This window comes from Chironomus tepperi, unplaced genomic scaffold (genome assembly GCF_022539635.2).
Source record: "Chironomus tepperi strain 1889 unplaced genomic scaffold, CSIRO-AGI_Ctep_v1 contig_445, whole genome shotgun sequence".
NCBI classification, from domain to species: Eukaryota; Metazoa; Arthropoda; class Insecta; order Diptera; family Chironomidae; genus Chironomus; species Chironomus tepperi.
Window position 1 is genome coordinate 6,562,571 of NW_027226567.1, and position 114,054 is coordinate 6,676,624.

Here is a 114,054-nt window from a genome sequence, read left to right on the forward strand (position 1 = left end):
CTGAGCACTTCACAGCTTCTTAAATATATTTAAGTAGCTTTTTTTACTCTATTTTACTAATTAGCCATCACAAAATCCATGAAAATCTATCTATATCCTCTAAAAATCACTTTGAATACAACACAATTCTGATGTTAAAAAACCACTAAATCAAGCTGATTCATTCATATTAGCTATCAGAGCTATTGGTTTTGTTATAGTTTTGTCATACACAAAGTATCACTCTTCAAATCAACACAGAACCACTTTAAATTATTAATTAAATAATTTTCGTCTGAACTAAAAAAGACTTGCAAAATACTAGCGTAACATATATGTTACATTTTTTATCAGCGAACAATTAATGTATTTAATTAAGCTTTTTGTATCTTATTATGTTAAATTTGATTACATTTGAAGTTAAACTTTTAATATCTTTCGATTCTTGGTTAAAAATGTGGCCTAATACAGAAAAAATTGAGTTTAAAAATCACAAATTTTTCGACTCAAAAGTTAAACTTAATTAACTTCACTAATTTACATAACTAAAAGATGTAAGTTGGAAACTTTATTAGTTTAGACATTGACAAATGTTAATTATTAACCAGATCATCAGTTAAGTCAATGTATAAAAAGAATTCTAAGAAAATATTTGCGTAACATATAAGTTACGCTAGTAAAGAACGGGTTAAATACCCTTTATTCATGTAACTCCTTAATCCCAAAGAAATTTCCCAAGAAAAACTCAAAAAACATCAATTGAAGTCAAAAGTTGTACCTTATAAAGCATTTGAAAAGCAATTCCAATTCCGAAAATAAACCCCAAATCATAAAAAATACGAAAGAAAAAGTACGGCACGCAACAAGTGTATATGTGTGTCTCAAGAAGAAAATCTCAATCTCAATACGAGCACTTTTCTCTCCTTTTCTTTTCTTCATTGCCGTTCTTTTTCACAATGAATGAATGAATGAACAATGACCTTTGATTCTTATCCTACGAAATAGTATTGAAAGGGAGAATAAAAGGAAAAGAAAGGTTCACAATCAATAAATTATTGGCGAGAAATGAATGAAGGGAAAAAAAAAGTTTTTAGTCCATTTTTCAATACGGACAGATATTCTTGTCAAATTGACAATGAGAGTTAAGTGACCTAAGGGTAGTAATGAAGATATTGAATGGAAATTATATTTGTAACAAATTGTTTTATCAAGATGTGAAGCGTGGTTGGAATGGCAAATCGTATTGAACTTTTGAGAGGAAATGTATTTTTTAACGGTTGGTTTAGTTTTGAAATTGGTGTTTGTTGATAGTTGTCTGCCCCTCTAAATTGTTTTGGCTTTTAGTAATATTTCATAATTCAGATACAAATTGCTAATTTAACACTCAATACTTTAATTTAATTATTAGATAAGGCTTATTAATGCTGAGCAAAGTCAGAAATTAACCAGAACAAAATTGTATTGACTTACAGTAACATATAATCAAATTGATGACTTATTTTACGTATTTATCCCTATTTATCAATGGAACTTGATTGATCTTTAATTAAAGAAAGCGACTACAGAACCAGAACTGTATTCATTTAAATCTTCGCTGCAAATTTACTGTATATAATCAGTACATTTGATTATTATGTAAGCAACGATCCAAAAGTACTGGGAAACCAGCCGAATTTATCTAAAGACAGATCCAGCTTTCGAGGAAATCTAAATGCGGCAAAATTCTCTTGTGAGCCTTCGCCATAGAAGTAAGTAAGTAATCAACAGAGTTGGAAAGAACATGAAATATTGAAATAAGGAAAAAACAGGAAGTGGTCTGAAAATTCCTTTTTTTTTGCCTAACGTAATTAGTGAACGGTCCCAAACTTAACTGCCTCATTTATTCAATATACAACTCACAAAGTGATACAATAATTCCATTTTCTCTGTTCAAACCTATCCAATATTGATTTCAAGTTACAAAACAAAACCTTAAGAATCTCAAAAAAAAAAAACAAATTTTACAAGCCTGACACTTAAAAGGTCAATAAAACAACTTGTAGAAAGAATTCCAATTCATTCTGCATTTCATGCTGAAAAGTTTCTTCCTCCTTCATTCAAATCCATCCGTCTAACATTTTCTAACATCGCTAAAAGTTATTTTCGGGAGTGGAGAAAAGAAGGAAAACATTGAAAACACTCCGCACGGGGTCGTGCTGTTTATATAATATCCAACAAAAATTTCACACAAATACAACTTTAAATTTTTGATTTTATTTTTCACTTCCATATCTTCCCGTTCCATTCCCGCAAAAAAAAATATTTTGTGTGCTTTAAAATATTTTTCCTTTTTCTTTCCCCGCACACGACCACCACCCTCATTGTGAATAACATAAATCTTGTGCTTGTGTATTTTTAGAAAATAATACAACTATATACTTATGGATGTATCATCATCATCATCAGTTTTTTTGAGTATATACACACAAAATTGTGTGTGTGGATGTGTGTACGACTGAAACTAGCATGTACAGCACGATATCTCGTGTAAAATAATTTCTCAAATAATAATAGAAGAAGTTTTATCAGAAAAATGATGAAGGAATACAAAGACAAAGAATATCATTTATTAATTTCCATCAATGAATCCTTTTAATAAATCTATTTTAAGGAACGGCAACAGCAACTAATGAATTTCCTTTCAACTATCCTTGATACTTCAATCAAAAATTGATTTATTTAACATCCAACAAAAAAATTTACTTATTCACACCTTTTCGTGCGATTTTTCCCGTGAACTTCCTATACAAATTTGCCAGCACAGTCAGTGACTCATGTCATATCATGAATCTAACATTTATATAGATTTTTCCGATTAACAAACACATAGACATGCTGGAAAAATTTGATTTTCAAAAACACATAATATGAGGATATCCCTTGGGGAATTTTAAGCAGATTTTTCTGTTGGATGTTGTCGGATTTTGGAAGATTAGTTGATTTATGATGACGTGGAGCAGTAAAATTTGGTACAAAATTGATCCTGTTCTGGAATCAGAGGATAACATTGGATAACCTCAAAAAAATTGATCACATCATGTCAAATTAAAAAGTTATTTGTACGACATTGCTTTTGGGATTATTTTAAGATTAAGTTCACGTGTAAAATGTCAATAAATGCCTTGCTGCTAAGATTTGTTACATGTGTTGATGTAATTTCTAGAGAATATAATTACTTAACTTGCTTCTGGATAAGATTTGTTGCAATTTTCTCTTATTTCATTACGGAGGATTAGGAATAAATAACGTAAATGTAAAGCAAGAAGTAGTTTGGAACGTTTATTGGAGAAATTGGATTGAGGAAGAAAGGAAAGCGATTAAAGCAACATGATTAAGGATCTGGATTCCTTACAAAACGCTAACAATTCGATTCGACTTTAACTCGACTAAGGTAGGAGCACACACCTTGAACTTCAAAGGATTGTCCGTTGGCTAACCCTAGCAAAGTGAAGAAAATTAGCTGTCGATGGGGATTTTGACCCAAAATCTCCCAATCCCTTTTTCAGAAGATTACCTTAGTACGATTTATGTCATATAATTTCTCATAGTTACCAAAGGGTCTATGTTAAGCAGTCGACAATGTGCTTTTCTCAAATATAGCCAAGCAATTCAAAGGTAGTTGATTCGAATCCTATCATTTTACAATTTACGCATTTGCAGATATTTAGCCACTCAGTCATCTTTTTTCTGACATATAATTTGGAATACTAGACTTTAAACTGAGGTTTGTCTAAAACTGCAGTCCTAAAGACAAAAATTAAAGGTCTGAAGCCTTGGACGAACATTGAGATCACGTATAAGATACGTCCAAAAACTACAGGTCTGCGCATCTAAAACACATGGTATGCGGGCCTGAAGCATTGGATGAACCCTATTTTAAACGAAATTAATATCAAAAATCTCCCAATTATAATTCTCAGGGATAGAACGAGATATATGTGGCTGTACATATATCTATACATAATACATATCGTAAGTGTAGGAGAATGAGTCAAGTTTTTACGTTTTATGTGCTTTTAACGCCCCACAATGCTTGATCAAATTAAAATGGGCGAGTACGATGTGGGGCACATGATGAAGAACGAGAAAAAGTTGGCTAAGGGAAGGAGAAGGAAGAAGGAAAAAAGCAGGAAGGAGGGTAGGAGGGAGGGATGAAAAACGAGGAGGGTAGAGAATTAAAATGAATAAATTTTACGGGCTGATGGTAGTGTGAGACGATTGTGAGTGCTTTGAAAAATGACTCAATTTTCATAGTGGAAGAAGAGTGATTAAAGAGGATTGAGGAGGTGAAAGGAAGCAATTAATTTTTCAACCATTTTCCAAAAACTGTTATGTGCGAGTGAGATGGATTGAATAGAGTGAATAAGAAGGAATAAACAAGCGAGCGTGTGTGATAGATTTTTGATTTTCATTAAATATGAGGATTTTTTATGCTACTCATTTACTTTATCTCACGGTTGCTGTAAAAGCTTATAATTGAAAATTTAAATTGTTATTAGAAAACTTTTACGACAGTCATTGAGGCTTTTGCGTCTTTTTCCTTTTTCAATTACTTACTTGATTTATTCTATTTTTAAGTTGAATGACATGTTTTTTGGAAAAATTTTAGCCATCTGTGTGGTTTTGCTAATTTATTTGGTTTTTAAATGTCTTTAAGTGTATTGTCAGAGTAAAGTGGGATCAAGTCACGTGGGGTTTAATCTGTTGATGCAGGAATACGGGCTCTATGATCGATGGACTAGGCAACAATAGAGTTAACAGCTGTTTTGAGTTTTTTCATAACAGCATAACAGCGGCCTAAAACTAGTCGTATCGCTAGCTTCAGTTTGCTAATTCCCACTACCAAATGCAATACTGCCCCTGTCAATAGCTTCCTTTCATGAATTCTTTGGTGGTCTTCGTGATCTTTTGCAACTCTGATATAAAGTCAGACTTGAAGATCTTATTTAAAGGTGCTTCTACAGGCCTTATAACACCATGTCCAACTCATACTTGTCATAGAACTTGTCGAGGCAGAGACTTCAAGACAAAGTTGCAATTCAGGTACAGGACAGGTAAAAACTATGCAATTTCTTGGTAATTTGTAGGAAAACCTTAACAAATCATCGAGAATTTGTACAGTTTTTGCCTGTCACAGGTGCCTATTTTGCAACTCAGCTTCAAAATACCCTTCTCTGCAGCCTACCGACAGTCCAATATCCAATAAAAGCCTCTTATTTCTGGTCTTGATTCCTAAAATATCCATCAAAATGAAGATTCAGTTCATTCACATCTAACTAACTACTTTACCATAGTATATTCCAAACAATTAATTAATCTCCATCCAATATTTTCTGTGAACACTTTTCTGATAGAATAATCTCCCGTTCCCTTCCATAAAGAGAAATGAATTCTCAATTAATTAATATTCACATCGCAAACTAACTTTATTATCCCTTAGTCTTCTTCCCATTTCTTGTGTGTATGTGCTCGTACGAAAAAAAATTTAATTCTATCGACGTCACTGGTGGAAGCAAAAATAAAGAAAAGTTCATGAAAGCAAAGAGGCAAAAATCAAATTTCCTGTCTTCTTCTTTCTTCCTCTCTGTCGATCCATCTCTCTCTCTCTCTCTCACTCCCTTTCCATTTCGAAATCGGATTTTAATCCTTAATTCAAGCATTTTTTTTTTTCGAAATTATTTTCCTCCTCATACCAGCTTTTAATGTTTCCTTTTCTGGCGAATAAAAACCCCACCGAAAAATAAATATAAAATACATTAAAGTATATGAGCTGGAAATTTAATGAAACAACTTAAAATGAGAATGACTTTAAGTTTACAATTTGTTTGTTGGATTCTTTTTTACTGTCAATCTGTGTTTACTTATTGCTCCGTGTTTGTCAATAAGATGCTTCTTGTAATGCATAATGTCTGTATAATAATTAGATTGATTCCTATGACCGAGCAACACATCCCATAGCGACACAAATCAAGAAGGCTCCGCCACGGATCTTAAAAGGCTCCGCTAAGCTTCTTTTACTAATACTAAATGGAAGCTGCTTCTGTTTGGCGGTCATATGTGTTCTAAAAATAGCTACGTGACGGAGTCTTCTTATTAGTGACATTCGGGATCGTATTCGTTAGGACAAGCTGCGTATTTCTAGCTAAAGCAGTGCTACGTTGTCGTATTAACGATAAAAGATAAATTTTCCCTGACGGCATCGTGACGTCTGATTTGTACTCATTTTTATGACAACAAATATTGCTCACTGTCTTGTGCTACTCGAAAAAAGGATGGAAAACTGCTGAATTTGGATAAAGTCGCCTAATTAGTGTCCCTCGAGCATTCCTAAAATTCCTGAGTCCGTAAAGACACTCGCACGAGCTACACACATTAAGAAGGTTCCGCCACGGAACTTTAAAGGTTTCACTACTATATGAATTGTGATTCATGACCTAAAGAATCCACTAAATCTCTTTTATTAACACCAAATGGAAGCTGCTAATATTTGGCAGCCACATGTCAATATGACGCCCATATGGCTGCCAAATTTAGGCGGCTTCCATTTAGTGTTAATAGAAGAGATTTATTGGAGCCTTTAGGCTCTTCTTTTTCATTTGTGTCGATCGGGTCAAGATTGTTTAATATTAAGCAACTCCCCAAGAACTTAAATGCGCTTATTTTCCTTCTTTATTCAAACAATTTCACCCTCATTGCCTTTAATTTGAGGTTTAAAGGTTCATCGAACCATTCAATTTTAAAATTTATTGAGGTACATTTCTTTTGTTTCATGACATGATTCCAAAAAATTATCAAAGTTATTTTTTTGTGCTCATTCAAAAAAATTAAATTAATTCAAAAGGAAATGTCAACTAAGCTTTATAAGTGATTCCATTGGAGTACATTGGTGTAGAATGAGTTGAAGAAAAATGAGTATTAGTTTGCAGTCGAATGGAGTTGAATAGATGAAGTATTGAAAGAATTTTTCTCATATCTTATTGGAAGCATGGAACTAAGTTGAACGAAAAGTATGTCAGAAAAAATTTATTGAATGAAAGTCATTGGAGAAATTTCTCCTCAACATCATCATTATTGCTGAATTAAATTGAATTCTTTAAAAAGAATTTTCCTTTTTTCTCCCCAACTGAGAATTATGTATTTCCTTTCCAGGAATTTAATATTAACAGATCGATAAGCCATCGTTGCGCGGGTTTGTGAGCATTTGTGGAATTTTTTTTTTGCTTAAATTATTCCAGCATGAGATTATGTATTGTTAATAGCGAGAACTATTTGGGGTCTATTAGGTGTCTTAAGGCAACATAGCAGTGAGTTGTTCAATATAGTTTGAGTAACTTACTAGCTTATTCTTACCCTAGAAGGCAACGGGTTCATTTCAACTCATATGATATCGTGTGAGCATACTCATTCCTGAACAAACAAAGAGCATGGTCATGACTCATGAGTATGCTCACAAAATTGAGCAAAATCAATAACATTGATTGAGTATATTCATGCGTACGCTCATATAGTTTAATATACTCATAGTCTGTTAGAGATTGTCTCTTTTTTCCTCAGATTTCTCGTTGTGTTGATGACTGACAATTCTCTCAATAGGGCTAATATGGACATACAAGAACTCATTGTTGCTTGTTAAGAACAACTAAAACAGACTCTTTCCTTCAAAGCCAAGTTTCTAAGTCAGTGATTGGGAGCCTTTTATATTCACGGCATATCTTGGTGGTAATTATCGACCTAAACCGCGCACGCAATACGGTTCCAAGACATTGACACTTCTTTTCATCCGGATGAAAATAGATGAAAGATTCTATTATTCTGAATGAAATTTTGTCTTTGCATTGGATGAAGAATTTGTTGACATTTCCAAATACTGTTGGCTTTGCACTAGTGTGCCACAATACACAATTTGCCCAACACTGCTGTTAACTCAGATTTTGCCATTCAAAATCTGAATCAACTTAAAATTCTGTTCAAAACCCTTTAAGCAACACTGCCTTAATTTAGCAACAAAGTTGTTTTATTTTTAAATTCTTCGTCTTAAAAACTTCTTATTCTGCATATAAAAAAATCTCAGAATTTCTTGATTCATAAAAGTCAAGAAATATTTGTAAGGATTTTCAAGCCCCTCAATTGCATGCATGCAATAACAGAAATAAACTAGTAATGAAGCGGATCACGCTTCATGGGAATATTCACACCATACGTAGATCAGAAAACTGTATCTGTGCAAGAATTAAAAACACAACTTGAACAAAATAATTGATTTATGAAATAAATGTGATAAATAATTATTACTTATAGAGTAACTAAAATTATTTAAATGAATGAACTGTTTCCGAACCATTTCTCTACTCACGGCAACATATATTCATAGATTTGCAGTTTCTAGTGCTTGGGAAAATTTTCACGCCTTCACTCGCTTCGCTCCGTTCAGGTCGCAAAAATTTGTGAGCTTCGCTCAACCAAGTCCGAACTGCGTTCCAACAATTAATGTTCAGGTCGCAAAAATTTGTGAGCTTCGCTCAACCAAGTCCGAACTGCGTTCGAACAATTAATGTTCGAGCTTCGCTCGAACCGTCTAACTACTCACGGCAACATATATTCATAGATATGCAGTTTCTAATGCTTGGGAAAATTTTCACGCCTTCACTCGCTTCGCTCCGTTCAGGTCGCAAAAATTTGTGAGCTTCTCTCAACCAAGTCCGGACTGCGTCCGAACTAGATTACAGTTAGGGTTTTCAATACCGGTCATAGTTTTGAGCTGAGCTTCGCTCGCCCGACTTGGGTAGATTGCAGTACATTTATAGATCACAATACGAGCCGGGCTGAGCTTTGCTCGCCCGACTTGGGCAGATTACAGTACTTTTATAGATCACTATACGAGCCGGGCTGAGCTTCGCTCGCCCGACTTGGGTAGATTACAGTACTTTTATAGATCACTATACGAGCCGGGCTGAGCTTCGCTCGCCCGACTTGGGCAGATTACAGTACTTTTATAGATCACTATACGAGCCGGGCTGAGCTTCGCTCGCCCGACTTGGGTAGATTGCAGTACATTTATAGATCACTATACGAGCCGGGCTGAGCTTCGCTCGCCCGACTTGGGCAGATTACAGTACTTTTATAGATCACTATACGAGCCGGGCTGAGCTTCGCTCGCCCGACATGGGTAGATTACAGTACTTTTATAGATCACTATACGAGCCGGGCTGAGCTTCGCTCGCCCGACTTGGGCAGATTACAGTACTTTTATAGATCACTATACGAGCCGGGCTGAGCTTCGCTCGCCCGACTTGGGTAGATTGCAGTACATTTATAGATCACTATACGAGCCGGGCTGAGCTTCGCTCGCCCGACTTGGGTAGATTACTGTACTTTTATAGATCACTAAACCTTAAAGTCTAGTAGGATCCTTACAACTTCCAGACACATAAAATCAAGATCCATACAACTTCTAGACCCATAAAAATAAGATCCAGTAAGGTCCAGTTCACTTCCAGGCTATCAAAATGAGATCCAGTAGGATCCATATAACTTCCAGACCCATAAAAATAAGATCCAGTAAGATCCAGTTCATTTCCACACCATTAAAATGAGATCCAGGAGGATCCATACAACTTCCAAACCCAAAAAAACAAGATCCAGTAGGATCCAGTTCACTTCCAGACCATTGAAATGAGATCCAGTAGGATCCATATAACTTCCAGATACATAAAAACAAGATCCAGTAGGATCCAGTTCACTTCCAGACCATTAAAATGAGATCCAGTAGGATCCATACAACTTCCAGATACATAAAAACAAGATCCAGTAGGATCCAGTTCACTTCCAGACCATTAAAATGAGATCCAGTAGGATCCATAAAACTTCCAGATACATAAAAACAAGATCCAGTAGGATCCAGTTCACTTCCAGACCATTAAAATAAGATCCAGTAGGATCCATACAACTTCCAGATACATAAAAACAAGATCCAGTAGGATCCAGTTCACTTCCAGACCATTAAAATGAGATCCAGTAGGATCCATACAACTTCCAGACACATAAAAACAAGATCCAGTAGGATCCAGTTCACTTCTACACCATTATAATAAGATCCAGTAGGATCCATACAACTTCCAGATGCATAAAAGCAAGATCCAGTTCACTTCCAGACCATTAAAATGAGATCCAGTAGGATCCATACAACTTCCAGATACATAAAAACAAGATCCAGTAGGATCCAGTTCACTTCTAGACCATTAAAATGAGATCCAGTAGGATCCATATACCTTCCAGAACATTATAATGAGATCCAGTAGGATCCATATAACTTCCACATACATAAAAACAAGATCCAGTAGGATCCAGTTCACTTCCAGACCATTAAAATGAGATCCAGTAGGATCCATACAACTTCCAGATACATAAAAACAAGATCCAGCAGGATCCAGTTCACTTCCAGACCATTGAAATGAGATCCAGTAGGATCCATATAACTTCCAGATACATAAAAACAAGATCCAGTAGGATCCAGTTCACTTCCAGACCATTAAAATGAGATCCAGTAGGATCCATACAACTTCCAGATGCATAAAAGCAAGATCCAGTTCACTTCCAGACCATTAAAATGAGATCCAGTAGGATCCATACAACTTCCAGATACATAAAAACAAGATCCAGTAGGATCCAGTTCACTTCCAGACCATTAAAATGAGATCCAGTAGGATCCATACAACTTCCAGATACATAAAAACAAGATCCAGTAGGATCCAGTTCACTTCCAGACCATTAAAATGAGATCCAGTAGGATCCATACAACTTCCAGACACATAAAAACAAGATCCAGTAGGATCCAGTTCACTTCTACACCATTATAATAAGATCCAGTAGGATCCATACAACTTCCAGATGCATAAAAGCAAGATCCAGTTCACTTCCAGACCATTAAAATGAGATCCAGTAGGATCCATACAACTTCCAGATACATAAAAACAAGATCCAGTAGGATCCAGTTCACTTCTAGACCATTAAAATGAGATCCAGTAGGATCCATATACCTTCCAGAACATTATAATGAGATCCAGTAGGATCCATATAACTTCCACATACATAAAAACAAGATCCAGTAGGATCCATACAACTTCCAGATACATAAAAACAAGATCCAGTAGGATCCAGTTCACTTCTAGACCATTAAAATGAGATCCAGTAGGATCCATATACCTTCCAGAACATTATAATGAGATCCAGTATGATCCATATAACTTCGACATACATAAAAACAAGAGTCAGTAGGGTCCAGTTCACTTCCAGACCATTAAAATGAGATCCAGTAGGATCCATACAACTTCCAGACACATAAAAACAAGATCCAAGAGGATCCAGTTCACTTCTAGACCATTATAATAAGATCCAGTAGGATCCATACAACTTCCAGATACATAAAAACAAGATCCAGTAGGATCCAGTTCACTTCTAGACCATTAAAATGAGATCCAGTAGGATCCATATACCTTCCAGAACATTATAATGAGATCCAGTATGATCCATATAACTTCGACATACATAAAAACAAGAGTCAGTAGGGTCCAGTTCACTTCCAGACCATTAAAATGAGATCCAGTAGGATCCATACAACTTCCAGACACATAAAAACAAGATCCAGTAGGATCCAGTTCACTTCTACACCATTATAATAAGATCCAGTAGGATCCATACAACTTCCAGATGCATAAAAGCAAGATCCAGTTCACTTCCAGACCATTAAAATGAGATCCAGTAGGATCCATACAACTTCCAGATACATAAAAACAAGATCCAGTAGGATCCAGTTCACTTCCAGACCATTAAAATGAGATCCAGTAGGATCCATACAACTTCCAGATACATAAAAACAAGATCCAGTAGGATCCAGTTCACTTCTACACCATTAAAATAAGATCCAGTAGGATCCATACAACTTCCAGATACATAAAAACAAGATCCAGTAGGATCCAGTTCACTTCTAGACCATTAAAATGAGATCCAGTAGGATCCATATACCTTCCAGAACATTATAATGAGATTCAGTAGGATCCATATAACTTCCACATACATAAAAACAAGATCCTGTAGGATCCAGTTCACTTCTAGACCATTATAATAAGATCCAGTAGGATCCATACAACTTCCAGATACATAAAAACAAGATCCAGTAGGATCCAGTTCACTTCTACACCATTATAATAAGATCCAGTAGGATCCATACAACTTCCAGATACATAAAAACAAGATCCAGTAGGATCCAGTTCACTTCTAGACCATTAAAATGAGATCCAGTAGGATCCATATACCTTCCAGAACATTATAATGAGATCCAGTAGGATCCATATAACTTCCACATACATAAAAACAAGATCCAGTAGGATCCAGTTCACTTCTACACCATTATAATAAGATCCAGTAGGATCCATACAACTTCCAGATACATAAAAACAAGATCCAGTAGGATCCAGTTCACTTCTAGACCATTAAAATGAGATCCAGTAGGATCCATATACCTTCCAGAACATTATAATGAGATCCAGTAGGATCCATATAACTTCCACATACATAAAAACAAGATCCAGTAGGATCCATACAACTTCCAGATACATAAAAACAAGATCCAGTAGGATCCAGTTCACTTCTAGACCATTAAAATAAGATCCAGTAGGATCCATACAACTTCCAGATGCATAAAAACAAGATCCAGTAGGATCCAGTTCACTTCTAGACCATTAAAATGAGATCCAGTAGGATCCATACAACTTCCAGATGCATAAAAACAAGATCCAGTAGAATCCAGTTCACTTCTAGACCATTAGAACGAGATCCAGTAGGATCCATATAACTCCCAGACACATAAAAACAAGATCCAGTAGGATCCAGTTCACTTCTAGACCATTAAAATGAGATCCAGTAAGATTCAGTTCAATTTATTTTTTTGTTTGTTTACAAAAATGTATTTTGCAATAATCGACTAAAATTTGGACCAAAAAAAGACAGTTTTTTACATCTTGTGCCTTAATGGAAGCATCTTATGGCTCCAAAAACAATACAGTTCTTGCCATACCCATTCCCTACCAGAAGCAAAAAACCCGAAGTCTTAGTATTGAGTTTGAAGAGAGATATCGTGCTGATTAACTAACTAACTAACTAACTAACTAACTAACTAACTAAATAACAGAAAGTGTTTTTTTGCGATTTCTCGGCACAGGAAGCACCAATCAAGATGCGGTTTTCACTGTTGGATTGGTATTTTCAGGCACAGACTTTCCACTATTGGAAATATTTGTCAATTCTGTAAGCCTGATGCAGCAAATTAAAAAAACTGAAATTTCAAAATACCAAAAGCAATATATTCACCCAAATTGAAAATTTGGTGTGAATATGATTATTTATGGTTCATGTTATTTTCTTTTTGTAGAATAAGTATGAAGAGCTCAACATGTGGGATCAAACTTTTTTCAATTTTTATTAAACTTTTCTTGGAATGATTTATGGCTTCAAGAATGAATGAAAATTGGAATAATTTAAATTCTAAAATTGGAATTGAAATTAAGGTGAGTTGTGACTTTGTATGCTGTGCTGGATGCTGAATTTGAGTTGTTTTAGGCAGCTTTGATTCCTTTGCAATCAGATTTAAGTAGACATTAGTTCCAAAATATCAAAAACTATTGAAGACATCCAGTAAACTCCAAACTCAAATCTACTCAACCTTCAACTTAAATCATACCAAAAAACAATCAATTTGGGTAACTCAAATCCAATATTCTCAAAAAGATAGCAAAAATAAACTCAATGAAAAAAAAATAAATCACATGATTCTCTTAAACCTTATCAATGCACAACAGAGCACAACTTACGATATATTGAATTTTCTTTAACAACTTTTCCATCCTTATTTGACTAAACAAATCACGTTTGCTCAATAATATAAATATAGAGAAATCTCATTCATCACATCGATCTCTTGCTTCATGTCTCATTTAAAATTTAAAATGAAAAGTTTTTTATTTGCTTTTATACTTATTTAAGTTAAAATAGTCTTAAGTTGAAGTTGTGAAGAATAAGAATTAGATTTTTGTATTAATTGGGGATTTATTTAATATATCGGAAGGATTGAGATACACATTTGGTTGATTGATTGCATAGAAAAACCTTCAAACCTGGCATCGTTGTTGGATTAGTCTTTTGTAGCAGCCTGACTCCACGTCATAGCATGGTTCCATAAAGTAAGTAAGCAATAGCAACTAAGTTACCACTTAAGTTGCTCATCTTCTGACAATGCTTGATGCTTAGCATAACTAAATATCATCTTCTTTACTATATTTGACAAAATCCAGTCAAAACTTAAAGCCTAAATCTGCTTAAAGTACTTAAAGTACCTTGAATCATTTAGATTCCTTCACCAAAACACAAAAAAAACATAAATTCCCTGTGCGTAAATGACATCATCAAGAACAAGTTGTGGCTTCACCACAAAAACATATTTCTCTCTCACTTTCTCATTAAACCCATGTCATTATTCATGAATCATATGATGGCGCAGAAACTTTTGAGTAACTAACCCTGCTGCTTGCCAAGTTAAAAAAAAAAGTTTAAATAATGAAAATAAATTTTTTATGATTTTGCGTACAAAAATAAAAGCATTAAAATATATTTTTTTTACCATGCTTTAAATTTGGTTTTAATGAAAAATCGATTTTTTAATAAGCAAGGAAGCAAGTAAAAAAATAAAAAAAAGTATGAAATGAGTGGGTACATTGGAGTGTAAAATAAGAAGAGGATGTGTAGGGAAATGAGAGTTGAATAAATTTCTTTTTAATAAGTGCTTAGCTTTCGTTCCCTAGAGCAATGTGTAGCAAAATGAGGAAATTGAAAATTCAATTAAACGCCAAAGTTCATGAGAGAGAGAAAAGATGGAACAAAATCATCCTTCAAGCTAAAATTGAGGCAAATGAGGAAAAACATCAAAAAGAATTTTCAGTTTTTTTTTGAAGGAGGTATGGATGGGGCAGCTCAACAACCTCTTCAATGTGAAATGATACCTCTTTCCTATTTAATATATGTAATGTGCCTTATATGTGGATAAACATAATTTTTTTATTTTTTTTTTTTAATTCTCGAAAAAACTTCTTGAATGCTCAACGGCATGTGAAGAGTATTTTCTCATGCATGTAATATATAATGTATGCATAACTCATATTACATATCAATTTTTATTCGTTTTCTGTTGTGCTAGTTCTGATGAATTAAATTATTATTTTTGTGTAACTGGAAAATATTACATTAGAGATCTACTCGAAATTATTTAATTTACTAGAGTAGATTTCAGTCAAGCATGAAAGAATTTATGCTTAAACATTGCTCTTGTAGCTCTTATTTAAGAAAGGATTCAAAACCAATCTTCAAAACCAGATAAAAATCAAAGAAATTATAAAAAATTGACCAAAATTGATTTAGTTCCAATGGATGTTTTGACTCTGTACGCTGCATGACCTAGGATATATCAATCTACTAAGAGGAAGATTCAAGCCCGAGAGCTCAAATTGAACATTTACTTTCGCTACTAGTACCTTCTTAAGTGAACTTTCTAGGCACTTTTATTTGTTTATCAGGCAACAACTAGAATCATATCCAGAATCAGAGAGACAAAGCATAGACAAAAACAAATACCTCTTGTCTCTTTCATAAAATGCACAAATAAATAATTTTTGTTGTTGTTTTCCAATATTTTTTTTGAGGTTATGTTACATGATACATATCAGTGAATCGAAGAGGAAGAACAACTTTGACAACAAAGATAACTTTCATGCATTCACATACTTATCTCTTCTATGTCATGTGTTCATATACACAATAAAAATTCCTTTCTATAATAAAAATAAAAATTATCTCGACAGCAACAGTGGAAGAAAAATTTTAATGCCCTCAAGATTTTCACAAGAAAACTTTCTTTAATATTAGGAAGGAATTTTTTACATTTATTGTACTGAATGGAAAAATATGTAGCAAGTCGAAAAAGCAATAAAGTTTAAATTATTGATTTTTCATCTTCCTTGAACTGATATTTAGTCTCCCTTTTTAATATGTTTTCTTTTTTGCGAGAGTAACTGGAATAGAAAATTTAATTTGAGATCGTTCAATTATTTGGGGGGAAAACAAGATCCAGTAAAGTCCATGTCACTTCCTCGACCTTAAAAGAAGATCCAGTAAGGAACAAATACCTTCTTCGACCAAAAAAATAAGATCCTGTAAGGTTTAAGTCACTTCAAGACTCACAAAACATGATCCAGTAAGATTTCAAGCCATCATGGAACAAATTTATGTATTTCTTTTTTTAACGGATTTTTATAATTCAAACTTTTTAAGGGTTATGATAAATTCAAATTTTGTTCAGTAAAACACTGAAAAAACAATAAAGAACATTGGAAAACGCTCAAAAACATTGTTTATGAAAAACTTCTTTTCAGTTCAATTTTAGTTCATTTCATTTCAGTTTGAATTTTCAAAAGACGTTAAAAATTACTTCATTTTCATTCAATTTGAATTTTGAAAAGCCGTTATGTCTATAATAAAAATCAAAAAGGTCATTAATTAACCAAAATGTCGTTCCTTTATTTTCAAGCCAATTGATGCATCAATCAGCAGATCTTTTAAAAACAGAAATTTTAAATATCTTTAATTAATAACTCCAGTATTCATACGATTCATGCCTTCGCTAATAGTTTTCAAATCTTTCATGTCTTTGTTGACGGTTTCAATTAGCAATTCCATTGCTTTTTGCTGCATCGAAAGGAAGTTTTTCATCTCATCTGATGACTCTTTGTCTAGAGTGTATTCACTTGTGCCACATGCAGCCCATTGACTTCTTTGCATTCTCATTTGTGCCAATAGTTCATTAAGTTTACCCTTGAATTGTGTCGGTGCTGAGACTAATGCATGCATATTTTCCAATTTTGTTTTAATAAGCTCCTCGTCGGGTGTCAATGCCAAGCCTGCTTTTCTTGTTGACTCTTGCTTAACAATAATCCTCAGTATACGATGACTTAACTCGGCAAGCTTTCGTCTTTGTTCTGTAATTTTTGTCGTTGTATTTGTGTGCCTTAACTTTAATTCACTTATATCCTTTTCCAGTTTTGATAAATAATTCATATGATTTGACGTCTCATTCTCTTGACATGCTAAACGTCCTTTGAGATCATTAAATCCAACTAATGGCACTGGAATGAATTTTTTTGGATCAGGATTGTCACTGATTGCTTGTCGCCACATACGTGCATCAACGCCTTTTGGTGGAACATCTAAATATTGTTTCAATTGATCATCATCTGGTGGAATTATTGGATATACTTCTTCAATTCCCAATGGTGTTAATTGAAATTTTAAATGCTGTTGATTCAGGAACGCGCTTGTTTCAGTTGCTGGAATTCTTTTCGTTTCTGTCGAATTCTGTTGCTTTTCTTCAATATAAATTACAACTTGTGTTGCTGTATCCGACAACGATTTCATTGAGTCAATATGAATCATTAAATTTGGTTTACTTCCAAAAATTTGACTTAATTTTGGTATTAATTGTAATTCTTGATCCTTTAACTGTGAAAGTGGCTTGTTAAATTTGATGGCAACAAATCCCTGTTTGTTATCTTTGCCAGGTAACTTACTGTAACTCATTGCCTTGAATCTACATAAATAATTTTGTGGTGTTATATCAACAGGTGGCTGAGATTGAGAATACATAGCTTTTCCTGTTCCAAATAATGCTTGAAGATAGTTCCAACGTGCGAGAACTGTGTCTCGTTCATCGCCATAAATGGATACATTGAAAATAGCTTGAGAAAATACTTCTTCAGGTGATAAAGCTTGTTGCTGTTGTTGTTGTTGCTGCTGCTGCTGTTGTTGCTGACCAAAACCTGTATAAGAAATATTTTAATTAAATAAATTTCAATTGAAAATTGATTTATGAATGTGAAAATAACGGTCAAAAAATATTTGAAACTTAACGGAAAAAATAAATTTGAAAATTATGCTAACATAATTACACATCGTTATTTATTTGATATGTAAAATTTTATAACTCACCAGAAAATGCATTAGTTTGACCAAAACTCGTTGTTCCAGTTCCAAAACCACCAAATGAAGGTGCAGAACTTCCGAATAGTGATGGAGCCTGAGTTGTTTGTGTATTTCCACCAAAATTAAACGATGGAGCTTGTGTAGTTGTTGCTCCTCCAAAATTAAATGATGGTGCAGGAGCTGCTGATGCACCAAAACCGCCAAAAGTAGGTGCTGCTGATGATGTAACAGTTGTTAATCCTCCTCCAAAGCTTCCAAAAGACGGCGCTGATGTTGTTGCCGTAGTTCCAAAACCAAATGAAGGTGCAGAAGTTGCTGCTGTACTTCCAAATCCACCGAATGTCGGTGCTGCTGCTGCTTGCTGTGGTTGAGCTTGTCCAAATGAGAAGGAACTTGTGCTGTAATTAATTAAATTATCATCAGTAATTGCTCATAAATCATTAAAAATGCAAAGGATTTACCTTGTCTGACCAAATGCTGGTAAACTTGTTTGTGGTGCACCAAATGTGCTTGTATTAGCGCCGAAAGCAGGCGGAGCTGATGTAACTGCTGCAGGGGTTCCGAATGAAAATCCAAATGCAGCTGAAATTATGTAAATGAATTAAAATTTAAGTTACAGAACTGTGTGTTGTTAGCATGTGTATTTCCTAAGTCAGGAAGGGAAATCGGTTATAAAGTACGACGATGAGGACAGTTTAATTGCACTAATTGGATTTCCATTTGTCTACAATTGATTCCTTTCGCAGTATGAATTTGTGTGAAGAAGAAAAAAGTGTTGTTTACTGTTGTGTCTAGTTCCAATATTCATTTAGTGATATGAAGTGATTGAAGTAAGAGCAAAAGAACAGATTTTTAAACCTTATTGGTTCTTGATGCCTAGTGCTGTATATCAGTCATATTACAAATTTACATTTTATTAATTTTCTATTATTATGATAATCAAAGCAGCTCCTAGTCATCGTTTTATTCATGCTATTGCATGCAAACAAGGAAAGAAACTATTGTGTACATATATAGAGGAGGTTCCGCTGGAGAGCGAATCTGATAGTCAGGAATCTGGTCGATCGGAATTTGATGATATTATGTCGACTGACAAAATTAAGCATTTTTACATCACTGTCACTGTTACATTAACGTCTGTTTTACTATTATTGATTATTTATGGATTTTGTACTTGTAGAAGGTAAGCCACAAGCTTCCGTTAATGAAATTAGTGACTATAAAAAAAATATTTGTAATTCACAGGAGAAGACTTGAGGATATAAACAGACGTAACGAAATTATAGCAAGAAGTCGATCCAGAGGATTAGGTGATGGACAAACTAACTCATCTGAGAGACATTTGCATCAAAAATTAATTAATTGAGACTTCTTTAACCTAACAATAATGTTTTCCCGGAAAAATGGTATTTCACTTATTTACTTACGTTTAGCTGGTGTACTCGTACTTCCTAGGGCTGGCGCGCTTGTATTACCAAAATTGAACGACATTTCTACGGTCAAATGTCTGTATTTAAACTCAACTTTTAATATTATTAAATTTCAAAATCAAAACAAACTTAAATGTTATGCAAAAATGTATTTTGTGGTTCAAAATTTTTTTGACGGTTAATTCTATTTTCCCTGAAAATGTAATTGTAAGGTAATTTAATTAATTAAAGTAATTATTTGTTTTATTGATGTGTTTGCTAAAATAAAAATCCATACAGTTTAGCTTAATTTAAATGAATTGTTGAGCAAAAATCTATTTTTCAAAATTTAAATTTTATTTGACCGTTAATTGTTTTTTTTAAGTTTTATGGCAAACTTGTATCTTGCATGATACCTTTGGATTTCATGTCTCGTGTATACGAATTTGGATGATGTTTTGATACCGAAAAAGCATAAACTCCTCACAAAAACGATCTGTAAGTGTTAATTACTATCCCATTCTGCGGGATAATTATTTAATACCCCAAATTTATCCCGACCAATGGGATGATTTTTTAGTACCCCAAAAATCCCAAAAATATTTATCCCGACCAATGGGATAATTTTTTAGTACCCCAAAAATCCCAAAAATATTTATCCCGACCAATGGGATAATTTTTTAGTACCCCAAAAATCCCAAAAATATTTATCCCGACCAATGGGATAATTTTTTAGTACCCCAAAAATCCCAAAAATATTTATCCCGACCAACGGGATAATTTTTTAGTACTTCCAAAAATTCAAAAATATTTATCCCCATCAATAACAAAATTCAGTCACTCTATCTTTAATAGCATCAATTTCAATAAAGTTCTTCATACATTAGCTCATTCAACCAACCGATTGTCCAATAATAAAACAATTAAGAAACTTAATAAAACTTCTCATAACCAAAATAATAAAAAAGAAAAACTTTCCATTCAATATGTTTGATAAAGTTGTGACTAGAAACAATGATCAACACAGGAACAAAGTCATTGCACACATAACTTTTCATTTCTATCAAAACTAATTTCTTTCTTCTTCCACCTCCTTTCCGTTTATACAGAAAATTTAAAAAATTTATATATATGTATATATTTCAGCAAACTGTTGATAACAAACATGAAGCAGCATAACATACATTATGTTTTTCATAATTAAGCTTAAGGGTCAGATTTCGTGAATGAAAATAACTACAACAACAAAACAATAACAAAAGCACCACAGCAGAGAAGAAATAATAAAGAAATAAAGAACAAAGAAGAGGAATGAAAAAAATATTCAGGAAGTACAACAAGGCGAAAATTTAATGGGCCTCAAAAGTCGTAAAGTGCGTTATCAAACAAGTCATTATAGCGAGCCTTTATCCATCACATTGAATGTTTGTGTGTTATTTAAGATCTTATCATTCAACGGATTTCATAATTGTAGATGGAAAAACATGTCGAAAAAAAGTATTTTTTTTTTGTTGTGAATAGAATTAAAGTCAGTGGAATGAAGGGCTGAAATATTTGGTTCTATTTCTGTTGGATAAAAAAAAAAGTTGCTTTTGACACGCACTTACGCTCTCTAATTTGGGTTAATTAGGCTGTTTTCTGCGTCAAATGTATGTATATGTATATTTTTTGGTGTTTTTGTTATTATTATTATTAATACTAAGCATGTATACATACATACTGATACATAAAAAAGTATAAAGTGGAAAATTAAGTGAATGAAGGATGGATGAAAAAAGGGAAAAATTTTCTGAATAATCAAAAATAAAGTTGGAAAAGTTCAAATAAATTTGATATTTAGAGAAAGGAACGCTGTTTTGGAAGCGCTACAGACATATTGTTGCTGTGGTAAGATTTAAATGTGTAACCTACCTGTGCCATGGCTAGCACTAATGTGTACCGTTCGGGGTTTTTCCCTCAAGAGACTAAATAGACAAATGACATCCATGCAGAGCAGTGAGCAACCAATATTTACTGTGAAGCGACCGTGGGCCCTTAGTCGAGGCTAACCAACAAGGTGTACTGCAAAAAATGGAGGCTGTGAGCTGCATTTCTACTTCAAATCATTCGAAAAAGCTTCTCCTACCGAGTCTCGAACCCATGACTGCTTGGTCGGTATGACAATAATTAGGTACTGAAGTTCGAACCACTAAATCCTTTAATGTATTCTCCCTTAATGTATTCTTAATTTGTCAAATTCAATCATCAGAATGTCATATCAACAAAAGCTCGAATTAATCTCAACTTTTGTATAAAATCAAATAGACTTTTCTTTCCAAAATATCAAACCAACCTCAGGCTCTGTTGTTTACAAATATCTCAATCTGCTACAAAAGAGATATCGAGTCAGCTTATCAGTCAATATCCACCCAACCAGACAAATCTCAACTTAACTTCACGCATTCTCAAAACTTTTGTTGAAAAAAAGGAAAAAAGAAAGAATATTATACGCAATTTTACGCTTTAATGGATTTTGTGATTATCGATTTAGCAGATCTGAGCTTCTTCCTTTCGACCATTGAATCCGAACAAAAAAAAAAAATTTAGATCCCAAAATTATAATGACCAATAATTATGCTTCAATTATCAACGGTTGTTTAAAATTATGAATAAGAAGAAGGCAAAAAAGGAGAAAAAATTCATGCTTCTAAAAATAATTAGGCGGAAGTTTTTTTGGCTGTTGTGTGGGTGCGGGGATATGGAGGATTAAGGCTGAATATTAAGAACCAATTATGCTTTAAGGTTGAATTTAGTAAAAAACGATTTAAAGCTTTTTGAAATTTAAAATTTAATTAAAATATCGCTTAAGTCATCCGTCTTCCTACTCACTTCAATCATTCCTGTTATGTATCGTAAGCGTATCGCGCGACGATGAAAAATTATATGTAAATTATGCACAGTCGAGAGGAGAATAAAACTAAAAATCATCCATAAATCATAAATCCTTCGTCCACGTCAAGTGCATGAAAGCTTTATGGACCAAAAGAATGGATAGAGTGAAGCAAAAAAAAAGCAAAAATTACGTTAATGAATTTTTCATATCAGAACAACTCCTCATCTCACTCACTTTGTTTCTCTTTCTACTTCCTCTTATTTTTTAGCTGACTTACTGATTTATTAAAGTCAATTTTACGTCGCATTATTCTTTAAGTTGTCAGATTTTCTGTTCCTTCTTCTTTCTTATGTGTCGTGAAAGCTAACGGCAGCAGGAGAAACAACATCACGAGAATTCTTAAATTGAAATTTCATAGAAATCCTTCAAAAAATTGCTTCTTTCATTCTCATATTTTATTAACGTAAGGATCTTGATATGATTTCATCTCATTCCTTTTCATATTTTTTTATATTTTTTTTTTTGCTTCTTTCTTACTCACTTTTTCAATACATATCTTTGCATGTACATGTGTGTATATGTTCATGTCTTATCAAATTTAATTTTATTTATTTTTTTCTATGTCTGTATGCGTATTTTGTTCCTATGAAATATGATTTCAATTTTTTATTGTAAATTGTTAAGAGAAAAATATTGGAGTTATTGTACGTCGCTTTGACTGTCCACTTGTTTGGTTGACAGACTGTCTGAAAAGCTTTTACTTGCATGGTTGATATCTTTCCTACCATGGACTAGCACCAATGACTAAATTCTCTGATGGTGGTGAAATTTGTATTCGTGCAAATCCACTTTGGTGCCAAGAAGTCCATTCGAAGAGATGGACCATGCCAGATCGGCCACTCCTACCCCGGGATTTGAACCCGGGGCCTCTCACACCCAAAGCGAGAATCATACCACTAGACCATTGAGCCGTTCCAATTAACTTTTATATGTTCAGTGGGTTGCTTTTAGTTTAATGCTGTAGGTGAAAACAGCTGTTAAAGCAACATTCCTCCCATTATTTTTATTTTGAATTTATTAGACCAAATGAACATTCTATCTTGGTTTGCAGATATTAGTTTTAGAATAACTATGACAATTACCTAGTTTGACAAGTTCATGATCAAACATCAAAATAACTCAGCTAACTAACCTAAACAGCTCATTCGGCTGTCTTGTTTCTTAACTTCCTGGTGGATAACTTGACGTTGTTAAAAACTAAACCTTAGTCACTTGCTTACTTCGTTTGTCGTACAGATCAATTGTGATCTATGACCTCTCACAGGAGTCGCCTGAAGCTGGTTCTATCACTGGTTTAAACTTGCCAATTTCCGATACCAAGCGCAATACTATCTCTATCAACAGCTTCCTTCCTAGAATTCTTTGGTTTGTCTATGAGCTCTTTTACCGACCAGAAAGTTAACTTTGAATACCTTAATTAATGAGTTTTCAAGGGTCGCCATATAATTTCATAAACAGAAATGAACTAGAATTTTGTGTGGAAAATGTTGGTTCTAAATGAAACTTAAGTTCTGATTAAAAATATTAGGAAGTGCAAAATAAAAAAAAGATTGAACTAGGGCTCAACCGGGATTTGAACCCGGGGCCTCTCACACCCAAAGCGAGAATCATACCACTAGACCATTGAGCCGTCCTTACTAACTTTTGTATGTTATGTGGATAGCTTTCAGTTGGCTTTTAGCTTAATTTACCTGTTTTAATGATATGAATTGCCAGATACCGTACGGAAAACAGCTGTTTAAACAACATACCTGCCACTATTTTCATTTCGATTTTATTAGACAAAATGATCATGCTAGATCAGTTCGCAGATACCAGTTTGAGTACTGCGACAATAACCTTTTTTGCCGATTTCATGATCAGACAACAAAATAGCTCAGCTAGTTAACCTCAGCTAACCCCAGCTCAGTTGGTTGTCTTGTTTCTTAACTTCCTGGAGGATAACTTGATAAGCTACCATAGATGTCGCCTGAAGCTGGCTCTATCGCTAATTTCCGCTTTCCGATACCAAGCGCAAGTTCTTTGGTCGTCTACGAGCTCTTTTGCCGACCAGAAAGTCAACTTTGAAGACCTTAATTAATGGACTTTCCACAGGTCGCCAATATACTTTCAATATAGTACCTAAACAGAAATGAAAAAGAAATTTGTGTGGAAATGTAAGTTCTAAATGAAACTTAAGCTCTGATTTAAAATTTAAGGATGTGAAATTAAAAAAAAAAAATTGAACAGGGCTCAACCGGGATTTGAACCCGGGGCCTCTCACACCCAAAGCGAGAATCATACCACTAGACCATTGAGCCGTTCCAATTAACTTTCGTATGTTTTGTCGATTACTTTTAGTTTAACTTATTATTTTAATGATATGCAACGCCAGATGCCGTATTTGAAAACAGCTGTGTAAGCAAAATCGTTGTCACTGTTTTCATTTCGGCAGAGCAAACCCATCAGAAGCTGTTTTATATATATCAATGTAACCTAAGTGATTCAAATAAAGAAGACTCCGCCACGGATCCGTATGGACACCACTTAACAGAGCCTTAAAAGCTCCGTGGTAGAACCTTATTCATTTTTGTCGCTCGGTAAGTATGTTAAGTAACACTTTACTGAATAACCTCCTACCCCCAACCACAAGAATCTTATTACAAGTCATCTAATCAATAAAAGCTTAAGTAACAATCAAAGAGAATCTCGAGACTCGCAAAGGTAACCATGTACAAGACGTCAATCCGCCCAATTGCTCTGTATGGCTCGGAATCATGGAACATGACTGTTGCGGATGAAAATGCTGTGGGTGTCTTCGAGAGAAAAATTCTTAGAACCATCTTTGGCCCTAAGAAAGAAGGTGACCTGTTCAAGTGCAGAAGTAATGCAGAACTTTATCAGCTCTTTAGGGATGCTGATATTGTAAAGCGAATAAAAGTGAACAGGTTGCGTTGGGCTGGGCATGTTATTAGGCGACCTGAGGAAAGCCCATTAATTAAGGTCTTCAAAGCTGACTTTCTGGACGGTAAAAGAGCCCGTGGACGCCCAAAGAACTCTTGGAAGGAAGCTGTCGATAGAGATAGCAATGCACTTGGTATCAGTAATTGGCAAGTGGTCGCCAGCGATAGAGCCAGCTTCAGACGACTCCTGTGGGAGGTCATGGATCACAACTGATCTGTACGACCAGCGAAGTAAGTAAGTAAGTAACAATCAAAGTCTTTTAACAACAAATTAATCTCAAATTACAAAATTGGTCCCACAAATATTACCAATTCTTCAAGTAATCTTCATAAAAATTCCGACAGAAAAAGTAAAGATATTTCAATTTTAAGATGCGCTGGAGGCATTTTTACTCAAAAAATTCTTTCACATTATTTAACTTTACTTCTTATGAATCTGCTATTACAAGTAATTGAATTGTGTTTTTTTTTTTATTCTTTATGCCTTAAATTCATTTCCTTGACATTTAATACTTTTATTTGACTGAGATTTGTGGAGAAATTTAATTTTGTTTGAAAAGCTTTTCACTTCTTTTTGTTCCTTTATTTTTTTTTTTTTGCTAAAAAAAGGAAATTCAATAGCTTTGATCGCAAATTTTTTGATATGAAAATTCTTCAGCCTACTCAAGCCATTATTTTATTTAAGAAAATAAACCCAATCAGAAGAGACTTTTGCTGGTTTTCTTGGAAGGTATTTCTAGAGGGGATTTATGGATTATGAAAGGGATAAAATTTCCATAGACTTAATTACATTCACTTTTTCAATCACTTTAAAGAGAATGTCATGGAAATGAACCGTCATTTTAACACCGAGTTGGGATTTGAAAGGTTAGACTTCCTGGAAAATATAAATGGGAACATAAAATATGTGGGATCAAATAATATTACACAATTTGTGATATTTACGTCATTCAATAAAGTGTTAGGTTTTGCCATTCAAATAAATTTTGAGATTTTATTGAGGATGAGTGGGATATGTATTATATGTGTATATATTGAGTTGCGCTTTTAATATTGATTATGTCTTTGGATACAGCATTTCTGATATTGCAGCTTCTGAAAGCAATTTTCATCAAATTTCTAGTTTCTATCCGTTCTACTCTCTGACTTTCTTGGAATTTCTACGAATTGGAGAGTTGCAACCCAGCAACTACTATCGTTAAAGCTACATATAGTTCCAAGCGACATACGGTTAAATAGCAAATTTAGTTCAAATATACTAAAACGATACATTCTTCTCTTCTTGGAACTGTGTTGCGATTTTTACATCAACATAATTTTGGGTTCAAGGATTGAGCAATTAAGGAGCTATCTAGTTTATAAAACATTTTCAGAAATGATGTCTATCTGAAAATGAACCTGAATCAAACGGACAACCTCATCCAGTAGTGAATGAAGAGAATTTTTAGTCAAGCATACCAGAGCTCGAAGTCAACTTGAGTTGAGTCCATATAGAATTTGAGTCGGCTTGCGTTCATTTAGATAGACCTGTCTTCAGACGTTCTTTAAACGCAGCAATGGGTCCTCGTGCGCCCCGGCCAAAGAAATAAGTAAGTAAGTGGCGTTGACTTCATGTAAAATTGGATTTGACTCCAATCTCTTCTACATACCATGAAACATGTTATCCTAAATTGAAAAAACCGCTATAAAACATCCTCCATAAACCCTAAATTCAACCCTCAAATACCCTTTTTTCCTCTTCTTCCTCCATACATCTTTGAAACTCAACCGTCATTTACAAACAGCAATCATAATATTAATTCAAATTTCCATCAATCGTCTTAAAAGCTCAATTGCAATTCGATATCAAATCAATCTTCAAAAACCTTCAAACACATTCAATAATTGAATGCATAATTAACTCTATTCACAACTGCATTTTATGTAATCTGAGTCCGACATTATATAATCTCCAAGCGAGTCAGAGAAAGAGATGAAAAAAAATATTCTCAAACTTGAAAATCATCCAATACATCACAACATCATCAATTTATCAGTTCATCGGGGGGAAATGTCAAGAGCAATCAACAAAGGATGCAATCAAAATGTCAAACTAATAAGAAATTTAATCCTTTAAAGCATAAACTGATGATGAAAAATGAGCGTGAATTGAAATTAAATTCCATTTTGTGCTTGCAGCAATATTGCACTCATCTGTATTATATTGTACATCTTTCTCTTTTTTTCAGTACACAAGTAAGGCATCACGTGTCAGAATATCAGAAAAACTCAATTTTTCATCGCCTTGACTGAATACATAAAAAATATAAAAAAAAAAAATCGAGTGAAGAGAGAAGAAAGAAAAAAAAGTTCAATCAATAACATTCAATAATATAATTTTTATGTGCTGTATGGTGGAGATGAAGTAATTGGATGTTCAGATTGGGTGTCTTGTGATGTTTATTTGATCGTGATTTGGGAGGTCCTAAAGTAAATTAGTTTTGAAATATCAGTATGATGCGATTTGGTTAAGCTAGGACCAACAGCAACTATTATAAAGCAGTCAGGGCTCTTAATCGTCTTGATGTAAATACGGTGACAAAGCTATGCATTTGCGACTGTACTGTGCTAATCAGGTAACACGTTAAGAAGCATGACACAGACACGTTGTTAAGACCTGTTGAAGCTCCTTTAAGCCTAACTTTGTAGGGTTGCGAAAGATCATGTGGACATCCAAAGAACTCATGGGAATTGGCAATCAGTTGTCAGTGATAGAGCAAGTCTTAGACGACATCTATGGGAGGTTATGGATCACTTTTGATTTGTATGACCAACGAAATAAGTAAGCAAGTAACAGACATTATAAGACAGCCTATTATGCAAAATGCACAACAACTAGACAGAGTCACAAAAGAATGAACAAGTAGATGTAATACCTGAACAAACAGAAACTCTGACAGAAACCTATTCAGCCGCTTAATCACCTCCCTACAATTCACAGTAGATCAAAAGGAACTAATCATCATCAATTGCTTCATAAAACAAGTCGATTCTATGAAGCACAAAAAAGACAAATGCACTTCTTGCCCTCAAACCCATTCTCACTTCCATCATCAGATGAACAAAAAAAAAATCATTTCTCTCTTGTGCATTGATTCTTTTCTTCTATATGCACAGAGCGTTCTTGAAAGAAAAAAAAGTGAAGCACTGGAAGAAAATAATTTTTCATTGCAAATTGTGTTGTTGATAAGACATGATTGGAAGTGGATCAGCGTGCATAATAATAATAAAAAAGAAGGAATAAGAAGTTTGGATTTTGATGTGTTTCCACACACAAAACGTTTCGTTTAAATTGGAGCACATTTTTTTTTCTACATCTCCAATGCTGCTCTTCTTATTCAACAATATTCACTTTTTTTTTTTGTGTCACTTGGTGTAGATGGTATGGATGATTATGATGGTGGCAGAGGTGATGATGATAAAATATTTCTTCCTTGGAACGCGGTTTATATGATGATGGATAGGAAAAATTGTTGGAATTTTTTTGTTATTGAATGTTGATAGAGAATTATGTGGGATGATTTACTGTGGAATGGATTGATGTTGATAAGGTCAAAGTGATTACAGGATTATAGCTGCTGATGGTTCATAGAGTTCCTATAGATCCTAACAGACAAGAAATATACTCATGAGCACGCTCATTTAGATGAGTATACTCATTGTCTGGATGGGAGATCTTGTTTTCTAACTTTGACATCCAATGATTCAGACCAGGGCACGTTCTTGCACAACACAAGAATCTAGCCAGAATTTTCGGAGACTTAAGTATTTTTTTCCCCAAAAAACTCCAGCAAATTGAAGAATTTTTTCCTAGAAGATGGAAGTTTAGTCACCAAACCTCCCTGAATACGTCCCTGCCACTAACCATCCTTTAATACACTCCATGCACATCCTCTTTGCCCCCATCCTCCCAATAACACATCCCTAACTACATTCAACTCTCAACCTCATCCAAACTTTTTTCCTATTTTTATTGACAACATGCAGCGAATAATAAAGAATGTATGATGGAAGTTTATAAACGTGACAAAAATTGTAACCAAAAAAAACGACACACTCAACTCGACATTCAGTCCTGAAAAGCTTTTGAAAAAACTTTTTTCATTCTTCTCGTAAAACACTCAGTCCTAACAATTGCTTTAGAAAGAAAAAGTCTTGGAAATTGATCACTTATTAACCATTGACTTGCTTATTGAGAATGATTAAAAAATTTTTGGATTTAAGTAGAAAATCATAATCTGTTCCTTAAAACAACAACAACAATGATGATGATGGAAAATTTTCTTATAATGAATTCATTCCTTCATTCATTCATTTATCTTCGAGAATTTTTTCTTCTCTTTTCTTGCCTTCGTTTTCTTATAATCTGTTGCTTTTACACTTGATTCCACTCACATCACTTCTTCTTTCCTTTATCTTCTTTTCCGCATTTTTCTTCCTCATCATTTAATTTGAGAGCACCCATGAATTCATTAACAGACCGATACGGATCTTGTAAAAGAGATTTTCTTTCTTTTTTTTTGTTTCGAGACTGTATATCGAGACGGAGTGTTAGACAAGTCGATGTGAAAGGGTGTGGAAAATTTGATGGTCTTGCTTGACTTTCTTCCTTTATCATTTTAATTTCAATCACAATATTTTGACTAAAATACCATAAAAAAATGATGAAAGGACTTTATAGGAATAAGAAAATTGCTTTCTTTGCGTCACTTCCTTTAAATTTTCTTAATTTTAACAACGTGATTTAATTAATCTTATAGAAATGTTAAAAGCTTTTCAATTTAATTAAATAAGGTAGAAAAAGTCAGAGTTTTGTGGAGGCGAATGAGATGATTTGAGACGCATTTTGAGCTGGGCAAGACCGTTTTTTAATTCAGCGTCAGATTTCGTTGTTTTTTGTCTATTCCTCGAAAACGGTAATACATACAAAAATACCAAATACTTTGTTTTATAGAACTTTTTGGTACCTACAAAATGATGTATCAACCATATTTCAAAGTTTAGTCCTTGAGGCTGTAGAGCCTGAAAAGTGACAAAATCTGATGCTGAATTTTTGGGAAGGGTATTTGAAATTTTACTTAAATTAGTCTATCTTCCTCAATTCTCAACCGATTTCAACAATTTTTTCACTGGTTGAAAGATTAATGTAATAGCTACAAACTATTTTCAATGATTTTCTAAAATATTATTTTTTAGGTAGGTTAATTAACGTTTTTAACCTTATTTTCTTTTGTGTACTCTCATTTTTCCACTTAAGAAGCCTTTTGTTTCTTTAAAACATAGTTCTCTGTATAAACTATTAGATCAGTAACAAAAAGTTATGAAAAAAATAGCTTAATTAACTTTTTTCACCCATTTTCTGAAACACGTTGAAATTGAAAATTTAGCATGAATTTCTATATTTTTTCAGTGCAAAACTAATGTTTTACACTAATTATGCTTAAATATTCAATAATATTAGCTAAAACATTACTATAATTAAGTAAATTAACAATTTTGTTAAAGTTTAACCTGAAAAATTTTGCACCGGTTTTCTAAATTTCAAAATTTTAAGCAAAATTGAGCAAAAAATCGTTGCTTAAAAAGTTGTTAATTATATTTTAGCTAAATTTAGTGCTTTTAAAGGCTTTCTAATACTAAATAATACTTGATTTCGTGTTGTTTGTAGATGTTTAATAGTTTTTGAGAGATTTTTGTTGATAAAAGTCATTATTAACAAAATTTACGGATCAAATATGTTTTAGTAAATTTAACTAATTTTACACATTAAATTATAATTTCTTCAATCAAATGTGATAGAAAATTGTGTTATCTTCAACTTTTGTGAACATAATAATATGTTTTAACGTTTCCTTCTATGAAAAAAGTTGATTTAAACATTTAATTTGACAGTTAAACTAACTTATTATTCCGCCATTTTAAAAATTTTTCATGGAAAACATAATTTTTACATCTGGTTATTAGCTAGTGAAAGAATTGTATCAATTGAATGTTTAATAGTTGAGATATTTGAGTTTAAAAATTCGTTCCCTTTTTTCGCGGTCTTGCCCAGCTGTTTATGAGATTTTCGAGGTATTCATTAATATTGATGTATTTCACTGTCTGTATTTTAGTGTTGTGGGAGGACATCTATCAAGAAAATTAAATTTTGGTTTTGGGAATTTAATTGAAAATATTTTATAATTTAATAGCTTGAAAAGCTTGACTCTAGAAAGGTTCCGTAATTAATCTACCACTAAGTCAGAGTCAGGTCAGCATGATACCCGATTTGGGATCGATAAATCGACGTTTGCTATTCGGGACATTATGTAAACTATAAATCTACTAAGAATGGTGGTCTGGTGCATCTTAACTCGTCAAACCAGTGATGGGCAACCTATGCACCACGACATAATAGTGTAGGCTTCGAAAAATAAAAGGTCATCCACTGCTGCGTTGAACAATTATTTGGATCTTCATGGTTTGAATAGCTAAAGCATAATGTAGAGGCCGAGTCGGAGATAAGGGTACTCTCCAAGATCTCGATTTCCACCATTCTCGACTAGGTTTCGATATCGAGAACCCTTAATCAAGTTGACATTAGTCGCATTTGGGCATAATTGGTCGATAATAGAACTAGGCATTCAATTGATTAAATTAAAAACTGTCGACTTAGAAAAACTCACTCATTTTTGCAAACTACAAGCAGAACAAGTAACAATTCACCTAGAAATAAGCCACACGACTTGCAAAACTAAAATGACACATCTAATCCTTAACTTCCTTTCAAAAAATTCCGCTAAAAGTCATTCTTGAAAGGTGAACCTTTTCCGTGTACTTCTTTTCATTCAGCTTTCTCTTGTTTTTATTTAATTTTTTTTTTCTTCATCATTGTCGCTTGTCTCTCTCATCAAAGCGCAATACGACGAAGTGAAAGTGATACTAGAAGAAAGAAGAACGTGAAAAAAAAATTCAATTAGGCAAGAAAATGAGCGGAAAATGGCTTCATTAATGAAATTATATGCGAAATTTTCTAATTTTGCTTTTTCGATTAAGTTATTAAAGGTGATTACTAATTTTTTTAAAGGATATCAATGCTGTATATTTTAATGGCTTTATATGCTATCGCTCGTTACACGTGCGTGTAGGAAAATAAAAAGTTTTTATTTATTTAAATTTTAATTAAATAAATTTCTTGGAATTGAGTCATTTTTAGCTCTGGTAAAGTCTGTTACATTAATCAAAGAGAATGATGCTTATTTTTTCTGGGGATAACGAATCAGTTTCAGGAAAAAGAGATTAATTAGAATTTTCAATGAGGCTCTTCTGAGAAGAACAAACACAGACGAATAAGGAAGTTTGTAGGAAAAAAATTACGTCAAAGATGGAATTGCGTGGGTTGACTTGTGCGAATTTAGATTTTGAATCGTCTGTAGAGCAAACATTTGTGGATTCAGATGGGAAAAAAGTGCGTTCTAAGTAGCTTTACGGGATTTTATTGAATAAAATTCAGCGAAATTCAGAGTACGATCTTAACTTAAAATATAAAAATCTTGGAAAAATCATAAAGACAGGATACTTAGAATTCTGGTGTTTGAATCAAAATGTGTTCCAAAGAGAATCTGTCCTTAAATATTGAGATACTTGATGATCTTGTTTTTCAACCACATCACTAGTTTTTTAGTTTAATCTTTTTTTTAGCATTATTTGTCTTATATTCAATATTAGAATTTTAAAAATTTGACTAAAATTGTAGATTTGTAGCATTTCATTATCTTCGAGTGTGTTTGCTTCATTTACTCTAATTCTAGGTTCGGAAGGTTTGTTTTCGTCTCGACAAAAGATTCTTTAATTTGGATGTATTTTAAATATTAACTCCTTAATTTTTGTTTTCATACAAAGTACTTCAAAATTTTCACCCCAAAAACTTGTCGACTTATATACCTAACTCGGTTGATGGTTAATAGCAGTGTTAAAAGTTGTAATAATTTCAAACCAAAATTAAGTAGATTTTAAGATTGATTTTAAATAAGGTTGCCACTTAGTGGAAAAATAAGTATTTTCCCAAGTGTGAGAAACAGATTTTTCCCTCATATCACTTAACTCTTGGTAGATTAGTGAGGTCAAAGTATGATTCTGAGTATTGTGAGCTAAATGTCGTGGGTACGCATATTTTGTCAAATAATATCGCTTAATACACTGTAGGCAATCGAGCTGTGTGTCAAGAACCGTACGTAAAATGATTGATTGCATGCCTATCTACTTGTGTAGGGTGATACTCGCACAATAAGGATGGGAAGTCGAAGGTTAATAACCGAGTAAAATAGGAGTTTTTGGATCAATTTAAACATCTTAAAATATTAAAAATGTAAATACATCGAGAAGCTATTGGATACGAACTTAGAATCAACTATTTTCAACCTTAACCAGCACAGGAAAAGTTTAGAATATGCAACTTTTGCAATACGATAAAGTCGCTAGATTCAAATTTTAATATAAATAAAATGGATAAATTTAGCTCCAAAATTTGCTCCTCATTTGAATGAATTCTAGTAAATCTCAAACATTTATTTCCAATAATACAGTACACGTGCATAAGTGAACAACCTGATAAATCAAAATAAAACAATTCATTCAAATCCATACAGCAATAAATTATTTATTTAAGATTTCCATTAGAAAGGTTCAAATCGTTTTAAACTTTTTTTATCCGAAAAAAACTCTTGCGCGCCTTTAACTTATGCAAGCAAAAAAGACTCTCTTTCCAATCCCACCCATACTGCATTTCATTCAACATTTTCGTTCTTTTTTACGTTTGTTTTTCTATAAATTTTGCGTCGCGTGCCTGAAAGCTTTTTATTATTTTCAAGAAGACTTTTTTTCTTTTTCATTCTTCTTCTCATCCTTAAATTCTTTTAGTTCCTATTTAGTTCTTCTTTTTCCACCACCACAAATGAAAATGTGCTTGAAAACATTGCCGCATATACATAAACTCAATGTTTTTCCTTCTTCCTTTTTCATGCTCTCTCGTTATCTCTAAGCACACACAAGAATGAAGGAAAAAAAGAAAATTTTCCTCTCCTTTAAATTTTTTCAAAAATATTTTTCACCCCTATCGGAGTTTTAATTTCTTTTTCTCTCGCTGAACCCCACACCACATGCTCGCTCGGTTCCCCCACCCGAAAAATGTTATTGCTTTTTCAACCCACTGACTCACATCGTCCCTTCCTTTTTTAGAACATTTTCTTCTTCTTCTTTCCTCCCTCATTCCTCTTCATGCCACACTTCCTCTCTCTCTCACTTCTAAAAAAATAATATTGTATAACCGAAATCGCGCGCAAAATCTTTACATCATGTTATCAGTGTGTTTTCAGTTCAACTAACACACTTACTTGTTGTCGTCATTATCATCGTCGTCGTCGTCGTTTTCGTTGCCGTTTGTCGTAATTTGTTGTTGCTGCTGTTGCCTTTTTTTTAGTTGTTCCTTCTTCTTCCTTCTCTTTTTTCAGTGGAGGAAAAGGGCGAGAAATAAGAGAGAAGACACAGAAAAAAAAAAGTTTTTCGATTTCAGGGATGGAAAATGTTTTGGTCTAAAATCAAAGAGATGATGATGATGATGATGACTGCTGTTACTGCCAAATGCGTTTAACTACAATAACATGAACACTATTTTCTTTTGTTTCTATAGATTTCGGTTGGAAGTTTTATTTTGTTTTGCAAGTTAACATCAATGTTGTAGTGGAGCAGATGCGAAGTGGATTTGAAATAGTTTAGGGATGGTTTTAAAGTTTAGTATATTAGCGTGGTTTATCGGATATTCATGGAGAATTGAAGATTTAAATACTTAAATTGAGAGTTTTGAAGTTTTTTTGAGAATTTTATCAATATTGAGAGCTAAGAAAAATCAAAAAGTGATGTTTTTTGGTTCTACATTTTTTTGTGAATTTTGTCACATTTCCTTAATATTTTAAGGATGAAGAGAGGTTGATATGACATTTTTTTGGATGGAATGCATGGAATTTTGTCATGAAAAATTCTATCAAATTGGATTATTTCGCCCAAAAGGAGGATATTGACTACTTTTTTTGAATTTACTCCTATAACGAGCTAGTAGATCTCCAAAAACTTTGGATAATAGATTAGTGTGCTCCAAACTGTATGCCGTGTCACACTAGAGTTCGATATGCCGTGTGCACCTTCGGAACTAGCTTACACCAAGCTGTGAATTTTTACAAAATATTTGGACAACATTGTATTAGATTATGCCTTTTTTGGGTATTCTGCTGACCCTAGTACTTAGTGACAGCATTTTGAAGTTGTTTGATTGTACCTAGAAGTAGAAATGACTAGAAACTTCATGATTCTTTCAAAATTGTCACCATCCATCCAAATCCTAATCTCAAACATTCCTCTTAGATAAAACGCACTACAAAGAATGGAAAAATAGGATGGAGGAAGGGAAAATATTTGTATTGAATTATTGATTCTCATACCAATAAATATTTGAATTCCTATGGAAATTGAATGTTTGCCTTTAAAATGAAAATTCATCGTGATATGAAATTTATATGGTTTTATGATTTTGGAAGACGAAATAAATATTAATATTTATATTGCATGGCATTTATAGCTTCCTTTGTTTTAGACTTTTCAAAAATTTCAAACCCCTCCATTTCCCACCCGCCTATGCCATTAAAATTTGTTCCTCTTTTATTGTCTATTTTGTTTTATTTTATTATTTTCCATGCTTTTCTTCTTTCCAAGCGAATATTTCCTTTTTTTTTGTTGCTTAACTGCACATGCGGTGACGCAAGAATAAAATAGGAAGTGATTGACCTCAAAGTGTAAAATTTACAACATTTTATGTTTTTTTTCTTGCTATTCTTCTTTTTTTTCATTTTTGCTCTTGTTGTATGCATAATGAGGGTGAGACAATTTTCATTTTAATAGCAAACAAAGACCAAAAACAAAAAATTATTCTCAAATTTTAATTTTTAATGAGTTTCTTGTAATTTTCTTTTTCTTTTGAATTTTTTATGTGTTGACATTAAATAGGCAGGATGAAATTTGAGGGGGGATTAAAGGACGATGCTTGATGGAATACGAGAAGCTTTTAAGATCATTTTACTTTGGATTACTTTGGAAAAATTGCATGTTTCATTTAGACATGCAGTCACGTAGCTGAGTTGACTGTCCGACTATCACAAGATGTCAATAGACAATCACTTGGAGGCCATATGGCTAGTTTTTTCTATTTTAAAGAAATATTTTGAAACCAGAGTTAAAGACATCAATTTTGACCAAAACATACTCGTACACAGTAAGGTTTCCCAAAGTCTCGGCTTTGACAAATTCGAGATTAATTCCGAGACCAAGATTAAGACCAAGACTATAAATGAATTCTTCAAAGTCTCGGTTTGGTCCCGGTCTCGTCAAATCTTGAAGCCGAGATCAGGAAGTCTCTCGATATCTAGGGCCCTTTGTACACAATTCAGATCTATTCAGCAGTCCCAAAAGTTACATGACATGAAAAAGTCAGAAAATATTCTTTAGACTAAAGTGAAGCCGGATTTTGTAAATAAAGTTAAACTGAAACGTATTACAAAAGACTATCCAAGAGTAAGTACTCAGAATACTTCTATTGATCAAATTTTTTCAGAATTTGTTCTGTATTTTGATGAAATTTCCCATACTTTCTATAAAATAACATCCTTTTTCAAGGAAAATAAGTACAAAAAGTACAATCGTTATTCGTAGAAATGATTCTGTTTCCTTTCAGTACTTTTCCGGTTTTATGCGATACTTGGATTGATCAAAAGCTGGTGCATTTAAGATTCAAACTTAATCCATACTTCCACATGCCCAAAATCCATTAACCTTTTATACAGCATGACCACCAAGATTGCTAAATAATTTACTAAGAAAAAAATTATGTCACGTGGATGCAGCTGCTTATTTTTTCCCAAATCCAAAGCAAATGTTTAAAGATGTTGAAGGAAAAATAAATAAAGTGAGAGAGATCCACAACCGAGCGATGAGAGAGAGAGATTGAGACCAAGTTAAAGAGAAAAAGAGAACAAGCCAAGAAAATGAAAAGCAAACAGAGTGATGAGGAATGAGACATGATGGAAAGAATAAGAAAAATAAGAAAAATAAATTGCACGTTCGTGATTCAATCAACTTTAATATTCTGTCAATCAATAAGTAAAACGAATTTCATTTCCTTCTTGTGGAGAAGAGAAGCAAGAAAAAAAGAAGTTTCTCCTCATCCACCAGCAAGGCAAATGATGGTTGGGTGAAGAAAAATAGGTCAGGCGAATGTCTTGAAGGAAAGGAAAGAATAAGGAATAACAACAACAATGGATTTGAGAATGATAAATTATAAGATTTTTTTCCCTTCATTTACTCTCCCTCTCTCTTACTCAGTCACTCCATCTCTCTCATATGCACAAAAAAATCTTATTTTTCTTTCCTCATTGCCAATTTCGGCAAATGGTCAAGAACAAATGAGATGGAAAAAAAGGTTGTAAATATTGAAGGAGGAAACAGATGGCTGCAGCTACTCACTTGACTTGCCATACTTCCTCAATTGCTCCATGCTCTCAATTTCTTAATCTTCTTCTCATGTTTGTTTGTTATTGTTTGCAAGTCAAAAGAATTGTTAATTTAGCATCATCAAATTGATAAGAACAATTCAAAAAGTAAAAAGTTTGAAGCAACGTAGCAATGCTGATAAAAATTTTCCTTTGTGTGACTTTAATTTCTTTGAGAATTTAACCTCAAAGCATTTTGAAAATGAAACAAGTTTTTGTGTTTCTTCTTGTGATTTGCTTTTGAAAAGTTGAGGGAATGAAACTCCTGGGAAATTGTGACGCAAATTATTTGTTGGAGAAAATCTTTGTCGTTCATGGAATGAAAGGAAGCTTGAAAAATATGTTGGTACTTTTGGGATTTCATTATGCTCATTTATTATATTTTCTGGATTTTTTGGAGATTGCTGGAAAAGATGGATATTTATTTTCATTAAGGACATTGCCTATTTTTTGGATGTAATGACATTTATGTTTTGTTCAAACAGGAATTGCTAATCATATCTTCTTCCAGGAATCAAAATATGGATTTTGGAGTTAGGCATGATTGTTATATTTGATAAAACAGCAACTAAACAGGTATGTGTAATTTTGAAAATATGATTTCATGTAACAATTGCTAGGAAGGAGCCACGATTGCAAACTCCTGAATGGACAGCAATACGTTAGAACTAGTCATCAACTGGACATAAACTTGCTATTAACTAGTTATAACGTATTGTTGTCCGCTCGAGAATGGGTTGAAATCAGCCATCATGGTGTAGTGAGAACAGCTCAGCGTCTTTCCGTTATTATAGCGAGCTAACGGTAACCTATCAAACACGTTGTGCTATTCGGGAAAATTGAAGCACTTTTGATACTTAATTTATTTTTTAACAAACTTTTCTAATTCCTGTATACATTGATAGTGAATGGTGATCAAAATCACAAAATCTGCTTCCTCAATACATTTTCAAACGTTAAATAAAATCAATGAACAGAAGTCACAAATTGTACAGCTTTTTAATGGAAAGTCTATAAATTCCTACAGTTCAATTTAGGGTTTTATTTATGAAATTACAAACGCATCTATTTTTGAAACTATGTTGAATGAATGGCATTATTAAGAATTTTGTATTTTTATTTAAATTGATTTAGGAATTTATAATTTATCATTTACATTTAATGATAAATGGACTTTCCAAATAGCATGAATTGGGGAATCGATCCAAATTAAGGCCTAGAACAGATTGACTATGAATTTGTGTCGGATTCAGCCCCATTTCAACGTGGTTCTAACTTAGTGTCGTATTCGGTTCAAATTTGGCACCATGCTAGAGACACGTCGTCCTTGTGCCGGATTTCAAATCGATTAATTGACTTGTGCTGTTCAGAGCTGTCTGCGTCTATTTCAAAATTAAAGGAAAGAAACCAATAATGGTTATATCGAACGGTTTTGTACCCTAATTAGGGTTTAAAATTCCGAAATTGATTTTGATTTGTTTGTAATCCCATGAATAATACCGGGATTAAAAACCCTAGTCCCGACTTTTATTTTCTCAAAAATAACAGTTAAATTTCAAATTTTTATAAAATTTCCCATTTTCAACATAAATTACACAAAAGTTTCCGGTTATTTTCAGAAAAATTATGGTCAAATTTCTCGGTTAATGCAATTCGTGACCACACAAATTGTTGCTAGGTGAATTGCATTGACATATCATGGTCAATCCAATTACATAAAGTTAAAAATCATTCTCTTTCATAGAAAAAATTCGAATCACATCAACTGAATGTTCAATGTATTAAACTCATCAATAGATCCACAACTAAAATAATTTCTAAACTGTCCATCTGCTTGTTTATTTAGGGTAGAATTTTGAAAAATAATGCTTCAAAATTATAACTTTTTCTGAATTAAAATTAAAACTTTTTTTTCATCCAGCCTGACCAAAAATCCTTTAAAAGTTTCAAATTTAAAACAATTCAAATAAAATTACAAGTGGAATGACTTCTCTTACCACACAATATTGGATTACAAACCCAAAACCCATTGCTAATTTAAAATGCAAACTTTTTAATTTCTTCTTCTAACATCAACTTAATGCTCCTCTTAAGGGAACCAAAAAAAATAAGAAGAAATAAAGAAAAGCTCACACAAAAATTGACAAAACTTCTCTTAAAGATGAAAAACTTTTTTTTTCTGTGTTTTTCTTTGAGTTTTTTTTTTTCAATTTCACATGAAGAAGTTCTCATCAATTTTCTGTATGTCCTCCGTTTGCTCCGTGTTGTACGCTATGTGTGCTGAGCATTGTTGTTGCGCCGTAGCCCGAAAGCAAAACAGAGCAAATAGAAAATTTGAGAATTTTGAGGAGAAGAATTGAAAATTATAATATGAAAAAAAAAGAACTTCACGACGACTGTTTTCGTGAGCGCGCGAAGCAACGAAAAAGAAGTTCAATGATGCATCGTGTTTTTGGGGGAGAAACAACAGCAACAACAACAACAACAACAGCAACAACAAAAATATTAAAACCTTCACACATCTACAAGGCACACACATACACGAAATTTTCTCAAATTTCTTCTCTCTTCGTCGTTTTCGTTTTCGTCGTCGTAGTCGTCGTCGCTGTGTGTTATTTTTTTTTTTCTCTGTTCCTTCTTTTTTTTCTCTTTTTGTAAAATGTGTTCATGTTCAATGTCTGAGCATCGCGCGAGATTTTTTTTTTTTCGAAAATTTTTGTGGTGTTATTGTTGCGTCTCGTGTATAGTGTACTCGGAATTTACTTTTTCAACATACATATATGTATATAGACGTCGAGTAGAGGGAAAAAAAATGAGAAAACGACTCAGGCAGCAAAGCATGCAAGTAGAAATTTAAAAAAAAAATAAAAATAATACACAGTAAAAAGAGAAAAACCTCGTAGCGATATTGAGAATGGGGAACAGCAAAAAAAAAAACATTCAGTATTGATGGTTAGCTTCTCACATCAACACGTGTTGAGATTATTCCGCGTCGTGTTTTTTTAGAAAAAAAAAGTAAAGACAAGAACAAAAAAAAAAAATCCCTCAACAGAAATTCCAAATTTTCTGTGTGTCCAAAAAGGAGAGAATCAGAAATATTTTTATGTGAAAAAGGAAGACGAATAAAAAAAAAATAATAAAAAAAGTTTATTTTGGATACTCATAATAAAATTGTTTTGTGCGCCTATGATGCACCAATGGATTTGATTGATTACACAAATTTTATAAACAGAATAATTCTTGTATCCAATGTGGAATCGTGACTTGTTTATTGTGGATGATTTGTTCTAATGAAAAAGTTAGTTTTTTTGATTCTTTTTTTTTTAAATTGTTGAGAGAAAAATTTTCAAAAATTTTACGGATAAAAATTTAAATTTTGAAAATTTCATCAATTGTGAAATTGAAGATTGCTGTTAAGTGTCGATCGTTAAAATTTGAGGAAATGTTGAATGAAATTTGTGTGACTTATTGATTATTTTGAATTTTTTTGAAATTTTAAAAGTGAAATAATTTTTTTAAAAAGTTTCAAAAAAATTCAAAAATGTCAGAAAAAATTCAAAATTCAAATTTTTGAATTAAAATAACAGAATTAATTAAAAACATTTTTGTGATACATTTTAAAAGTTATTATCAAGAATTTCTTTAAAAATCTTAAATAAATGTAATAAATTAAATTCTAATACATCCCCTAAAAGTATTATTCTCTACGAATCCACACTAATACTTACAGAATCTCATAAGAATGAAATTTTATGAACCATTTTAAAAATAATTGTAGAGAGATATTAAGGAATTCTCATTTTAACGATAATATAGGGTAGAATGTCAGACGATGTTTATGAAATTCGAACATGCTTCGAAATAAAATGTGATTTTTTTATTCATTTAAAAACAGTAATTGTTCAATATGCAGGATAACATTTGATGAAATTTTCAAGATTTATTAATTAAAAATCTTAAATTTGTGAATAGTTTTGAAATTTTTGATGATTTCAAAATTTAAGAAATTTAATCTTCTAAAAAATTCAAATCTTTTGAGAAATTCAAAATTTCAAAATTTGAAAAGATTTTTTAATTAATTTTGAATTTAAGTGATTTTAAAAATTGTTCAAAATTCAAATTTCAAATCTTTCAAATCTTTCAAATTTTTCAAATCTTTCAAATCTCTCAATTCTTTCAACTTTTTCAAATCTCTCAAACCGTTCAAATCTTTTAAGAAATTCAAACATTTTTGAAAATTTTTCAAACTCTCAAAATTCTGATAATTTCTAATTATAAAATACTAATAAATTTTAAAAATATCAAACAGGTCTAAAAAGGTCACCGAAAAATTGGAAGAATACCATAAATAAATTGTTATCAGTGCCATAAATAGAAAAGAAAAATCTAAGAAATTTTTCAAGAAAAAAAAACAAACCATTCAAAAAGTGAATCAAGTGAACCGCATGGAATCCAAATGAATTTAAATTAGACACAAAAGAAGAAATTTAATTAAACCCACCAGGAGTCACAGTGATTTACATAAAGTGAATTTAGATAAATCAGTTACATTAGCAAACAAATTCATGTGCAAAAATAGTCCAATGAGTCATCAGTGCAGAATCAAAAAATTGAAGTGAATTGTCTAAGAATAGAACAAAAAAATTTTCATGTGAATCACGAGGAATTGAAGACAAATTAGACCAGATTTAGAAAAAAAAATTGTAATTTTAAATTGAAAATCAAGGAAAAATTTGCATGCATGTGAAGTGAATTTTCATTCTCAAAAAAAACAAGCAAAAAAAGTCATCAACAATAAAAAAAAGACGAGAAAATAAAATAAAAATAAGAAAGTTATGTCAAATCGGGAGGAGAATAAGAAAAAGACGAAGATAAATGAAAAATAAAACAAGAATGAAAATGGATATACAAACAAATAAGAAAAGAATTGTGAAATAAATTTCATTCTCTCTCAAATTGTTATTTTTTGTTTTGTTTTGTGAGTGAGAAAAAAATTTAAAAATTCAAATTAGAAAGGAATTTAAATGTGTGAATTTTAAAAATGACTAATTAACGGTCATAAAGATTCAAAAAAGAGTTTTTAATTTGTGCTAGAATTTTATACAGTTACAATAATTACATTAGACAGTGAAATTTTTTAAAAGATTTTAAACTTATCAGCATAGAAATCATGTTAACTTAAGTCCGTTCAACTCACGTGAATCAAAATACAAAAAACCATAAACAGAACCTTATTAAGTGAATATATTCAACGACGTGTAGCATAAAATCACAATATTTTTGTGGATTATTACTAAGAAGTGTTTTATAAAATAAAATAAAAATATAAATATTATTAAATTTTTTTGTAATAAATAAGCAATGGATACAAGTTACAACATTGGAAATGAAATGGATGCAAACATGTTTAATCAGTACATGTACAAGGTGTGTGTTATTTTAAAATAGATAAATATTGAAATATTTAAAAGATAATTTGAGAAATTTTTAGAGCTATTTTCCCTTCATTTGCATTAGTCCCCCTCCCCCACTCGACGTAAAAAACATATTTAACCTCGTTGTTGTCGTCGTCATTCTCCACGATACTTGAAAGTTATTTTTATGTTCAGACTAAGATTTTTATCAATTTTTTTACTGGAGACGAAAGCACGTGAAAAAGTAATTGGATGAAATTTACATTAGCGCATGTATTTTTTTTTTTTTTGGATGTAAATAATTGGATTTTATTTTTTTGAGGGTTACTTTAGTTACAACACCTTGAATTGCTTTATGGCTGCTTTTTATGGTTAAGTAAATATCTTTTACAAGGTGGAGTTCAGCGTATGATAAGAATTTTGAGTAAAGAATGTCATCAAATGTGGAAAAATGGGCTGCAACTACATGGTTTTTCGGTGAATGCTTACTTATTGTAATCATGTACCTATGTAGAGTTTAGGATCGTCTGACTCTGTCAGCTTGAACAAATTCACTGTCCGCAGTTAGCTTCAGTTGCTTCAGTGAATAATTGCAATGTAATCCATGACAACCTTCATTATTGGACTTACTGGAATCGACTATACAAAGCGGACAATATGATTAGAACCAAATGTCATCATTTTGGGAGCTCTTTTAAAGCTAATTCCAAACAGATGCCACTTGATTTCAATTTTCCTAACCGTCTGACTGTGCATTTTCCGAACATTTCACTGTGTGCCGATCAGATTGTCTAGCATAAAAACTAATCGATGCCAACTCACAAGATCTCAACCTGAAGTGGTTCAAAATCCCCAAAAATACATCATTTTATTCAATGTTAAGTATAACCTCCAAAAAATACATAAACTTCTACCTTTAACCCCAAAAAAAAATCTTAATTTTCCACATCATATTCATACTTCGTTAACAGCAAACTCATTCAACTCTCCGTCTCACAAACATTATTTTCATATATTTTTCTCCTTCTTTGCCATTCATTTAAGTATATGATTGAAGTGAATATTGCGTGAAATTATGTTTGATATGTAATCAATTATGTTTATCTTGAAATAATTTTTATTTTTATGACAGTGAAGTTTGATTTTGATTTTTTTTTGTTTCTTCTTATGCTGTGCTGCGCTGTGTGCTAGTCACATTACAAGTCATAGTCAGTGGGGGAGTGTTGTGTCTTGGAGAGACGTACAGAATGTATAAAGAATAATAAAAATAAAAATAAACCATGTAATTGGATGAGAAAATAAAAATATTCATGTAATTGGAAGGAGGAAGAAAATTAAAGAAAATTACGAAGCATGAAGAGAGAAAAAAAAAGAAATTAATTAAAATTTTTGAAATTTAATGAAAAATAATGATTTTTAAAAAAGTGAAGATTTTAAAGCTGTAAATGTTTTGTTTGGGAATTCTTTTATCATAATTATGTGATAATGTGCTTCATTAAATTCAAATTAAATGTTTTTGATATGAACTTTTTAAATTGCTAATGAGGATTTTGTTTTTGATTTAAAATTCAAATTTTCCGTTAACTTTTTTTTTTCTTAATGAAATTTTTTGAGATAAAATGATTTAAAAAATACTTTAATTCTGCATAAATTCCTCATATTTTTTAGAAATTTTTACGAAATTTGGATTTAATTAGAAAAAAAAATATTTCCATAATCAACCCACAAAGTTCCACGACATTTACTTTTCTATGAATTTAAATTAACATTTCAATTAAGAACAGGAAATTTCATAAAATTTATTAAGATCATAATCGTTGGTATGGAAAATAAATTGAGTAAAATATTAAAAAAAATTAACGAAACTTGCTCAATAATCTCGTCCAATCAGTTAATGTCCTAGATTTATTTAACCTTCTTAATAAAAATCATTCAACAGTTTAAATGAAGACCTTCAAGATCAATTTTCATTAAAAGTCATCCACAAAAATGTACGTCTGTGTACACATAAAATAACATAACGGAAATGACACTTTAGTTTACTTTAATTTATTTGATTTTTTCATCATCTTCATCAATGCGCATTGTATGATGTGTCATCATCATCATCTTATTGTACTCTATGTCATGAACTTTACCTTATTGCCATCACAACTTGACAAATGGATAAAAATTCTTTGGGGTGATATATAAATGACGTCTCATAGATTTTTGTCAATTCTTATGCTTCAATACTGTTGTTGACATCACTTAAGAACAATCCCCAGCACTCGTATTGTTATGCTGCTAATTTATTTTCTTTTCTTTATCGTAATCATGTCAATCGAAAATTGGATTGGCTTCCAAAGTGTCTACACGAGGCAATATGCGATGGATTTCATTGACATTCTCTCCATCTTTTTGAGTCAATCCAGTTTTTTTTTGGTATGTTGATATTTACGCACATTTTTCATCTGGTTTTGATATTGTCATTTACACAAATATTTAAATGTTACAATACTTCACACATTTTATTATCAATACCACGTGCTGTATACCTTTTCTCTTTCGTTGATTGCCTAACTTATTTTCGCATATGAAGCCTTATTTTCCATTCATTAGTCAGTGTATAAAAAATGTTAATGAAAAGCTGTTAAAAGTAAATATAAAAAACTATGTGACGAAAAGAAATAATTTAATGACACTAATGTAATTAATTAACAGTGACCGTGGTGAGATTAGTGCTATAAAACTTGTAGATATTGAACATGTCACATTCATTCTTGGTAGCTATGTGACTTATTGAACCAATTTGTAATCAATTTCTGTAATGAACATGTGGTTCGATTTATCATCTAGATTGGTTAACAAAATGGCTGACTAGATTGTAATTGTAGGGCAATTTTGTAAAAATATTTTTAATTTTATAGAGATTTATGAGACACAACAATGTGGTTTATGTCGTTGCCACTTTTTTTAAGAGTTTAGATTGTTGAGCTTATGGAAATTTGTAAGTTAGAGTGAAAAATTTGATAAAAACTTTTCGAGGTGGAGAAATTTTTTGAAAAATTTGAATTTTTTAAGTTTAAACGGTTTTTTGTGAAAATCTAAGATGAATTGATGATTTGTGTAGTGACTAGTAACATTTTAAATGTGCTCTAATCACATTTTAAACTCAATATTCCATAAAACTACAATATTTTGAAATTCTTACTAAAATTTTCCGCAAAACTAAATTTTCCAAATCATTAAACAATTTTAATGGCCCGAAAATTGTTAAACTTTTATAGCATTTAATTGCAGCTAAACTAATATTTCATCCAATTAATCGATAAACTTGCAAAACATTTTACGATAAAAAATTATTATTTATTTTTCTGTGCTAGTTATAAAAAAATGTATTGAACACATGACATAGAAATAAAATAATAAAAGAAGAAGTAAAAAAAATTGTCAATCGATTGTCATAAAAGTCTCTTGGCCTGCTTAGAAACTTTCAACAAATATTGAAATAAAATAAAAATTCAATCTAAAAAGGAGGCAACAGAAAAAAAATAGAAATTTCTTCTTCCATTTCGTTGTACTTCTCATTCTTCTTCATTTCTAATGCAAAAAATAAATATTTTCCTTAAAGATTATAATGCGAAATAAAGAAGAAATTCCAAAGATGTTTCAAGTATGTTATGTGCTCAACATGGCTTAGCTTTTGGATTATAAGGAAAATTTTAATTGAAAATATCTGCAAATGTTGATGTTTGTTTGTGTACACAAAAAGTAAATAAACATGAATCTTAACTGTGATTAAAAGACATTCCATTCCATTTTGTTATTGTGAAATTTGTTGAGAATTCAAGGAAGAGTTGAAAAAGTCTCTCTGGGTATTGGCGCCTCTTGGTATGGACAATTCCCAAACAAATTTGAATTCTTTTTGCTTTAAAACTTTGTCGATTTTTATGAAATTTGTGATTTTTAAGTGCTTAAGTTAGGGTAACCATGACGGCACCCTATAGACCAAAAATATACAATTATTTATGCCAATTTCTGTATTTTTAAAAATCAATTTCATATTTTTGTGTTACTAAGAAATCAATTCTAAGAGATATTCCCGAGTGGACAACTTGACATGATGTCTTGTTAGTAACTAAACCTAAGGTCGATTAATGACAACATTAATGGCAAATTCAAAAGAAAATGACATTAGTTGATCGTAAGCTTAGTTAATAATTAGACATTATGTCAAGATATTCACTCGGGATTCAGTTAGAAGGCCCAATAATCTTCACCGTCACTTGAGAGTAGGCTTGAAAATTTAGAAAATGTTCGGAAAATCAAATTTCTAGCAAACCTTTCAAATATTGTTAATCATTATATCGTTCAGAATTAGAAAAGTCCAAAATTGTACAAATTTGGTCAATGATAGTCTGAGGATTGAGAATTCATAAAACCACCTGCAACTAGGTTTAAAGCTTGTTGTTTGATTTGAACCACTGTTTTGACAAACCTATTTTATATGAAAATTGCTGAAGATTAAAGACTTCATACGAAGATTAAGTATGATTTCAATCTGTGAAAGCCGTGACTTCCGGTTTGTTCTCTAACTAGTCACTTTTGAGACTTTCTATCAACTTCCTAAATTGCATTTGGACCTATAATTCCAAAAAAAACATCAATTTCATCCTCAATCACCAACTCATTCTAAAAACGTTCTAAGTAAACCGCTAAAAGAGCACGATTCACAATAAATTGAATTTAACAGTTAAGAAAACCTTTTATATTGCATGCAATTGAATAAAAGAGAGTGAGAAAGAGAAATAAATAAAAAAACGAATAAAAATTCCTTAACAGTCATCATGCAATCAAAATACATTTGAAAAATTTGAGTGGCAGCAGCATGTAACATAAAGAAGTGACTGCACATGTGAGTGAGATAGAGAGTCAAATGAGCATGTAAGAAAAGAAATAATATCGATAAATCATTCTTTTTTTTGCCATGAAGTTTTTGCTGTGGATGTTGAGAAGGCCATTGTAAGGCATGTGATTGCACAATTTCATGAGAACTCTAGTGACTTGCAAGTGACCTGATTTGCTTTACAGCCTTATGCAAAGATAAATCTTGTAAATTCAGCTAACATTCGCATACATAATTTTTTTTTTGGAAAATCATTTAATGATTAATCGATTAACGTCAGTTAAAGATTGTTCAACAATGAAAGTGGATTGTCATTCCATTGCAAACGGCCTTAGGAGAAGTTATTTAATAGATTTTTATCATGATCGTCATCTTATTTTGGTGGGGTCTCTCATAATCAAGTCAACATGATAGATGACTTTGAGAAAATATTTTCATCGCCTTTGGCTGAGATTAAAGTATAGTGATAAAGGGTGAAATTTTTGGGTAGATTAAAAAAATAGAAATTGTCGGAAATGTTTGGCATTGATGGAATGAAATTGAAATATTTGGATTATGTAAAGGAATTTGTGGGAAAATGCTTTGGGATTTTTGAGGATTTTAAAGGTTACTGAGTATTGAGGTACTATTGATGCAGTTTTGGTCGAGATTTAGACACACAAAGTAGATAGAAGAGCTATTCATGATTAGGCAAGATTAGACATTTTAGCAACTAATGCATACTACTTTAAACGGATGCTTTATGATTAAAATTCAAAATTCTGAGAGTTATTGCATTTTTGTGACATAGTTAGGGATCTGCTTGAGAATTTTCATGATTTGTAAGATGCAAATTAACTTCATGTTAGCTCTAATTTCGACCGACATAATTAACTGCCATATAAAGGCGGATTTGATATGATGTTAACAAATTAGTCCTCAAGATCCCTCAACAGAGTCTTAAAAGATCATATTTCAGTCGTAAAGCTCAAAATTCCACAAATTTCTTCACAAATTCTCCTAATTAAAATTGAAAAACCAAAATATCTTCCAAAAAAACTCCAATAAATCCCCATCCACTAAGAAAACTCATTAAACAAACTCAAATGTTATAAAATTAGCAAAAAAGCGAAATAAAACTTGAAAATATTCATTAAAACTAAAATGAAAACAATAAAAAAAATGTTAAATACTGCACATTCTCTCTTAATATTTTTTAACAATAGAACAGCCATAAAATCTACTAATTGCCTCTCTATTATGTTACTTAAAAAAAAAACTTTTTTTTATCACATTGCAACAATGAGTTTCTTCTTCTTGCCTTCATTTCATAGCAATTTTCTTAAATTACGTTTATTTTTCATTTTTTTAAAAATATTTTTTTTATGGTAATTTATATTTTATTTTATACCTCACTTATATCTCCATTTCACTCACTTATGGCTCATGCATTTGTATAACTTTCAAATGCCTTTATTTAAAGTATGAGAAAGAATTGAGAGACGAAGAAAGAAAATCTCTTAATTGCGAAAATGTCTCAATTTATCACAAAGTGTAATAATATACTTATGGAAGTAAAATGCAGTAAAAAAATGAACAAAAATAATTTATATCTTCCCGTCTAATCAGCACAAGCATCAGATGGATGATAAATAATATTATGATTACAAAGTAGGAAATTTTTACTTTACGTACAGTCGCTGTGTGTATTTACTTTAAAAAGAAGTAGACTTGCAAGACATACACACTGTGCTGTGTGCAATTCAGAGTTGTTGCAGTTATTTTGTCACAAATGTTTGCTTAAATTTGGAAATGTTTATTTTATGCAAATGCCAATCAGCAACTAATATCTACCATTAAAATTTTCTTCAAATTTTTCTTGTTAACTGTTATTAGTCCAAATTATTATGTTCGAATATGACATTACCAAAATAATGCCATTGCCTGTTATTCAAGTCATTTAAACTATAATCTGCGGCAATAAATTGTTGCTATCCATTTCATGGAACAAATTGTGAGTTGTGTGCTCATTGGATGTGTCATTTGATGTCGGTGCTGATAAAAATCCGCTTGAAAAACTGTTTATTTACTTTGAAGCGCCTCGGGTTTATGTCAAAATGAGTCAAGAAAAAGTTTCAATTATTATCGGAGTTTTAGTATTTGATTAGTAATGTATTATGAAATATTTGTAATTTAATGACTCATCCTGATATGATGGATTTTTGTGCTGGTCTGACGGATTTGTGGCTTTAATTTGAAGGGCATTTCTCCGATGCAGTTGCTATGCAATAGCCTCAATTAGAGCTCGAAGTCGACTTGGGTTTTGTATGGAAAAGTTGGCTAAAGTCGACACTCGAATCCATGTGACGTTCGAGCTCTGCCCTCAATATAATGATAGGAATCAAACCTTTGTCCCCCAAAAATGAATCTGTTTAAGATTGTCAGACTATTGCTTAATCTCTTGGTCATCTTTCAAAAGCAGATTCTCCAACAACTGACTCAATACTAGAACTTGAAGTCGACTCAGATTTATATGTAAATGTCGACTCAATTCAATATAAAATTGGAGTCGACTTCGAGCTTTGCTCAATATTCTTCCGAGTTGACAACTTGACATAATGTCCAGTTATTGACAAGACCTTATGGTCGAATAATGGCAAATTATATGGAAGGTTCTGAAAAAAATGTCATTAGTCGACCATAGGTTAAGTTTATAGTTAGAAATTAAGCCAAGATGTCCATTCGGCTCTTGACCCACAAAAACAATCACTCCCATCCTCATCCACCAACCCTGCCATTCACAGCAGTAACTTATGCATTTTGATGTCATGAGAAGAAAATTATGTTTCATAATAACAATAAAAATAATGATCAGCATGGCTATGTGGACCTTTAGAAATAGAGAATGCAAAAAGTATTACGATAAATATTGATATTGCAGCATGCGGAATGAGGAAAAAAAAGAGATGATGATGGTAAGGTAGAAGCATATCAGAAAAATTTCAAGTCAAGAAGAAAGAAACGAAAGAAAAGTAAAAAAAAAAGTCTTCAAACTCAAAAAGAAACTCGAAAAGGAGGAAAAATTCATTTCTCTTTGGCTTTCACTTTTGTGTGTGCTGTTCAGGTTATTAAAACGACATAAATTTCATTTGGCTTGGAATATTAATTTTTTAAATAAATATTAAACTGTACAAACAAGAATGGCGGATTCGAATTACAAATATATAAGCATATAGCAAGTCACATTTATACACAAAAAAAAAGAGACTATTTAACTGATGTTGTTTAGTTAAGTCATTTAATTATTTATTTCTTTACAATTTACATGAAATTTTTCTATATTTCTTACTTGACTTCTCATGTTGTACTTATTTTTCCTCTCCTTAATGTAATGTGTCTTTCTATCTCACTTTCTGTTTTTTAGTTGTTTTAAATATTTTTTTTTTGCATATCGTTTTCCGCATTTCAATTATTAGCACCTTTTCCAGAGGTTATAGTTGGGAATTTTGTGGTAGACAATGTGATTTGTCTTCATACTTAAGTGATACTAAAGGTTTTACTGCAAATGTTCAAAGGCAAGATGTAATTCAGAGTTCAAGTGAATTCCTAATGGATTCCTAATGGACTCCTTTTGAATGCTGTTGTCTTCTTCGCATACATCACTTAGGAATCTCAGAATGAATTTCTCTGTGGAGTTTAAGTCAAATTTTAGCAGTAAAGAGCTTAATTTGGTCATTCTAGAATCTGTGGATACTGAAAACATTCTAAAGAGTAATTTCAAATCAATTGCGTCACTAAGCAAGTCTAGAATCAAGAATTAAGCAACTAGGATCTCCAATCTGTACAATATTACTTGAAACTGCTTAAAACTTGAAAAGTTGAGTCCCTTAAATTGTAAATCTTAACAACTCTTACTCTTTCATCTATATAGTAACAAATTTTCATGACTTATTCCAATATACCTTCTAAAGATCACTTAGTGATCACTTAGACTAAACACTGTAGATCACTTAAAGCACCTACAAAGACGACCACATCAAATGACACAACCACAACAAGAACAGAAGCTATTCTAACTCTCCTAATTGCCCCAACATCTAATCATGAATATTTTATACATAAAAATGCGCAACTATAACTCACAAATTGCTACATTACAACTCATTTGCTATCTATTTTAATTCTATTTTCCATAAAATAATATTTTATTGCTATTTATTAAAAGAAAATAAGAAGAAGAAGAAGAAGTACGAGGAATAAAAAAAAAACGTTTTCATTTTATTGGTTGGATTAAGGCCGTGGATTAAAATGCAAAACAAGTTATCATTATTTTACGTTTTTTTCCTATAATGCTATAATCATACACACATTATTTACATCATGTATGCACAAGTAGTTAGGTAGTTACTTAGATAGCATTAGCTAACAGCAGTTATTTGCAATATAATCAGTAAATATCTCCTTTTTTATCACAAATAATTGCATATTGCAAACTATTTACGACAATAACAATAAATATGGATATTTTGTGTGTTAAACATCCAGCGAGTCTTTACTTATTTCCACGAAGTTATAAATTTTTTTTTCATCTCAAATACTCATTGTGTCGATGATTAATGACATTTTATGTGGCCTATGGGCATGCATCTTGACTTTATAAAAACTATATCTCTTATATCTGCACTCGAATATTGGATTAAAATCATGTTTTATCGCTATAAAATAAGCGACTACTTTCCTACCGATAATAAACTGATTACATTACATAAAAAAAATTCCTTCATTTTACGTAAATGTGGACGATTATGTGGATGTGTTATCTTAACGACATTATCTAGATGACTTGACTTGATCTCAAGTTTTGAAGACAAAAAAAATAAACGATGAAGGAGAAAAATGAAAGATGATAGGATGGTGGATATGACGATAAGTGGATAGTCTTAGTCTTGATCAAGTGTTGATGATGCGCATTTCTAGATTCGAAAGATTCCTGCAAATTTTAGGTTTTCATTTGGACGAAGATTCTTGGGAAATTTGAAAGTAATTGAGGTCTAGATTGGGTTTCTGGGTATTTATGATGGGCATTTCTGTATTTTAAGACATAATTTCTGGATTAGGTGACATGCAAAGTTAGGCATGTGCTTTTAATATGACAAACCTAGTCATGGGTACCCAGCTCTGCCCGCAAACACACAAATCACAAATTCTAAATCAAATTCTCTCAAAATACCAAATTTTAAACCCCAGACCTCTTCTATAACCCCTTTAAATTCAATATTAATTACTCATCACCTCCGACAGTCTGATAATCCATTCAGCTCCTCATTCACAAACCTCCCCTGATCTCCTCACCTAGTTAAACGTGAAATAAAAGAACTCAACACGCTCCAGCAAAAAAAAAAAAAAAAATGAAAAAAAATGAAAAAAGAAATCTGTTGAGTCAAAGAGTCATTAATCTTCGTGTCTTGAACAGAGGGAGCAATTATGAGCGATTCTTTCGGTGCAACCATTGGAAAATAAAAAATCGATAAAATTCATCATTTTTTTTTTATTTCATGCAAGAATAAGAAAAATTTATTTTATGATAATGATAACATTCTAAGCATGTATGGTAGATTTACATAAATTATACTTTTTTTTTAGCTCAGAGTAGCTCGGAAATTTCTGAGAATCATTTTTATTTAAATTTTTTTTTTCGTTATTTTTGTAGCATAAAAATATATATCATGAATTTTAATATTTTTCTCATAAAAAATATTATGCTGTATTTTTTTCATTTTTTTTTTTGGAAAAAAGAATGTCATAAAAATTTATTGAAACTTTCTTCTTCATCATAAATTTTATGTACGATTCTCTAATTTATATGAATTTCTTCTTATAAATATGAAAAAAATAAATAAATTTATTAGTATACATTTAAATAATGAAAAATGACACATGAATACAATTTCATTCGATAATGAATTCATCGTTGCGTTTTATCTCGATTGTGTATCTTAATTCCGGGTGATACATATGAAGAAGACTCCGTCAAATCTCTTTAATTAACAAAAAATTGAAGTCAACTCCGTTTGGAGCTCATATGGTTGTCAGAAATAGGCAGCTTCAAGAAGGCATCACCATGAAGCTTTTAAGGCTCTGTTAAGACTCGCTTATTAGTACTAATAGAATCCGTCTATTTTTGGCAGCCTTGTTAACGCCAAACAATAGAGACTTCCGATTGGTATTAATAAAAGTAGTTTAGCGGAGCCTTAATAGCCTTCTTCTTCTAATCCAATTTTTGGAAGCCAAATGGACGACAAATGGAGTCAACTTCGATTTATTGCTAGAAAAAGTGATTTAGCGGAGCTTTCCTCATATTTGTCGCTCGGGCAATATTCAAACAATATCAAAATACGAGAAAATAATTTCAGTATTTACCTAGAAATTTATTATGAACAAAACTTGACGAATTTCCTGTATAATTGACGCCAATGTGTCTTCTGAATATTGCGTCTTATTTGAATTAAAAACCTTGATTTAAGCATAAAGTCCAACACGTAATTCTGTATTGAAAATTGTCTGTTTACTTGCCTTGTAAAAATTAAGCTTTTGGGGTCGTTCTCTTACTAAGTAACAAGATTACGGCGTAATAAGTGCTTAGAATGTAACTTTTTCTTGACCCCTCCTATGAGCGTTACGTAATACGTCAAAAATCCCTTTACAATAACTTCCAAAACTTACAATCAAGTCTTAAAAATAAATAAAATATAATGTGACCTTTTAGCCACGACTATCAAGCCTTATATTCTTCGAAATGTTTATAATTTCATTTGAAATTATTTCTTGGAAAAAAATATAAATGCGATAAGTTGCGAATTGCTTTCAAAAAAGTGCTATATTAATGGAAAAATTATTATCAGAAGTTCTTAGTATTTAACAAGCTAGAAAGTGTTAACTTATTCATTAGAATTGATATTTTTAAATATAAACTAAATATTTGCAGGTTTGGCTCATCAAAAAATTAATTATTATATCCAATCAACGAGTTTTTTAATGTTAACATCTGTATTTCTCTACAAACTTGAAACAGAAACAAGATCGTACCGAACAAGTCTTGATATTTCCTGGTATAATATTCGTAAGAATTAAAGCTTTCAAAATTTGTGGCTCTTTTGTGTCAGCTTGATTTGTGGATGTCCTACAAAATCTTGATCAAGATTGATTGGATAAGTTTGAATGATTGCGGAAGGCACACGGAGTAGGAATGGCTGTAAATTAGGTCTTATAGCAGCATGACTCTGATTCCTGGAGAGATTCGATGGAATTTAGCCTCAGGCTAGACTCAAGTTAGCCAGGAACAGTGTTTTGGGTCATATATTCGCTTTGTGCTTTAATCGAGTAGCCTTACCGAGAATCTATAGATTTTTTAGCTATTGAGAATGTCGACTTACAATTTCTGCTAATTTGCGTCGACTATAGCCGATTTTTGCATGCAAAACTTCAATTAACTTCAAGCTCTGCTCTCAATCAAGCCACAAACACTCATCTGGCAATTGTAAGAATTGTACAATTTGGAGATCATCCTCCAAACCTTGAGCCCAACCCAAATTCCATATTTTAATATCATTTCATAAACAAACCCCAAAAGTGCCTACATCTTGAACTAAATGACTTTACCAAAACACATAATACATTCATAAAACGCAAAATAACCATGAAAAATATTTACGTCTATTTATTTAAGGTTCATTGACTTTTATTAATTAAACAAATTCTTTTGTGTTCATACACGACAATTTAGAATTTTTTCCGCTTGAATCAATATTTGTAATATTTTGTTATTTCTGCTTCATATTTTATCAATGAAATTTTATCAAAAAAAAAGTGTTGAACAATGAAAATTTCTCATTCATTAAAGCTTCGTGGAAATTAATGAATCTAAAATAATTAGAGATTTTTTGTGACTGACGACTGGTAAAAAGAGTGAAATTCTCACATAATTAATGGATTAAACGTTTTTAAAATGAATGAATTTCGGATGAATTTGAATTGGAAGATATTAGCATTTTTTGGTGGGGAATCAAGTGTTTATTGCCATGGATATAGAGTAATTTTTTGGTAATTTTCCCGTTTTTGATTATTTTTATGCTGATAGTCAGACTAAATATCCTGTTTTTTCATGAAAGATAGAGTTTAGGTGTTGCCTGCTTGAGCTGGAACTATACGGAGTTAATGTAAGTTTATCGTATGCTTAGATACTTCGTAGGACACACAAATCAAGAACTCCTTTAGCAGGAGCCTGAATCTAACTCTGTTCTTGACTACCGACAGTACTAATAACTGAAAACCCTTAAAAAAATGCGTCTAGCTCCCTCCAATCCTCAACTCCACGATCTAACCTTCTTTTTCTAATTAAAATTCAACGATTTGCAAATAATTTTCATTACTTTTAATTCCAAGAAATTTCTTCAATTAAAATAAAATTGAAATTGACTTCAGAAAAGAAAGAAAGAAAAAAAAATCTGGTAATAATTAATCCCCTCCGAGCGTGTCTGATTAAATTAAGGAAAAAAAAGAGAGTGCAAGAGACATTTTCGTGTCTGGAATCCATTACATTAGAAAAAAAAGAGTACAACTACACACATAATATAGTCTGCAGGGGAGAGAACGTAACAGCGAGACAAAATCATGCAAGAGTCGACCAACAAATTGGATTACAAGATCAACGAGTAAAGACAGAAGAGTCACATTACAGGACATAACTAGTGGGTCGAGAATAGAAAATTACAAAACAACCCAGACAATGAAGAAGATTAAGGATCTTCCATTCCCAATAATAAAGCAATCTTACGTCAACATAAATCTTCCAACAACTAAATTATCGAAACTTAATCGATAAAAAAAGGAACGAAAAACTTTTTTTCAATTAATCATCATTTTCAATGTAATAAATTTTCTCTATTTTGATATCTCACAATAGATATGAGTGCCTTGCACTTTGCATGTGGTCAACACATTTATTTTAAAAGGAAACACACCCTGAAATCTGTCTTAATGCAATAAATAAATTTAATTTCTCTCCTTCAATTAAGGTTGTTTTTCTCCTCTTCTTCTTCTTTTTTCAACTATAAATCTAACACGGAATAGTAAATGGATATGGAAGAGAAAATCGTTATGAAAGTTTTGAGATTGTCGTGGGGTGTGTCGTGAGCGCAATTTTTGGGCAGGTGATATGGATTTTGTTGGTTGACTGTTCGACAATAATTAAGATATTTGTAGGGAATTTGGAAGATTTTTCGATAATTTTTCAACCTGCTCTGGTGCAGCAGGATCATTTTGAGGCAGGGACTCAAATGGTATATGTCATTTAGTAGTTTTATGGATGATTTAATGATTAAATGCCATTGATACACAGAAAACTACTAAATTTATGTAGTACAATCTCTATAGTACAGTAGATTCTATAGATGAGTATACGTTGCTCATTCCAGTATTCGCTGCTAATCCAAATATCCGTTGATCATCCCAGAATCCGCTGCTCATCGCACTGTTTGCTGCTCTTTTTGCTGCTAATTTTAGTATTTGCTGTTCATCGCAGTATCTGCAGCTAATAGCATCATATAAGAGCATCTTATGCCTTCAGAACCCTTCTTGACTTCCAAATACACCCCCACACCCCCAAATTTCAAGACCCCATAAAAGTTTAATCAATTCATCTCCCAAAACTCAAGCATTAACTCACCTTCTAGTAAAAGAAGATTAAATTCCAAAATTACTATTAAAAGACAGAATCAGATAAACAGCTGGCCAAACATTCCATGAACTGCCACCTTTCCCCCTGATTCGAGAATGCGCTAAAAAATCGATTTTTCAGCTAGAAAACAATGTTGATGAAACTCAATAAATTTTCACCCCTCAATTTAATTTTTTTTTCTTGTTCCTGCATTACTTCTTCTCTTTTTATCGGATAGATGGCAACTTTTTATGGGGCATTAGATATTCACATATATATAAATTATCTTAATTACTTTAAATGAAAGAAAGTTTTACTCTTTGAAAACTACTTAAATTGAGATAGATTCAGAGATAACTTTGCGTGAGTGCGTACGTTAAAAAGTTTTTTTTTTTCTTCTTTACGTCTTGCTAATTAATTAATTATCGGTTTTTTTCGTTTATGATACACTCGAGTGGTTTACTGAATCGTGATTGAAGATTCTTCTTTTATTTCACATTTTATTGATTTTTATTTTTTTTTTGCTTCTTCATTTTATGTCTGTGTATATGTCTTTAATATATTATTCGATGAGTTTCAAGTGGATTTATTGCTGCTCTTTTCTTAATGAATGAGATTTTATATCTTACTCGATGTGTACGAGTAGATTGAGATTGATTAAATTGAAGGGAAAAATATCTGAAGGATAATCGAATTTTAGGAAATTTATTATCGAATGTAGAGATTAATTTTATGTGGAAAAGCTCAATTTTTGGGGTTTTTGTGGTTTCATCCTGATGTATAGTCTACTCAACTGACATGGCCACTGATCTCAATCAAAAACTGAAAATTTCTAACCTCATTTCTATGAAAAATTATCGATTTCTGTAAAAATTAATTACTTTTCAGTTGACAACGCCGTCACAATCCAATTCCCCGAAAGAAATCTGTCCAACGCTTCAATGTGCTTCATTTTCCAATTTAGGTTAATACCAATGTTCCAAATCAACATCGACTAATAAGCTTAAATGATTAGAACATAATCCATTTTAATTTTAATTTTTGTTGGCACTAAAAGTGAACAAAATACAGGCGACAGCCACAAGTCATGATGAAATAAAATTTCTTATCAATTTCTGTAAACGCTTATTTAATTTCAAAAGGAATTTTCTAGGAAAATAAAAACTCTTCAATCATCTTATTTCGTTTAATCTTAAATTATTTCATCAAACGCCAATAAATTTATGTCAATGACTTCAGAAAAAAAAAAGATCAAAAAGAAATCCATAATTTCATTTTAAATCACATTTTTGGAGTGGAAAATTTATTACATAATGAAAAAAATTGAATTTATTAAGCTTATCAGATATGTGAATATATTTCATATGGTAGCATGGCATGGGATGGGATGTCTGTAATGTTGCATGATGGGATCTTGTGGTTTCCTCAGTTGAGAGTTGTGGATTCAATCAGGGTTAGATGGATTTTAAGAGAATTTTGGAACATTTTTGGCACTAAACATTAAAATAGATGCAAATCTAACCTAAAAATTCATGAATTCTAGCCTATTCATTCAAAATATCCAATGATCCCACACACAAGTCTCCATGGGCAACATGCATGTCATACAATCATGACTATCCCGTCATCGTCATATTTGAACAGTAGAAAATAATGACAAATGGGACATTATGAGGATATAGAGTAAAGAAGCCTGGAATGAAGCAAATAGCACAGAAAATATGTTTAACATAAATTTGAAGCATAAAACGCATATGATGAAAGGCTCCAGAGAAATGGAAACAATTATATTTTTCCTTCATTCAGTACATCCAACTCACTCCGTCTGAAAAAAAAAATTTCATACATGCACGATGTGTACGCTCATTCATTCATTTGTAAAAATAAAAGAAGAAAATTGAAAGTAATTTCACAGTTGAAAAAATCGCTTCATTGTGATTTTATTCTTCTTTTTTTCTTCTTTTTGGGTATAAAAAGAATGAGACGGAGAAGGAAATCTCTTTCAGGATCAAAATGGAAATTTTCATGCTGTAATATCGTGTTTATTTGCAAAAAGACGGTGTTGTGTTGAATATGGGAGCAAGCGAGTGTTTCTGGATGTGATACAAGTTGAAGAGTCATGGATGAGGTTTTGGATGGAGATTGAGATTTGTTGAGGAAGCAGTAGTGGGGGCTATGGTGATGAGCTGGAGCCTGAGTTATTTGTTTCTATTCCATTTAAGTGTCCTAATCATTAGGCAAATCCTTGTTTTTGACAGCATTTGATGGACTGATTTAGAATTTGACTTCTGATAGGAATTGAACCCATGTCTTTTGATATCAGAGAAAACACAACTTATTAGACTGTTCTTTAGCTATTCGGCCATTGAGATCTTACTCTTTTCCTTACGTATGGCTCTTCAAATGGCTTGATACCACAGATTCTACTTTGATATGACAAAACATTGAAAAATCCATCTCGTGTCGACAAGATTCATTTTATGTAGCTAGTCAATATCAAGTTAAAGCTCAGATGATGCCTAATTTTACCTTTTTAATTCCAACTCAGGTATGATTTAGATTAAATCACGAATTCTTGAACAATTCTTGACTATAGTTTGAGAAGCTCTGGTGTAACATTCAATAGCTCATTTACTGGAGTTATTATTCATAATAGAGCCACAAATCAACATAATTCTATTCCTAAACCACAGCAACAAGTTCAAATTCACACAGCTAGCCCACCAATATGCTCAAAAATCACACATTTTTCCAACAACACACGACAATATCCACCAAAACAATTTCTCAGACGAAAAAGAAAAAGTAAGGAGCATGCTGAAAAAAAAAGAAAGAAAAGAAATGTTTGGCAACATCGCTCCACACAATTTTGTTCTGTTGCTTTATTACTCAAGGGATTCTTTTATTATTTTATTCTTCTTTTATTTCATTCCTTTCCTTTTGATTTTTCCACTGTTAATAATTTATGAGGCTTTAAATTTTAAAAAAGATTCTTTTTTTTCTTCTTCATGCAACTCCTCTCATTGTACTTTGCTTTTATAATTTCATGAAGGATTCTCTCGTTCTTATTTTTTTTGGTCTTGGTCTGACAAGTGAATGGAATGAGGAATAAAATATATGATGAACTTTTTATTACAAGACAAGGAAGAGAAATGAAATTTCCAAGTTGAAGAAGTTTACGACAAAAATGAGTAATAAATTTCCCGTCATTTTTTTTGGAGCAGTCGCAGGGTTTAGAGTTTATGAAAATTCTTCAAAAGTAATGAATTTTTGATTAAAGTCTGTGATGCTCTTTACTCTTGTTGTGTGTCTTCCTTATTGTTCTTTTTAAAATTAGGATTTTGAGTGTCTTTTGCGATGTCAACTTTAAATGCTTTGGAATTCCATAAATTGCTGTACTGTCTGCTAAACTAGCTCTTGACATCACAGCTTTAAATTCACAACAGTTTAAAACAATATTCAATTTAAATTCATCCATTCATCCATAAAATTCACCAACTGACACGATAATCTTCAAAAAAGCCAAAAAAATTGTCTATGCCACATTATCATCGTAATATCCACTTTAAAGGGGGACCTATAAAAATAATAATTTTATTACATCTCGTAAAAACAATTTTTCGTCTACTTTTCCGATTGACTTGATATTATATTTATGACAGCAATGAGACGATTACAAATTTTTTTGAGACTTAAATGGATATAGACAGTCTTTATGGTTGGGACTAAGGAAGAATGATTGGTGAAATTATGAAAGTTTTGGAGGTTAATTGCTTTGGGCTGAAGCAGAACTCGAAGTTGACACACTTGGATTCGATTCAATTAGCTCAAGCCAACTTTACTCGACTCAATTCAAGATGACTCGATTCAATTCAAGTCGACTCGACTTAATTCAAGTTGACTCGACCCAATTCGAGTTGACTCGACACAATTCAAGTTGACTAGACTCAATTCAAGTCGACTCGACTCAATTCAAGTCGACTCGACTTAATTCAAGTTGACTCGACCCAATTCGAGTTGACTCGACCCAATTCAAGTTGACTAGACTCAATTCAAGTCGACTCGACTCAATTCTAATCGATTTGACTCAATTCAAGTTGACTCGACTCAATTCAAGTTGACTCGACTCAATTCAAGTTGACTCGACTCAATTCAAGTTGACTCGACTCAATTCAAGTCAACTCGACTAAAACGTACTCGACTCGACTCAAACCTAGTCAAAAAGAATCAAATATATGTTTTATAATTAGGAACAGTCTAGAGGTTAATTGCTGACATGGATATTCTTAGAACAGACTAAAACTACCTAATTGTGTCACAGTACAGCTCCGATTAAATCCAACACAAACTAATTACCTTTCATATCACCTCTACAATCCATGACTAAAGAGCTATAGTTTCTCTAATTAAAAATTCAATCACACTCCACCCACAATGGGGTATCAAAAATCACAAAAACAAAAATCAAATCAAGTAAAAAAAAATAATTAATGTTCTTTACATCATCAATTATCAGCCACATGTATGAGACATCAAATTCCCATGTATGCATGCATGTACAAATAATATTCAATCGCGATAATTACAACGTTCCTTATACTCAACGGAATATAACATAAGTATGGAATGAAGACGAAGTACAAAAAAAGGAATAAATAAATAAATAAAATATTTTTTTGTAGTGAGACCAATTTTCCATCATCAGTACAAAAAAAAAGGTAATTTTCAAACAGCATAAGAAAATAATATTATTGGTCAAGTTAATTACCACATTACCATATAATTAACCACGCATCGATAAGACACGTAACATGAAAAAGGAGAGAAATGAATAATTGATATACAAAATAACGAGTTATCGCAATGAATTAATCATCAGCGATTATAATGAAAATGAATGTTTTAAACGAATATATATATAAAATGGAACGGGTAGAAAGGCACACATCGATGAGAAGAACGACAGTGCGAAAAAACAAAATAAAGTGATGAAGAAAGATGAAGTAGAAGTACTCATAAAAAAAAAAATTCTCATAAATATTAAAGTGCACTTTATGCTGTTGATCTTTATTCACCTTATCAGTACTCAGCCAGCTATTGAGTCAACCGTACCTAGTCAGTCAGTCAGTCGCATAAAGAAAAAGGATGAAATAATAAAAGCCGTGATAAAAGTTAAAAGGAAATTATTGCTAATTGTATCCGATAGCGCGTTTATAGACAGTTTGCAAACGTTATGTGGGTGGATGTGTGATGAGTTCGGAGGAGGATTATGGACAATCGAGCTGAGGTTTTGTGAATTTTTGAATTCTAATGACTTTTAATATAAATGTCTATCTTGGCCATCAATTTCACTATGTTTGATTCAGTCATACAGATCAATTGTGATCCATGATCTCCCATAGATGTCACCAGAAACTGGCTCTATCGCAGGCTTCCCCTTGCCAATTTCCAATGCCAAGTGCAGCACTATAGAGCATTGAAGATCCCAATTAGAAAATTGAGTAATTATAATCAGAAAATTAGTACCCACGTGTACATCAGCCCCCCATTAAAACGCAATCTCTAAAATTTCCATTCAAAACTAATTACGAGAAAATCTCGCTAAGTAAGCCCTTTTTGTAAATGAAACAAGGAAGAAACATCAACAACAGAAACGAGAAAAAGTTGAGTATATAGAAAGAAAATGAAAATAATAATAATAAAAATAAAGAGTTTACTCATTTTGCGCTTATAGTCATTTTGTAAGCATAATTAGATTTGTTCAGAGACGAGCGATAGAGCGAGGCACTGTGAAGAGTAAGAGAGAGAGAGGAGTATAATTCCATAATTAGTACTCGTTAAGTGCCACTTTTCTTTTGAGCATAGCATTTTTCCAATGAATTAAAGAGAGTTAAGAGAGTGAGATGAGATGAAGAATATTATAATAATGCCTCAATTAAGCTAATATTGATGAGCATTGCTGAATGATTTAATTGCCAACCCGAGTAAGTGAGATGAAATGAAATACTTGGCAAATTACACTGACTTAATTAAGTACCTTATTTCTACTGTTTTTGGAGTGTATAATTTTTTATTCTTGTTATAATAATTTTCATTTATTCTTTCAATTGTGTCTTCATCTCACGCTAGCTTTATCATCCCTCCTGTACACTCACTGCTGTCTTGCTTGTTATGCTAGTGTAGACATCGAATTTATTTCTTTATTATTTTTTTCTACGCGACTATCGTTTTATATACGCACGAGTAAATTATGATAAATGGCTAATTGTTGCGGGTCATTATTCAAAATTTATTCATATTATTCATTCGTTAAACAAATGTGAGGTCATGCTAGACACACGCTGATGAATGAGTGAAAAAGTCAACGGAGGTCGATGACTAAAGTGCAGTTGATATTTATGAAAGTTTTATCAATTTCTGAGAACTTTGAAGTTAGAACTTGAAATATTTTAACCGTTAAAATTTGAATTTTTGAAAAATTGCTCACTTCAAAAAGTTTTTTTCGTTTTTCTGCTAATTTACAGCAATTTATGAAGTAGTTTATTTAAATTAAGGTTCAAAAAAGTGGCAAGCATTATGTTCTATCAGAAAATTGTCTTACAACTGGATAAAACTTGAAAATTTTGAGTAAAAACACATCATAACCTCAAATTTCATACATAAATCTCAAAGTATAAAAATATGTCCAATATCAGCCAATAACATACAAAACTGACCAAATTTATTCACATCATCTCTCAAAAATAAACGATAAAGGAAATCAAGCTTCATGCTTGTCATTCTGCAAATTTTACACTTCAATTTAATTCAATTTTCATTTCATTGATTTAGTGTCAGGTGGTCTCGTGCCTCATTCTATTTCTATCAAATCCAATCTACATGAAATAAGAGAGTGAAAAGGAAGAAAACAAAAATTCAATCAAGCGGAAACTCGTTAAACTTAAGTCGAATTACAAACAACAAAAAGAGAATAAATAAGCAACAGCAGCAGCAGCAGCGACACAGCACAAACAAAAAATGATAGTTTTTTGTGTTCATTTGACCACTCAACCATCTCATATGCTTTGCGACAAACATTTGCTTGTTCATGCTTCCCCTAACAAGACTGTGATTTATGAAAGGCTTTTTTCTACGTCTAATAGTACTCTAGCTATCTGCTTCTGTTAAATGTGTATATTTTTTTTTTTTATTTTCGGCATGGTATTATTATTGTTGTGACCAGTCATTCCGATCAAATGATTTTCTTAATTGACAATCTGAAATGAAGAAGAAAAAAAAGACAATTTTTTTTCTTGTGAATTTTCGAATTTCATGCATGTGTGTGGCTTTTGTGGTCATGCATTTTGTGGACGAGACAGAAGGATGGAAACTTATTTTTTTACTTTCTGTGCTACAGAAATATGAATTACAATATTGTACATTCTATGTGTGATCATGGTGATGTTTTGCTCATTCATGTGCAACAGCAAAAAAAATCCAATTTTTTTGTGTATATCAGGTGCAATATTTGGAAAAAGTTCACTAATGTGTGAAATGAAAGAATCGGTCGGGTGAAGAGGTAAAGAGTTTTGCTTGTTTTTTTTTTGGGATTATGGGAAAAGAGAGTATGAATAAATAAAGGAATTATAATGAGAAATGACAGATGAAAATTCGGACTTTTTTTTTTGGTAAATATTTTATGCCAAACGAATGGATAGTTTTGAAAGATTTTAGATTATTTTGGGATAGACTAAAGGATTATCTGGATACATTGTTATGAAATGAACCTGAATAGTTAGGATCAATAGCATTAACCGCAGTTTCAAAGGTATTGCAAGATACAAAGCTAATTACGACAAATTATAAGCCAATTGCACATATTTACCTTGAAATTGCAGTAAAATTCCCCATCTGAGGATCAAGTGTCCACAGACACAACAGTCCGTCTGGCTCATCAAACATAATAGACATGAAATGATGATGACGGAAACATCAACAATGACGTTCTGATGATTTTTTTTTATTTCTTCCTCCCATTATTATTAAGCCAATGCAATTTCATAACTTTCCATCATGTAATGACTTATGATATCCATGTAATGAATTTTATATAATGAAAAAAAAAAAAATGTGCATTATAGAGAATAATGAGGCATGAATGAATGCGCCGTGAATGAAATAATAAAAGATTGATTGTTTTATTGTGTTTATTTTGTCTGTAAAGAAGATATCAATGTCTGTCAGGTTGTGAGTTTAATAAGATTTGTCTGGATTTATAGGCATTCATGGATAATGATGCGTATTTTTTAAATGAATTGAAAATTTTTCGCAATCAAGTTGATTTTACCGAGGAAATTACATTGTAAGGAAATTAATTTGCTTGGAATTTAACGCAAAATAAGCAATTTAATGAATAGAATTAAGTTTTTTGGTCAAAATTTGTCAATCTATGGAGAAACCACAAACTTCCGCTCCGACAATGTTGTTGATTTAGTAAATTGGATTTTGATGGGTTTGGTTTATGAATCATGATGTAATTTACTGTCTTGATTATCAAGTTTGTGGATATTTACAAGATTTTTGAGAATTTCTGATTAATTAAGGGGATTCTTTGGTGTCTGGTGAGTTTGGTGAACTATGCGTGCCAAAGACCTTTGATATTTCATATTCTTAAAGCTATAGAGCTCCTTAACATCATGAATAATCAAAAATACTCAAAATTTCATACCAACAATCAAGACTGTCCTGTCCAAATATTTCCAAATGTCACATAAATCAAAAATCACTAAATAAAAGATCAACAACATTGATTGTCGACAATAATTATTGAACATCACGTGGCATTTCGGAATCTTCTATGCTAATAAAAAAGTCAAATAAAAACTTGTATAAATATTGAAAATAAAAGCAGCACACAATCAACTGATTGATTTCGATGTTGTCTGGCTTATTGGTGCAATTTATTGTGTAGGAATTGGGCGTGTGGGTGTCAGTTTGTCTGGGTTTTGTGTAGCTTTAAGGTGTTTTTGGTAGATAATTGTGAAGTGCTGTAACATGCAAAGTTCATGTCTTTCAATTCCAAAAATGATGAAATCTCAAATTTGAACTGAAAAATTCTCGAAATTCTCTACATTTGAAGCTTTAAATGCTATTATATGCTTCCTGCACTCTGATTCACACAATCAATTTACTGAATCGCATCACACGACCATAAACAAACTCAAAATTTACTCACATTGACCCCCATTGACCATTCATAAAAATCCATTAAAGGACATCAAATAAATTCATCAATAAAGAAAAGAATAATAACAGAAATAAGAATAATTACAAACATTTATGACCAATAACATTCAATCAATTCAATTTACTAATTTAATCAACAAATTTATTTATTCATTCAATGAATTATTTTTTCACTTCTTCTTCATGGAATTCATTATTCAATTTAATACATTTTTTTTATTCTCTCTACTCTTTTATGAATGTGAATGAATGAATGAATATGTGTATACACATAAATACTCGCAGTATTATTCGTAAATTGTTCGGAACTTGAAACACAAAATCTTTGTGGCTTATCAATGGGAATCGCTTTTCTTGGAAATTATTTGGATTTTTTTTTTTTGGGGAGATTTGTGGTTTTTTGAGGGAATTTTGGAACAATTTTGGTTTTTTTGTAATTTTAAATTCTGTTCCCGAGCGACACAAATGAAGAAGGTTTTGCTCCATGTAGCATTTAAGGCTCCGTTTTCTAACAAGCAAAGAGCTAGCTCTCATTGTGCAAATCGAACCATTACGGTACCTAAAAGTGGCCTCTTTGCTTGTTAGAGGTTAAATATCTTTTACTAACGCCAAATGGAAGCCGCCTATTTTTGACAAACTGGGTTGACTTCCATTTGGTGCTAATAAAAGAGGTTTATTCCCTAATAGACAAAGACATCACTTTTAAGAATTGTCTTTCTGCACCATGGAAGCATTCTATTTGACTGTTACAGAACTGAGACTTAATGGCTCCTTATTAAAGCCTTTCTCATTCGTATCACTCGGGTCTAATTAGGAAATCCACCCAACTAAATCAAACTAAAGCCACAAAAATGTCGAAATCCTTATCAAAATACCCAGAAACCACCATCAAAGCATGAATTAAAATCATTTCCACAGAAAAGTATTATACTCGATTTATCAGTAAATTGAGTAATTTCTACTCTATCTTTATTCATTCACTCAATTTTATGTTCGATGAAAATCTCTCACATTTCAGACATCAAAAAATTCTGTTTTATTTTCAACATAAAATAAAAAAATTAAAGATTTTTATTCACTCAATTAATTAAAATGATAGAAGACCATTAAGATGATTTAGAGTTTCAATTAATGGAAAAAGACTTTCTTATCTATTTTCCATTTTTTTTTCTCAACCATAATGCCTCATTTGTTCATGTAATATGAAACATGATGAGAAATAGAAGGTGAGTGAATGAGATGGAAAGACAGACGCATAAAATAAGAAGTTTTTTTTATGATGACAAATTTTTACTTTATTTCCTTGGAAATGATGATGGTAAAAATGGAAGGTAATGTGATTAGTGTCATAGAGGTATCTGTCGGTACTTTGTTATTTTTTGATGTTTATGACTGTTGGGGTCATTTGGAAATTATGCTATTTGAGTGAGAGTGTCTGAGAAGTTTTTTGGATGTTTAAGTGCTGAGCTCAAAGCTGACATGATTCTTGAATGGAATCTAGTCGATTTAAGTCAATTGGACCAAAAATCCATCAAAACCGTCCACAAATTCCCGAAAATTCTATACCGAATCCCTAAATAATCTGATCGCCAATAAAAAATCCAAACGATAATTAATAGTCGATAGATATTGATGGTTCCAATTTCATCCATTCTCCCATCATCTCCACCTCGCGCCATCCAAACAATAAAGAATAAAAATAAAAATTTTGACGTTTATTGAATTACATTACAGTACGAGAAATATATACTTTATGCGTATAAACATAAATTAATGATGCCCACAATGGGAGAGTAAAAATAAAAAGCACGGTCGACGTGAGGCTCAGTTGGTGCCTCATTAAGAATATTTTTACCATGAAAGCTTCCGAGTATTCTTCTTGTTAGTCTTCATTTTATTCACTCATTAATAATAATTTGAATAAAAATATATAAAATTTGTAGTAGCTGATTTTTAATATGCGATAAAGAATGAGATTTGATGAAATTAAATTTTTTTTTTTGCTACTGTTGGACATTAATTTTGGAATCTTGTTGCTGGATGAAATATTCTGTAATGAGCATATGTGGATTTTTTTAAAATAATTAAGTCAATTAATTTAGATCAGATTTGATTTTTTTGTTGTAGTTTTTCGGGGATTTCATCTTAATTTGTGTTGAGTTTGATGATTTTGGTCATGTTTGCCAAAAACTGGTCATTTCTTGTCAATGCCTTAATATTAAGCATCATTAAAAACTGATTAGTAACCGCAAGAATGTCAAAACAAACCCGATTGACCCAAAATAAGTAAAATATATTCTAATTGCATTTATAAGGAATCTTCATGACCTATGAACTCTGTGGAGCATCCAAATGACTGAAACTAACTAGAGCAGAGGTGGATAACCTTTTATTTTTCTCGGCACACCTTGGCTATGAGCTTCCACCAAAATTTTCCACGGCATACAGTTCATGACATTTCTAAAAATACTTTTGTGACACACAGTATATCGATCACTGAACTAGAGCTTACCTCATCCCCGAGAATCCTTTCTGGACCTCCTTCTGCCCAGGAATTCATTCTGGACCTTCTTTTGCCCTGACAATAAAATCTAAGAATCTGAATCTAATTTGCTAATTTGAAATTCATCCTTTCAATTCATAAGAATACCAAAAATCCAACCCATGACTCCAAAAAATCTAACAAGCTTATAATATCCTTACTATACAATAATTTCAGTAGCATCATCCGAATTCCTTTATGCCAATTATCATCACAATGTCACAAAAGGAAAAAATGCCACAAAAAAAAAATTCTTATTTCATTGTTAAGCGGCAAATTGTTGCGCCCCGACGACGTCGTCGTCTCCAAAACAAAAAAAAAGAGAAGCTGATAAAAAGGGATGAAGTAAAAAGGACTTGACGAACACAAGAGTAAAAAAAAGAAGAAAATCAAGCGTAAAGACAAAGAAATATCTCGAGACGGGGAGGAATCATAAAATATCTTATTTTATTGTTGTTAAAAAGATGCACCATATGTTGCTATTTCGTGCTGCCGCCGTGCTATAAATACTTTGAGTTTACATGCCATGATTTCACTTCCAAAAAAAAAAAATAAACGAAAATCTCCTTTTCTACAACAACAAAAAAAGTGCTTTGTGTGTGTGCTCATACACCGTACAACATTGAGCATAGCCTAAGCAGCGAAAGATGAAAGGAAGCATAAAAAAAAATAATTCTCGAGAGTTTGTAGAACCTTTTTTTATTGTTTTATGTTGCTTATTCCTTTTCGGCTTCATTTTCGTTGCTGTGCCTTTTGTGTATGCTCAAAATATTTTCCCCCTTTTATTTTTTGGGAGACTGCTGATGATGCTTATTGTATGTGGATGTGTGTATGTGTGTAGATGTGTGAAATTCTCAAAAGTGGTACTTGTTAATGTGAGAAATAGCAGCAGCAGCTCTCGAGATCATCAACAAGTAGCTCGTTTTATACTTTTTTTTTTGATGCCATTGCAATTTTTTTCACATCTCCTTCGCCTTTCCTGTTTTGAGATTCTTCTGTTCATTCTTTAGGTTTTATTTATGGCTATCACGATTTTTGAGCAAAAAATTTACGCAAAATGTGTGGCTATATAGATTGTTTGGGTGGGTAAAGGAGAGCAACGCTCTAAAAAGGCTGTAAATTGGCTTATTTTGTACAACAATGGTTTATTGCTGTTTGCAAGATAATAGATATGCTCCTTAAACTCCATCATAATGTTAGACATTAGAATGTGATTTAAAGCATCTTACATATGAGCTGATCTTGAGAACGGTACAAAGACTTTTTTGCCTTGAGATTTATTGTGTCCGAGACTTCAAAGCACTCCCTTCTAGTCTCAGTCTCGATCACGTTCTCTGTCACAGTCTGGGTATCTAAAATTAGTCAAAAGCGAGACTATAAGAAACCTTTTCTACAGCGTATGGTCTGCATAATGTCCCAAATCGAAAGGAAGCATTTCTCTTAATTTAGTCAAAATATCGCTGTATTTAGTCATTGAATTGTAGAATTTTGGGCAGCTTCTTAAATTAATGTTGAATGTCATTTTTGAATCTTTCAAAACCAAAAGAAATCTTTGATTGAGTATGTAGAAAATGACATTAAAGTCCTTAATATCTCAAGCTGACAGAATATGTCGAAAGACAGAAGCGGCTACAGATGTTGCCTATCTTCTGCAATATTCCCACAATTCAGATACATTCAGATACAGCCGTGTATTTGAATACGCCTATAGGCCTTAAACAATTCAATCCTTGCAAATTTCCCAACTTGTTAATATTTTTATTCCACAATAATATCTTTTTTTGTACTAAACAGTAAAGAGATTAAAGCATAGAATGAATCGAGTTCATGAAAAACTTTTGCTTTGCAGTGTTAAATAAAACTTTTTTTTTCTCTCGCACAGCCTTTATTGCACTTCCTTTAATACGCTTTAAATGAAATCATAAAAAAAAATAATTTCTTATATATTTTTATATATAAAGCAGTTAATCCGAAAATGAAAAGTTTTACATTTTTTTATGTATTCGCTTTATTTTTTTAATCGTAAAATGTGAGAAAAAAAATCTCGTTTTTTTTTTTGTGCGAGTTGTAAAAAAGTGCTAATTAGAACTCAGAATTATCGCACTAAAAAATTGCATAAGTCCATATCATATATGCGAAAATAATAAAAAGTTTTAAAACCACGCTAATGAGCTTAAATGTATTAATATAAATGCGCAAGCATGAATTCTTTATTCTCAGCAAATTTTTTTTGTAATCTGTGCAGTTTATTATGCTGAGGGTTTTTGATCTCGTGACCCGAAAATTACAGCTTTTCAAGTGAATTTTGAGTAGGGAAAATTAAATTAAGGTGGATGATAAGGATATCAAAAAATGGGCAGTGAAACGTTCAGAATTATAAACAGTCGTGATTTTACAAGATTTTTTCGTACAGCATGAAGAAGTTCTTTAAAGTTGGCAAATATTTTGAGATGTTTTGGGGATTCTGAAGAATTTAAGAAATGCTCAGAGCTGAACAGGACCTTAAGAAGAAGAATTGAAGCTGCAGGCTTGTGTTTTGGCAGGTTTTGTAACTTCCAGGGTCAAAAATGCTCATTTTAAGCTCCTTAAAGTACATAAAGACCTCTTGTTACGTATATACTCAAAAGTATCTACAATTGATAGCCAATTTCCAGCATGCATTACATTAATGATCTCATTTTACTCAAATACTCAATATTCCACTCCATACCCAACAACGATTCTCAAAATGATGCAAATGCTTTCATCATGATTCATTTACTTTTTAATAAATGCGAATTTAATTGACCATATTAGTAGACAAAGTAGCTTATAGCTTAATAATTGTTAATTTATTTTGAAGAGGATTGCCAATTTGTAATTCGGCAATTTGAAAATAATTCATATTAATTGACTGCCACATGGCTCATCAATCAATTAACTTTAAAATGGTGTTGGAACTGCTAATAGTAATCTGATTAAAAAAGTATGAAGCATGGCTTATTTTTTGTGAGATTCTTGTGATTTTTAGGAGAAATTTTAGTGACAATTCAAGAACCAAGGCAAAGAGACTTTTAGGGACCATAGTGGTCCTCCTGTACCATGAAAGCATGCTGTTTGCCTGTTAGATAAGGATTCTAAAATTCAAATATCAGACCTCACATAACATCCAAATGACCCCACCAGCTCAACATTCCAAACATATTACACTAATCCATAATTTACATCACTTCTTACATAAAGATTTGAGACAAAATAACCAAACAATAAACCTTAACAATATCCGTACTTAATTTTTCTTACATCTGATCCCCCTTCAGACTCAACCTTTTGTGAACAACATTATTTGATTTTTATCCACAATAATGACTTTAATTACTAGTTTTTTTTCTTATTTAAATGTCAGTTCGTTAGTCTCATTTAATTAGATTCCAAATACATGTTCCTTTTTTTGAATGTCTCACAGCTAATAAAAAATGTCATGAGTCATTAACATTCAATTATGATATAAAAAAAATATATGAAGTGATTACAACAAACATTCATGTGACTTCATACTGGCAATTAAAATAATTTTTTTGAAGAAGTTGGAATGGTGTTGAGGAGTTGTGGGACAAAGAGCGCATTTTTTGGGTATGGATGGAATTTTTGGATTTTATTACAGTTTGTAATTGATTGACTAGACTTAATGATTATAACATTCCAAGGATTTCTAGAGTCCCGTGCGTAAATGAAAATTGCACCATCATGACTATAACGCCTTATTAGAGGCTTTGTCATGGCTTTACTATTAACAGTAAGCATAAAAATACAGTAAAAACAGTAACCAATGGAGGTCACTTGGGTACATAAGTCATGTTGAAGCTATTTTCCTTTGCCTCGCTTGAGTTGGGTTCAAAAGACACCATTATACCCACTTCTGTTTGCTTAAAATTAATCCTAAATCATCAAAAACACAGATTTGAGCTCGAAAATTGAGCAAGTTTCATTGTCAGATTTAGATTTTTATGGGTTAGGGAGCCAGACTTAGAATTCAACTAATTTTGTGTCTCCAAAAGTCACCTAATGTCAATTTTATATACGCTACACCTCGAGCTAAGTGACAATTTTCATACCCAAGAATCACAGTCAAAATAAACCCAAAAATTCATTTTATTACCCAAATTTCTTATCCCTTAAAAAATCATTCTTACCATAAACTCAACAAAAATTTTACAGAGAAACCTGCAAATGAAGCTTACAAAAAAATGTGAATTAAATTCAACCTTAATTCCTTTATTACATTCGAAAAGATATATATTTTTTTTAATTCCCTTTCAATGCATTTTTAATCCTTTTTCTCTTTTTACTTTTATGCTACAATAAAAAAAAAAGTAATATATAACCTTTAACACTTCCCTTCCTTTTATTATCATCACACATTGCTTGATCTTGAAATTATTTTAATTCTTGTTTCATTTCTTGTGCATGTATTGTGTATGAAAAAAACAAGTATTACTTATGTTTTATAATAAAAGAATAGGAATGTTAATTAATCACATAAAGAATAAAGAGAGGAACGAAGAGAGAGAGAGAGAGAGAGACTGAACAAAAATAAAAATTAAAACGTTACAAACAAAGAATGATTAATTTTTACAGCTGTTGCCCAAACAGGTTTTTTTGGATAAAAGAATAAAAACTTTTTTTTATTATCGAGATTTTTTTCTGTTTTTTTGTAAAATGAAAATAATGAAATAAGAGTATGCACGGGAGAAAAGCTCTCACAATTGGGTTTTGTGTCTAACTGAATTACGTGAAGTTAAGAACAAAAGAGAATGAAAAATGAAATTTTGATGATCATCTCAAATTGGAGAGCTTGTTTTGTAGGTGGAACTTTGTGTTTTAGGTTCGATTTGTCTATGAGGCTATGTAGAATGCTGGATATAGCTATGTTCGAGGGAGTGACATTAATTAAGGGGTTTTGGAGGCTTCAAAATTGATTGAAGGCTTTTCGTTCACTCAAAAGAATATTCAAAGCAGCAATTCAATCTAAAATGAACTCCAGTATTGTTTTTGAAAGGTACAATACTTAGATAAACTGAGAAACGTAGACTTGGGGTGCATGACTCTGGTATATCGGCTATAACGATGAAATCTAGGGACTAGGACAACATTTCTATTATTCTATAAATCAATTTGCCTTGAAGCAACCTTCAAGGTTGCTATTTATTATTGATAGATAACAAGATATTTTGTAACCTTGCTTGTGACATAGATTACGATAAGAACAATCAAATCTGTTTTCAAAACTACATCACAACGCTAATTTAGCTATTCGGCCTTCACAGCCAATCTGGCTTAATTCTTGGTGTCTATATAATGATTGAAAGATCGGTCTCTGGTGGAAATCGAACATACGTTCTCACAGATATCCTTATCACTCGGCCACAGAGACCTAACTCTTCCACTAGCAGATTAGTCTATATATGGTTCGATTCCATATATCCCACTCCGTTCTGACTCCACATTAGGATGTCAACATTTCAAAAACACTACAATCGCTGCTACTAATCGCGACTGCTTTGCTGCAGTCGGATAGAAGCAGAGAAGTCATGATTTTTAGTCCATTCATCAACCAAGTCAACCTAATCTAGTTTAATACTCGCTTCCGTAGCAAAATTTAAATTGATCAAAGTTCTGCCAACCTTGGCTATTTTTTAAAAATAAACTTCTGATCTAGCATTAACGTTAAGCTCCAGCTCAGACAGCCCAGAAAAACAACAAAAATTTCAATTAAACTTCGGACTGTCTACAGCTTATGATAAGCTTTGTCTATTGATAAAAGTTTGTTGCTAACTAATTGGGGAAAATTTTTTAATTTATTTTTATACATCACTAAGCTCTTTTATCTCATGATAAATTCCCACCCATATAAAGTCACGGGATTTCCAAATCTAGATGAAAAATGCGTCAAACAAAAATAAAAGTCATCTGAAAATTTCCCAAAACAAACTCTTTTAAGTCTCTAAAAAATCTAAACTTACTTTTATTTTTCTTTTTTGTTTCTCAAAATGGCTTCGATTGGAAGTTCAATCACCCGCATATTTTTAATGATTCTTGAATTCCTCTTTAGAGACTGTTTCTATGCTGCCTTTTTATTGTCTTCTTCTTCTTCTTTTTTATCATCATTTATTCTACTTTGATGATTTTGAGAAGAGAAGGAATTATTGTTGTTGTATTTTCTATGTGCATCTCTTTTGTACTCTTGCCTTATTGTTCTGTAGTTAAAAAAATATTATTTTTTGTTGTTGTTGGGTTTATTTGTCTATCAATTCAATAGTTAAATATAATTGAAGTAATAAAGATTGTAATTGGAGGTGAATTAAGTCTACGGATAGATTGTTATGAATTTATTAATTTTTTTGTTCGGGAGGGGCTGGAATTGGAAATTTAAATAGTTATGAAATATTGCTTTTTTGGAGTTTTTATTTTAGGTTAAGGAAGAATTAGAGCGTACCTATTTACTATTCTATAGCTATTCTGGCATTTTTTAAAATAAACCTAAAGCTTCAAGTAAAACAAATCTAGTTCAAACTTGAGCTCGAAGTCGACTCGGATTTTGTATTGCAAAGTCAACTCAAGTCGAGTCGACTTCATATAAAATTCGAGTCTAATCGACTTTAGTCGACTTTTCAATACGAAATCCGAATCTACTTCGTGCTCTGGTTCAAATTTATGGCTATCAGTATGACTAACTTAAGGATTCTAGAGACCGAAATCAAGACATCCCATTCTCAGTTTCAAGATTTGTTGAAAAAGAGACTTTGAAAAAGTCTATTGAAAATTCGGTCTCAGTCTTGAACATTCAGCGAATTCGAGATTTTGGGTTACCTTTATTTAAGTGACAAAAGAAAAGAAATCTAAATTTTTATTTAATTTTCGAATAAAACTAACTTGAATCGTAACTTGAATCCTGCAATTTTTTAAGTATTTAGACTTCTTGCCAGTCGCAAACTCAAGCAGTCAATTCTATACAAAAATGTGTATTTTATCATCTTTCTTCAGGTTTTTTAATACATTAAGCAACATTTAAATACCTTGCATTTATCTATCCAAAAAAACATTCTAACATTTAAATATCTAGTCACTGTCTCAAAATATGCATAAGGTCATTAAACTCTTTCTACTCCTTAATTTGCATAGCTCATAAGTAAATATGTAGAGAAGAATTGCAAATAGCTAGACAAATCAAATAAATTTTGCTCAGCATTTGTCTTCGTCTGAGGATTTTGTGCTTAAAATTTTAATGAGAGGGATTTTCTTATTTGTTGTGATGATTGAGATGTATGTTGCTTGAGTGGACAAGAATTTTTTTATGTCAAGATGAATTCTAGACGGTTTTGACTCCTGGAACTGCTTCATTTCCTAAATAATTCCCTATTTTGGTCAATTTCTTCAATTTTGTAGGGTTTTTCTGAACAAAAATCCCAAAATTCTATTGAAATTCAAAAAAATTCCAGCTACGCCCCAAATACACACTTACTAGCTTCAAAACATAACCTTTAAAATAATTGATTCCTATAGAATTATTCCAACTTCTGTTAACATTCCCTATTTGGAATATTTTACAACTCAAAAAAACATTTTATAATAAAAACTTACAATTAGACCAACAAATGTGACAATCTCACGCTATAAAATGTATGTCATAATAATCATAATTATTTTGAATTTCTAACATAGAAATCATTTTGTTTGACAATAGAGCAGTAAGCACGTGCGTCCGACAAGTTATTAGAAAAATATTTCAATATTTTATTACTTTTAAATTTGAAGTTAAACTAATTTGGAATAGCTTGTTCTAATTTTTATGTTATGGGGAGTTGGTGGGAAAATTCTTGGAAAATTAGGTCAAAATTTATTTTTAGAATTTTAGACATGATTTAATCAGTGTTGATATCTTGCCTTTGACTTTAAAAAAGGCAAACTTTGCAAAGGCAATGAAAAGGCAAAGTTTCTCAAAAAAAAATCTTTCAAAGGCAGAAAAAAGGCAAAGGCAATTTTTTCTGCCTTTGCAAAGGCAAAATCTTCGCAAAGTCAAAGGCAATGCCTTTAATTTTTCCAAAAAAATTGAATTTTTGACAAATATAAAAACGGAAAAAATTTCAAAATTACATAAAATGATAGTTTTCAATGACAGCTTATGTTTCCAATAGTTAAGGCACAAAAAAATCCAATTTTTAAAAAATTGTCTGCCTTTCCAAAGATTTGCCTTTGCCTTTGACATTGCCTTGCAAAGGCAGAAAAAATTGCCTTTGCCTTTTTTCTGCCTTTGAAAAAGGCAAAATCTTTGCAAAGGCAAAGGCAATGCCTTTATCAAAGGCAATCCATATCAACACTGGATTTAATTTTAGAATGAGAATTAGAGCAATATGAAGGAAGTAAGGGCAATTTTAAGGACTAACCTACTTACTTGCATGCTTTGCTGGTCGTAAAGATTAGCTGTAATCCATGTCCTCTCTTAGTTGGCGTCTTAAACTGGCTGTCCTTTGCCAATTTTCAATACCAAGTGCTACATTGTCTCTATCACCAATTTCCTTTTGCTCAGCCTCCTTGTGCTCATTTGCCATCTACAAAATCGATAAAAATTCCAAAATAATCACAGCAATCATGCAATTTTCCTTCAAAAAACATTAAAAAAAGTTTTACATCTGCAAATGCAGAATTAGAAACCATCTAAATTGTGCAATGCAAACTTCATCAATTGCACATAACAGCAATTGAATTGAAACAAAAGCTTTCCTAAAAAACATTTCAAATCAAAATAGAATTGAAATTAAATTACAATTTTTACTTTGTGCTTCATTGTAAAAAGGTACAATAGAACTGATGCCTGAAACTACAATTCTAATTTACAACATTTTCCAGCCAAAATAAAAATTAGACAAACACAACAACACAAATTGAGACAAAAAGAAAGTCTTTTGATCTTTCCGCAGTAAATGATCCAAAAAAAAGAGATTGAATAATGTGTTGTAAAACATCAAAGGATATGGCAATTGATATATCAAAAAATGAAAGATTAATGGCACACAACAACATAAATAAATGTTGCCAAGGAACGAGCGTATGTTGCATGCTCGCTTTTGTATCCAAAAAGCAATTTTCATATTCTGGAATGTTTTCATATCCAACAAAAAAATTGATAAAAAATCGTTTACATTTCAAATGAAGTTAAAAAAGTATAAATTCTCATGACCGAGACCATAAAGCTCACGTAATTGCAAAAAAAAGAAGAAGAAGAAGTTCAATGACTGGAAAATGAAGAAGAAGGAAAAATAGCTCGAACATAAATTTAAGCATCGTAATGAAAATTTAATTGCATTTCTTTAACAATCTTTTTCTTTTCCTTACTATTTTTACAGAGACCTGATGAGAATTTGGATGTTTCATTATCAGTGCCACAATATAACGGTCATCCACCCCCACCTCCACATGGTCACATACGATACCATAATTTAAATGATCAGGTTAGTATTTTAAGGTTTTTTATTATTAGAGGGGTATTTTGGGGAATATAAGAAGTCACTGTATGACTTATAGCTGGTGTTAAGTAGACACATAGTTGACTCTGCATAAAAACAGTTTAGGAATCGACTAAACTCACTTACTAACTTTGCTTGCATTAAAGATTATCTCTGATCCATGGCTTCTAACAGGAGGCATCTAAAACTAGGCCTATCGCTGGATGTCCCTTGTCAATTACCAATTATTCGCTGTCTCTAACAACAGTCTCTCTTCAAGAGTTCTTTGAAGACTAGTCCATGATCTTTTGTTATCAATCGATTAAAGACTAACATTACTTGACTTTAAACTTTGTTGTAAGGTTGTAAGTATGCTTTCTGGAAATCCCGGTCCCGATAAATATTCGGGATCCCGACTTTTGAAATTTTCGGGATCTCGGGATTTTTCGGGATCGGGAAATCCCGGGATATCTCGATCCCGATCCCAATAGCGAGAAAGTATAGTTGTAAGACACTAAATATATAATTAGTCAATTTTGCTAGACATCAGACATATATCCAGGAATATATGTATCATCTTGGTTGACGATTTAAGAATACCATTTTGATTTGCTGATGCAAAAAAAAAATGTGGATATAAAAAGCATTAAAAGTTACACATTTTAGGATTTGAACCTTTAACATTGAGTCATTAACATCAACTTCCATTCTTTCACCTCTTAAATCTCTAATCAAAGAAGCACAAAAGTTCCTTAATAAACCTTCAAAAAAAAAAAAACAATTCCATTAATTCAATCCCCGCCATAAAATCTCAATATCAAAGGCACTCCGAAACTCAACTCAAGTCATAAAAATTAAAAGACAATAGAAGAAATTTACAAAAAAAATCCTCATTATTAAATTCATAATAAATAAGAAATCATAAAGAGATTTTAACTTTAATGAAATAATGACTCCATGAAAAATGTGATTAAAGTCAAATTAAACGTCGATTAAAGAATGAGAAGAAGACACGGTGAGAGAGAGAGAGAGAGAATTTTTATACGGACATCGTTTGTAATTACGAATAAAAGAGGCATTAATTTGGCATTTTCTTTTATATTTCTCATGGCATCTTGCATGTGAAAGATAGAAGGAATGAAGAAGAAGATGACTAAGAAAAAAAATCTAATTATCATTAATTGAGATTTCATAACCGTTTAACTCGTCATGGATGTAGCTGAAAGTGTGTTTTTAATGAAGGTCATCATCAGTGCCTGGATAAAAAAATTTTTTTGTAGCTTCGAACTTAATTACCAATTACTTTCATTAATTAATAATTATTTTTACTTCATCAACAGACACAATTTCACACACCCTCATTTGGAGATGAAGAATTCGACATACCGCCGGGCGTAATGCATCCACATCATCATCATCAGCAACCTCATCATCCTTCACATCATCAATTAGATCAATATCAAATGCATAGTCAAATGGGTGGCCTAATGAATGATCAATATAGTCAACATCAATGGCATCAACATCCACAAGCGTCACCGGCTCAAGGACCCGAATCTCATATGATGTCTGCAAATCAAACATATCATAATTTACATTCACCAACAAATCATTCCACTTATCATCACTTGTCTAGTCCAAATCAACAAATGTTAATGATGCAACCGCCACAACAGACCCATCAACAGCCACCACCAAATCAGCATCAACAGCAACAACAGCAACAAATTCAACCACAAATGTCACCGCAAATGAGTGGTGGTAATAATTACATTGGACAATCGCCACCGCAAACAGCGCCAATTAATAGTCATGAAAATGGCTCAACGAGTGATGATAGTGATGATAATAATGCACTTAATGATCCAAATGTGAGTATATACTTTTTTTTAAATAATTTAGTGGATATTCGAGTTGATTATGATATTTTAATAATGTGGATTGACCCCACAACTTCATGAAAAGTCCACTAGACGTAAAAAACTATCAAAAAGCTTTCAAGCTGCCCATAAAAAAAACTTTATCCTTTTGGGAGATTCTTTTTTTTTTATTGAAAATTACAATTTCACACACATGCTCCCACATCTATCCACATGTTAAAAAGCATGCAATTTACACAGCACAAAGAGCTTAACACAGTCATCTCAACATTCTAAAAAACGGGACGTTGGAGAAAATATCCAAAAGATAAATATTTGAGGATGAAAAAAAAAATTCAATTTCATGGACTAATCCATCAGGCAAATTGGAATTTTTCCCTCTTGCTCTTCAGATAATGTTGAGTATCTCTGGTCATCTGTATGCGGATGTAATGGCAATGGCATGAAAGGTCAATGCAACAGAATGAGAGAATTTTAATTTGAATTGAAGATGATTTGAGGAGTTTTTGAATAAATTGTTTTGTTTTGTGGCCTTTGGTACCGTTATGTTGTTGGATGGTTGAAGGCATTTGAGTGCATCTTTGGGCAATGCTGGATGTGATTGGTAAATTTAGAATTTTTGGAAAATCTCAAACCTAAAATGAGATTCGAACACAAATTCGACTCCAAATTAACTCCACCAACGCCATGCCACACTATCCACATCTCCACCATTCAGCCATAACTCAAAGACCTTCAACTCTCAAGCACTTTCCATATGTCACTCGCTTACATCACAGCACACAAATTTTTAAATTCCAAAACACCATAAGGCGACAAAAAAAAACATATTTAATTTACTGATATCCAAAGGCAAATGTAAATATCACGACTTGTCTGGTTGCAATTTGTTCCACTAATCATCTGTGAACAAAAAAAATGAATAATTCACGTCTGTAGTGGAAATAATCTAGCAATATAAAAAAAATGAGAACATTTTTCATGTCAAATTAAAAATTCTGAATTGAAAATTATTCTGATTAAGCATTTAGTGTGAATGTGAATGAATTTAAAGGCTTGAGACCGGGATGTAGGGGATGGAATGGGGATATTGAGGGACATACTTACTTTCTTGGCTGGGCACATTGCCGCGCGTAGGGAATGACTAAAGACAGCTCTATTCTTCAAAACCTTCGGTCAGCTCGGGATATTAAGGACTATACAGTCATTTTCAACATTGAGGGACATGGTGCAAGGTTTTTTGAGGTTTGATAGATCAAGTGGTTATTAAACAGTAGCTGAAGAGTCAGAGCAATTAAATTGCTGAATTTGAAATCTATTTTGACTTTTTAAGGCCTTTATTGACTGTTTTGTGCTGATCAAGATGGTTTGTGTCTCAACATAAGCTAAGGATGCAAGCAGAACTCGAATTTTGTATGAAGTCTTGGATAGACTTGAATTTAAGACCCCAAAGGCTCTAACTTAGAAAACACCCCTCTTACTAGTCCATAATTTTGCTATTTATAGCTACAATATTTAAATCCCCATACCAAGTCATGTACTGCTCGGTACATTAAAGAATTAAACTTTAAAGAAGAAAAAAAGCACAACGACGACGAAAGCCAGCAAGAGAAACTAAATTGCAATAAAAAATCTAATTAATGAATATCCATGAACTGCGACTTTAAATAAAATATTTTTTTTAATTGAAGCATTGAAAAGCATTTAAATTGAGATTGCTTGATGGAATGAATAATGGATTTTTATATTTTTTAAAGAGCTCCACTTTCCTATCATCTCAAGGTTCTTTCCTTTTGTTTGATTTATTTCTCCTTCTTCTTCTTCTGCTGCTTTATCATATTCAATTCAACATCACCCAATTTAAAATAAATATTAAGCACTAATAAATGATCGAAATCATGATGTTTCAAGGCAAATGAAAATGAAAATAAAAGGAGACAGACACAAGAAGTAAGATCTTATGTAACTTCGCATTGAAAACATAACAAAGGCCTAATTATTGTCCATTTTTACTTCTCTCCTATGTCAATTGTCTCGGCCTTTATATTTTCCTTCATTTTCTCTCACATGTGCTTGATTTATGCCACTTTGATAGCTTTATGTCATGTGAACATGGATTTTTTTTGTATATGAATGCTGAATGCTTTATGTGTTGACAGTTGGAGATTTATGCGATTCATGTTATTTTTTTTTTTTTGTTTATTTGTTCTGATTTTTAACGTGATTTGTCCCCGAAGGTGAGCTTGGTTTTGAATTTGTGGGATAAGCTGTTGTTTCCTAGTGACTGACTTAAAGTTGCTTGGTCTTGAGATATCATGACTGGATATTGAGTGTTAATTATTATAGCTGGATCCTTGTTAGATTGAAAATTGGGAACTTGACGAAAGTTGAACTCGAATTTTTCAGATTTCTGGTCCGTTGCTTATCTATTCGGTCATTGAGACTTGATTTCTGCATTGACATATTCGGCAATACATGACAGAATACTTAAAATCATGTAGATATCCATAAAATGATCGCAATTTCCAATCATGCGAAAACAGCGCTACATCAAATCTAAAATTTATGACGACTCTTTTCACCTATTATTCTCATCTTATTATGGATTTACTGCACGAAGAATAACAAGGAAGTACAAAATGTTGTGTGAATAACATCATTACGACTGTAGATGATTAGAATGCATGTGCTACAAATTATGAAATATTTTCTCTCCTTTTATCGCTGTTTATAAAATCAAAATCATCGTCGCCGTCAGCCCGAAACGTTAGTAAATTCCATAAAGAAAAAATCAGTGCATTTTTATTCTCCTCAACATCTCCATTAAAATTGCATTGAATTTCAATCAACTTCTTTTATATGCAGCTCCTATTTATTCCACCATGAACCTCGTTCTATCTCTTTGCTGAATAAATATTTTACTCTTTATTGATCTAGAAAATACAAAAAAAAAATAGTCTATATATATAGAGCATACAAGAATCTATCAAAGCTGATTAAATCCACTAATTGACACTAACAAGACACAATTCTCGTTTCTCACAATTGAAGATAGATTAGTGAGTAAGCAAAGAAAAAAAAATGTAGTCGAGTGAGGAAATAGAAGAAACTAAATAGACAGAGATCGATAGATAGTTAGATGAATGAATGAATGGATGAATAAATGCTTTTCGTTGTTCGACTTATTACATATTGGTGGAGTGAGGAATAGAGGATTTGAATTTTTTTTAGGGGTTCTTAAGAAGTCTCAAATTCGGGTGTGATAGGATTTGATCATATAGCTGATGTATAAAGGTTCCTGAACATGGTAGTGGACCCGAGTGGAACAAGTTCGTCGATTAATCAACAGGATGTCTAGTTATAAACTTGACATATTATTGCATGTTACCCAAATGTCGAGTTTATTACTAGATATAAAATTGACTAATTACAGCCTTGTCCATTTGGAGAAGTTTGATGGCAACAGCACATATAGCACTAATTTAAAGGCACCTGAACATGTAATTCTAATGTAAATAAACCCTAAAATGTGGCTCTAATTTTATGACACCTACACATGAAGCTTTAGTGTGATTATCCCTGAATCACTTGGTAAAAAACTCAAGTTTGAATGCACTTGATTATGCAGACCTAATTTGAAGCCATCTGAACATGAATCCTTAGTTTGAATGCGGCTTATCATGTGACCTCAAGCACCTCAAGAAATCGCTTTAATTTGAAGACAACTGAGCGATAAGCTTTAATGTGAATGCGACTAATTATGATTTTAGTTTGAGGGGACCTGCCCGAACGACACAAATGAAGAAGGCTCTGTCACGGCCTGAATATGAAGCTCTAGTGTAAATGCGCCTGAAATCATTAAACCATTTAACTCTAGTTTAAATGCGTCTAATGCCCACATCTAGTCATTTCAAAACATTCAAGCTTTTTATATCCAAAAGTCCACGAATCGGCCATCCAATAATCACGGAACTATGGAATCCCCAAAGACAAACATATTTTAGCCAAAGCACTGCAATCAAAATAAATTTTTTTAATTTTTTTTCCTCTATATCCATCTCCTTCTCTCACTTCATTACATTCTATTGTCGATAAATTTTAAAAAAATCTAAAAGTATGTCAAGGAAATGACAATAACAATTAATCCTCAAGTCATTCCTCTAACAAGTATTTAATTACATACATAGAGATATCAATCCACAACTTTATAGTTCATATGATGATGTTATTTATCTCTTCTTTTATTAATCCAAAAAATATATACAGCGATGGTCGATTCTTAGATGTTTATCGATGATTGCACTTTTCCAACTGAATAAACCCAATATATGCAGGCAGAATATTATGCAAATAATGCCTCTACATTTTTTTGTTTACTACAATACACCGTGTATTGCAGTATATTGCAGTATTAAACTTAAACTTATGTTATTATGCAATTGATTTACGATTCCGTGTCTAAATACAGCATTGCATAAAAAAATTGCAACAACAACTATCAGAGAATAAAGAATTTAAAAAAAGTATAGTCACAGAGAACCTTGAGACTCATGACAATGAATGAATTTGACTTATTTGACCTTTATTTCCCCTTCTTTTCTGTTGTCTTTTGCCTTTCCGTCAATTTCAGCTTTTTATTTCCAATTTAATTAATTGGATTAGTTATAGTTTTTTGCTTTTTTTTATGTGTGCGTCGATTTATCGTTGTGTCACAGACACATGTGCTCATCATGGCTTAAATGAGACATCGAAAAAAATATTATTGTGACTGTTAAATACTGAAAGGTTTCATGTCAATGCCAAAAAATATAAAAAGATTTAAATGTTAAAGATAAACAGCTACAGCTCTTCCCTTCATTTCCCTTTCCGTTGTTTGCATTTTATTATTATATAAGGTTGATTTTAATGTGCTATTTTAATGGGAATATAATGAGATTGGATATGCATTTTGGAATGATTTGTACTTATTTGATATAGCATAGATCAGTCTATCGATCAAAGATTATGGAACAGACCGTCGTGACTCTGACTTTGTCCTAGATTTGGTTTGAATTCAGTATTATGAGAGCACCAGAGTCATCTCGGGCTGGTGCTGAATTTTGGATCGATCAACTGACTTGTGGTATTCGATTTAAGTATCGGTAGATTGTTGGAGAGATTCAGATACAGTTTTAGTAAAGGAATGGAACTGATCAACAATTCCTTGATCATTTCAACCAATTCTATGAATTTCCAGTGAAGTATACAGCTGGTATACAGCTTCCAATTTGTCATATGCTGCATATTATAGTTTCTAGAGCACTTCAAAGTTGCTTTCTTGTTACCAAACATTCGATATTCTTTAGGATGTCCTGAATGCTCCATTGATGCAGCTTTCAACCTATTTGACTGAAGAAAATGAGGCTTCCCACAATATATTGCTCAGAAACGTTTGTTAATTCCTTTCCTTAATCACAAATCTGCAATTTAGCATTAAAAGTTAGCAGCCAATAAGAATCAATCGATCAGGAAACAGGAAAACCATCAAAACATCCATAATTCTCATATAAATATTTCTCAACACATTTATTAAAATATCTCCAATTCTATGCATTTTTACTTCCTGTAAATAATGCGCTATTATCACATCCGTTAACTGACTTTTTGCAATTATTGACTCAATTTTTACTATCATTATTTCATAAATCAAAAACCTACATGTTTTAAATGTATTCATTTGAATTATTTATAATAAAAAATATATATATCGATATAAAGGCACGAAAAACAATGAACGGAACCTAAAATTATCAGACATTGCAATATTTGATTTAATTGAATTAAAAATGAAACAAAAAAAAAGTATAAATTCATCATAAAAAAAATTGAAATCACAGAAAAAGAGAGGAGAATAAAAAAAAAATTTCTTTCTACTGGAGCTGCTCGCTAGCTGACTGAAGATTTATACAATTTTTATGCTGTAAACGTGCAGTGAAATGAAAATTTATTGCTTTTATTATGATTTATGACAGTTTTTGCCATTTTAAATTGCTTTTTTCCTTTCGATATTGTAACCGTGATGTGATCGGAAATTTTTTTTTTTTATTTCTGCTGACTTATGGAAGGAGCAAAGTACGAGTGTGAGAAAGACAAAGACAGAAATGGGTATACAAAAAAAAAAGGAAGGAAAAACTGAAATGCGATAAAAGTCAAAAATTTATCGATTTTTCATTATGAAATGTTGTATATTAGAGTATTATGAAAGTTGTCATATACGCGACTATAACAGGTTATTGATATTTGTTTAATACATAAATAATTGTTACATATAATCTTTGGACAAACGCGAATTATGAAATGCAATTATTTTTTATTGAAACTTGAGCGATAATAAAAATGGGAAAGGTTAAGTAACAAAAAAAAACTGGATATTTTGTGGTTTTTTTTTTAAAAATAAACTTTTTATTCATTAAATTTTTAACTTAATTATGTACAAAGTTTGGATACATTTTATTTGTATTTAAATTTTTAAAGGATTCTGACTTATCGCCTTCATCACTTAGTTTTTGATTTTATTTTGAAATTGTTTTGCTTTAATTTATGTTGTGGTTTATTCGGTGTTTCGCGACGCAAGACGAGTGTTGAAGTTCGCTTGCAACTTTCCGACGTAGTCCTCAATAGAGGGTATTTTTGCTTCAGTATGTAGATCTGATATCCTTTCATAACTTGTTTTGTTGAGAACAATTCTCAAGAATTTGTTTTGTAGTACTTGTAGTTTTTGTAGATGTGTTTTTGCCATCCGTTCATATGCTGGACAGCCGTATGTGAAGATGGGTCTCACGGCTAGCTTGTAGATGAGAAGTTTGTTTCGAACGTCGAGATGTGAGTTCCTGCTGATGAGGGGATAAAGTAGTCTTAGTGCAGTGTGAGCTCTGTTGGTCACATATTCTACATGCTGCTTTAATGTCACTCTCTTGTCGATTATCATTCCCAGATATTTAGCTTCGGTTTCCCATTTGATGTTTTCGTTGAGGAATTTGATGTTGTCTCTTGGAAGTTGCCTGGAGTACCTATTTGTGATGAATAAGGCTTGAGTCTTCTGTTTGTTGAGATTTATTTTCCATTTGTTCATGTATTGTTGTACTTTTCTTCCAGTGTGTTGTAGATGTGTTACAATATCGGCTGAGTTTTCTGCAGAATGATACAATGCAGTATCATCTGCGAAGAGTGCGATATTGTTGGTTGTTTCTCTTACAATATCATATGTGTAGATGTTGTAGAGAGTTGGTGAAAGCACTGCTCCTTGTGGTACTCCGAATTTGATTTCATTGGTTTCTGAGAACTGACCTTTAATAAAAACTGAGTAAGTTCTTTCACTTAGGAAAGATCTTACAGTTTTTATAAGTGGTAGTGGAAACCCTAATTTGATCATTTTAAACAGGAGTCCGTTATGCCAGACTCTGTCAAATGCTTTCTCCACATCTAGGAAGATCATTCCTGTTGATTTCTTCCTGCTTATGTTTTCCTTTGCTGTTTTGATTACTTTGATGAGTTGGTGAGATGTTGATCGTCCTGTGCGAAAGCCACACTGTTGAGTCGGAATGATGTTGTTATCCTCCAGATGCTCGTTTATTCTATTCAGCAATACTCTCTCCAATATTTTGCTTAGGGAACTAAGCAAGCTTATTGGCCTATAGCTGCTCACTTCGTTTGCTGGTTTGCCAGGTTTTGGGATCGGGATTACTTTAGCTTTTTTCCAAACTTTCGGAAAATAGTTAAGTTTGAGACACGTGTTGATGATGAACTTCAAATATTCGAAGCCTTTTGGTGGAAGATTTTTGAGGAGTATGTTGTTGACATCGTCTAATCCTGGTGCTTTAGGATTTTTCAGATTTCTTACAATGTATGATATTTCCTCTACATTTGTAAGTTCTGTGCAGTCACTATTTCCTCCTTCCAATGTTTCCTTCACTGCGTTGTCTACTTCCTGGGTATGTACTGGGTTGTTGTCCTCAAGTGGATTTTCGTGAGCTTTACGAAAATAGTCACTGAGAACGCTGGCTTTTTCCTTATTAGTGATGAATGTTCTATCTGCATCAATCAGCGGTGGCATCGATTTTGAACCTTTCTTGCAATGCTTTGCAATCCTCCAGACTGTTTGGTTTGATGGTTGGATTTCTGAAAGCCGCTTATTCCAGTTTGTATTCTTGAGTTCCTTAATTTTGTCTTTGATGACTTTCTGTAGAATGTTTAATTCAGTTTTGATTTGATTATCTCTGCTACGTTGCCATCTTCGTCGAAGACTTCTTTTCGTCCTGATTAAGTCTTTGATTTCTGGTGTGAGCTTTGTCGATTCAAAGTTGATCTTTCTCTTCTTCACAGTTTTGTTTCTTGAATCCATGATGAGTTCTGAGAATACTTTGATATGATGTTCTATCTCCTCTACGGTGTTGCACGGGTTTTCCAGAGTGCTGTCTTCGATGCGACGAGTTATATAAGATTTAAATTTTTTCCAGTTGGCATTTCTGTAGTCATATCTGTAAACTGTGTTGTCTGTTCTGTCAACTTTGGATGTCCTGATTTGAAAATACACAGCGCAATGGTCACTCATTGCCTCTGTGCATTTTAGTTCTGTAGTGTTCAGACTGGAATTTGAGAGCATTAGGTCGATTGTTGATACAGATTTCGTCGGATCTTCTGGATAATACGTTGGTGAATCGGGGTAGTAGATCATGAACTCCCCGGACATATCCTGTAGTATTGTCCCGGCTTTGTTTGCTACGTTGCAATTCCACTCTCGATGTTTTGCATTGAAGTCTCCGCAGATGTAGTAGTTTCCTCTGATGTTTGTTATTTTGTTGATGTCATCTCTTAGATGATCGTCTATTTCCCTTCCTTTGCTTCCTCCTGGAAGATAGACGGAGAGGATGTGGCAGCTTATTGATTCGTTGATGAAGACTTTTATTCCGATGCATTCTATTAGCTTTGTGTTGTAACTTGGTTGAAGCTGATGTTTTAGATTTCTTTTGACAATGATCGCAACACCACCTTTTGGTCTATCAATGCGATCAAATCGATGAATTACGTAGTCAGGATGCGAGTCTACTTTGGAGTTTGGTTTTAGGAATGTTTCCGATATGCACGCAACATCAACGTTTTGCATGCTGAGGTAGTCGAGAAATGCTAACATCTTATCTGCAAGGCTGTTAGCATTCCAGTAAATTACGTTGATTCTTTGGTGACTACAATCCATGTTGACTCATGTAGATTTTGGCAACTTTTTGGCCGATGGCTTGTTGTACCTGTTCCTCTTTTAGGTACTCTGGCTTTTTGGTGATGATTTCGATGAATGAGTTGATGAAGAACATGCATTCATCGATTGTGCCTTGGGCTGGTGAAATTTGTTCCTTTGTATTACCACTGGATGAAGGTTCAGGATCGACCTTGTTTGTTTCCAAGGTTAGTGAATTGAAGTCTAGGTCCATAATTTCTACAACCTGCGTTGAGTTCTGTTGATGATTGTTATTGCTCTTTGGCTTTGACCTGTTGTTATTTCCATTCCTTCCCCTTCTCCTGTTTCTTCGTGTTTTGTTTTGATTTCCCTGATTTGAGGGTTTCTGTTGTGGATGATTATTTTGCGATTTTATGGTGACTGGTGCGGAGGTTTCAGAAGCTGGTTTTCTAGATGTTGTTGGTACCGGTTCTGGGATACTCCTAGCTGGTCTTTGTGATGTAAATTGATCAGATCCGCCTGATCGTTCACCTGCTTTTGATGTTGGTGGAGCATTCCTTTGTTGTCCAGCAGGATTTCGTGAATTCCTTTGTTGTCCAGCAGGATTTCGTGAATTCCTTTGTTGTTCACCTGATGGTCTGTTTTGATTTCGGTTGTTGTCGTTCATTGATTTAGCTTTCCACTTCTCGATTATTTGTTTCCTGATGTTGCATTCTTGTGAGATTGCTGTATGTTTCTCGCCGCAGAAGTGACACTTTAGTTTTTCGATTGGGACCTTGTAGGTTTCAATCGAAATGTAAGGACAGGTTTTTGAATCATGCTGTTCAGAGCATCTGAAACAGATTAGTGGTTTGTTACAACCACGTTGTCCATGACCAAACTGCAAACATTTCGAACAGAAAGAAGGTCCGTTACGCTTGTTGTTGTATTTAGCCCATTTTACTTTGAAGCCGTAGACACAGTTAACCTTTCGAAGGTTTTCCAAAATGTTACCTTCCTGTACTTTATTAAAATACAGAAGGTAGTTCTGGTCGTCGTCGTTTTCGTGTCTCCTTTGTTTCATTGTCATTTTGACAATTTTAACTGGTGATATGTTTTCCGTTTTCAACTCCTTTTCCAAGTCTACGATCTCCATCATTGGAAGTCCGTAGAGCACGAATTTCATCTGTGGTTCCTGGTTTGCATAGGTGTGAAAGTGGTGTTGTTTTTCTCTGAGGAGTTTGATGAATCTGTCGTAGTCGTCCCAACTCTCCGTTGATACAACTTTTGTTTTGAGTTTATCCTTTTTGACGTTGATCATAAAACTCCTGGGTTGGTTGTTGATCTGGTTCATCAACCTTCTGATCTCCTGTCCTCCACCACTAGTTATATGGATCGGTGGTGGTTTTGGTTTCTGCTGTGATGTTACGTTGTTGTCTTTCGATGATGATGATATTTCACTTTGTTTTGGTTGTTCTGGTGCTTTGCTGTTATCTCCGCTGAAGTTGAACAATCTGTCATCGTACAGATTCGTCCTGGCATTTGAGAAGTCAAATTGTTTTTTGTTGTCATCTTTCTTTTTGCTAGCACTAGATATCTTTTTGGCTGGCGCACTGAAGATTTCAAGTTGGCTGCGACGTTTTTCTGCCCTTAATGGTTGGACGAATTGATCCATTGTTGTCTGTTTTGTTTTGAGATTTTCCATCTCAATGTCATGTTGCTTTTCGTTGTTTATATCCTCGGTGATGAGAGTTGTCACGGGTGCTGAATCTTGTTGTTGAGATTCAGGTTGTTTTTCCGAAAGTTTTTGGTTACTTTCCTCGTTGTTGAGATTTGTTGTTGTTTCTACCATTTTGCCGAACAAGTCAAAACACGTCTGAACAAGTTGAACTGAGATTCGAAACTTTAATCTCTGTTGTTGTTATCTGGAGCTTTTGAGAATTTTGAATTAATTGCGGAGCGAATCAAAAACACGTCTGTTCCCTTTGACGGACCGACGTGAACTCCGGATATTTTGTGGGGATATTAACGAAATAATTATAGATAATGTTTGCTGATTACGGCAAATATTGGTTTGTGAAGCTATAAATAAATTTGGAGTTGACTGGAAAATCAATAGATTGCAAAGCTTTTTGGAATGGATTATTTATTGAATTTACTAGTTGAGGGGGTTATTTAAGTAATGTTGCTTAAACAACAAATTGCTAGATTTGTGATATGAATTATGGGAATTGTCAAACTCAAGTCTAGATCTAACTACGGACTGACACAGAGCATGGACACCTAAATGAGTCAATTCTAATTTAGTGAAAGATGGTTTGGGACTTGATGTCACTTGAACTAAGGTCGCGAAAATGCAACAGTGGCCTTGTGGTTAGTGTGTCAGCATACCGAACCTGATGACTCGGGTTCGATTCCCAAGGAAATTCTGGTCGATATCCGGGTGCATTTTTCACTATTTCTAGTCTTTCCAAATCTGTATTTGCGAGAAACAAATCGTGGCTAGGTATATTGCATTGGTATATCTGGGTCATGCAACAGTTCAGAGTCGGTCTATTTCGGGGAGTATGAAAATCCATATTTTAGCTGAATTTATGAATGACTCTAAAAAAAACTTAAATTATTGTATTGAAAATTCTACCGAAATTCCTTAAATTCTCAAAAAGTCAAACTTAATTAACTTATACTCCACATCCACATCCCATCCACCTGATCCATCACAAAAAACAAAGTGTAAATTGCGTGACTCATATCAATTTTCTTAAATCCTCACACTTAGCATAATTAGCCTTAATAATCAAACCACAAAAAATCTCATTATAATATATTCTCTGTCTTATCCCTCTCCACAGGCCAATACATTCAAACGTCCATCACCAGACCCTTACATTGGAAATGATTCACCAAATCGCAATAACAGTACAATGAAGGCTAAAGCAGCTCCAGCACGTAAGCCGAAGACATCGAAAAAGAAGAAGAAAAAGGATCCAAATGAGCCACAAAAGTAAGTTTTTTTTGCCTTACAAATTGCTTGTTATGTCGATTCATGATGCTTTTTGTCTGTTTTAAGTCTGTGGGTTTGAGGATGGAAAGAAAACTTCCTCCTTAATCTTTTCTCGTCGTAAGTGATTTTGTGAAAATAAATTAGGGATAATTTGAAAAGTTCTCAACAGGTCGCACGAATATCCCTTTTTTTCTGCCTTCATTCGCACAAAAAAAGGAGATTCCTTTTTTGTCGTTATGAATTTGACTACAAAGATTTATTTTTTTTTTATACTTCTTGCCTTCCCCTATTTTTTTGAGAAGAAAAAGAAGAAGAGACAAAGCTTGTGAATCTGACGTGGGGGTAGTCAGTAGAAAAAGTAATTGGGTGTAAAAAGGTATTTACGCATTTATGAATAATAAGATGGATGAGATTTAGTTGTAAAAAGAGTTTATTGAAGAGATTTGATGACCCATGTGGTTTCTTATAGATATTATTTAGAGATTTATTGGTAGTGAAGGTACTGTGTGGGTATGCATTTATGATGAAAAAGTTTAAGGTATTCTTGGAAGTAATATTGATATTCGGAAGCTGATATTAAGGCCAAATGGAACTAGATTAGGAATTTATCGATTTAATCAGTCCGAGTGCAATAGAATGCTATTAGTTGATCTTATGTCAACTTGCAAACTTGACATTTTATGACATATTTTATAATTGTCAAGTTTATGACAAAATAAAGGGTTGATCAGGATAGTTGACACGACATCTACATACTTAAAATGTCCATAGATTGCATGTTTCTTTGTGATTAGAACAATTGAAAGTTTACCCTAGCAGGCAAAGATCATTCTCAAAAGCAGAGTAAACTGACACTCGTGGACATGCTTAACTATTTAAATTGAGCAAGTTCATGCAAGCATGCACCTAGCCTGTTATGGATTAGACTCAATATAAGCCAAAGCTAATGCATATCATACTCAGAAAGCACACATCATATAAATGATTGAAAATTCGATACCAGGTCAACTTAACCCTGACTTAAAGTCGGATTTCATCGAATCTGACTTAAATTCAGAGTTATGCTAGTCTAGCTCCAATTCTACGTCATATACCTCAAGGGATAAATTGATAAAATACACCAATAAATTTGAGCCATCATCAGTCAGACAATCTATAACCAAACGACATTCAAATACCTTAAATTACACAAAAACAAAGCAGTGAAAAATTCTTAAAACAAGATGAAAAAAAAGGGACGAAAAAAAATCTAATTTTCTCTCCTTCAAAGTGACTGTTGTCCTTTTTCATCTCCATCCTATAGTCTCACTTAAAATGAAAAGGAAAATTGGGAAAATCCGAGAGGAAATTGCTAAACAAACTAATTGGAAAGGTTCATTTTTTTTGCGGGGTGTCGTTCTTCTTCTTTTGCCTTTAAAGTGCCGCTATAGAATACACAATAATACAGGGATAAAAGAAGAAAATTGGGAAAATCAAATATAATTTTTAAATTGATAAAAAAAAAGTATTAAATTTCTTGGGAAAATGGCAATTGAGGGAGAGAATCCTTTTCGATGAGCATAAAAGTATCTTCCTTTTTTACAAATTCACAACATCAAAGACGACCCCCCAAAAATAGCTTTTTGGCTGTTTAGTTTTTTGGGGCTCCCAGCTGCTTATGTTTAATTCAAATTCAATTTGTACGAGGCGATGATAAGAAAATAACAATTTTCCTTATTCTTCCTCCACAATTTTGCTTTTTTTTGGCCTCGTTATTGCGGAATTGCTTACAAATTGTTGTTGTTGTTTTTATTTTTGTATGGCAAATTTGTGTGCTGCTTTTGCTCCTTAAAAAAAGAAATAAGATAAAAAACAATTTTCATTTGTTGTTTTTTCTTGTCTGAATCTCCAAGGGGGGTCGTTCACGTATTGCGTACCGCAAAATATTGTCATTTTGACTACCCTCCCAACTTCCCTTACTTACTTACTGTAACTATGTTTCTATGTGGAGCATACTCAATTAATGTACTTATCGATACTCATATAGCTCGATTATAAGCAGTACATTTAGTGATATCAGGGAATACCACGAGAAGATATAGACTTGGTAAATTTGGTCAACTTCGGAGTCAGAATTCCGCTTCCTCAATTTCCCTTTCGCCGCTCCAAAACAATGTCTTCATGAAATCTCTTGATTGTTTGAGTCTTGTCAAAATCTCACTTCCACTTATTACGCTCTACCTCCAGTATAGAGCTGGCCCCATTTTAAGCTGTAAGTCGCAGCACATCCAGCTTAAAATGGGAATCTGAACCACTTGCAAGCTCTACACATTGCAAAGACACGAGTCCGTCATAAGACTTGATGTACCTAGTAAAAATACGTGTGCGCCTTGTACACTTTGCATAACCTTGTGTGCTAAAGATCTAAAAACCCAGCTTCGAAAATTCAACAATATATGACCTGGGATTGAACTCAAAATAAGCAAACGACCCCCTAACGAAATTTTTGTTGATTTTCTCATTTTTATGATTGCATGTGAATGAGCATAAGGGAGGATTAAGTCGAGCCATTTTCAAATTACTTCCCTTTTTTTTGTTGTTGTCTCTACACTTTCTGTGAATGTGTTGCCTTCTATATCTATATATACAATTTCAAATCTTGATTGAAAAAAGAAGCCAAAACTAAAAATAAAAACTTTTCATTCACCCGCAAAAGCTAAAAAAAGAAGAAGAAAAAAACAAAAATCTGCTTCACAATCTTTTGATTGAAAAAGTTTAATCACTCTGTGTCTTGTTTAGAAGTAACAAGAAAGATTTTCGAGAAGAATGGTGGATGAAAAAGTTATCATTTGAGATTATTTACCACCAACTACAAGACAACCCCACCACATTTCGCTCTGTCGTTCTTTAAGTAAATTCCAAAACTTTTCAAACGATGGTGGAAGGAAGGCAAGGAAAAAATCAATAAATTTTGTATCTACTTTGATGCGATGTAAAATGAAATATTTAAAAGTTTGGAATTTACTGTGTTGTATGGAGAGAGATTGTTGGTGTCTTGGGATGGTAACTTGAGGTGTAGTTTTGGGTATTTGATGGTAGAATCTGGCAGAATCTTTAAGTTAGGATCCTTTCAAATTGAAAATATCTTGTTTTGTACAATCTGGTATGTGCTTAACATCAGAGCTCGAAGTCGACTCGAATTTTGTATGAAATAGTCTCGAGTTGATATAAAATTTGAATCGACTTAGCATAAAGTTCTAAATTACCCAAAACTAAGCCCTAATCAGTAAAAAGTTAGTTCAGTGCTAGAAATAAGAACAATTATCAAGTTCAGAGCAATATTTTACCAGATTACGGAAATGAGATGCTTTACTAGGTAAATTGCTAGTTATAACTAGTTAAAGGCCAGTTAATGACTAGTACTTTCGGGTTTTGTCCATACAGGAGCATATCTTGACATAATAGCTATCTAAATCATACTGCTCCTTAACTGACAAGGCCTATGATCACCTTAAGTATGCTAAATGAGCATTATCGTGAGCGCTGCTCTTAGCTTACTCTACTCTTGAAAGCATTTGCCCGCTTGGGGCTGATTAGTTAGAAAAGCTGAAAAGTGCCTTTAACTACAACTTCCATAAATATCTACATACATCCATTAATCCTTGAATTTATAAAGTACGCAAGCATCAACTATCAAACACCAAATCCTTAACATTCAACCTCTTCTCATCCCTATGCCTCCCCCTCCCCCCTCACTCAATACAGTCTCACTTCCAATCTCAATCCTGTCTATCGAAAACAACACTTCAAAAACTTTATCCATTTCATAATTTACGATCATGTCTCATACTCATAATTTATGAATAAAAACATGACAAAAAGCACAACTCATATCATCAATACCAATCATTCATGAGTTATCACTCTAAGAATTCCTTAGTAAACATGCCTTATCTTCCCGAAAAAAAAAAAATACTTCCATTTCACTTTAGTTCTAAAAAACTTTTTTTACAACTTTCAATGCAAGTCGAAGTGTGTATATTTTTTGATAAACAATTCAGCATCAATACGTGCTTCTTTGCTGATTTTTCCACTTGCTCTTATTGTTTTTATCCGATGCTCCCATTAGAATGGAAATAGTAAACAATTTGAGGGGAAATATTTAGAGAAATTTTTTCTTTTTTTATCTCGCATACTTGCGTCGCCTTTCAATGTCTTACTATTACTTAACTTGAATAATATTTAAGAATATTATTGTTATTACCACTATTAGTTGTATGATAACTATTTGTGTGTATACGTGAGTATGTTTAAATATTATAGATGATGATGATGAGGCTACGGATAGAGGTACGAGATGGGGAAATGCTTTTTGTGCCTTCGAGGTAAAATGCATAATGAGAATAAAAATGAATTGAGTATGGGGATGTTGGTAGAGTTTGATTGAAATAAGGCGTTATCAGATGATGCATACATAATAAGGTGATTTTGTCATGAATTTTGATACAGACAGTTGTAAGATCATGAAGTTATGGTCTCTAAGTGTGGGTTCAAATCCCAATATTCAAATAAGAAATTTCCATTCATCCTGTTGTTTTTTACCTGGTATTTTTTTTATATTTTTCAACAATATTCCAAATCGGACATCCAGCCATAATCACCAACCTGCATTCCATACTCACATCCACACAAAAACATGCTAAAAAGATTATGAAAATGTTAATTCCGCTCCATTTGAAGACGTTAATGGAATACAAATTTGAAAATAATTTTTGCCAATTATCGACTGCTGTTGCTTTACATCTTCTTACTTCTTATTCTCATTCTCAACAATTTACATGCGTTAATAATAATAATATGACATTAAGATACAGATCATCATTAACATTGATGATGATTACGACGATAAATAAAATGAATATAAAAAAAAATTTAATTAAATTTAATTTCTTATTCTTTACAGACCTGTATCAGCATATGCTCTATTTTTCCGTGACACTCAAGCCTCAATTAAAGGACAGAATCCAAATGCATCGTTCGGTGAGGTTTCAAAAATTGTCGCATCTATGTGGGACGTGCTGGCACCCGATCATAAAAATGTAAGTATAAGATGTTGTTATTTGAGGGTTTTATGGGACAAAAGCTTAATGAGGATTAAGTTGAGGATACTTATTTTGGTGCTTAATTTGAATTACTTACTTCTCTAGTCTTACGGATCAATTGTGATCCATGGACTCCGTCAGATGTCGCCTAGAACTAGCTCTATCGCTGGCTAACGCTTAAGAATTCCCGATTCCAAGTGCTATAATCTCTTGATCGACAGCTTCCTTCCATGATGTCTTAAAAGAGATTCTACAGGATAATTGGACATGATGATGATTATTAGCCCGATTGGCACACGATGATCGACCGCTTTAGCATCGGGATGGCAGTATTCGTTGAATTAAGCAGACTAGGTTGTTTTACTCGATTGGCTCCAACTTAGCCTTCAGGATACTGCCATCTTGTTGCCATAATGACAACATTACAACGTGTGCTGATCGGATCAACTACTCGGTTACTTTGAACCTTAAAACCTAGAAGAAACCAAATGTTTAATCTTATATTTCCCCCAAAAAACATGCACAGCCACAACCAAAATTATTCATCACATCCAATATTTTCCAACGTGTATCCCCTGAACCATGTCAAATTCATTCCATCAACCATTACGATTGCTGACATTTTATTGAATTGAAAAAATAGTTTTTTTTTTCTCTTCATTTTCTGCTGTTGCTGCCATTGCTTCCATCATCGTGACATTTCTTCCTCACACTCAGCCATCAACTTCTTCTTCGAACTGGGTGGTGGCTGTTGGGGTTGTCATTTTGGGGTTGGAGGAGGAATGAGAAAATTGAAATGAAATTACATTTCAAGTTTTAATGACATAGAAAATTCAGAAGAAAATCGAATTGCTCTAGAAAAAAAAATAAAATAGGAAGATGAAGCAATTGGGTAGGGTGGGTGGAAAAATTTCCATATGTGAAAATTCAACAAGAATATTTTTTTATCAACATTGCATTGGAACTGACGATTATTTTTTTTATGCATATCATTTTATATGTTCAGATCATTGACAATTTTCATCTATTTTAATTTAAAGAAAAATGCTTTTAAATTTGTACAAGATGGTTGGAGGGGTTGCAGTGGTGGCTCATTTTATGTGACATGCCCGAGCGACACAAATACTGCATCAAGGAGGTATAAGGATCCATTACTTACATACTTAATGCTTCCATGCTCTAACTTGGAGCTTAAGTTGCTACAGATGGCATTTTTTATAACTCTATCGCTGACCGAATCACAAAGCTTGTACAAATTCTCAATTTTGGCATCTAACTGGCATTCCTTCATTAGTGTCCTACGACATGTTGCTTCATTGAACCTCTTTTATTAACACCACATGAAAGTCACCTCAGCTTGGGGTCCATATGACTGCCAAAATTGAAGCTGCCACTGTTTAACGTCCATATGGCTGCCAAATTGGAAACCGCATCCACTTGACATCCATATAGCTGCCAAAATTTGGCGGCTTCCATTTGGTACCATAACGTTCATGAGTTCATTGGACGCTTTCTTAAAAGCGTCTAAAGAGCTTTAACGGCCTAATTGGACACGATGATGATTAATTATAAACTAGGTCGGCAAACAATGATCGACCGCTTTGGCGTCGGGTTGGCAGTATTCCTTGAACCTTATTTGGTTTTAGGATCCTTCTTCATTTGCATCGCTCGGGATAGAAAATTAAATTTTCGGGTATATTCTCTGTATGACTTCAACTTTATCTTCATGATGAGGTTTTTTATGTGACAAGTAAAAACTTGCCATTTTCTTTCGGTTAAAATAGTTATTTCAAGTCGAGTAAGAAATTTTGTGGTAATTTTTGGTGCACGAGAAAAAGTTTTTGTAAAGTCAAATTAAAATTAATTGCGGTTAGGTTTAGTCAATATATTACACAATGTGGTCGCAAGAAATGCAGTAAAAGGGGAATAGTTTGTGTTTAAATTACTGTGCAAATTTAATATTTCGAATTGGATTAAAATTTTAAAATATCTTGAAGTTGATTGGAACTTCATATGGAGTCAAGTCGACTTTTCCATCCAAAATCCGAGTCAATTTCCAACTCTTAATTTTAAAAGATTCAAAAAATCATTAAACATTCATAAAATGTCTCATTTGATCATAATTCCCTAATGTCTTACTAGTCATATAGAAACATAACTAATATCCAACAGTTGTAAGCACTAAAACAAGATGCGATACACTCATAATTTAAATTCTAATCAAAACATTTTAAAATGCTGCCCTCTGAACTGCGATCAAAGAGAATATTTTTCTTTAACATACTTGTTTTTATGATTTAGTGATGTATACACTCTTGAAACACTTATGAACTAATTCATGTGATGGATGCTTATATGAACACAAGGTTTTTATGAAATTAGATATTTTGAAAATTGTGAAATAAGAACTATTTTAATAGGAATCTAATGTTAGGGATTTATCTGAAGTACAGTTGTTGGGAATTTCATTGTGCTTACTTACTTACTTCGCTGGTCCTACAGATCAATTGTAGGAAGTTTTTGGAGTCTCGAAAGAAATTCTGTAGACCGATTTATATCTCGGCATCGGAAACCATTATTGAATTGTGATATATGCCCTTCTATTTGGTTTCTTAGCTTGTAGTTAAGAATGAAAGCTTGCTAGCCCAACATATCCTGTATTAACCATAGCCTCATTCGACTCTTTCTCACTATGTGACTTAGATTGACGGTCTTGCGACAAAGTGAGGTTGGTATATAGTGTAGCTAAGCTAGGGAGCTAAAGCTGCATGCATTGTGCGTTGGCCACCTTTAGGAGTCCATAATCATTTTTCGCTGTGAAAATCAGCCATAGTCACTCGTCTTGTTGTCGTTAGGACACCCCCACGTCATGCCGTCAACACTACATTGTAAATTATGGTACTACTGAAAGGTATACGTCGCGTTTTAAGATTCAAGGAAATAATTTAAAACGCCATAAATTTGTAACTTCCGCATCCACATTAACTAGCGGTGGCAGAGCGTGTATGGATGGGGAGACTGAAGAATTTCCAATAGTCGCCATGTCATAGACCATCTAAAGCAAATCAATGCATCAGCCTCATTTTCTAACATATTCTAAATAATCTCCCAACAGCTGACTAAATTTCCATCTTAAAAAGTCCACAACCCACATTTACAGCTAAAAATGATAAAATAATCTAAAATAATCGATTTAAAATCTCCAACAGCAGAGCGAGGAAAACATTCTCTTATTTTTTCTAATTTTGTCCAGCCAAATGCTACAACCAATCCATTTATTCTGTAGATAAAAAAAAGAAGCAAATATTATCTCTAGTAACTCATATAAATATAGATCGTCCAGCAGGTGCTTTAAATCTCTTTTTACAATTAATTATGGATGTTAAATCGGAGATTATTTTTTCGAAAAAATTGGAGAATGTTGTGTGTATAAAAAACACAAAAAAAAAATTATTAATAATATTTTTCCATCTCCAATATTTTCCTCATGGATGTAAAAAAAAAAGAAAAATAAACAACCAAATGGTATATAAAAATGGCTCCATTTTTCCTATGAAGCTATAAAACGTGTTGTTTATTAATTTTGTTTTCCAAAACAAACACCAACGACTTTGTTTCTCCATGCAATTCACCAGGCAATAGGTGGAAGTGAGAGAGAAAGAAATTGGATAAAAAAAAAAGAAAATAAAAAAAGTTATGAAATGTTATTTATTCATCCTGGACTGCACCTGCTTGCTCTTAATCATAATTTTATTTTACTTTGCTTTTTTTTCACTCTCTCTCTCTCTTTCTCACTTCTTTTTTTTTCTCCAGCACACGATGATCGGTGAATTGTGAACAAAAAAATAATTTTTAATATGTTTTTAAGAGCAAGTTTTTCAATGAAAATGTTGGGTTTTGGAGGTTTGTTTGGGTGTTGATCAGGCTGTTGATTATGAAATAATTGTTGAATAGAAATAATTACATGCAGATTCTTTAAATCTCCATTATTAAAGCGTAATGGTCATTTAATGGCTTGCAATTGAAGACGACTTTCATTGGATTTTAATTATTGTAATTTATCTGTTATGGAGACTTAAAGGACCCATGGTCTAATTTTCTCTATTCGTGTTGCTCGGGATAAGACATAATTACTTACTTTGCTTCAGTCGCCAAGCTGTTAAGCTGTGATCCATGGCCTCTCTCAGTTGCCGTCTAATGCTGGTTCCATCTATTGCTCTTTGATAATTGCCAATACCAAGTGCTATATTGTTTCTATCAACAGCCTCTTTTCAAGAATTCTTTGACTGTAGTTTTGACGAATCATAGCTAGAATTAATCTTGTTCAACCATCCAGATCCAATTTCCAAAAAAATAAAAAATTTAGCAAAATCATCTTACATATTTAAACATTTCTATCGTAAAATGTGGATTAAACTTACATTTCTGGTAATAAAAATCCGTTGAGACCCACGGGTATCCTTATATGACGATTTAAGGATGTTTTATTGGTTGCCGCAACTCAATATTAAAAGCCAACTCTCTATATGAGTTAAAAAGCATCCTAAACTATTAAACACTTATTGTCATGTTTAAGTATAATTGAAATTTCATAGAAAGCTAAAATCTAAGCTCAACTTAGGAATCCAGAGTTCGAATCTCAAAATTATTTAATTTTATACCTCATTGATATCATCTAAATCTCTTTTTTTTTTGAACAAAATTCCAACTTAATTTTTTTTGTATCACTAAAAGCGCCTTAATCATCTCGTTTCATTCACCACATTCTTACTTACAGCTCTTTAAATAATAATTTTATATTATTAATGTGTTGTATGTTATGTTGAAGGAATATTCTCATTTTTATTAATAAAATTTTTTTACAAATAAGCAATAAACGAAGTAAAAACATTTTCTTGATAATAATTTTGATGATTTAAAGAGCGATTAAAATCAAGCAATATTAAAACATCGTAAAGGAATTAAAATTAAATTTTTTATATATTTCTCATACATTTTCTTCCTCCCCATCCTATCTGATGAAATGTGAAATAAATTAAAAATAATAAATCGAAAAATATAAAAATTTTGAAAAAAACAAAACATTTCAATGATTTATGGGGAAGGAAAATGGAAAAGTTTTTAATTAAAAAGTTGACGAATAGTTTCAGGAAAGGCAATAAATAATGAGAATATTTCATTCTATTGGGTTCAAATGAGTCATAAATAAAGTCATTTTAATATTACTGAAATTGAGAAACTTGGAACTAAGTTTGTGGGGATTTTGAGTCTGTTTTTAATGGAAATTTTTGGAGTTGTTCAGGATTTGGGGCAGCTAGAAATTTACAAAGGGGATATCTGAGGATTAGGCAGTCATGAATCAGCTGTGGTGTAGGATTTTAGTGTCATTTTCCTATGCTTATGATCCGGGATAGTTCACAAGGAATGACTAATCAGATTTAGGTACATTTTCGCTGTTTCTAGCTGTGCAACTTACTTTTTGAGAATGAAAACAATCTGCAGCTAAGCTCAATGTGTTGACAGACTCTAAGTCGATGATGAGGAAGCTGTGTGCTGCGACAAATTCGTGAGCTGGCAAATTTTCTTGGAAATGACATGAACCGTGTCCGTTTTCAGTCGTAGCTCACTTACAATGTGTGAGATGTTACAAAAATGGTTGAAGCAGTGATAACTGCTCTAAATCATACAATTTTGCAGATCTGGAATTCATTTGAATCCAAATTTAGACTAACATATTTTATCCTTAAATTTGGATCCAGAACCAAAGTCTATGATTTATTGCGATATTAATCCTAATCTATAATCATCCTTTATCATCAAATTGTTTCAAAATTCCTTATCAAATTCCCAACAGCACCAAACTAAAATCCGACAAATCCTCAACAAAAATTGTCCCAAATTAGTCACCAAAAAATAATCAAAATAATCGCATTAATTTTCACATTTTTTTTTATCCCTTTTCTTGCAGGTTTATAAAAAGCGAACGGAAGTAGCAAAGAAGGAGTATCTAAAAGCTTTGGCAGCTTATCGTGCAAGCTTAGTGTCACAGGTAAGGATTTCCATTTTAAATTCATAAAAAAAAATCTCGTAAGTAAGCAGAAAAAAAAGTATAAAGACAGGCTGAAGATTGTGCCTGCTTGTTAGGAATTATGATCAACGATATTATTACTTTTTTGAATAGTCAGCAAGAAATTAGCAAAGTTTGTCATATCATCGTTACTGCTTACTATTTTACTTCCTTTTGGCCTTTAAAATTCTTTAGCAGAAACTTTTAGTGCGAATCTCATTTGACATTCTTGCCAGTCAGCGGAAATTATATTGAAAAATTTTCTTCCATCCAAAAAAGATTTTTTTTTATTTTTCATTTTCTGAAAAGTTGCCGCAAGGTCTCATCGACATACACACAACCCAGCGAATTTTCTGAAAAAAAATCTCTATTTTCTAAAATTTCTCTCCTCTATTGCCGTCTTCTTTTTTCGGGTTTTTTCTGGATTCGGCGCAGTTTCTAATGTCGTGTGAATACTCTCGAGGAAGGGAATATGCTGCTCCCCCCTTCATCTCCTCATATATGGTGGATGAGGAAGAATTCCTTCCGACTGGGGGAATGAGGACGTGCGAGAGGAAAACTAACAAAGACTTTTGGGGAATGAGAAAATGTGGAAAAACAGGGAAGGGAAAAAAACAAAAATTTTCATTTTGAGATAACGAAAAATATTTTTAGCGCATTTTTGAAATTTTTTTCAAAAAGGTAGCTTATTCAAGCACTTTGTTCGGCTGGGTATTGAGATCTCGAAAACTAGACATCGTAGAGAGCTCTGGTTTGTTTTATTAGCTCCGTACTGTTGTTTTATTGCGGGCAAATGCATTTAAAAGCTTCAAATCATAGCATAAATACTATAATTAACAATTTTTCATTTTCATATACAACAACAAGAAAAACAACAACACGTTTTTTCATTGTTTTACAGTGTTTTTCAATGTTATTTGATGTTTTTACAGTGTTAACAGAACAAAGTTTGAATTTATCATAACCGTTATGTGTTTTAAATTTTGAAAATCCGTTAAATGACGAAATTCTTGAAAACCTAGTATGATGACTTGGAATTTATTGGATCTTGTTTTTTGGGTTTGGAAGTAACCTGGATCCTACTGGATCTTGCTTTGTGGGTAGGGAAGTGACTTGGATCCTCCTGGATCTCGTTTTGTAGGTCTGGAAGACACCTGGATCTCACTGGATCTTGTTTTTTAGATCTGAAAGTGACCTGGATCATTTTTGATCTTGTTTTTTAGGTCAGGAAGTGACCTTTTAATCAATTACTGATCGCTGGGACAAAAATGCGCTGAAGTCACTCGATAAGAACGAGTACTTTTGTAATTTTTTTTTATCATCATATGGTGTAGTTTTTTGAGGAATGGGAAGGAATAGAGGGGGAATGAAAATTTTCAAAAAGTTTTATGTGGAAAGCAATTAGGTTTTGTTTCAAGGCTTTTCTTTTGTTTTTCAAGCGCGGTTTTCTCGAGTTTTTGGGAAAGATTTTTGGTGAATTTTGAATATTAATTAATTATTTAGAGTGATTTTTGGTGACGTCATAGACTCAAAATATGTTACATTAATGAATACTTACTAAGTTTCTTGGCTGCGAATAGCATGAACCTACAATCTTACTCAGATCGTCAAAACTGGCTGCTATTACAGTCCAAAATGGTCAATTTCACGTCATTTTGATGTTTTGCCAATCAAGGACATTAATTCCGAGTGATACAAATGAAGAAGGCTCTATCATGAAATTGTCTAAATGCTCCGTCATGGAAGTGTCTAGAGGCTCTACTATGGAAACGACTTTAGGCTCTGTCATGAAAATGTCTAAAGACTCCATCATGGAAGTGTCTAAAGCCTCTGTCATGGAAGTGTCTAAAGCCTATGTCATGGAAGTGTCTAAAGGCTCTATCATGGAAGTGCCTGTAGGTTCTTTCATGGAAGTGTCTAAAGGCTCAGTCATGGAAGTCTGAAGGTCAATTTTGGTCAATTTGATGAAATTTTGTAATGATTTTGGCAGCCCTTAATTGTGGAGGATCAATTTTGGACTTTTGGACTCCAGACTCTTCCAGTCCAGCCAATTCTAAAGCTGCCAACCAGAAACAATCTTCAATTTTCAAAAGAATATTTTAAAAATTTTCTCATAGTGCTTTATGAGCACTTCCGCAAACATCTTATCAACAAACAATGCGCTATTTCTAATTAAATCAAAATCAACCATGACTTGCTCCGCAGTTCCATTTGATCATGTTGATGATGATGATGATGATGAAAGAAAATTTCCACTCCGCCACGACAATTGAATTTTCTAGCTTTCAAAAAAGAAATTTTTTCTTTCATTTTCTATGAGAAATGTAAATTGAGCGCTGATTGTGAAAAATTTTAAATTAACAGGAAATTTTCTTAAGAATTAATTTAAAATGAGAGAAAAAGAACAAAATGTAAAAAAAAAACTTTTTTTCTTGAACGCGCAAAAATGATGAAAATTTCCTTTCTTCTTCTTTTTTGTTCTACTCGGCGTCTGTTTCACTCTCTTGATTATGTTTGAAATTCAAATTTTCATTTTAAATTGATTTTTTTGTTTTTATTAGAAAATTTCATACAATTAGAATATTTAATGAAAATTCAAGGAATTTTTTGAACTTAATTGAGTGCTTAAACGACATTCTTGAAAAATGAGGAAGAGAAACTTAATGACTTTCAATTCTGTTTCTGCTTTTTGGGGAGGAAATTTCCATTTTCTAAAGTTTTTTATGCTGTCAGATTTATTGCTTGTGCTGTAGAGAGACAAATCATGAAGACAATTTCATAATGAAGCAATTTTTGAGAATTTAATTAGCAATTTTCCTTTGAAATTGTAATTGAAAATTGCATTGAATTTCAATAAATATCGAATAATTATTCAAGGAATCAGAAAGTTCAGAAAATTTTCAAATTTATGCGAATTTAAATTAAATATTTTTGGGAATTGATGATTGATTTATTAAAATTTGATGCTTTAGTTATGGTATTATATGCTTACTACCTGACTGGAACCATACTCCGACTTGAAGACTAGGTTGCTACAAAAAGCCTTCCATTTGACTCTGTTGCTTACCGAATCACAAAGCTTGTACAAGTTCTCAGTTTTGGCATTTAATTTGTTTTGACATTCCTTCATTACAGTCCTATACCATACTTACTTACTTACTGGAACCATGCTTCAAAATGATTTAGTCCTATGCCATGTTGCTAGGGTATTACACGATGAACGGATCTTATGTCAATCAAACAAAACCATTTCTTGACCCCCTATACATACAATATTGCTCTTATCACACCAATTATCATGATTTCGCGTTCAAGTCATGACAATTCTGTCAAAATAAAACATTGATATTTATAAGATTAATGAGTCAAAAAGTATTATATGAACGGAATTGTCAATATGATTGCAAAATACGACTTATAATTTTTTATTAAATAATTCATTTCAAGATTTGTTTTAAATTTATTTTTATGGTGAAATAGGAAGTCGTAAATCATGTTTATTTTTTAAAAATTTTACGTCAATTACTTCATTTATTCAAAAAGTAATTAATTTGTTATGAAAACATCAATTTGATCATTTTGCAAAGGTTGAATTCTATTGCTTTTGGCTATATTTGTTGCCATTACCCAATCATCGCAGCCCGAGCTTTTAGAGCTCAGATAAGCCTCGTTTACTAACTCCAAATGGAATTTGCGTCTATTTATCGTCCATAAGGCTAGTGTTACTCAAGAAAAAAGTCTTAGCGGATCCTTCTTCATTTGTGTCGCTCGGATTAGTCTCTACTATTATCTCTCCAGTTCATTAAATCCAAAAAACTTCCCAAAAATAATTAAATTTGAAAATAAATTTTGCAATTATTCATAATTCTCATGTCTCGCGGAGAAACTTTTTTAATTCTATTCCCTCATTTTTGTTATCTTTTGAGATTAATTTTCAACATTCATTGGATTATTTACATTCCTTGACATTTAAAACTTTTTTTAAATTCCTACTACGGATAATTATTTTTAGTGTGAAATACGCAAAAAATAAAGAATAATTTAATCTGTCGAAATGTTTAAAATAATAATAAGAAATAATTTAATTAAATTTTCCCAAAAAATTTTCATTTTCACTCCCACAGGGAAATTATACTTTTTAATAAAAACACAAAAACTTGATTTGTTATCACTTTCCGATATTAAATTACATTTGCCTATTTTTTACCTCGAAAATCTATTGCTGTCAATACAACTAGGCATTTGATCAGCCCCACCAAAAATAAAAGGTTTGAGTTTGGGGGATATTTTTATCGTTTACAATAAATGTAAACAGCATAGCACAGCGAAAAATCATGACAAGTTGAGTAAAACAAGTCATTATTTAATTAAGGCGGCAATTAATTACTCTTGCTGTTGTTATTCTGCTTTTTATTTTGCTGTGCGGAGGGGTATTAATTTCACTGTCAAACATACATACATACAATTTACTAAATGAAGGGAGGTGGAGTTGAATCAAATTGGGTGGAATATTTACAACATGCAAATATATAAAAATAGATTGTCGACATAAGGCCGAGCGGTGATGATTAGATGCGCATTTTTTGGTTCTACTGTGGATTTAGACTAGATTTCTCTAAATCCACAGCAGAACTGCTTTTTCTTATGAAATTCTCATAATATTCCTCAATTTTTGAGTTTTTGAAAATTTGAATCCAGAGTCACTAATGTTTCAAAAAATTCATCCACTTCGAATTTTGTTTTCGACAAATTTTCATAGTTTTAAACTAAATCTGCAACTTTACTGCTGAATATTACTTAAAAACATGGCAAGAATAGATTATTAATACAAAACCTCTGAACTATGTTCAAAATCCATCATAAAAATCTAAAAATCATTCTACAAATTAAGTAATTTTCCCATGAACTCTTCAAAACATTGTTTACTGTTACAAAAGCTATCAAAGCCATGACAAACTGACTAAATCAATCACATTATCTTCAAAATACCAGCCATAATATAAAAATCATAGTGGAATGAGGAGTAACAAGAGTGTGAGATAAATTGCCGAAATCCGATTGCTGACATGACCAAATTTATTATTGACTTTATTGCTGAAATAAAAGTAAAAACCTTTTGTGTTTCTTCGTTATACTCTCCTGCTTTGCTTACATTAATTAATTTGCCAACAATCAATTTTGATTAACATGTTTTTATTCCATCTATCGTTGCGCATTAACAGGGCACTGAATCGGAGTCTCAATCTCCACCACATCAACAACATCAACAAAAGAATGTTACAGTATCATCACAAAATACGCATAAGATTCAAAATCAACCACCACCACCGCCATCACAGCACATGCAACAGCAATCTATGCCACCAAATGGACCTCATCGTATGAGTCCAGGACAGCATCATCAGATGCCACCGCAGAGTTATGTATCACAACCAATGCACAATTATCAACCATCACCACATCCTTATTCACATACACCCTCACCTTATGGATCACCTCAACAGGTAATGAATCTATGGCAATACTAAGAATCATGAAATTAAATTCTAAAAATTTATTTTTTATCCAGCAATTACTTTATCCAATGAATCCAAATATGATGCAACCTCCACCGCTTAATGGAATGAATGGAATGATGAATATGCAGCAACAGCAACAACAACAACAACAACCAGGTCCGCAACAATATATTAATCAACAGGTGAGATGAAAAAAAAGTGTTTTAAAATATATAAAAAATAATAAAAATGGGAAAAGCTTTTTTCGCACAGCACATTTTTGTGTAAAAGTTTTATAGCGAAGTTTTGGTTTTTTAGGGGATACGATTGCAAGTTGTGCAGTTTGTAGATTTATTTTGAGTGTTAAAGCATGATTTTTTGGGGTATACCCTAGAGGATACCCTTAATATGTCAAATTTCACTAATATATTTATTTTTTATCAGGAGTATCCTCGAGGGTATTCCCCATGTATACCTGAGAAACCAGCCCCAGGTATGAAACTTAATTTGAACATATTTTAATTAAATTCTTCAAACGTTGTCTACATAAATCTACAAAATTAAATCAAAAAATGCGCTCTAAAGCGTCAAGCCAACTTCAAACTTGATTTCCCTTAGCGTACGCCAAACATCATGCCACACTCATTTACTCAGCTACTGTTGCCTGCTCCTCTTTTGAGAGTAGGAGTGTGAAAAATACTTTTTGTACATATATTTTTTTATGTTTTTCAATGAATTTGTGGCATGAATGAAAGCACAACAAAAAAATATGTGTGCACACAAAAATGCTTTATGGCTTAACATTGAGTTGATTTTTTCACTTCACAATTTTTTTTTTCTGTTGTTAATTTTTATTTTTTTTCATGTATAACATAACTGAGTGAAAAAAATATGAAAATATAATAAATAAAAATAATTTTTTTTTGTGACTTGTATTAAAATAATAATAAACCCAGGTGGGAAATGCTTCGAAATTATCCTTTTCAGACAGCGAGAGTTTTGAGATTAATTATTTTGGTTTGTTGGATTGTGGATGAGATTTGATTGATGTTGATGAAGGGTTTTGGATTAATTTTTATTTTAAGGTACAAGTGCACAGTGCAAGTAAATGTGTGAATACTTAAATTTAAAGTGCAATTGACAAGCACGTTGTTGAGAATTTTGTGAGTCGTGAAATTTCAGTCACGAATTGCTCTTTGATCTTTTGTAAGTTTTCAACATGAATATTAGCTTTAATAACAAGTTTCCCAAGAGATCAAGTAAATTATGTCCACCTCAAAAAGTTTTTTGCAGAAAATACTTACAAAATCTTAATTAATTTTGAAAATCAAAGTCTAATGACCTTTAAAAAAGTGGCAAAATAATAACTCAATACTATTTAATTGTCTATCATAGCTTATTTCATAAATATCAAGGTTTTCCACAACAAAGTTCTACTGTGTTTTTTAATAATGCGCTAACCTCACAAAATTAATCAAATTCTAATTCAATATTGAATTTCACACAATTTATGAATCTCTACGATTCATAATAATTAAATTATGAAAATATCTCAATTACTACCCGACAATTATTCCCTTAACGTCCATAAATCTGCCAAAACAAACCAATCCATAAAAAAAGCCCCTCATTTCTAAGCTTCCAAATAAATCAATTATCATTAATTGGCTCCAATCGAAAAGAAGCACAACGATTAAGCTCTCCCAAATTCAAAAAGTACACAAAAACAATTTCAATTTCCACCTGGGGCTTTTTGTGTGTGTTGTGTGTATATACATAAATATTTTATCGAATATTTATTTTTCAATTTATTTGACGGCTTTTTTTTTTCATACATTCATCGCATCATTTTGTAATTTAATTTGTATGTTGTTGATATATATTGGCAAATTAGCTTGTTTATGATACACAAGCAGTGTTTCACTCAACTACGAATTATTATTAATTGAAACATGAAACGTTTTAAATGTTGATATAAATAATTTCATAAAATAACATAAATTTCAATAAAAATTTATTTTTTCTTCTTTTTTTCTGCTTCTCGCCCTCACAGGGATACATTGATCAGCAACAACAACAGCAGCCAGCATCTCAGCAGCAGTCGGAAATGCTTGTCTTCTCTTAGAGATTATTTATGTGTTTGTAAATATAGACGATCGAGAATAAGAAAAAAAAACAACAGAAGTAAAATTATGCATATATACATAGACATATACCTACATATAATTGGAATTGTTAGGATGGGAAAAATTTAAGCGAAAATTTCTTCTTCACACGCTGTAAGATTTTTTTTACTTTTATTTTACTTGTCGCATTTATTTCCTTTCCATTTACCTTTCTTTATCCCTTAAACTTCTCTCTCTCTAAATCCGAATACACACGTAGATTTGGAGGGAGTGATTGGGGATTGTTTGGAGTAGAGCACACAAAAAAAAGATAGAAAAAATCTTCCATTAAAGAATTTTTTTTTCTTCCTTGTTTTTATTCTTAAGCACATGAGCTTTGTGTTTTGAGGAGGTTTGAGTTAGTGAGCAGTTTGTCTTTGGAATCAGATGAGAACTTGTCTAGGTTGTCGGAAAATGGGTCGGAGTCTGCCATCACGGTGCCGCTAGGGAAACTATGCGCGAATTCTGTTATAACGGCAAAGTAGCTGTGGATTCATTTGTGAATCAGAACTTCACCCTTAAAGACTTGCTTAGGATGTAAATTCAATATCTGAGCTTAGAATAAATCGGTTGGAGTCGACTGAAGTCACCCTTGGATATTACTGGAAAATATTAAGGCTTCCGAACAGTGCAATATAATGCTGAACTCAGTCGTCACTCAACCCTTAGGCAGTCATCGGGAAACTCTTACGTCTCGCCGTTAACGCGGCAACGTAGTGGCGCCCTACCTTATTATGACAAATGCCACAAAACCTCTGCGAAACACTGTGTTTTTCCCATCTTCATAATCCATTATTCAGGAAAATCCAATTTTTTTTTATTAATATTCTTAAGAGAACTTACCCTGTTATATCTTCCTGAGTGGACACTAATACGTTAGAGTTAGTCATTAACTGAACAAAGAGGTCGAAGTCGACTCGGAGTTTGTATGGAAAAGTCGATTCGGATTTTGTATAGAAAAGTTAATTCGACTTCATGCAAACTTGAGTCGACTTCGATTTCTGACTGGACATTGGACTTCCCTTAAACTAGCTATAACGTATTTGTGTCCCCTCTTAACGTTGGGTCCTAAATTGAAATTAAATCAATCAATTTGAAGTTCTGGTACATTTTAAAGTTCAAAATTTCACAATTCCTTATCTGGCCTCACCCAAAAATGCGCTCAATCCACAAATCAACCTTAATCCACCCAAAAATGCTTCCTTCCTTTATCTCCCCCTTCGTCACCCAACATAATCTTAGAGAAAAATTTATCACACGACAACTTTTTTCACTCATTTCTTTTCTTTTTTCTCTTTTTTCTTCTCAACCATTTTAATTCAACAGGTTCAAGCATCATGATAAGGAACAACATACTCTCAAAAAAAAAGAAAAAAAAAGAAAACACATAAGAAATATATTGTCCATAAGCATGAGGCTGTGTTAGATGAAAAAAACAAGGATTTAAAAAAAATTACTACATGAAATGAACATAAAAGAGTAAAGAAGTAAATAAAAACATAAAAATTAATTAAAATAAATTGAATAAAAAAGTAAATAATTAATAAAATTTAAAACAATGATAAGCAAACAAAAAAAAAAAATGAAAAATGAAAATTGAGAAATTAAGGAATTAAATAAAAATTTGAAATGTTTTTTTTTCTTTCACTATACATTAAAATGTTGTTTTTTATTTGTTTTATAAAAGTTTTAGTTACAGGGAAATTTTAATTAAACTTTTTCAGATTATAGCTACATTGTGATATCAAATTATTTAAATATTAGGCGAGAGTAAATTTTAAATTTTATTTATTTTGAGCGTTTTTTAAATTAGATCATTACCATGAGACTCTATTTGTTTAAAATTTCAGGTTGATAGTATACACAGGCAATGTTTTACCAGATTTTCTAGTTGCTTAAGCAATGGTGGGTAACCTATGTGTTGCGACACACTG

General features: G+C 32.4%; 2 protein-coding genes and 2 non-coding genes across 6 annotated transcripts; 1 reads left to right on the forward strand and 3 right to left on the reverse strand.

Annotated features, from left to right (window-relative positions):
- Positions 1-16,617: 16,617 nt before the first annotated feature.
- Nup54 (nuclear pore complex protein Nup54) lies at positions 16,618-19,661 on the reverse strand. Its single transcript, XM_070650212.1, has 4 exons — positions 19,524-19,661; positions 18,558-18,678; positions 18,103-18,494; positions 16,618-17,933 (listed from the first exon to the last, which is right to left on the reverse strand). The coding sequence occupies exons 1-4, from the start codon at positions 19,585-19,587 to the stop codon at positions 16,702-16,704; spliced, it is 1,809 nt and encodes a 602-aa protein (XP_070506313.1). The 5' UTR covers positions 19,588-19,661; the 3' UTR covers positions 16,618-16,701.
- Positions 19,662-23,995: 4,334 nt separating this feature from the next.
- TRNAP-UGG (transfer RNA proline (anticodon UGG)) lies at positions 23,996-24,067 on the reverse strand. The gene has a single exon. It is a non-coding gene; the product is annotated as a tRNA-Pro (tRNA).
- Positions 24,068-24,665: 598 nt separating this feature from the next.
- On the reverse strand, positions 24,666-24,737 carry TRNAP-UGG (transfer RNA proline (anticodon UGG)). Its single transcript has one exon. It is a non-coding gene; the product is annotated as a tRNA-Pro (tRNA).
- Positions 24,738-40,930: 16,193 nt separating this feature from the next.
- LOC139098360 (TOX high mobility group box family member 3-like) lies at positions 40,931-113,597 on the forward strand. Of its 3 annotated transcripts, XM_070650536.1 has the most exons (12): positions 40,931-41,288; positions 42,300-43,417; positions 79,137-79,241; positions 80,576-81,106; positions 93,158-93,309; positions 98,252-98,387; positions 104,359-104,439; positions 109,680-109,961; positions 110,027-110,158; positions 110,400-110,448; positions 112,009-112,234; positions 113,447-113,597. In XM_070650536.1, exons 2-11 carry the CDS (start codon positions 43,352-43,354, stop codon positions 112,017-112,019), a joined length of 1,545 nt encoding a protein of 514 aa, XP_070506637.1. In that variant the 5' UTR covers positions 40,931-41,288; positions 42,300-43,351; the 3' UTR covers positions 112,020-112,234; positions 113,447-113,597. The 3 variants fall into 3 exon arrangements, with proteins under 3 accessions (XP_070506637.1, XP_070506635.1, XP_070506636.1); XM_070650534.1 differs by lacking the exon at positions 110,400-110,448; XM_070650535.1 differs by lacking the exons at positions 110,400-110,448; positions 113,447-113,597 and adding an exon at positions 112,448-113,439.
- Positions 113,598-114,054: the final 457 nt, after the last annotated feature.

What these genes read in the sequence shown, in the direction of transcription:
- Nup54 (XM_070650212.1), bottom strand. Translation starts at nt 19,587, where the DNA reads ATGTCGTTCAATTTTGGTAATACAAGCGCGCCAGCCCTAGGAAGTACG. An exon ending in TACGAGTACACCAGCTAAAC is followed by an intron (nt 18,679 to 19,523) that starts GTAAGTAAATAA and finishes ACATAATTTCAG; the next exon opens with CTGCATTTGGATTTTCATTC. An exon ending in CCAGCATTTGGTCAGACAAG is followed by an intron (nt 18,495 to 18,557) that starts GTAAATCCTTTG and finishes AATTAATTACAG; the next exon opens with CACAAGTTCCTTCTCATTTG.
- LOC139098360 (XM_070650534.1), top strand. Translation starts at nt 43,352, where the DNA reads ATGGATACAAGTTACAACATTGGAAATGAAATGGATGCAAACATGTTT. An exon ending in TTAATCAGTACATGTACAAG is followed by an intron (nt 43,418 to 79,136) that starts GTGTGTGTTATT and finishes CTATTTTTACAG; the next exon opens with AGACCTGATGAGAATTTGGA. An exon ending in TGGCACCCGATCATAAAAAT is followed by an intron (nt 98,388 to 104,358) that starts GTAAGTATAAGA and finishes CTTTTCTTGCAG; the next exon opens with GTTTATAAAAAGCGAACGGA.